This window comes from Sceloporus occidentalis, unplaced genomic scaffold (genome assembly GCF_023333645.1).
Source record: "Sceloporus occidentalis isolate IW3139 unplaced genomic scaffold, rSceOcc1.0.p SCAF_5, whole genome shotgun sequence".
Lineage (NCBI taxonomy): Eukaryota > Metazoa > Chordata > Lepidosauria > Squamata > Phrynosomatidae > Sceloporus > Sceloporus occidentalis.
In genome coordinates, this window is record NW_028316985.1 from 147,407,828 (window position 1) to 147,552,006 (window position 144,179).

Below are 144,179 nucleotides of genomic sequence, written 5' to 3' on the forward strand. Positions count from 1 at the left end.
ATCGATTCCAAAAGGTCCCTTGTCCACATGTGAATGGGGACCTTTTGGAATCGCTATTTTTTGGCACGGACATTCGTCCCCACCTGATGGATGCTGGAAGTTAGAGTCCAGCAACATTTGGAGGGGAACACAGTTTCCACCCCTGCCTAGAACTTACTAAATATTCTGATGAAAACTTGTCCTGCTGTTCTTGGTCTTGGATTCCCCCATCTCTCAGTCTGAGGCCCTGATTCATTCAAAACTTAATGCATTTTTAAATGTTGAAAGTTATCTATATTTGTATAACATCTGTTTGCAAGATACAAAAACCCTCCAGCCTTTGCTTATATGTTTTCTCTTGTCCAATAAAACATTTGAGAATTTCTGGTTCAGAAATTCCTGAAGTTTGATTCTAAATATGTATGCACAGGCCATAGGTAACATACTAATGTAATAATGATTTTATGTAATGTGATATTATGCATTTACATGTTGTCTTTTATGATTTTATATAGCCTTCTGAAGGCCTGAAGATTTTGTTGTGGTTAACTGCCTTCAAGTTGACCCTGATTCATGGCGACCCATAAATGAGACACCTCCAAGACCCCCTTGTTACCGAGTTTGGATTTATATAAATTTTGGGTGCCAAGTGATCAAAAATCATGACCCCTGACTGACCCCATCGCAGCCGCCATTATGAAAAAAGCGAGTTGACCACTTAGCCAGACAAGCCTAGCAGGGCATGGCTAACGCAGAAAGGTAGATTTAAACCTTTAAAACCAGTTCTGGAAGTTGCCATTGTCGCCGGCAACCTGAATGAAGACAAAAGAAGTTTTGCCTCACCTATTGATGGCATTAAGTACCCAGCCATCTACACAGTAGTCTTCTCCCAAAAGAAGTGGCAGACCCTTTTGTGTATCCATTGTTTAACTTTAGACTTAGTCAATAGAAAGCCATCAAGACCTTTGTTCCGCAGGTAGCTATAGCCTGCAGGTATGTTTCGCAGTATAAATAGGACCCAGATTCCACTCTTCTGTGGGCTTGTGAGCTACAGTTCCAAATTTCTCCTCTGTCGAGCAACTGCTCTGGAGCTCTCTTGGGCACTGTGCCCTGCTGAAATCACTTGGGCAAGGCAAAGCCCACTGTTTCTTTCGGGCCTCTTGTTAGCTTAGCCCACTGGAACTTAGCTCCTAGCCACCGCGGTCGCCGCTTGCTTTCTGTTCCCTGCAGCCGTGTTCACTTGCCAACATCCCTCACATCTGTCGCTTGGAGAAGACTCCTAAGGTAATTATTTCAATGGTGCCTCTATCCTTTCTCCTTACTTCCAGAACTCTCCTCCCTCCTTTGCTTTATCATTGAATGTGTGTGTGTGTGAGTGATCCCTTTGTTGTGTGGCTTCAATAAATGTTTATATTTTAATTGCAACTCATTGGCATTGGAATCTCTGTTTCTTGGGGTTGGACTAGATGACCTCTGGTATACACATAGGGACACGATCCTGCTGCGTGCGTTGTTAGGATACGCCTCTCGTAAATTTGAGCTAATTAAATTCCCCTGATTCGATCCTTCCTAACACCCTCTCCTCCACTGCTCTGCTTAGGCCTTGTAAATTCAGACCTGTGACCTCCCTAAATGAGTCTATCCAACTAGCATGTGGACTTTTTCTTTTTCTACTGTCCTCTGTCTTTCCTAGCATAATTGTATTTTCTAACTAGTCATGTGTCTCACGAAGAGGCCAAAGTACTACATTTTCAGTTTGATCATCTTGGCTTCTAGGGAGATTTCAGACTTGATCTGTTCTAGGACCAATTTGTTTCTTTTTGGTTGTCTACAAGACCCTCAGCAGTCTTCTGAAGCACTACATCTCAAATTATTTTTTTTTATCTGCTTTCTTCACTGTCCAGTTTTCACATCTGTACATGGTAAACTGGAATATGATGGCTTGTACAATTCTGACATTAGCACACATTTGTACACATTCTTTAGGATCTTTTCTAATTCTTTCATAGCTGCCCTTCCCATTCCTAGTCTTCTTCTGATTTCTTTACTCCAGTCTCCATTCTGAACAATGTTTGATTCAAGTACAGGAACACTCTAACTATTTCTATTTTCCCATTGTCTTGGTTGAATTTATTTAGGTCCTCCATAATTATTTTTTTTAATGTTCAGCAGTGCCTTTGCACTCTCTTCTTTCTTAATATCTGTTCCAAGTCTGTGATGTTTTCTGTCAGTAATGTGGTGTTATCTGCATATCTTAGGCCCGTTCCGCACGGGAAAAAAGTATGTGCCGTGCACGTACTAGGGTTAGAAGGGGGAGTCCTTTCCGGATGCCCCTAACCCTAGTAAACACTCAGCGTGTACAAAATGGCAGCACCCATTCTATATGGGCACTGCCATCTTGACGTCGCGGATGCCTAGCGTCCGCACGTTGCGCAGCAGAAGTGACATTGTGAGTGCGCCATTGGCCACTTGTGGCACCATTTCCACGGCTCAAAAAGAAGCTGCATCTTGCAGCTTCTTTTTCGTTGCGTCCAGTTTGTCCGCTGCAGTTCTCGGACGCAGCAACCAGTGGTGCCGACAGAGCGCCAGTTTTGGGTGCTCTGTAAAGCGCCTTAGATTGTTCCTTAATCCTGTCTTCACTCATCTTTCTTCTGAGTCAAGACCTGCTCTTTGTATGTTTGCAATGTGGCCCCTTAGTGCCTATTCCTTTCCTGAACCCTACTTGTACCCTACTTGTACCTCTAGGATTTCTCACTCCAAGTATGATTGGAGTCTATATTGCAAAATTTTGAGCAGAATTTTACTTGTGTGGGAAATTAATGCTATGGTTCTGTAGTTGCTGCAGTCTTCTGTGTCTCCTTTTTTTTGTGCATTGGGATGTATACTGATCAAGCCCGAAATGCATCAGCCCTTTCTTTTACTAAAACAATAATCTTTTAAACATTTTGAGATGTGTTATTTGTTTTTGTTAATTCATGTGGTAATGAAACTGTGTCTCAGTTTCTGTTTCTTTTTAAAAAATCATAATTTAGCCCACATTTTCCAAACAACATTCAAAGCAGCATTCTGAGCTGACCCTATTTCTACCCCAACCATCTCCTGTAAATGTATCTTAACCAAACCAACCTACCAAAACATTTAAAAATACAGGTTGCAACAGAAACAGAAATGTTGGAGAAACAACAACAAAGCAACACAACTTTATTTTTCTGTTAAAAAGCAGAAAGTGAGTGAATTAGTGAGTGAGAGAGAGACAAACAAGAAAGAGAAAAGAAAATGAGCAAATAATTATTAAGAGAAAAAGATCATCCATGTTAAGTTGCCTTTTCCAGAATTTTTCATCGATGGACAGGTTTTATTGGGATATTTAAAATGTTTTGTTTGTACCTTAATATGATCTATAAACTAATACTGCTGGATTTTAAAAATATTCATCTTCTTTGTTACTGAGGGCATCTGTGTTATGATGGGCTTAAAAAAAGCCTTCCTGCATTTTTGTTCAGTTTTGATTTTAATGGGGTTAATTGTGCCCATACCCGTTGTGCTAGATTGTTATCTTTCTATAGTAAGAGCTCATTCGTGGCTATGTTAACCATGGAATGACTACAGAAGGCTAGGCCTAATTACTTAGCTTTGATGAGATTCTTACTGGCGTCAGCTGTCTGCATTATACTCACATTCCATATTAGAGCACAATGGCATTTCCTAGGGCTATGAGAACTTCTGCCACAGTGACATGAGGTCACACACAGAAAGAAAATGGATGCCTAAAGAAACATGCTAAAGATATTTCAGTCAAATGTATAGCACACCAACTTTCATATTGCTTTGCTTCAGGGGTTGACTGGTAAAGAAAGAAATGTGTTGCTCATGTTGCTCCAGCAACTTGAGCTGCAAATAATGCAGATTGACACCACTTTAACTGTCATGGTTCCAACCGTACAGAATCCTGGGATTTGTAGTTTTGTGGGACATCAGCACTCTTTGGCAGAGAAGGCTCTTTAGCCTTTTCTGCCAAAGAGTGCTGATACCTCAAAAACCTTGTAAAACTACTGACCCCAGGATTCCATAGGATGAGCCTACAGCATTTAAAGTGGTATCACACTGCAATATTTGCACAGTGCAGATACACCTTATTTCTCATGGTGTAGTCCTATGCATATCAACTCAGAAGTAAGTACCACTGTGTACAACAGCCCTTATTTCTAAGTAAGTAAATATAGGATAGGAGCCTCACTGTACACAAGTTATACACTTGATTCACTTTCTCTAAGTTTGGTGCATTACAGATGCTCCGAAGGGGAGTGCTAGGGTTAGGAAGGGGCATATTAGGGTTGAGAAGGGGCGTGCCTTCCGGACACCCCTCAACCCTAGTACGGACTGAGTTCGTACAAAATGGTGGCGCCTGTCCACACAGGGGCCGCCATTTTGACATCGCGGACGTCGCACGGTGGAAGTGATGTTGCGAGTGTGCAACTAGCACCTCGCAGCTCCACTTCCAGGGTGCAGAAAGAAGCGTCATTTCGGTGCTTCTTTCTTGCTGCGTCCGGGAACCGTGCGGTTTGGCCGCTGCGGTTCCCGGACGCAGCAACTGGCAGTGCCGGCAGACCGCCACATTTAGGCGGTCTGTAATGGGCCTTAGTAGAACAGGTCTGACTTAACTGTTTATAGAGAAAAAAAATATCAAGACATGTGGAATTGGACAGAGGCTGTCATTCAAATGTGTTTTTTTAGCAGCAGGTCCACAGTCTTATACTGAAATGGCTCGCCATTGTCTGTAATAGTTACAGTTGCCTCATGTGCAAAAAGAAAAAGTTACTTTCTTGGATGTTAATTCCCAGATTCTTCACCTGTCACGGCCAAAAAAAGTAATGTTTTCAAGCTGTCTAACGCATGTGGCTCCAGGAAATACCATATTAAAATCAGCAATTGTCCTCTCTCTCTAGAGAGGGCTAACTTGCACTTTAATAAAGCGATCTGCAGGCAAGGTGATTTGCTAGGAAAGCAATGAGAATTAAGAGGAGGCTCTGGCTGTCTAGGTTCAAACAATACCATTTATAGAAGTGTTCTGTTCTGTAATCCATCACATTTTATAACATACACTGAGCAAGGGTTATGACAACTTGCTAGAGTAGTTTATAACATCTGTCTGTTTTTTCTGAGTTGTACTTATATAGACTTTTACTTGCCATATTTTTATTTCCTTTCTTTGCACTCAGAGGTCCATGGGGATTTTGTTATAAACCTCAGTGCCCCACTTGTTGTTGTTGTTGTTGTTGTTGAGCTTTATTTATATAGCGCTGTAAATTTACACAACTCTGTACATACAATCTTTTTAATTAGATGGTTGTTGTTGTTTTCCTCTTCCTCTTCCTCCTTCTTCCCCTTCTTCTTCTTTTGCAATAAGCAAATTGTACTAGTTGAATCTGAATAAGAGAATAAGGAGCCCTGGTGGCGCAGTGATTAAATGCCTGTACTGCAGCCATTCACTCAAAACCACAAGGTTGCGAGTTCAAGACCAGCAAAAGGGCCCAAGCTCGACTCAGGCTTGCATTCTTCCGAGGTCGCTAAAATGAGTACCCAGACTGTTGGGGGCAAATTAGCTTACTTGCTAATTATCTTACTTGCTGTTCACCACTATGATCTTTGGAATAGCGGTATATAAATAAAACAAATTATTATTATTATTATTATTATTATTATTATTTTAAAGCCATTAATTAAGACAGTAAGCAACACTGCTTATACTTCCCTTGGGCACATTGCTTCTTTAAGAATTTCTTTGCTTAAAATTGGCATCTTCAGTTTTTAAAATCTATCATAGGATTTTATCTTTCTTCTCTAGATTCCCAAGGCTCTTTAACTGGCTGATGTGAGGTGGTTTACATAAAGAGTTGAAAATTTAAATTAACCATATGCACTCATTCCCTTTGGGACTTGCTAATTTAAGCCTGGGAAATGGTTGGGAGTAGTAGTACTGTTGCACTTAGAATTCATTTTCAAATATCTATGCCTGCAAATTAGTGAAAGTATTGTCAAGACCACTTCCCATTTTTATGGGTTAATTAGATACAGAAAACACGGAAAATCTGTCTATCAAGATGCTCTTTCTATGCTGAGCTTGATCTGCAACATTGGGGCTTATTGTACAGTCTTATAATGTGATTTACCGCTCCCGAACTGGGGCCTAATTTGGGCCGCATTCTGGTCCTGTCACATGGCTTTTGTCTCCCAATCTGCCATCCGTGTATAGCTGGGCTGCAGCCCAAGCCCATGTCCCTTAACGCGCTTCAGCAACCATTTTTCAAAGCTGGGAGCTTTCCAACTTTGAAAAATGAAAAAAGTGCATTAAGGGATGCGGGCTGCAGCCATTATCAGGATGTATTTGGATGGCAGATTGGGAGACAAAAGCCATGCTGTAGGACCAGGATGCAACCCAGAATGCAGCCCAGAATGCTGCTCATGTGAAGGAAACATGCTTTTCTGTGCACTAATATTTTTTGTGTGCAGAAAATAGCACTAAGCCTGGGCAGTTACAATGGTCTCAAGATGGATTATTTCTGCAGTATGTTTTGGACCCCTGAACCTGATTTTAATATTCATTACATTGGTTCATCCAAGGCCATTTCTGACCTGCAACAAATCAACCCCTTTATAGTATTTTTTGGCATCCACAAGGTTGAATTGATCTTCCTTAGAGGTTTTGATAATGTATTGAAGAGCTATAGACTTATTATAGATGCATTGAGATTTTTAAAATAAAATATATTAAGTTGTTGTTTTTACTGAGGAAGGTAGCTGACCCCTTAGCAAGTGATGGGAAGAGACAGATAGAACTGGATAAACCCTCTGCTGCTGCTGTTAGAGGAATACCAGCAATGTAGAGATCAGCTACAGTAAAATTATATCCAAAAATGCTTTTGTTACCAATATATGTAGACACAAACTCGTATTTGAAACATAAAAAACTCATAGAATTCCTCATTACAGCAGCCTGTGTAGAAATTGCCAGATGCTGGAAAACAGGAGAGGTATCTTTAGATAAGTGGTGGGAAAAGGTATGGGACCTATGATTACTTGCAAAACTGTCTGACAGAATGGCAGGTTATGTCGGACAACCAAAATCAAGACCTTTCATAGACAAATGGTTCCCACTCATTGACTTTATAGAAAAAGACAGAAACAGGAGAAGACAACCTCCATCTCATCTGAACCTTTGGCCAGACATTCTTGACTAGATTTACACAAAGACAGCACTGGACTTTAAAATGACGACTTACATTGAACAGAACCCATGAAGGAGACCCACAACACAATTCAAAGTTTTGAGATGAGTTATTTTATTTTGCTTTATTGTTGTGGTATGTTTGGTATTGTTTACTTATAATATATATATATATATATATATATATATATATATATATATATATATATATATATATTATTTTAAAATAAATGTTTTTCAAAAACCAGCATTTATATGAAATCTGAAATCTTTCTTTGCTTATTTCTACACTGAAATAGTTCTGGTGCTGCTAATCAAACAGTGGTCTACTGGTTCAGTGGTGTTAATTTATCTTAAATCCATGCTTGTTTCTTTCATTTATTTTGATTCAGTAATTTCATTCAGGAGCATATGTACCCACACAAATACATTTACTAAATGAAGTCGCTAAGGCACTCATTATGACAGGTAGTAATTGCCTTTTTAAAATGCTGTGTAGCTTCTTCATCACTAGAACTGCAGTACCATTTGTAAGCATCTTAATACAACTGCCTCCAGCATAATGCTTTTCATTTTTTAAATAATTAATTATGTAATTTAGTATGAACCTAAACCTGGGTAAAGAAAGGAAATCAAGAAAGTCTGTTCCACATCACCACTCAGCTTGTTTTAGTGACTTTGAAGCCCAGCCCACAGTTAGTATAATGCAACTATAGATACTTAACCATTATGGTTAAGATTGAAGGGATGACAATCTCATAGCCAGAATGGATGAAATTGTTATTTTAGATCATGGGAAGATTCCTTTTTCTGGACTGTGTGGTCATAGGGATTTGGGGAATTGTAATCTGAAAAGTTAATTTCTCAAGATTTAATTACTTTGCTCATCAACATCCCTGGCCCTATGACATACAACAGATATGACTACTAACCATGATCATCTTATGTGCTTGCTGTTCATAATTGTAATAGAACATTGTTAAATCTCTCCAATCTGCTGAACCTAATGCACTAAAGCTAAACTGGACATTGCTGTAGAAATATAGGCGGGTTATAGACCGCCCATTTGGGGCGGTCTGGACCCGCCCCTTTCCCCGGAGTATCGGGGCCTCAGTGGCCAGAACGGCAGCCGCTGAGGCCCCGATCTGCCACTTTTCAGGCTGCGGGGAAGCAGCAAAACGCCGCTTCCCCGCAGCCTGAAAAGGGGTGTCCTTGGGGCTTCAGGCCCCAAGGACACCCCACGGCGGCGGGGAGAAGAGAAAGGGGCCGCTTGGCCCCTTTCTCTTTTAGTCCGCTGGGCGCAGCCATCTAAAGGCTGCGCCCAGTGGACTAAACCAGGAAGGAGCTCTGAAACGTATGAGAATGGAGAAACAGGGGCTACCATCTTCTGTGTGACATTGTTTTCAGTTGCTGCGCAAGCAGGTACTCCTAGATTTCTTGACGTGTTTAAATATTCCTAACAATACTGCTATGTTAGTCTTCATATTTGTCTCCCTCTCCATCCTCCAAGTTCTATGTGTAGTGAGGTTGCATTATCAAGATTGGTTTGGCTCTGGAATTGTGGCTGTTGGATTGTGTACTATCTTATTGTGATGTTCCTCCCTTTTTCTTACAACCTTAGTTGACAGTTGATATTGGCCAGATCTAGCTGGGGGGGTGGGCAGGTGGGGTGGGGGGACAAAATCTGCATGGGTGTCTCTCCCATTTTAGAGATCTCCTTGAGGGATCCTGGGATGAGGCCTTTCATGGACAAGCCTAGGTTGGGTGTTGTTGGACCTGCAATCTTGCATCAGTGGCAGGAGAATCACAAAGTATTTTGTGTCCATGTGAAGATGCATCCTGCCATCTTGGAGTAGGCTCCAGCATGTGGGCTGGGGAAAGGGTTTATTAGACAGTAGGCAGTTCACCTTCATTTGTTGTACAAAACTCAGCAGCTGTAACCAATACATGTGGATGCTAATTCCATAAGAAGTGATGCTGTGCTGGGCTTCAGGAGAACATGGATAAATAATGTTAAACACCACAGGTAAAGTTCTCTATGCTGCATCTTCCTACCAATATCAGTGACAGTAGCATTTGTCACCTCCTTCATCCCCTGATCTGTGATCTACAAGGGTCGTTGTTACCACTTGTTGAATTTATGTAGCAGACGTATGTAGCCTTTGCTTGGGGAGAAAGGATATGGTATGCATTTGTGTGACTTTCCGCTAACATTTTATTTTTCTGAGAAACAACCCTGAGAGACTGACATCCTTTAGCCCTTTCCCCATTATTTTTGATATGAGGTTATCTATCTCTCTATGTGCCTGTCTGTCTGACTGTCATGCCCTATATCATGGCCCCAGGGCACTTTACAGCAGAGGATCAAAAAATGCTAAAGATGGAAAAGAAGCTACTCCAGCAACCTCAACCATGCAGAAAATTCATAACTAAAGCATGTTGGGAGATGGCAATCTGACCTCTACTTAAAAATGTCTACGAAGGGAAATCTACCACCTAAAATTGCACATTTTCTCTCTAATATTTAGTTGAAACCTCCTTTCTTGTAATATAAATCCAATGATCTCTTTCCTACTTCCTCAAGTAGCTGAAAACAGGCTTCATCCACCTTCTACATGACAAGACTTCAAATGTTTGAAGATGGTTGTCATATCACCTTTCAGTTTTGTCTTCTCCAGAAAATAAACATTCTCTATATCACTATTTATCTCTATTCACAGAGGGTTTACAATTTTTGCATTATGATTGTATAGTTTAGAGATGAAAGGAAGGTAGACTACACAGCCAGCCAGCATGGTATAGTAATATGAGTTTGACTAATTTGACTAGTAGAAGACCAGGGTTCGAATCCCCATTTGACCACAGAAATCCACTGGGTGATCTTGGGCAAATCACCCACTCATAGCCTCAGAGGAAGGCAATGGAAAACCCCCTCTGAACAAATCTTGCCAAGAAAACCTGATGGCAGGTTTGCCTTAGAATCACTATAAGTCAGAAGGTACACAACAACAATGACAACAACAGACTATACACAAACGTAGTCTATTAATCCCAACTAAAGAATCAATGGGAATTTGCTAATTAATACTTCTGTAATCTGCACTTAATTAATGGTCCTACTCCGGTTGGGACTAATGCTTAGATTAGTCCAATTTTTATTTATTTTCTTCTTGCTGTTGCTTCTTGCTGTTTCTCTCCAATAAAACTTGTCTCTCAACATTCACTGTGGTCTTGTTTTGTTTGTTTATCTTCATCATTCTCCAAATATAAATTTAGGACTATAAGGGAACAAAGTAATTGTCACATCTGTTCCAAAGTTCCTTTATTTCATACATATTTTGTAAAACTCTCCAATAACCCGGCTATTTTATTCTTAAAGTATCTGCTCTTTATCAATCATTCAGGAAGGTATATACCACTTTTCTTTACAATCCAAACTCTAAATCATGAAGGGGATGGGGCAATCCTCAGCTACTGAGACAGTGGAATGTAGAAATGGAGGGGACTGACAACACCTTGTTTATTTCTTGTCCTGCTCATATGTCATATTAAAACGTTCCTCATTTGAATTGAATAGACTGCGATATGGCCACATGTGATTTGGAGGATTTCAGGCTTTTTGAGGGGTGGTGGTGAAGAACTCCATAAACTCCACTGAAAAAGAATTCATGGTTTTTACTGGAGCATTTGGGAGGATGTGCATTATCAAACATCTCTTCCAAGTCTATGATTGTGGGATTCTATGTGCTGTCAGTCAGGTTTGCATGGATTTGAATGACAGAGAGCAGGTGAATAGATGCAAAATTTGCTAGGTGCTAAATGGCTGATTTCAAATCTTGAAGGGTGATTAAGGGTGTAGACACACTGCAGAATTAAAGCAGTTTGATACCATTTTAACTGCCATGACTGTATCCTGCAGAACACTGGGATTTGTAGTTTGGTGAGATGACAGAGCTCTCTGAGAGACCTGGTTGAATAACTCACCAAACATCACCACCCGGGATTCTACAGGATGGAACCATGACAGTTAAGGTGGCGTCAATCTATTTTAATTCTGCAGTGGCTATATTATAAGAAATAATGTTTTTAAAAATGTTTAAACAAAATTAAAAGCAGGTCCATATCATGAGTAATTTCCCCCTTACATTTTTAGAAAAAAGAGTTGGCTTTCTGTTTAGTATCAGTTTTCAGTAGAATCTAGAATTGTCTGTGGTCGCCTGTTTTGTGGTGGTCTATTTTAATTTCTTTTGCCAGTGACTTCCATATCAATGAAGCCATGAATTTGCTCGGGGCTGTATTCTGAACTGTAGGCTGGGGAATGTTATTTAAGTTACTGAACACTATTTTAAAGATGTGTTTATTTAAAATATTTTTATCCCACTCTCTAAGTAAAGCTCCTGGGATGACCTTGGATAGCACCTTTCGAATTCAGGCTAAAATACAGGTCAGACCCACAGCCCCAAGGACCTAGGAGCCACGATTGCCTCTTGTCCAGCAGCCACTGCTATTCCAAAAATATCTAATGTTTATTAATGTATATTTTCTTCAAGGATACCATTTTTATTGAGATTTGATGCCTTCCATTTCTGCTTGATCCCGTTTGTTTGAATTAGCTTTCACTGTATCCCATACAAAGGAACTCTTGTATAGTCAACACATAAGTGTATTATGCTGATTGCAGCAGATTTTGATTGATTGATTGATTGAAATTTTATTTATATACCGCCGTTCCTATGATCACGGCGGTTTACAAAACAAAATGAAAATATGATACATTACAGATTACAGATATAATACAATACAGATCACAGATCAAAAATCAAAATTAACAGCAAAAATCCCTCATATAAAACCATACACTACTATACATCACTAAAATCCGTCATTAAGACCAGTCGAGATAATAAAACAGTCTAAAAAATACAATACATAGTATACAGGAGCAAAACAGTCAGGACATGTGGGGGAAGGCTTGACGAAATAAATGAGTCTTAAGGTTTTTCTTAAATGACTCCAGGGAGGGGGCTAAGCGGAGCTCCTCAGGGAGAGCGTTCCAAAACTGTGGGGCCACAACAGAAAAAGCCCTTTGCGCAGTCATTGCGTATCTTGTCTTGAGAACACTCAGAAGTTTTTTCCCACCTGACCTGAGAGTGCGGGGCGGATTGTATGGGGAGAGGCGGTCCTCCAAGTACTCTGGGCCCAAGCCATTTAGGGCTTTATAGGTAACAACCAACACCTTGTATTGTGCCCGGAAGCGAATTGGCAGCCAATGCAGATCTTCCAATATAGGTGTATGTGGCTGGCCCTGGAGCTACCAGTGACCAGCCTGGCGGCCATATTTTGAACCAACTGCAGCTTTTTTCACACATTTGCACTGATGCCTAATTGACTTCACTTTCCTGTGCAAATTTCCATCTATTCGCCCTCCCTCTGCCAAACATCCAAATGCAAGGTAGACTGACAACTTCCCATTTAATAATGCACATCCTTGTAAAAGCTGTGAATATGTTTTCAGCCAAGTTTATGGAATACCCAAATTCCTCCAAATCACTTGTGGACGGATCGTGGTCTGATTCAAATTAAGCATAGTTTAATTCTGGAGACAAGCCCTCTTTTTCTTTCAATGCCACATTATGTAGTGATGAGTTAATCTTTTCATGCTCCATCTTTCAGTCCATATCCAGTAAAGTTCCAACTCTGACTCGTGAAGAGGAAATTGAGGTCATTTTCATAAAATATAGTCCTGTATTATGTATTTTACAAAGAAATGTTTGGACATGTGAAATTCATGTATTCACGCTTCAAAAAAAAAAAAAAAAAAAAAAAAAAAAAAGCCCAGTGACTTCACTGGAAAACTTCAATACCATTAATTTATTGATCTTGTATTTTTTCTATTGGCTGGCAGATGCATTTTCAAAGAAAGGCTTTAATTTTCTCTAAGACTAGAATTCCATCTGGACTGCACATTCATATCTGAAACAGAGAACTGACTGAATTACCAAGGGGAATTTTTCAAGCTTTTGTCCTATAATTAGAATCTGAATGGACAGGCTAACAAGAGTGTATCTAGATGCATTTAATATTGGGGAAAATATTGGCTCCATCTTTCAGTCCATATCCAGTGAAGTTCCAACTCTGACTCGTAAAGAGGAATTTGAGGTCATCCAGCTACCCATATAGATGGATCACGCCATTACTATGCAGTATCCAACAAGCTGTTGCTTTCTCTCAGGCAAATTTACTTCATCAATGAAAATTCACACGAGGAGGAAAAATGCAATTGTGGATCCCATAGCACTCCACTAATTTAAGTTCACATGCCTAACTTTTGACTGTCCTGATTTAACAGGGGAGTTTATCACACAGGAGGAATTTGTCTTAATTTCGAATGAAAAGAAAGTGGGTCCAGAACGCATTCACATGAATTCGCCAATTCAGTGAATTTACGTGAATTCGAATTGCATTTGAACTGACTTTCCATTGCCTGAAGATAGCTTGCCATTGCCCAAAATTGCATGTGATTACCTCTCGCACAATAACGTGAAACCCCATGATTGCATTCGGACTGACTTTCCATTGCCCGAAATTGTAGTCTATCACGTAATAACATGAAACCCCATGATTGTGTTCAGATTGCCATTGGATTATACTTCCAATTTCCCTTGTCTGATAACATTCAGGGACTGTCTCAGTTCATTCTCTGCTGTCCCACTATTTCAGCTGCTTTTCAAGCATCTCAGTTTCTATCTCCTCTCACTTTCACATCATCATCATCATCTTACTTCAATTGCTGCAAAAGTAGTTCAGAGTGCAAAAGTAGTTGTTTGAAAACAGTTAATTCAGCAATGGGGGGATGAGGGAAGAAAGCCTAATAGATGCAGAGCAAAAGCAAATTGCTGTAGCCACTTCTAGCTTGTGTATTCTTCCTCATTAATAGCCTTTTGTGTGTGTTTATTTATGCTTTAACTTTTATGTGTTTAAATAATTACTTTATATATTGTTTTAATTGTGCTGATTTATATATATAATTATATATTGTTTAAATTGCGGTGATTTTAAAAAAAATTGGTAAATTTTCCCATTATCACAGTTCTACAAAAGAAGAATCATTGTCAATGGGCGTTCATCCTTCTTAAAGAGACAGGAGTCATGTCTTATATTAAATCTAGAATTCTCTTTCATCCTCTGAATGGTAGTTAGAGCATGGACAAGAGTAAGTAACATCAAGAACAGATATGTGATCTTGGGCAAGTCACACACTCTCCGCCTCAGGGGAAGACAATGGCAAATCTCCTCTGAACAAATCTTGCTAAGAAAAACGTAGGGTTGCCATAAGTCAGACAGGAATTGAAGGCACACAACAACAAAAAATGTAGGACATTCCTTTTCATAGAAGAGAAATGAAAGTAAATAACAAAAAAGGCTGGGTAGATATGGTTCTTGGCAGATTATCAGAAGACCAATGGTTATTGAAATACTTTGAAAGAGGAAGTAACTGCTGAAATAAAACACTGGTTGGGTGTCTGTGAGCTTTGTGTGAGGTTCTTCATCCATATTCAATTGGTATCTTACTGGGCTCGTTGGGTATTCCTCGTCCTGAGAAGTGAGAGTCTTTTGTAACTTTAATTAATGAAGTAAGTGAAAGCTTGTTTTCAAATGGCACTGCAGAAAGTGCATAAATGTCACACTGACATCCTAGAGTGGTCTTTTAGGCCCTTGGGTCTCATTTTCCCTGGGTTATATATCCAGCTTGAGAATAATATTATGTCGTAATGATAATGGACTATTAATAGTCTCTCCTGGGTCCCATTTAAGTATTATATCTTTCACATCTAGAGCAACTCACATTGACCTGCATTTAACTAATGGTGTTAAAATAATTTTTTTTTTAAAAAAATCAGAGATAAGAATGATTTTTTGAAAGACACATAAAGTCTACATGGAAACAAAAGAACAGGAGAAAGTAGAAGGAACATTTTATAGTTACAACATTTTACAACTGGGAAAGAGAAGAAAGGAAGGACAGCAGTAGCTTCATTTGTGTCCTTTTTATTACAAGTGACATAGCTCATCTGGTAGTAAGTATTGGCAAGACTGGATCTCCAGAGATAGTTAGTTTTAACAGGATGTGATCTTCAGTTAGCTAGACTGGAATGCCAAAGTTGGCAAGACTTTAAAGGAACTCATCTGTTTCCTTTTCCACCTATATCAGACTCTTCCTGTGATGGTAATACCCAGGAAATCAAAGGGTGGAACTCTTGCAGTTGGTCAGTGTCATGTCAGATTCACTGGCTGCTCAGTCCGTGCTTCTTCAAAGAGAATGTTTTGGGGTGTGGTGCCATCAATATGTGGATGACACCCAACTCTACTACTACTTTCCAAACCAAGGTTGTCCTTGTCCTAAACCAGTGTCTGTCATTAGTAATGGACTGGATGAGGGCAAACAAATTGAAATTTAATCCAGGCATGATAGAGATACTCCTGGTCAGCTGGGAGGAAGATCTAGGGATAGGGATTCAGCCTATGTTAGATGGTTACATTCCCCCTAAAAATGCAGGTTTGCAGTTTGGGTATATCCCTGACTCAGCTTTGAACCTAGAAGCCTAGGTTTTTGCAGTGACCCCACAATGTCCCTGTTGAAATAGCTTCACTGGCTGCCAATTTGTTTCTGAGCACAATTCAGAGTACTGGTTTTGACTTATGATATAAAGCCTTGTATGGTTCAGGCCCAGGCAATTTGTTCTAAGTTTAACTGTTGGGTTATACTGGTGTACATTTCTAACACCAACATAAGGGTTTGTTGGCATAATGGAATTTGGGACACATACTATCTTTGTCCAGCTGGCATAAATATCAGCTTGTGCTGAAAATCTGATGTCAATGGCTGTCTTCAACAGTATACATAGAAAAAAATAACTTGTCTGAATATAGAAGAGAAGTGACATTGTATTGGAAAATAGAGTCAGCACTGTATCTGCATAGATCCATTTCTCTATTAATGTCTGATATACTTTTGACACTGTGACATGATAAATAATCATAGAAAATAATTTGTTTATTCTACTAGTTGTTAGTGTTGATCTAAACCACTTAACAAATAATACTTGTCATGGAAAAGTGTGATGATGAAATATATATCGGAGGGATTCATGATAAATGTAAGATGATAGAACCCTGTCTTCACACTGTTTGAAGTATACACTCTCCTCCAACACTTTGAATGGTTGCTTTAAAACAAATTAGACTTCTTCATGCATTACTCACACAAGAAAATTCATATAGTGCAGAACCCCAGGTAAGGAGATGAGTAAATACTCTGATGTTTCACTCTCAGGTTGTTCATATTAATCTTCTTTTTAAATCGCACAGGTGCTGGTACCAAGTAAGCCTCTCACATTTTCAGTTGGAGAGCAAAATGAGCTTAGTCACCTGAACCTCTTAAAGACTTTTAAAAAGCATTTCTTGACATTTCTGAGATTCAGCTTTGGAATTATGGTCCTCAGCTCAGAGCTCTTGCAATCAAATGATTGAAGTTATTTTCTTCTGCAGATGTCCCCCCCCTCACAAAAATGCTTTGTTCATGAGTGAATTGTTTTATAACAATGCCCTGGCAAGGGAAAAAAAAACCCTCCATAAATATGCTTATTCCCCCACCCACTGGAAATGCTGCAAGGGTATGTGGAGAAACTTAAATAAGAAGCGTGTTGTTCCAGAGAAAGCAATCAACATATCAATTTCCTAGGACATAATTCAAAAGCTTATATGTGCTCATTTACTCAGGCAATTTCTGAGTCCCCTTGCACTCAGCTGGGCTTGCTCCCACATAAGTGGTCATAACTAGGTGTTTTTATGTTATTAAATGGTCTCAGATATAGCCAACTCTATGTGAAACCTGACACCTTTCTCACTATATGAATACAGGTATTTATACTTTACATTTTGTAAAGTATACATGTACCATTTTAGTGTTAATTTTTGTATGTTATTATTTATGTTATATTTTAATTTGTAAGTATTGGTTTTGGGGAAAATGTGGTTTGCTCCTTTTATGGAGATTATATGTGCTGCCTACCTCTGTCTAGCTGGGAGAAAAAGGAAGTGATCTCAGTAAAGGAAGTTTGAGCAGTCTGTGTAGAGATTTACAAAAAAAAAAAAAAAAAAAAAAAAAAAAAAAAAAAAAGGGGGGGGGGAACAGCAGGAGGTACTTATTCCTTCCACAATTCCAATTATTTGCTAAGCTTTGGTGCTTCAGATTCATCACATCCAAACAGACTCTTCCTGTTTAGACTTTTAGGACTTTATTACACAAGAGTAAAAAGTAAGATTTTCACAGAATAAACGTGATTTTGGCTGGTACTTAGCGTATAACATCATGCCAGTCCTGCTGCCACCCTGCATGCCATTCATTACTGTTGTGCTGCTTTTCATTGAGGAGCAAAACTCATCAATGGGTTCTCAATGTCATTGCTACTACATTACTGCCTTTGTACAATAGGTCCCTCCTGTGGCAGTTCTGCTTCTCAGGCAGTCATGTGGTGTCAATGGGTATGATTATGATCCTCTCTCTTCCTTCCCTTCCCAGTGATCATGCCACCAAAAGTTTCTTGAAACTGGCTGCTAACACAGAACTTTATTGCACAGTCCCTGGAATGGGAGAGCACTGCTTCTCAAGCATTCCTCAAAATCATCCCCTCTGGGACGCATCCCGAACGTGATGGGAATGCCTGGTGGTGGCGGCAGCATTCTTCCTGTGTGGTAAGATGCGTTCTATGCAGCCTCCCGTCCCCATCATGTTCCCTTTTAGAACACAACAGGCCCATTCCAGGGCCTGTGCAATAAAGTTCACAGTAGCCAGTCTTGGCAAGGTGGTTGGCATGAGACCATGGATCACCAGAATGCTATAATTGGAAAAATTGTGATGAGAAATGGTGCCAAACCAGTATGCTTGCTTTTTTAAACTACAGTGGTTGTGATGGCACAGCAGGCTGGTGTGACAAAGTCTTTAGTCAGCTTGCCATTCTTTCTTCTAGGACAAATTTATTCCTTCTCCTTTGTACTATTTTCTTTAACAGTCACACTACAACTATGGTTAATGAGGACGCTCAGTTCTCATTCAGTTCTTTTTCAGAGAGGCAGAAAAGTTATGTAGAGGTTTTTAAAACACATTTTTTGTGCTTCTGCTAACCTTCTGCTGATTACTTTCTCTTGTTTCTCAGATGTTCTGTTTTGCCTCTAGTTCACTATGGCAGTTTTTGTTTGAAAAAATAAAGAGTAATTGGCATACACAATAACTTTCTTTACAAAGTGTTCATTATTGGCAAATATAAGGCACATGGTGAACAATCACATTAAAGGCAACATATAAGATGGATTCATCAGGAATGAAAATGATGAAAATATAACCTACTCAGCTCATTGGATGTGATGTCCACAAAAAAAGAAAAAGAAAAGAAAAAAGAAGAAAAAAAGAAGGGAGAAGTACACCTTATTTTAATTTCTTTTTATTGTAAGTGTAAAAAGAACATGTAATTTTCACTCTGAATCTGAAATGGAGAATTTACCTGCTTGTGCTGCTCATGTCTCAGAATAAGAGGGTATTTGGGGTTCATACACAGCATATGCAGTCAAGCTACATTGGAATAATAGGGTGTATATTCAGAAATTGGATCGAATAGGCTCCTTTCATGTAAGAGAAAGGGTAATTTCTGATGATTCCTTCCTCTGTTTTTAGGCCTTCTCAACCATTGACCATTGTTAGTGCCCTAGGAACTGATTTTGATGTTTGCATGGGACTTCAGGAGAAAAAGGAAGGAGGGAAAGGCTTATGATGGGATCCAGAACCTATTTCCATTCACAGAAAGAAAACTGGGATCCAATTTTCAGACTTTCCCTTTACTTGGAAATAAACAAACAAACAGAATTATTTTTAAAATTATTGAATAAATCATGAGAAAAGTCTTAGTGTAGTGGTGAAATTTTCCTGTTATAATAAAAAGCCTTAGAAAGATGGAGTCACTTGGGTTAAGAGAAAATTAATTTTTAAAATGAGACTTGAAAACTAGAAAACTGGAGCAGAGAAGAATGGGGAGGGCATCTTGACCTGTAGGAAGTTTGCACCAGCATAATATACACAATTTAAGATAAGGAGGCATTGCTGATGTAAAAGGGAAGGTTACTAAAAGACTGCTGAATTCCTGAGGGAGGAGTAATGCGTGGAAACTATAGTTTTAATGTATGCATGTATCTCTGTCCTGATTGTAAGAATTCTGTATGTTTAAATTGTAATTGGCCAATTAAAAGTGATGAAAACCTTTCTTTGTGTAATTGAATATAAGATTAGGCCATCTTGACTTGTTCTGGGCCTCAGATTTTGGAACTTTGAATTCCACTGAGTTCAAGTTTCCTTTGTAGACAAATTGGAAATAAACTTATGGATTTTCAATTTACTAGGTCCTCTTGTCAATCTTTTGCTCCGCCAGGCCTAGAACTTTAAGTTTCCTGAAATTTCTGTTACATTAGTGGTAGATTAGTGGTAGATGGTCACTTGAGACTGTTATGACATACCTGCCAACTATCCCAGTTTTTCAAAGACAGTCCAAATTAATCCTGTGTCATCCCACTTTTTCAGATGCTTCAAAAATATCCCACTTTCTCTCTCTGATTCTCACTTTGTTCTTAGCTTACTCCAATTGCTGCAAAATGAGAGCAAAATACAGAAGTAGTTTGCACTGAATTAGAGATGAGGAAGTGGAGATGAGGAAGTGGAATCTTGCCCTTCCTAGTAAACACAGGCAACAGCTTATGCAGCAAATGTAAATGAGAAACCACCCAGAGTCAGGGGCTTCCCTAGCAGATTAGCAGACACTAATCCTCTTTGCATATCCTTCCACCCTGGGGCCCTACCATCAACAACAGGGAGAGGGAGGAAATATAAATAAAATTTTTATTATTTATTTATTATTAACAGAACAATGAACAGATTAATATGGAATTCCTCCAGACCCAGGGTCACACAGTATATATATATATATATATCCAGCTCTCTTCTAGGCCTGCATTCTGTGAAGATGCCAGCCACAGATGCTGGTGAAACGTCAGAAAGAAACTCTGTAGCACATGGCCACATAGCCTGAAAAACCCACAAAAAACTATGGATGCCAGCCATGAAACCCTTCGACTTTACATTGCATTTCTAATTGTTCAATTGAAGTTTTAAGTTACTGCAATGCTAGAAATTTGATACTGAATGATAGTTTTATGGGGGAGTGGGGGTGGGTGGGTGGGAGAATTCTTCTGGAGGGTCAATGGCCAATTCACTCCATTCTCCTGTAGCTACACCCCTAGTGCAAGAATGAATCTGGACAACAACTGCCTGTTGAGAAGAAAGATGGTGACATGGTTGTGAAGTTGACCAAGATTCATATCCCTGCTCATCCATGATAATTTTGAATCAGTCACTCTCTCTCTCTCAGAATAATCTATTGAGCATACTTGTTAAGAGGACAAAATATAGGAGAGAGAAAACACTATTTATGAATGCTATTTTGACATCCTTGGAATAGTGGTTCTTTACCTGTGGAACCTCCATATGGGTTTTTTTTAACTTCTGATTTTAGAATGCCTGATCTCTAGTCTAGCCATGCTGGCTGGGGCTTGGACCAAATATAGGCCATTAAATATATAACTACTGCTTCTACACTCCCCAGGTTTTCAGAAAGACAAACATTGGTCTTGATTGGCCAGTTGTGATCATACTTGTTGCTGTGTGCCTTCAAGTAATTTCTGACTTATGGCAACCCTAAGGCTATCATAGGGTTTTCTGAGGCTCAGAGTGTGACTTGCTCAAGGTCATGGTCAAGCAGGAAACTGAACCCTGATCTCCAGAGTCATAGTCCCATTCTCAGACCACTAGCTGTAATCTTGCTTATGTATCATTTATTATTTGAAATAGGAGAAGATGATCTGGGAGAAGAATAATCAGAAAAGTAAATCAGCAACAGAAACAACACACAAATTAAGAACAAAAGAACCTTTAGAAGTTAAATTCAGATCAAAAAGAAAGATAATCTTCTGTTATAATACACATTTTAAGGATATGCATATTAAATTCAGTACATGAAAGAAGCCTGTAGTGCTACAATCTTCCCTCATCAGCATCATGACCCAGCCATAGAATAATGGATTTGGGAATTGCTTATCTTCTTTACTCCTCTAATCTCAGTTACAGTTTCATGGTAGCTTATGAGTTTTAGAAGATACCTGTTGACATTCAGCTGTCCTGTTAAAAACTGGGGATGAGAATTGTGTGACCCTGCTGGTGTTGGTGGACCTGCTGGTGTTGGTGGACTTAACTCCTAGCAGTCCTACCAATTACCGCACTACATTCTTATAGTGCTGCTATTCCACTTTTACTGCTCTGACTACCTCCTGTTGCATTCTGAGGTTTGTAGTTCAGTGAGGCCTAAGAGCTTTCTGGCTGAGAATTCTAAATACCCTCCTTAAACTGCAAAACCCAGAATGCAACAGGAGGCAATCTGAGCAATAAAAGTGGAATAATAGTGCTATAAGAGTGTACTGCTGTGTTAGATGATGTATTGTGTTAGCAGTAAGCAGTGACATATTTATGCACAAGATACTAACAGCCTTGTTAGAACAACATCAGAGGCTGACATCGGGGCGGCAGTGTCATAGTGGAGTGGGGGTGTGGTGTCCACATGACGCACACCCCAACTCTGCCCCCATGCTGGTGTGGCACTGCACGTCCCACTGCATGGTAAGCAGTGTCATGGTGCTCTTCTGGCACTGCGTCCAGATGATGCTGCACCAAAGAAATGCCCCAAAGCCCCGGTGCCGGCGGCTATGGCACCCTTTCCACAGAGCAAAAAATGACTCGGGTTACAAACCGCCATAAAATACATATTGACTACATATTAGGGTTAGGAAGGGGCGGTGCTTCCGCACCCCCTAACCCTAATACGTAGTCAATACGGAGAATATGGCGGTGGCCGTTCCACACGGCCACCGCCATATTGATGTAGCGGACGCTGTGCATCCACACGTTGCGTGGCGCTTATGATGTCACGAGTGCGCCATTGGCGCCTCGCGGCGTCATAACTGCGCCGCAGGAAGAAGCTCCATTTTGGAGCTTCTTTTTTGCTCCGCGAGGGAGTCGCGTGGTTTGGCTGCTGCAGCTCCCTTGCGGAGCAAACAGCAGTGCCGGGAGACCACCACAAAGCGGCTGTTTGTAACCCACCTGAGTTGCTTTTTGTGGCTCCTTTTTGTGCTGCAGAAAGGCCAGATTGGGGCTGCAGTGTATAGTTGCCATGACCCTGATCCGGCAAAGAAAGAGGCTGCAGGCTGTTAGTATCTTGTGCTTTTAAGGATAGTCAGTTCATTTAAGGACGGTCAGTTCAACCCTTAAATTACAGTTTAGGGTTGCAGTTCTTCAGGAGACTTTCAATATTAATATAATGAAACTAAACAAAGTTATTTCATACAAAAGTACCTGTTAAACAAGTACACATTTTGGGAGATAATGCTAAGGAATTTCTTAAATCTGATATTCTTTAAGGCTTCAGGCCATATCAATCCAGCACTGTAGCTAGGTCTAAAGGTGCTGGCATGACACAGTGCCATGCAAAAGATCAATCTCTTGTGTACTCCATGCACCCTTATTGACATGACAAGCATTAAATTCAGAATATTGCGGGCTGAAGATGCAACATTTCTTTAAAATGCCATAAAATGTATAGCTGAAGATATTATTGGGGAGGGTTATGGGGGGACCTTGGTACCCCCCAGAACACAACCAAAACTTTCTGAGCCATACATTTGCTATGGTCTTGTCTACTGACATGTCACATGATTGTCTCCATTTCAACTAAAGCCCCTCTGTGTCATTGTGAAATGGTGTCCATAAAGGTGTCATCATGGACGCTTACAGTCAAAGGACAGTGTACATACATGTATGCTCATAGCACTGTTTAAAGAATCCTGGCACTATTTATCTTTTGCACATCCATCAGAAATGTGTACAGGGTGACCAGCGATGATAAAATGCAGATCAAAAGTAAATCTTAATTAAAATAAAACATAAAGCAACTAAGTTGTGCTGTAATACCATATACAAAATATGTATAAAATTATAATTAGCTGAACACACACACACACACACACACACACACACACACACTTTTTTAAAAAAAGAACTCAAATAAAATGCAACAATGAAAGATAGCAGCCAAATGGTGAGACTCATTAAATAGCACAGCAGCTTACTTGCCAAAAGACTGCCTGAGTTAAATTGTTTTTGTATAAGAGCAATAGGGAAATATTAAATCTGGTCTCTTCACCAGGGAATTCCAGTCTTAGGACATGATCACACGAGGCTAGAAAAGTGGGATTTTAACAGGATGAAAAGTGTATTTGGCTGGTACCTATCACTTGACATAGTGTTCATCCTGATGCTGCTGTCTTCCATTCCTTTATTGTAGTGCACCTTTCCACTGATGGGCAAAACCTATCAATAGGCTCCCCATCTTGCTGCTATTCCATTCTGCCTTTGTGTGATCGGTCCTTTTCACTGCCCTTCCTCTTCTCAGGCAGTCATATGGTGTGAGTGGGCATGATTCTGCTCCTCTCTCTCCCCTTCTCAGCAATCATGGTGGCCAACACCTTTCCAAAGCTGGCTGCTGTATGCGCATTCACACAGCAGCAAGTCTTGGGAGGTGGTTGGCTCAGTAGCAATCACTTGTTCCCATCCTTCTTGCTTTATATTGGCAGTCTGATCAATATTAAGGTTTTCTCCTCAAAACAGTAAAACCTGGCGTGTATGGAAGAATTAGATGTGTTAGCTATAAATTTGGGAAAAGCAAGTTTTCCCATCTTAATCTTTGGGAACAACTTTGGAGGCTTTCCTTCCAAACTCAGAAACATCCTAATTTGAGCTGCTTTGCATATTAACAAAGCTGCAGGAATTCTACAGTTAAAATCTTGGAATAAGTTTCTAGTATGGGCATGCCAGTTATTTATGAACACTTAAAGTGCCATATCAGTCATGTTTATCTAGTCTAGTCTGACCTATCCAGCTAACAGACATGCTTTTTATCTAATCTATGTACCCAGCTGCCAAGTGTTATTATTGTATACCTTACAATTGCCTAATGAGAAGCTTTCTCAAGATAATTTTTCAAGAGGTCAACACCCTAAAAGATTAAAAATATCTTTTCATCCAAATGTGTTAAAGTAGATTTTGTGGGAGATTGGTGATTTTTGCTATATTTTATAATGAACCTTCTTGCAGAGAAAATCTGCAGAGTATTCAAAGTCTGTATTTCTACTTTTGTATAATACATTATCCTTTCTCATAGAATTATATTCTAAGATATGGATTGTTATTGTATGGTATTGCCAGCCTTCATATATTTTGGTGTAAGGAATTGTTAAAACAACATTATGCAATGTTGTGCCTTTTGACTTCTGGGCATTTAGCACCTGCATGTTCTCTGTATATGTATGATATTTAATTTTATTTTTTCCGGGGTTTTTTTTTGGTATGACATGGTCCAGACAATAAATATTGTCACATAATGCTGAAATCACTGGAATATAAACTGTTTTAAGTCTTAATTTTTCTCTCCCTTTTTTAATAATTCCTTTCTTTAATGAAGAATTATTTTACTTGATTTCAGTTTTTAAATTTACTTTACTATTCAAGGGGATTTTGTAGTACCTTTGAGACTAACTAAGGGATGAATGCAGACGGGCCAAAAGGACTGTGGCAGCCAGACATCCCACTCCCAAAGTAGATTGAATCCACTTCTTTTGCTGGTGGCTTTGGCCCACTTTTGGCAGCCTCAAAGTGGTTTCCAGCCATATCAGGGGCCCAAAGGGGCCAGAAGCTGCTCTATTTGGCCTGTCTGTTTTGGGCCTAAGTGCAAGAGGTTATAGCATGAGGTTTTGTAGACTTGGGGCAGAACAGACTTGAAGCCGCCCCTGAGAAAGCAGGATTAGGGCAGTGGCAACTATATGCTGCAGCCCCAATCCGTGGACCCAATGCTGCTCCTTTTTGTGTTGGCAAAAAGCTGGCTTTTCCTGCCCTGCCCCAGTTTTATGGCACTCTGACGGTCTTCGATGTGTAAATGCCACGCCACCAGAATGCGCAAAAGCTGGTTCATGTCTAGTCAGCTCTCTTCTGGGCATCTTGGGGACGTGCATCAACTGCACGCCATGCCCGCAAGCCAGCTGGTCTTTTTCTCCCCTAAGCCTACTTAAATTTTGCTACAACTTCTTTCACTTGGTTAATCTCAAAGGTTCTACAAGATCCCTTTGCATACTCATATTCCAGACAAACATTGCTATGTCTCTGTAATGTATGTATGTATGTATCACTTTTTGTTGCATGTTTAACTTTTAAAAACAGACAAAAAGAAAACAATAACCAAAGAAGTACAGCTCAAAATGACTAAACTGAAGCTATCATACTTTGGACATATCATGAGCTGACATGACGTATTGGAATAATGCTCAGTAAAGTGGAAAGACGTAGAAAAAGAGGAAGACCACACTATGGCCTGTTACAGACAGCCAAAATAAAGCTGCTTCGAGTCACAGTGGAGGTATGGTGTTTCAATGATGCATGCGTCCTAAGAGTCCAGAAGTCACACCAAAGCCATGCTCCAGGCCTAAGGACTGGAGCGTGGCTTTGGTGTGGCTTCTGGACTCTTAGGACACATGCATCATTGAAACACCATACCTCCACTGTGACTCGAAGCAGCTTTATTTTGGCTGTCTGTAACAGACCTATATGTTAGATTCATTCAGTCAAGGAAGCCACACCCTGAGTTTGCAAGACCTGAGCAGGACAGTTAATGACCAAGCACCTTGTAGGGCTCTCATTCATAGGGTAGCCGTAAGTCAAAGTTGCTTGATGGCAAACAATAACAATAATGCTATTTTTAACATTATTTGCCACCTTTGTCAGTAACTTTTTTCTCCTCACTATTTGCAAACATAGGCCAAGTACAGATAGGCCAAAATAAAGCTGCTTCGAGTCACTTTGGAGGTATGCTGTTTAAATGATGCATGCATCCTAAGAGTCTGGATGCCACACCAAAGCCACTCTCCAGTCCTAAGGATTGGAGCATGACTTTGGTGTGGCTTCCGGGCTCTTAGGACTCATGCATAATTTAAACAGCATACCTCCAAAGTGATCCGAAGCAGCTTTATTTTGGCCTGTCTGTACGGGCCCACACATAGGAATAGATGATGGGAATGCTTTGAGCAAAGAGCTGTTCATGCACAGTCTAATGGGAAGGATGTGTTATCAAGCTGATCTTTAATTTGTGGTGTGAGTAATAAGACAACACAACAGTGAAATTGCTAGCATCATACCACAACAGAAAGAAAGCCAATGTTCTACAAGATAACCCCAAGCATATTGTAAAATATTTCCAAATCAATCCCGACATACAGATGCTTGTAAAGCTGTATTTAATTGTAATATAAGATGACAATGATGATGATGATATATAATGAAGTTGGTTTACTTGTTAACTGCTTTTGACATTTTCCCACTCTTCTTTAGTATGATTTGAGACAGAGAGCCTTGTGTTAGAGCTCTTTAGGTTTTGTCATTTATTGTCAGCTCAATGTCTATTCATTCTTTTGGGGGTACTACTTGTAACACTTGCTTATATTGATTGCTAAGGTATTTCCAAAGTTTATTTTATTTTATTGTAAAAAACAGGTCATAATTTGCTGTGGTTTTTGTTGAAGGGCAAATTTTCTCCTTTAAAAGCATTTTCTTAGAGTTATAAAGTAATAGTGCAAAGAGGCAGTTTTTCTTCTTTGAAATAAGTAAAACAAGTAATAGTGCAAAGTACTATTTTTAAAACAAGTAAAACAAATTAGTAAAAAGTATTATTTTAAGAGTTGTAAAGTAGTAGTGCAAAGAGGCAATTTCCCCCTCCTTGAATTTTAATTTTTTTTAGACTTATAATAGTGCAAATAACTATAGCACTATAATTCTACAAAGAATAAACAAAAGGAAAAGAGAAGGGAATATATTGTTCCAATGTGCCTTGGAATTAAAAAGGAGCTGTTTTGAAAAGGGGGAATAAAATATTGCAACTGGTGCCAGGAATTGTCAGAAAATAGTCTGGGACAATAAAAATGCTGTTTGAATATTAACCCTCCCCCCAGAATTGCAACAACAAACACTGCAGCTTTTGATATATTTGCGCTATCTGGAGGAGGCATAACATATAAATAAAGCTGGGGGGGGCAGTAGGGGGGAGAGGAAAGATGATATATTGTAAAAACCAAACTGTGTAAGCATTAGTGGATTCACTCAAGATCACCTCCCCACAAAATGCCATGCTGATTGCCCCATTCCTTTCCCACCCCATTCCCATATCTCTCATCTCTCCTGCTTTAATGTCCTATCAAAGCTGAGAAGTATCTGCTAAGCATTATGCTTGATTATTGTGGTGAATTAAGTAACCTGCCAGTATAATGAATTAATTAGTAGTCTTATAATAATAGCCTTTTTGGGGCCTGGCATTTCTTTGGCGTTAATAAGATACACTTGCAGAGAGAGAGGTTCTGTGAAGAAATTTCAGCCTAAAGTCAGTAGGCACAGTGCCTGCTTTTTTCTTTAATGATTAGTACTTAGTATTCCAGGTTTATCTTGACTGGCAACTTAATGTTTCTAAGGAAAAGGAAAGAAAGAGTTTCTTTCACTCTCCCTAACAGGATAAAATCTAAAGGAAATAAAAGAATCCAAAGCCACTGTACTAGTGGATATCTTGTTAGATGTAGAAACAATTCTTTCTGCAGAATTTCCAGTGTTGGACTAGAACATGGAACAAGCCAGGAGAGAGATGTATAACCTTTCTCCTGTTCTCCCTCTTGATATCCCTCTGCACATGTTGTTATACCTTTCTGTTCCAGAAATCAATATTTTAAGGGACTGTTTGTTCTTTTGTATAGATTATCTGCTTCAGGAATAGTTCATGTTAGCCTTTCATCTGGCAACTGTGAATAGTCTTCACACACAGACTGGAATGCAGAATGTGCCTCACACTACACAAATACGTATTTCTATGGAATGCTTTTAAGATGGGTGACATATCTACCTTTGAGGATAAGAGTTCACAGACAATGACTTGTTAAAAGATTGCACCAAAAACAAAACTTTCTGTAAGCAATGCAACTTAAGAACAGGAAATTAAATTATGTTAATTCAACTCTGGGAATGTTTTGATTTCTGGATACAATAAACACTTTTTAATCTCATTTCCTAATCAAGTTACAATGAATTGCAGGATTGGGGGCACTTACTGGTTTTTAAAATACCACCCTCAGCATTCCCTATTTTGGCTTTCTAACATGGGAGTTTATCACATTGGCTTTGCTCTTGTAATAGATGCAGGATGTAACTTTAAGAAGGTGGATCTTACCATATTTCCTTGTCGCTGTGAAGTACACAGCCCATTTGCAACCTGGGTTTCTGCTGCATCTTTTCAAGAACAGGAAAACCCTGTTCTTGAAAAGATGCAGTAAGAGCCTGGAGAAGCCCAGGTTGCAAATGGGCTGTGTACTCCCCAGTGACAGAGAAATGCGGGCCTGTTACAGACTGCCAAAATAAAGCTGCTTCGGGTCTCTTTGGAGGTATGCTATTTAAATGATGCATGGGTCCTAAGAGTCCGGAGGTCGTGCCAAAGCCACACTCCATTCCTAAGCACCAGAGTGCAGCTTTGGTGCAGCTTCTGGATTCTTAGGATGCATGCATCATTTAAACAGCATACCTCCAAAGAGACCCGAAGCAGCTTTATTTTGGCAGTCTGTAACAGGCCTCTGTAAGATTCACATTCTTAAAGTTACATCCCACGACTATCATGAGAGCAAAGCCAATGTAATAAACTCCATGGACTAGCACATACTGTCCTCTTGCCCTCCACCTCCCTGCAAAAGAGTATATAGTACACAAGGAGAGACAAATTATTTTATCAAATGTGTTCTGGGCATCAAAGTTCAAGAATGATATTGACAATCTAGAACATATTCAGAAGAGGGTGACCAAGATGGTAAAGCTCTGGAAAGTAAGCCCCATGAAGAATGGCTTGGGGAGCTAGGTATGTTTAGCCTGGAAAAGAGGAGATTGACAGGTGATATGATAGTCATCTTTAAATATATGAAGGGATATCATGTAAAAGATGAGGTGAGCCTGTTTTCTGTTGCTCCAGAGACTAGAATATGAACCAATGGATTACATTACAAGACAAAAGCTGTCATCTAAATATTAGGAAAAACTTCTTGAGTGTTAAGAGTTGGAATAGACTGCCTCAGAGATTGGTGGACTTTCCTTTTTTGGAGATCATTAAAGAAAGGTTGGCTCTCAATAGTGCTTTAGTTGTGTACTCCTGCATGACAGGGGCATGGTCTAGATCAATGATCCCCAGACTTTGGTGGTCCATAAGCTGTTTTGAACTTCAGCTCCCATAAGCCCTATCCAGCTTGTCCAACAGCTGAAATCCAAAACATCTGGAGGACCAAATTTTGGGAACCACTGCTCTAGAGTAGTGTTTCTCAAACTCTGCTTTCCAGGTGCTTTGGACTTAAACTCTCAGAATCCCAGACCATTGGCTAAGGTGGTTTAGGCTTCTGGGATCCTGGAGGGCCAGAATTTGGAAATCACTGGTCTAGATGGTCTTATCAAGCTATGTGATTATATGAGGCAGTCAAGTCATTCTCTCCCTTCCCTGATTCTAAGATGTAACAAGTAGTTGTCTCCCTTCCTTGACAGGCCCCTTCCCACCAAAATAAATAAATAAATAAATAAATAAATAAATAAATAATTTGTTTCCCTTCACTGTTTCCCCAAATCATCTGCTACTTGTGGTCTCCTGCCTTGGTACACTCCTTTCAGAGCATTATGTAGACATGTAAAATCAGATTCTCCTTTATGGGTCTGAAACATGGGTCACCTATCGCCAACAGCTACGACTCCTCGAACGCTTCCATCAGCACTGTTTACGCATAATTCTAAATATACACTGGACTGACTATGTGACAAATGTTGCTGTCCTTGAGCAAGGAGGGATCACCAGCATTGAGGCCATGCTACTGTGGACGCAGCTGCGCTGGGCAGGACACGTTTCTAGGATGAAGGACCATCGCCTCCCCAAAATAGTATTCTATGATGAACTTGCCATGGGTCAGTGTAAGAGGGGTGCCCCAAAGAAGAGATACAAGGACTCCCTGAAACAACATCTCAGGCTCGGCCAAATTGATCACCAACAATGGTCCACCCTGGCCTCGCATCGGGAGGCATGGAGACGCACTTTCCATGATGTTGCAGCCTTTTTTTGAAAGCTCACACCGAACAAGTCTCGAAGAGAAATGACAACGCAGAAAGAACCACAACCTGAAAACAACACCCAAGGAGACTTTCTGCTGTGCTTTCTGCAACCGGACTTGTTTATCTCGGATTGGCCTTTTTAGTCATCAACGCACTTGTAAAAAGTGTGGGATGAGTCCTTCCTGAATCTTCATTTGCAAAGAAAAGCCAGAGAGAGAGAGAAAATCAGAGGCAGGGTCAGCAGACATGATTCCCTGTCTCACAAACTTCAGTTTATACATGAAGTTTGTGAGGCAGGGAATCATGTCTGTTGACCCTGCCTCTGATTTCAAAGATATGGAAAGAGTTCATTATTATATAAAGGAGCAAGTTAAAGTTAAGGTACTAAAGATAACGCAACTTTAACATCAACATGACACCCAGTTTCTATAGCAATCATTAAAACTATGTTCAGGCTAGCAATATTCACACTGCTAAGAACAATTTTGATGGGACCCAGGTAATGTTTTCATCACATCAGAAAAAAAATAAATAAAAAAAAAATAAAAAAGTTATAGCCAAAATCAAATGCATTTAAGAATGATCAAATTATAGAAACATAGCCATCATTGGTCTGGACTGGCTGAGTTGCTAGGAAACAACAGAAAACAGCAAGGGTGACATGTGCTCTTTTGCAAATATGTGGCCTTTTTGTAAAATGTTGGTTTAGGTCCAAAGAAAACTATCAGCAAAAAACAAATGCATATAACCCATACCACCTCCCTATAGAAGAAGGAATTTAATTTCTTTATTTGGAGTGCTGTCAGAAATAAAAACCAAACATGACACCTTTTCTATGCTCTGTTTTCTTCTCTTTATATTACAAGGCTTATAAGCTGCACAGCACAGTGTTTGAAAACAGACCTTTGTTTCTCACTGGGATGCTTTAAATGTTTGGAAGTGTGCCATTATAGTAAACTTGCTCAGTAAGCATGGGCTGGGATATTTGTTTCCCCCTTTCTTCTATCTGGAGGAATTCAAGTGAGTTGTGCAACATCCTGCTACCGTAGACAAGGGTGGGTGGGTGGGTGGAGTGCTGAGTAATGCTAGAGCCAGAACCTGCGTTTATGGCTGATGCAAACCTGGAGAATTTGCATCATCATTCGGCAAGAGTAACTTGGTATGACAGACGAGCTTAAATACAAGTCCATGCGGAAGCTGATCTGGCTTTCAATGACAGAGCAGCACCAAGGTAGTGTGAGAAAGGGCAGGTGTTCTTGAGCAGTGTTTAGAAAGCCGTCCAAAGTAAAAGACACCTGAAGAGATTGATACTTTTTGGCACAAGTGGGTTGAAAGGCTACAGGCAGTGTGTGTATGTGTGTGTTTTAAAAAGTAGTTGGTTAGACAAAAGAGAAGGGAAAGAGAGAGGAAAGAAAGACCTCAAGTGGCTGTCAGAGAGTTTTACAAAGTTCTCTGCTTTGTGTGTGGGCAGCACCAAAACATGTTTAGGAAGTCTCCTGTGTCGGCAGTCTCTAAAAGCAGCTACCTTCAGGGGCAATCAAATGGCAAGTTACTCTCTGACTGCCACACCAAGGCAGCCCAGGGAGACAAAGTGGTGCTGAAGAAGAAAGTGACTTTACTGAGAGGGATATCCATTATAATTGGCACTATCATTGGAGCAGGAATCTTCATCTCTCCCAAAGGAATACTCCAGCACACAGGCAGTGTGGGGTTGTCTTTGATTCTCTGGACTGTCTGTGGTATTCTGTCACTCTTTGGTAAGTTTGTGAAAATTCCTAATTGTTCTGCTGGGGTATTCAGCAGGTGTGTGATACTGAGATTTAAGAGGCTGGTTTGAGCTCACTAATAGTGCTTCAGTATTTTTTTTTAATGGGAGAAAGAAGGTAATATTTTGCTGCTTGGCAAGCATTCATCTGGTCATGCAAAACTCTGCTGAATACTTTTATAAGAACTTTTAAGACCAAATGTTATTCCTTACAACTCCCTAAGGTAAGTAGAGAGAAGAGACTCCTTTAGTACATCATAAAGTCTGCAGTTTGTATTGGTTTTCTGTTGGAGTGCTGTGAATGAGTTGAAGCATTTTCATGGACGGTAGGCAGCAAGGGAAATGAACTACTTTATCTGAAGAACACCTGTAAAATACATGCCTGGTTCCCCATTGGCTAGACATAATTTTCAATGGAGTAAATCTCTGCTGAACTATTTGCTGGTAAGAAGGCAGTGATGTGGATGTGGGAGGAATTAAACTGATTTTGAATTTTCAAATCCATATAGAATTTGTACATCCTGAGTTGGAATCTTTCAATAATAATCCTTGTCAGAAAGGAAAGATTGGTACCCAGACTGTGCTTATTTATTTTAAGATGTGTGTGTGTGTGTGTGTGTGTGTGTGTGTATACCTTTCCTTAATGAACCCAGTACTCTTCTCTGTCTCCACTGTGTTGTCACAACAACCCTGTGTGGTAGGCCTATCTGCAAAAACCAAATATAGTCTAGTGAATTTGCTTCCTGCCCCAAGCAACCTTAATTGGCTCAGTGGAATTTACAACACCTTAACCAAGAGACCACACTGCTTAGAGAAATGCTAATTTCCATTATTATACCTGTGTATCTAGCAGTGAGCCCTGACATTCAAAGTAGGTTTTGAAGCTATCAAAGTAGGACCCAAGATATAATTCCACACCTATTTTCCTGGAAAAAAGCCCCATCAGGCTTCATGGGATTTACTTCTGTTTAGATATGTATCTGCTTATACTGCTGGGGAGCCAGCATATGTTCACAGTTGCCCTGGATTTTTTTTAACAATTCTTTTAAAAAGATTCTATAAAGAATTTGATTGACTTTGGGCATAAGGAAGTGAAATAAGTGTATGTTACCTTGTGTCAACCTACTATGCAAGTTAAAGAACACAGTTCAGGCTTAACCAACCCTTGCTAAACATACTGGTGGATGAAGTCAAAATGACTTTTGATCAGAAGCAGAACATATAGTACTTAAGCAAACAATAATCTACAGGTACATTTTCAGGGTCACTCTCAAAATCATACCATTATAAATAGTACAGAATGTGGAATGTGTTTATATTTAAGCCATTTTCTAATTGAGCTTCCTCATGGATGTGTGCAGTGGTGAAGATAATGATTTAGGAGTTAGGATCTTTGTAACATGTAAATATATATGTTGTGTTAGAAAATGTGGCCTGCAAAAGTGCTTCCAATGTTGGCTATACAGCTTGGATTACAAATGATTTCTACAATCATAAAACTGTTTCATTTTTTATTTTCATTATTCGTAGATTCTGCAAGAAGAGATTCAGGGCCTCAACAGACAGGCATAAAGAGCTGGCCTCGGGGCAGAGTGGGGATGTAGTGTCTGCATGCTGGCCACCCATACACCCTCCCATGCTGTCCCCACACTGCCTGCCTGACCAAATGGTGGTTGGTGTTATGCTGCATCTTTAGTGCAGCGTTTAAATGTGCTGTGCCAAAGAAGCAGCAAAAAGATGCCACACCAGTGGCTAGCACACCCTTTCTGCTGCACAAAAAGGAGCCGCTTTTTGTGGCTCCTTTTTCCTCTGCAAAAAGGCCAGATTGGGGCCACGGTGTGCAGTTGCCACAGCTCCAATCCAGCAAGGATCTGTACAGCCCCTTAGTTACAGAATTCTCAAATTTAAATGAAAAGCAAGTAGTCAACAGACTCTTAGACCAGAAGTAAAACTACAGAAGTAAAACTAATTTGAGGTTTTCACTTATGTGCAGAAATCTCAGTGTGCATTGCATCTTTTTGCAGATTTACCAAATTTCCATTGATTTACTGGATTTACCCTGATTGGAATTAGCGATTGAATTTAGGACATTATCTTTAATAAAAAAGTGGATACTAGAGTCATAGAATCCTAGAGTTGGAAGAGACCACAAGGGCCATCCAGCCCAACCCCCTACCATGCAGCAACTCACAATCAAAGCACTCCCGACAGATGGCCATCCAGCCTCTCTTTAAAAAGAGCCTCTAAAGAAGGAGATTCCACTACTCCATGAGGAAGAGTGTTCCACTGTCAAACAGCTCTTACTTTCCGAAAGTTCTTCCTAATGTTGAGCTGGAATCTCTTTTCCTGTAGTTTGCATCCATTGCTCCATGTCCTATTCTGTAGAGCAGCAGAAAACAAGCTTGCTCTATCCTCAATGTGACATCTTTTCAAATATTTAAACAGGGCAATCGTATTACCTCTTAACCTTCTCTTCTCCAGGCTAAACATTCCCAGGTCCCTAAGTCTCTCTTCACAAGGCTTTATGGTTTCCAGACCCTTCACCATTTTGGTTGCCCTCTTTCAGACACTCTCCTATGGCCAATATTAGTTAGTTGCCTAGAAAAATAACATGAGATGGAAATGCTTGACCTGCCTTATTTAAACATGGAGTTTGACCCTTAGATAAGACTTGTTAATAAATAAATTAAATAAAAAAAGAATGTGGCCATTCAATAACTGGTGAAAATCTGCATTACAGGTTGAGTCTCCTTTATCTGAAATGCTTGGGACCAGAAGTATTTTGGATTGTGGAATTTTTTTTGGATTTTGGAATACCCATATTTGCATATACATACATAATGAGATATCTTGGAGATGGGACCCAAATCTAAACACAAAATTCATTTATGTTTCGTATACACCTTATAGGAGAGCCAGTGTGGCATAGTGGTTTGAGTGTTGGACTACAACTCTGGAGAACAGGGTTCGATTCCCAGCTCGGCTATGAAACCTACTGGGTGACCTTGGGCAAGTCACATGCTCTCAGCCTCAGTGGGAAAGCAATGGCAAACCTGCTCTGAACAAATCTTGCCAAGAAAATCCCATGATAGGTTTGCCTTAGGGTTGCTGTAAGTTGGAAAGACTTGAAGGCACAGAAGAACAACAATACACCATATAGACATAGCCTGAAGGTAATTTTATACAATATTGTAAATAATTTTGTGCATGAAACAATTTTTGGGTGAACATTGAACCATCAGAAAGCAAAGGCAACACCATCTTAGCCAACCATGAAATTTTGTTTGGTTTTTGGAGTACTTTGTATTTCAGAATTCTGGATAATGGAGACACAAACTGTATTAAGAAAATCTACACTATTAATGGACATTATTAGTGCTATCAAACCCCACAGTAAACTACAGTAAACCTTTCCATTGGTAGTTTTACTATTACTTCTTCACATTTAAAAGAAATGACAGCCAGTGAAAAAGTGATTTAGAATATTACACTTTAGATAAATGTGATTGATCTTTATTTCCTGACCAATGGTTTACTGTATTGTCATAGGTGCTCTCTGTTATGCTGAACTGGGCACAAGTATCAAGAAGTCTGGTGGGCACTATACATACATCCTTGAAGCCTTTGGCCCACTGCCTGCTTTTGTAAGAGTTTGGGTTGAACTGCTCATCATACGGTACACTTTCTTTTTCTTGTTGTTCTACTTTTTGTATGTTTCTGAATGTCAAATAACAGCTTTAAATATGGTGTGGGTAGGCATAGTTCATTGCATCCTGTTCTTTAACTTCTGTTTTTCCCTTCTGCTTTTCAAGATTTTATATCTAGACACTACTGGGCTACATAACTGGATCTGTAATACTTTTGTAAAAGCTTAGAGAAATTATAAAATACAGAATTGTTCAGCAGGTTGATTTCATTTGGTTTTAGTTGCAAGAAATATCAACAATGCCCATACATTTTCAATTTGTAATTAAATATTTGATATGAACAAAGATTTGCAGTTTTGCAGTCCACCACTAATGCATTGAGTGGTGTTTTGTATTGGAGCTTATTTATTTGTAATAATAGTTATATTTCAGCAAATCTCCAGATACAATCAGAAAAGGTGCATAAACACACCCACATTTTAAGTAACATTATGGTGGCATGCTTTCATATGCTGAAGATGCTCAAAACAACAACCCCACTCTCAGATGCAAAGAACTGTAAAGAGCCAGTGTGGTGCAGTGGTTTGAGCATAGAATCATAGAATCGTAGAGTTGGAAGAGACCATAAGGGCCATCCAGTCCAACACCTTGCCATGCAATAACTCTCAATCAAAGCATCCCTGACAGATGGCCATCAAGCCTCTGTTTAAAGATCTCCAAGGAAGGAGACTCCACCACCCTCCGAGGGAGCGTGTTCCACTGTTGAACAGCCCTTACTGTCAGAATGTTCCTCCTAATGTAGAAGTGGAATCTCTTTTCCTGTAGCATTGGACTATGTCTCTGGAGACCAGGGTTTGAATTCCCATTTAGCCATGAAAACCCACTGAGTGATCTTCAGCAAGTTACACTCTCCCAACTGCAGAGGAAGGCAAAGGCAACCCCCACCTCTCAACAAATCCTGCCAAGTCTAGAGAAACTCATGATAAATTTGCCTTAGGGTTACCATAACTTGTAAATGACTTGAAGGTACAACAACAAAGAGGTTGTAAAGAGTTAAATATCAGTTAAATGTCAGTTATGTTGTAAAGTGTCAGTATGTCAGCCAGAGAGCTCTAGAGCCTCAACAAACTTACAAACCCCAGGATTCCATGAGATGTAGTCATGGCAGTTAAAACAGAATCATAGTGCTATAACTGAGTAGTATGAAAGTGTCCCTGTTGTCCAGAAAAAAATTAATAACATTCTAATAGCTATTGTCTAGTAAAATGTATATGAAAGTGGAACTGTGTTCTTTCATATTCAGAAAACATTACACTTTCTCTAACATTTTTCCCCTCTATGTGTAAAGGTAGCACAGCTTGCTAAACTGGTTCAGTGCTACTGAACACTTCCATTCAGCTACCCGTTCATACCACTGTAAATCCACAATTGTACAGCTTGTTTGTTATAATAATAGATAGTATGATGGCTATGTGGATTAATTGGTAGACACTTTGTTGTGGGTCTCTTAAACAGGTTTCCTATCACAGCAAACAAACACAGTTTGAGTGATTGGCTAATCAGTTTATCGCTAGGTAGTTTGGCCTCTTGATCTATTTACCTAGTTTTGCATTTGTGGTGTCATTTACTGAACGTAACTTAGCCCAGTGAAACAAACATTCCTTTTCATTTCCTCTTTTCTTTTATTCTAGACAGCTCATTTCTATTGCTACATACACCTACGTAACAAGTTGTACCCAACAACAAAGGATTTTATTAAATACAACAATGCAGAGTCACTATGAGCTTGGTGTTTGTTTCAAAAACATCATTCTTCTGGCAATCTCACAAGAGCACTGAACTAATTAGCAAATGCTTACCCAGCCCACACCCAGCACATGAAGCAAATAAAGGCAGACCATTTTTGAATCATTAAAACTAGTGCATGACTTGGGAGTTATGCTTGTTCAGACCTGTAGCTAAGTCAAGCATCATCTTTGCTGAAACTATATGTTTCTGGTAGCTGCTATCAATGAATAGGTGCTGTTTCAATAAGTTTTATACCCTCCTATGTTTCTATATCTTTTCTGTTAAAATACAGTGCAAATTTTCAGATGATAATGAAACATGATATGCAAATGTGTGTGAGATACCTGTGGTGCTGGTTGTGTTTTCATAAAGAAAAGCTGCTTTTGAGGCTAGAATTCTGAGCAGAGAAGCAAAGGGCAGGAAATGAGGTGTTTAATGTTTCCCCTGTCTTCTGCTTCCAAATTCCACACTCTAAATTGGCTTACAGACACATTTTCAGTTTCATACTGTGGCAGCCTCAGTTTTGGGGCTCCCCAGTGACATGTCCTCCAAAATTTCACAGAGGAAAATCAGGATGTGTGTGGCCAATTACAGTCGGCCCTCCTTATCTGCGGATTTGTCATGCGTGGATTTGAGCATATGAGCATGGCAAACCCGGAAGTTGTTCCCAATGGCGGCGCGTGTGCATGTGCACCGGCATTGGGAACAAAAGTCCCTCCCCTCCCCTCCTCTTTCCTTCCTCCTTCCTAACTTTCCTCCCTTCCTCCCTCTCACCCACCCTCCTAACTACCTATCTTCCCTCCCTCTCTCTTTCCCTCCCTGCTTACCTGCTGGGTCGCCACACCACTGCTGCCTCCGCGTTCTTGCTGCCGCGGGAAAAGCCGGGTGCCGCTCTTGGAGACCAAGAGGCCTCCAGGCTGCACCTGGCCCTTTCATGGTGGTGGCGGTGGCAGCGGCGAGGAGGACGAAGCTTGGCCTCATCCTCTTCACCGCCACCACCGCCACTGTAGAAGGGCTGGGTGCAGCCTGGAGGCCTCTTGGCCTTCAAGAGCACCACCTGGTTGTTTTGCAGTGGCAGCAGCAGCGAGGAGGACAAGGCTTGGCCTCCTCGCGACTTTGGCCTCCGCCGCCTCCACCGCCATGAAAAGGCTGGGTGGTGCTCTTGGAGGCCAAGAGGCATCCAGGCTGCACCTGGCCCTTCTACAGCGGTGGTGGTAGTGGCGAGGAGGACGAGGCCAAGCTTCCACCACCATGAAAGGGCCGGGTGCAGCCTGGAGGCCTCTTGGCCTTCAAGAGCAGCATCTGGCTTTTCCTGCGGCAGCAGCGAGTATGCGGAGGTGGTGGCGCAGCAACCCAGCAGGTAAGCAGGGAGGGAAAGAGGGAGGGAGGGAGGGAAGTTAGGAAGGAGGGGGGAAAGAGAAGGGGAGGAGAAGGACTTTTGTGTCCAATTGTGGCGTGCGTGCATTGGATAGACTGAGACTTGAGCATATGCGGATTTTGGCACATGTGGGGGGGCGTCCGGAACGGATCCCCCACGTATACCAAGGGCTGACTGTAATATCAGAATGTGGGCAACATGGCAATAGTTATTAATGAAGAAGAACACACAGGCTAGGACATCTGCAGCAGTTTGCTTTTACGTGAGCCTACTGGGCCTCCTCCTCCTCCTCTTTTCCTTGTTGTTTTAATTGAGTGCAAACTACTACTGCAGTCTGAATTTATTTGGCAGCAACCAAAGTAAAATGAGGACAAAGGGATAAAATGGGAGGAGGAGGAATAGGAAAAATTGGGACGTTTGAAAAAGTGGGTTGGCAGTGAATTAACCAGGACTATCCTGGAAAAGCTATTCAGGACTATTCTGGAAAAATAGGGAGAGATGGAGGGTATAACCCCAAGCTATCACATCCTCCCCCAAGTCTCAGATGTTGTAATCAACACTGCTCTTTTCAAACATTTGTTGAGTTTAGTCAAGATTGGCTATTTGCCAGAGTTGAGAGGTCACTAAATACCCAAAACAGTATGAGTTCAGTGCATACTGTTTGGTAAGGACCCTCAACATGAGAGCAAATCTGAAAGCAGAAGTAGGAAATATAGACTTGTCTTTGTTTTGGCAAGATTTTATGAGGCTGGGACCACTGAATGTGGGATGCAGGCAAGAATGGAGTTCAGAGTCAACTGGGTGATGTATATTCCAGCAGTAACAGTTGTGGAATCACTTTGGCTGAGATGCTAATCAAAGTGGATGGAGCAAAAAGCCTAGCTGGTATGGTTATGCAGGAGCACCTACTACATCCACAAAATGCAACGTCTGCTTCTTCAATGAGGTTTTAGATACTTCAAAGTATCAATCATTGTAAAATGGTGATTTCAGAATTAATGGTAAATGTGAATAGAAGAATGTCCTGCTTAAGAAAAGGAGAGAGCTAGGTTTTAGTCTTGGTGTGTTACAATGCTTCTTTTGAGCACACTTAGGATCAGTGGAAGTTGTAGTCTGACAGTCTCTGAGAAGCCTCGCAATTCCCATTCCTGCCATAGCTATTTGTTTGACAACACAACATTGCCATGACTGAATAAAGAAATGAAAGAGATTAAGCACAAGTATGTACAAGAGGTTCCTGCTAAATATAGAGGTTGTGTTCATTTGAATAAACTGTGGCGGGATACATACCGCCATTTAGTACGTATAGGATACGTACTAGGGTTAGGAAGGGGCGGTGCTTCCGCACCGCCCTAACCCTAGTACGTATTCAATACGTACAAGATGGTGGCGCCCCTTCTACATGGGCGCCGCCATCTTGACGTATCGGACGCTGAGCGTCCGTACGCGTCGCAGGCGTTGTGACGTAGCGAGTGTGCCCCTGGCGCCTCGCTACGTCGCAAACGCGACTCAAGAAGAAGCTCCATTTTGGAGCTTCTTTTTCAGTCTGCACGGGAGCCGCGCCGTGTGGAGGCTCCGGCTCCCCCGCAGACTAACCGGCGGCTGCGGCAGACCGCCGCAAAGCGGCGGTTTGTATCCCGCCAGTGTTAGCAGGGAAATTATAAAGGCATTTTGTTTTAGTTTTTCTAAATCTTGCAATTTTACTGTTTGCTACCATTGCAGCTGTCAAATAATGTGATTGTGTGGGTACTCAAAATGGAAGTGGTAGTAATTGTGTTTTGCACAGTTTGTTTTAACCTAGAGTGCTACTGAAATTAGTTTATTAGAAATAACCCCAAAATGCAGCTTCTATAGACTCAAAAAACTGTAACGGTAAGAAGCCCACTGGTATAGGAAATGCCAATGGAACAATTATTACTACTGTACAAAGTGCATTGACTGTTTGGCACACACACATATTGTCTCATCTGAAAACATTGCATCATCTTCAAAGATGGTTCACTCATACCATGGCCTGATTGAACCAAATTCTCATTTACAGTAGGAAGATGGCAATATGGCACACCCAGATCAATGTTTGTGTTAATTGAGTGCAATGACCAATGCTTGAAACAGCAAAAAATTCTATTATGGTACAGAGGTCTCATTTTAAATGTAAAGCTAGGTTCCTTTGATCCTCAAAAATCACAGCAAGTTGTTTCTTCCCATTTGTTCATCTTTCCCACTTGGCTTCTTCCTTTATGAGGGATGCAGTCCTACACAAGTTACCTGTGAGTATATCCTTGAACACGGTGGAAGAGAATTAAGAATATAAAAAGAGCCAGGCTGGATCAGATGAAAGGCTTATTTAGTCCTGAATTCTGCTCACACATTAGCCACCCAGATGCCAACAGGAAGCCTGCTAGTAGGTTATGTACAACATTGTGTTGTGAATCTCCTGAACAGAACATCTACAGTCATGGTTAATTTATTTACTAATATCAAAAGCTACAGGTACAGAACTGAAGAATAAGTAAACCTGTTTACAATTTAAATAACAAAAATGCACATATTAAATATTGCATACTATTCTTTTGAAAGCGTGAGCCACCAGAAAAATATGGAGAAGCTGTATGCCAATAAGGATGCAAATAATAAAAGGCTCCGTGCCAAACAATGGTTTGTGGTTTATAGAACCTCAATGATGGCTTGATCTTCCATCAAACAAAAAGCAGTTTAAAGCTTCTTTCCCCACTTGTTCATGGCTTCTGTCACTATTTCATAACTGAACTGAAGGAATAGTTTAAATTGTGATTTGATAGTTCAGACATCATTTCTAACCATAGTTAACACAAATCAAAGTTTTCAAAACTACTTATGCTTCATTATGGTACATTGTTTTAATTTACTGGCTAATTCTCTCTCTCTCTCTCTCTCTCTCTCTCTCTCTCTCTCTCTCTCTCTCTCTCTCTCTATATATATATATATATATATATATAAATAAATATATAATTAGTGAATTTAGACGTTTAGACATTACAATAAAATGCATTTGCCCATTGTTTGGGATTATAATATTACTGAATCAATTGTTCTTTATAAAGCAGTATTAAGAACAATATGTGATCCTCATGTGAACATGCTGACAATAATTCTAGGATGAACATGCTATGTGTCACATTTTTCCTGTAACAGGTATCTTCTGTAACAGGTGTGATTAATCTGTGGTTCCTCAGTTGTTGTTTGACTGGGGTTCATATCAGCCATAGGCAGAATGGTTAGAGATTATAGGGCTGCAATCCTATAAGATCAAGAGTCCTACTGGAATGTGAAATTCAAAAATTGCTCACTGCTGCCCTATAATAAAGATAATAATTATTATTATCTATCCTCATACATTCCTGATCAAATGTGCAACTGTGACTGGAAAGAATGGACAAGAAACAAATGGAAAATTAGAGAACAGAGGAATTATTCTAGCAGGATATTTGTGAAGTAGAATGATAGCTTCAGTTGTCCATGATTATTTTGTGCTAATTGATAGATATCCAGCACCAGGCAAATAGTGAAACTGGAACAAACAATTGCAGAGGATATTATATATCTCTATTGCCTAATATGGCTGATTTGTTAAGAGCATGGTCCTAAACAGCTGCAGTCTCATAGCACTTGGGCATTAGTAGAAGTGAGAACTTGACAAGTCTTTAACACAGTGTATTAAACTGCAGATTGTTTTGTCAACTGGTTAATTTGCTAGCTTATCCAAAGTAGAAATTATCTGAATAGCTTGTATGTGTGTGTTTGAGCACGCAAAGGCGAATGGATAATTCAACATAACCGTTTTTTTACATGCAGTAAAACATGTGGGCATGTATTGTAAAGTGATCAGTTTTTCTTTGTCTCTTTCTTTCAATACTGTAGTCCTGCAGCCACAGCAGTAATATCATTGGCATTTGGACGCTATCTGCTGGAACCATTTTTTATGCAGTGTGAAATCCCAGACCTTGCAGTTAAATTGATTACAGCTGTGGGAATCAGTAAGTACCCAATTTTAGCAGAAACATGATAAAGCAGAGGATACACGGGGGGAGGGGGGATCCCTTCTGCATTGAGGACATTGAAAGTGTAAATCATATGATCTGTTATGCTTGAGAACCAGTTTAATGCAGGCTGAAACGTAAATTCTCTTTAAAGATGATCTAAGAATCAATTGTTTTTGAAGATTATTATTATTATTAAAGTTTATTTATATAATGACGTAAGTTTTACACTGTGCTATACAAAGATATCTCCTAGTGATGTAACATTATAGAATATGTGAGTGTATGAATGCATCTGTGAACCAGCATGGTGTAATGGTTTGAGAGTTGAACAAGAATACTAGGGTTTTAATATCTGCTTAGTCATAGAAACACACTGGGTGATCTTCATCAAGTGATACTTTCTCAGCCTAAGAGGAAGGCAAAAGTCCCTCCACAATTCTTGCTAAGAAACACCCTGTCAGAAATGACTTGAAGGTACACAACAACAACATGGCTACCATGCTCTCCAAAGTAGTTAGTTACCATTATAGTTACATTATGAAAAATATTCAAAGAGATACTTGTGTTTTAGCATTAAAACACATAGAGGAATCCAGTAGCACCTTTGACACTAACTGGGCAAAAAATAAATTTCTAGTATAAACTTCATGTAATCAGATGTAGACTCTACTTCATGAAAACTTATGCCAGAAATTTATCCTCCTTCTCCCCATTAGTATCGAAGGTGTCACTGGATTTCTTTATGAGCATTGGAGATTTGGTAAATTTATTAGATGTGAATTTACAGTTCTGGCAGATTCAGAAGTTTCATTCCTCAGTCTCCAAAGATAGTTTCTTGCTAGGTGAGAAATACCTGTAGTTCCCTCTTCTGGACTGTTCTCATGATAGTGCAATCAAGAGAAAACCAATACCCTCTACTCTTGATCCAGGATAAGAGAGACCAAGAACATGTAAGACTGAAAAAGCTATGTTGAGAACTGGCAACTGGAAACCAGCTGCAGAATTTAACATTATTCTGCTGGATATTATCCTATTAACAGTCCAAACTAAACATGGTAGAGAGGTGGATGGGGTGTAGAAGCAATCAGTATGAGATTCATATGGGTGTCCAAATGCATAGTGGTTCCTATGGCAGCAGCTGGTGGATCCCCTCATATGCCTTCTGGGCGTAAGCCCTGTACAGACTAGCCTGAAAGGTCGGCCTGGGGGTCGAGTCGGGGCTTAGGGTCCTGCTGATGCCCCCCAACTCCGCCCCCCAGGGTGCCTTGACACCGCGCACTACTCCAGATGGTACGCAGCATCATGGTGTGTCTTCGGCGCTGTGTCCAGATGACACAGTGCTGAAGGAGCGCCATATAGTTGTGCTGCTGTGGCTATAGCACCCTTTTGAGGATGCAAAAAGGAGCTGCTTTTTGCAGTACATTTTTGCGCCCTTGAAGCCCAAACCTGGGCTGCAGCATGATGTTGATGTGGCCCTGATCTGGCTAAAGAAGGAGCGGCTGGAGGCCACCTCTTCAGGGCTGCTTGTACAGTCCCTTAGTCTGAATTTCATAGGACCCATCCAAGGTCCTGAAGCTATTTGTGGGATGGAGTTCAGCACCTTGATAGTTCACTGTAAATTTATACTAAAACCCAGCAGATTTACCACCCACTGATGCGGAGACCACCAATAAATCAGATCAATAATGACTCATTGAAAGAAGCTTGGCTTTTTGTAGGGCAGCCTGCAACCAACTTACATACTCTAGAATACCTAGCCCTCTGAGCTTCAGCTTCATTTTCTGTGACTCTGCAGCCTCAGGTGCTTCTGGGCAAGACAGTCTTCCAGGATCTATGGTGCTTGGGTTCCTTATGCCAGTATCTTATTAAAATATTGCCTGTGACACTAATCACAGTTCTGAACATGAGACCAACAATGTTAATTTTGGATTGTGGCTACTGAGCCCTTTTGGTGACCTTTGATACTCCTTATCACCCACTTTTTAAATAGCAAGTGGGAGACTTGACAAGTGCTTCAGCCTGTCCTCTGGCTTTCTCTCCCCTCTTTTCTCCCTGCATTTAAACTCCAAACCGCAGTCTCTGTAATTGGTAGAGACTTGATACAGGCATGGACCTGGATATGAAAAAGCTGACTGTAACTGAATCTAGTGAGGTCTGAAATATTAATGGATTCAGGTCCTGGGTCATAGAGAGAACATGCACATTTGCCAGGATTTGACCTCTTTAAGGGCTCCACCATGGGAAACAATATTGCACAAATGTTCCAAAGTCTGTCTGTGGCTTCCTTTTTTGATATCAGAGTACATGTCTGAAACCCTTTCATTCTCTGTGTCCTATTATTGCAACCCCTGGCTGTCTTGACTCAGTGGCAGTGCTGCAGAAAAGAAAACAGGGAAAATGGAATTAAAAACAGATTTTTAGGACTATAGCTCAGTGAATTCTGAACCTAAGTATGTTTCTTTGATATTGATATAAGAACAGTGCAGGTGCAAATGCATAATTTTGGTGCAAAGAGTCAGGAAAAGGATGAATCCACAAATTTTTCTTCTCAGCTTTTGCACATATTGCACAATTATAATAAAAGCCTGAGTGCTAGTAAAATGCCAAAATAATATCGGTTTCTTTTATATAAAAGAAGAAACAGGCAGACTGGATAGTAGAAAGGAAATTAAAACATCACAAAGGTGTGAAGTCATGCAAGACCTCCCTCATTATACAAGAAAATGCACTCATCTGGTATTTCTTTCAGTTGGATTGAACTTCCATCTCCCCAAATGTACAAACAAACAAGTTATTTGCCATTGCACTTTTCAGCTAAGTGGAAATACAACTGATATTGGCCACATTTTTTCTCTCTCTTCATTATTTTAACATCGAAAGCTCTAAGTGGGAAAATGAATTAAGGTTATGAGTTTTAGAGGTTAATGTGAAAATATTTCATGGGGAGATAATAGTAAAACAGATGTCTAAAAATTGCAAAGGTCCCTGAGACAGAATTGATGATGTGAGGAGGACTGGGAAATGGGGGAGGAATTTCCATTATAAATATTTTTCTAAGTGTCTCTAATTTGACCACAATGAGTGCATAATTTGGAAAGGGATCTCATCGTGATTAATTTAATGGGAAAAGCTTTGAGATAAGCTGGGATTTTATACTGTAATTAAAAAGAAAGAATCAGCGTGACAGCAGGGTGGAGTTCTCCCAAAATAATGACACCTGCAGCAAGAGATAGGAGTGAGCAGCAAATTGTTGCCATGGGGACTGAATGAGTGGCTGCGCCAAGGAAGTCAGACGTTCAGTGAAATGAGAGTCTCCTTTAGGAAGCCCTTTGAGTGCAAGCCATACTGCTGTTAGGAGAGACACTGAATGGCACATGTGAAGGAGTAATTATAGTAAGGCAAGCCAGGATGACACAAGTACAAGGCATGCTAAAAACTGCCAAAGAAGAGAGAGGGAGAGAAAGAGAAGGAGAAAGAAAGAACTTATTGCCTCTGCCCAGAGGATACAGGTAAAAGCTAGCATCTGGAACTCCTGGGACACCAATGCTGGGACCTCTAATGATTTTAGAGAAAGACAGTTCTCTACAGATCATTTCCCTTAGTGCCCCCCCCTCCAATGGCTCTTTCCTGCTATTAAGTCTACTGTTCTACTTAGTCACTTCAGGAGCAGCAATCATGCAGCTGGCTGAGCAGTGACCAAGATGTTTCTTGCCTGCACTGACCTTTGCAACAAAGCCAGAATGGGTGAGAGGCGTTTCAAACATCCAATCTGGATTGCTGCTACTTTTGCACCCAGTCACCTTGGAAGCAACTGGCTGAGCAGTGACCAAGACGTCTTTTGCCTATGCCAGTCTTGTGGTAAAGACCAGCACAGGTGAGAGGCTACTCAGTTGCTGCATGACTTGCTGCTTGGTTGCTGTTCCCTTTGCACCTCATCACCATCAGAGCAGCAATCATGAAGCTGGCTGGGGAGTGACAAAGATGCCTCTCACCCATTCTGGCTTTGTTGCAAAGGTCAGTGCAGGCAAGAAACATCTTGGTCACTGCTCAGCCAGCTGCCTGATTGCTGCTCCTGAGGTGACTAAGTGCAAAGGGAGAAGATTCTCTGCAATGAGGAAGGACTCTCAATCCATCTTTGTTGGGGTGTAGAAGGGCACAGCCAATGTGTGTATAGCGTGTTTACAGAAGCTACATGCTCTGGATTGGTGACTTCTTCACTCAGCCTGTCTGATAAAAGAAAGCAAGAGCGGGCTGCAGCATTCAAAGTTTAAGCAGGGTCTCAGACTTGAAAGCTCCTTTTTGCTGTTGCTTCTTCATGACTGCCACATGCTCTAACTCCTTCTTCCAGTTAGTCAGTCAGTGAATCAGTCTCAAAATGGTGCTGTCCCAAGCCACAGAAATTACGCCCTGCACCCAGGTCTCACAAGAGTTTCCCACCACTACTAGCGAAAGAGGTGGCTATGGGAATTGCTCATACAGGCGGATGAAGAGCGGGAGGTACCACCACATGAAGTAAGGCTTCATGGTGGTTTTAAGGGACCCTGAAAAGAAGTTTCATGCAACCCTCATCCCCACCATGCTCCTAAAGGTTGCTGGTTCCCCTTGTCTTTCTTGCCTACCAATATTTTAATTGAAGGCTCACCACCACTCTCTTTTTCCCTCACTGCCTCCCTGCTGTCCCTTTGTACACGTGAAGGCTATGGGACTGAAAGGCGCACCTCCCCCAAATATTTTAGAGTGAGTGCCAGCTCATATAGCATCTTAGGAGTTATTATAATGAGACATGCAGTGCTATATTTTAAATGTCATGGGTCTTAATTTCCCTAAGAAATGCAGTGATGAAGTGATTCATATTCCATTTGGGTGGTAAATAACTGTAATTAAATAAATGGTCAGGTAATTTGTGGAAACTGTGAAAAAGATTCTTTCTTCTCAGTGGTGTCAACTCAGGTTAGCATCACCTGGTGTCACATACCACCTTCCATATCACCTCATATAAAATCCGTAGTATTGTTTTTTGTACTAATGTTACTCATAAATCGTAATTCCTGTATGTTACTGAATGGAAAGGTAATAGTTGTGACATAAACAACTAGCAAAATTAAAATTATACTTTTAAATTACAGTATCATGCACACAGTCTAAATGTATTTACATGTACAAAATTTCATCTGGTTAAAGTAAAATGTTGGTAAAAAGTGATGTTTTTAAAGAAAATTTTGAAATAAAAAATTAATTTTTAATTTTTTTTAAAAAAGTTTAAATTTCAAAACAACCCTGGGGCCTCTCCTTTCTCTTCCCACTGATCCTCAGGCCAGTCCTAGCATTAAATAAAGTATGACGAGTGCCTCAGGTAGCAGATTTTAGATATAAGGGCAGCAAATTATTATGTACAGAATTTACTTTGCAATTCTTATTTTTACTGTCAGAAATGGGAAGGGTACTTCTGAGAATTTTTGCCTTGTTTTGCCTTGTTTACCAACTTGGTTGGTTTTGGGTGTTAAGCACCTTGATTTCTATGGGCTGTGATGGTTGGCTCTCCTCTAGCCTGTGGCAGAAAATGTCCTGGGCCAGATCTGGTAACACTGCATTGAAAGTTGGTCCTTTCTTCCAAAGGTAATAGGTGATTTGTGACAGTGAATGGCTGGCTTTATAAAGCAAGAATGTCTGCATTTTGACACCATAACTGTATTTTCCTTGGCTTTATTGACTGAGCTTTCTAAGTGATTTATATGTGGATTGTTTGTATTCTGCCCTGTTGCAGTGTTGGATGCTTATTGAAAATCAGTATTGCTTTTATTTCTCCTGTAATATACGATAATGGATTGTAAGACTAGACTGAAAAATGTAATATAGAAAATATTCCCATCATATGTCATTTCACATGCATCCCATCCTTCTGAGTTTCCATGGCCATCCTATGCGTAATTCTGAGAGCCTGGAGACTAATTTCATATTTGAAATTACTACAGCAAGTTACATTATGACTGTAATGTAATGAGGAATAAATCCTTTTGTTGTACAAAATAGCTGAGTTTTCTGTTACTTTTGTAGTCACACAGGGTGTGTATGTGTATGTGATCTAATGGCTCAGATTTTTTCTGTATCATAGGTAGTGGCTTATAGCATTCTGATTTTTTAAAAACAAGGTGCCCAATGTAATATCAAAGGCAAATGGTTACTTTTAAAAATAGTGACTTAACTTTAACTGACTATTGAAGGGGGTTCTGGGAAAGGTGACTGTAGCAAATTAGTTTTTAAAAGTACCCTTGCAATATCTGTCAATTCTGTGCAATGCCTGTTTTTCCTAGCATAATGCTTCCCACCTCTGCCTTTGGGCTTCAGTTTTTAACAAAGCTACTATTAAAGCTAGGAGGATTGTGCAGACTGCCCAGGTGGCTGACCACACAGACATAGTTATAAAAGAGAGACTGTGTGTGGTAATATTAAATCACACCTTTATCCTTTCCTTTCTCTTTATGTCAAACTACAAAGCCACAACATAACAGGCACAAAAAAAGGCTGGCAAGCTTCCAACTGATCTGAACACAGTAGAACTTGTAATGAAACCTTGCTATAAATACTGATAAATGATGCTCAAACAAATGCTGGATTTTTCATTGAAATAAGCATGACTCACTTAAGAAGGGTGATTTATGATTCATTCCTGAGATTGCCCAGAAAGAAGGCCATGAGATGCTGTGTGAACTTTGTCATTCACATTACTCAGACTCTGTAGCTATTATTTCACAGAAAATATAGCGCATAATACAGTGACCTGCCTTGCAGAAGTATAATAGAAATGTTGTTGCTAGTAGATTCTTGTAGAAGAAAAGGTGCGCAAGGTTCTCCTTCATTCTTAAATTGTATAATCTGTTCATGGCAGAATATTTGAACCCTTCTTTCTTAGATGTTTACTTGAGGTTTATCAAGTTAATGTTTTATTTCTTTGCATATGAGAAAACATGTGCAATTTACTTCTGAATGGTAAAAAGTTTCAAGGGTTCCAGTTTTTACCCAGGGTTCAATTTCTGGGAAAGTTGCTTACAGGGAGTTTATAGCTGAATCCAAGATGAGTCTCAACTAAAATTCACTCATTGGAAATGACTGTGTCCTGCTATTGCCCAATAATACCTGTTTTGTTGATTTGGACTGTAGTTGAGACTAACATTGGATTTGGTGTCTCTGATACAAGGTTTATTTAGGCACATGAGAACAAAATGGGGTTTTATGACATTAATACCAGCAAGAATAATTTTGCTCATCGGATTTTCAGGAGAGTCCATAATAATGGAACAGGAGTTCATACAGAGGGTAATTTAGTTCTTTTGGCATTTTGAATGCTCAGTTGCAGCACACCCACAATTCTTGCTGACTCAGCTTCCCCCTAGTATATTAGGACAAAGAAATATGATTACGCCTGTCTATTACATTGTCTCTTGGGCTATTCTAGATCTCACTGAAAGGCATGACCAGAATCTGACTATTTACCAGCTGTTCTTTGTCAGGCACTGTGCCAAGGGCCCACAAATTTAGTTTGGCTTACAAAAATCTTAAGGAATAACATAGCTGAAAAAAAAAAATAATGATCTTTACCAACTTCCTACAATAGTACATTTTGCAATGGATTCCTGTCACCCTTTATATGCTCTTACAGCTAGCCTGAAAGTGATTATTTTGTTAACAGATGCTATAGTGTAAAGTCATTTTCTTCAGCATATCATATCTTATCTACTTAGGACTTGCAGTGTCCCTGTCCATGCTTCCATCACAATTTGTTTTCCACCTTTCTATTTCGCCATTTACTGATGCCTTCATTATGAATTCACATTGTGCACCTAAGAAAATTAAGTAATTGCCAACAGAAGATGAAATTTATTCTTCGACTATGAACTCTGTTTTCCCATTGAAGAGCCTAGATGGTTGTCAAACAACTGTAAGAAACTATACACCATGCATCTATTTGAAATATAAAGAAAGATGTATATGAAACGTTGGTCTGTGTACCTAGATGGGATCAACTTTTGTAACATGCTGGAAATACGCAGCTTTTGTCTAGTTCAATATATTTTAATGTACAAGTTGACTGTACAAATATTATTTAACTATAAAGAATATTTGACTATAAGGGCTAAAATCTAGTTGTTAATCTTAGGTAGAATAGACCCATTGACATTTATGTAAATGGTGAACGATCATTCTGTGTCTTGATGGACTTGCAGTGGGGAATTCTCTCAGTGCTTGCATCCTTGGAGCATGCTTGGAGCCTTACCGTATGAGAAAAGTAAGCTGAAATGTAGCGGGGGAGTAGCCACTTCTTCTGTGCCTCTCCACATGCAATAATGGCACTCCTATTTTCTTTCTGAGGGAGACTATTGTAAAAGTGTGTCTTAAGTTGCACAGGAAAAATCAATTCGACAAAAGGCACATTTCTATGATGCCTCCTTCAGGAAGAGAACAGAAGTGCTACAATAGCATGCTGAGAGGCACAGAGGAAGCCGTTACTCTCCTTCTCCATTTCAGCTTGCTCTTCTCATGTGATAAGGCTTTGGGAGAGATGCCATTATAGTAGCACTTGAAAAACTGATACAAGTTTTTGATGTAGATGATAATACTCCTTTGATATCGAGTACTTTGGTTATATATGAGCCAGAATCAATCTGCTATTATCCTTATAGTGGACCTATCCTAAGGCACTGGGAGGTTTCTTATACTAATTCCTGTGAATGCTCTTCATTCCCTGCCTAAGATATATCTTTAGAAAAAGTTCATAAAAATAATCTCAAGGGAAAGGCAGGTGTGTGCTATAGTTGGAAATTAATATGAACACTGAATTTAAACAATGTTTTACTGAGCCCATAAACTGTGAGGTTTTGAAACATTGGCGGGATACAGACGGGCAAAAAGGGGTGTGTTCATGACGTCATGAAGGTATAGCCTTCAGACGGCCCTTACCTGAATGCCGCCATGAACATGCCGCCCGCATGCCCCAAGCGGGAAGAAGCGGCATTAAAAAGGTGCTGCTTTTCCCCGCTTCTTTTCTATATACTGCCCAACTGCGCAGCTCTGTCTATAAGCTGCTGCACCGGTACGCCAGAATTGTTACGCCGCTAATTTAAGTTGCCCATTTAAAAGCTCCGTGTCTGCTGCGTCGCATAATGAGTCGGGGTCCTGGAACATGCGCAGTTTGCACCAAGGCTCTAATTAGAGCATCAGATGCCATGCAGATGTGGAAGCTGCAGCACAGCTGCACTCTATTTTAATGCTCGTAACCCTAACCCTAACCCTAACCCTAGAGCAACATGTACGCATGCGCTGCTAGAATTGGGGAAAGTCTGGAATTTAAAGTGAACCTCTACACACATTCCTGTGCCATTTTCACCTAACAATAAAAAACCCCTAAAACTTTAAATATTTACATATGTACAAGGGAGGTGATGGGGGATGGCAGGGGGACAGCGGTGGCAGCGGCGACAGCTGTGGCTGTGCATTGCAGATTCAGCAAGAGCGTGGGGACCAAAGGAGAGGAGGCATCCATGATGCTGGTGACACTATCAACGTGCAAGCGGACAAGGATGCCAACACCAGCTGATCACCAGCTGGCAGGAGACCACCATTGTTCTTGGGCAGGGCGAGGGAAAAAATTTAAAGGGGCCTGGGCGCTTTAAATGTGCACATAGGCTTTTTGCCGCCGGTGCTGAGCGCCGCAGCTGCGCAGCTGCGCATCCGCCAGCCGGCAAAAGAAAAAAAAAGCCCCATTTTTGGCCGCCCGTGCAGAAGCTGCCTCTCTCTTTGCAGCGTCCTCCGAGGCGGCGGTATGGAAACTGCGGGTCAGAAACGGCCCCAGGTGAGGCGTCTTCACTATCCCCCATGTGGAAGCCCCATCACCTGAGCCACGCCCCCGGGGCGGGCGGTCTGGAGGCTCCGTATTCAGCAGAATACACCTCCAAGACGTCTTCCCCTGCCCGTCTGTACCCCGCCATTGATTATTTTACTATTTCGTTGACCCTTCCCTCAACAACATAAAAATCTGGAATTAAATCAAAGATTTCAAAAGACAGGGAACATAAAATGAATCTTTGGTGTTAAGGTTGAGTTATACTAGTCCATCAATTATTAGTGCCAGCCAGGCCACACAGTTCCCCCAGCAAGGGGGAAGCTTTACTATCTTCTGTTGAAAGGTGGTAAAGAGAGTTTACAATGGTACAATGCCAGGTGGATGGTTTAGTGGAAACATATTGAGGTGAGTGTGAAAAGGGAAAGGAAAAAATAAGTTGCACAAAAGTTGGGAAGGAACCATATATAAAGGTAAGTTGTCCTCTTTAGAAAATGAACAAAATACATGTGGGGAGAAAATTTCCCATGTGATGCTTTCACATGGATGCGCAGCATTTCCTTTAACTCTACTCTCATTCTCTCTCTCTTTCTCCCATCATCCCTTCAGCAATTGTCATGGTCCTGAATAGCATGAGTGTCAGCTGGAGTGCCCGCATCCAGATCTTCCTAACCTTCTGCAAGCTTGCAGCAATTTTGATAATTATAGTCCCTGGAGTTATGCAGCTAATTAAAGGTATGAACTGAAAAGTAAATGCTATTTTAAGTGCTTTTATCTCCCCCTTCCCACCCTTGCCCCAACCAAATAGTGCTTATGCCAGCAACATCCCTTAATTAGTCTCTGCTTATTCAACATAAGCTCCATACTGTCATGTAAATAACTGGAAGTAGAACTATGCTGAGAAAACTTATATTTACAGCAGTATGCTGATGAGAGCATATTGAAGAAAGCATTTTAAATGAAGGGCCAATGTGTTGCCCCTCTCAGCAAAGAAAAAAAGAGCATTAGAAGAATAAACAGTTTCAAAAAGGATTGTGATAACAAAACTCTCAGGCACTTTTGTTCTTCTGTATTACATTCAGTTGTGTGTGTATCTACACATGGTTTAGCGTTATCTCCAAACACAGACAAACTCTTTCTCTGCAGCATCAGTTTCCTAAGGTGTAGCCATGTTAGTTGTTGCAGTAGAAACAACAAAGAGATCTGTGTCATCTTAAAGACTAATAAATATATGGTCCACAAAAGGTCATGCTGTAATAACATTTTCAGTCTTTAAGGTATCCCAGGAATTTTTCAAAAAGTTAGCTGTGGTTGTCATTTTTTGCACAGAAAGACATAAAGGAATCAGCAAAAAGGATTGGTCAGTATAGGGAAATAATCAACAGGCTCAGCATTTCTTGCCTCAGAAAATGCTGAAAGCAGGATTATGCACTTTGTACTTTTTCCTATCTTGCTAATTATCCCAGTTCTGTCCCCAGAACTGTTCCTTAATGTATTGTAAATGGTAGGGGTCAGTCACCTTGACAGGGATATCTGATGGAAACATGGGAAAAGGCCTTCTTAGTGGCTGCACTCTCTGACTCTTGAAATCACTTTTTAAGAAAGTCAAATTGACTGCTTCCTTGATGTCCTCCCATTGGCAGGTGTAAATGTTTCTATTCTAAAAGGGTTGGACTGGATGACTCTTGTGGTCTCTTCCAACTCTATGATTGTATGATTCTATTTTTACAGGTATTTGGGCCCTGAATGCATATAGTAAGCTGTTCTACTAATCTTCTGATACTTTAAAATGTTTTTTAATTTTTAAATAGTTTTTATTTTATAGTTTAATGACATTTTAACAATAATTTGTGGTTTATTTTCACCTCTTTATTTTATCTGTGAGTTTAATTTTTATAGCTCATGTTGAGTGCCATCAGTAGGAAAAAGGTAGGAGGTGAGCCAGGTGGTATACTGTTGGACTAGAACTCCAGGAGGCCAGGTTTCAAATCCTTGTTCAGCCGTGGAAACCCATTGGATGTCTTGTGCAAAGCACACTCTATCATCCTCAGAGGAAGGCAATGGCAAACTTCTTCTGAAGAAGTCTCACCAAGAAAACCCTGTGATAGGTTTGCCTTAGGGTCACTATTAGTTGGGAAATGGCTTGACGGCACACAACATCAAATAAATAAAATGGATTGTACCATTGGTAGCAAAGAAAGTCTTAAAAATATCTTCTTCATTTCTGTTTAGGTTTTTTAATTTTTCATTTTTCACCCCACTTCTCTCTTTCATGTCATTTTTCTCCTCTTTGCCACCCCAGGGCTCATAGTTAAACTTCTCCTTTCCTTCTCTCTTTCCAGTTCTCTCTCTCTCATCCTATTTTTCATCTCCCCACTACAAGTTGTATTAACGTTTATCTTCTCATTCATTCCCTGGGTCCCTTTCTTGTTTTTTTTCTCCACCATCCTGCCTCACAATTCCTGGCTAAGTGTGTTTTCCTTCCCTTCTCTTTCTCTGATTTTTTTTTCACCCTCATTGTCTTTCTTCCTCCTCTTATCCACACTTCCTTGCTAAATCTCTTTTCTTTTCCTTCTCTTGCTCATTTTCTCCTTCTCATCCCTGTGTACCAGATGCACTCATCTTCTCCTGACTTCCCTAGTACCTCTCTTATTTGCTTATCTGTGTTTTGTTATAGCATAGTTTTATTTTTCTCAGACGTACCCCAACATTCTTCCTTACAATGGAAATGTTTTTCTTCACTATATTCCAGGACCAAATGTACAAAACTATATGATAAAAATATTTTCTCCTTCAGTCTCCCTCTCCCCTTATCTTCTGTGCATGGAGTGGGGTACAAATTATAAACCTTCTTTTGATGTTTTGGAACAAACTGTATTTCCTCTTTCATTCAAGTGCACGAATTGTGGTTTGTTCAAGAACCAGCTAATTAACGAATTAAGATCAGAGAACATTTGTCTTTGGTCATTGCTCTTCAAAGCACAGTTTTCTACAGTAGACATAATGGAAAAGTGAAGTTTGTACCATAGTACAAATGGTAGCTTTGAATATGCTTGCTTTGAATGCCAAGGTGAGAGAAAGGAAGGGAAGGGTGCAAAGTGAAAGCCAAAAGACTTTTTGTGACACATTCTTGTCCTGGGAAGTTTCAGTTTCTCATGATGTCTTACTGGGCCTGTTTTTTTTAAAAGTTTTAAAGGGTATTTTCATTGACAAGAAGGGTTGGCCACACAGTGAAACAGACAAAGGCATACTTCTGAATGCAGTACTGTGATTTATACATAATATATGCCATATAACTATTCCACTTTAACTGCTTTTGTTATGCTCTAGAAAATCCTGGGTGTTGTAGTTTGGAAAGGCACTAGAGCTTTCTAGCAGAGAATTCTAAATAACTAATGGAACTATGAATCCCAGAATGCAATAGGCTGTTGACATGGTGGTCAAAGTGGAATTAAAGTGCTATTATTGTGTGTTGTGAAAGGCCCGTAGGATAAGGTAACCATACAACCCTTGCAGTATTTGAAAAGTGATGTAACGTCTTCTAAGAGTCTTGAGTGGCTTTTGATGCTAGAACTGCAATTTTTGGATTGCACACTGCAATTATGTGACTCAGCAATGCAATATGAACCACCTTTGTTAATATGACAGAAAGGCATAAACATGTCTAAGAAGTCTGCATCTAGAGACTTTCTCCCTTTTTCACATCCTCATTTGGTTTTCAGCTATTTCTACTAGCCCCCCCCCCCCTTTAAGATGTGAGAACTGTCCCCTTTTGGCACCCCCCCATGTGCACATGCTGTGTGTGCATTATTTAAATAATAGGCAAATTGTATGTAAAATGCTTTAACACACCATGCCTCTCCCCATGCATCTGCAGCTAGTTTCAACTTGAGAATTCCAGAGCACATATTGCATTTGACCTGCAAACAGTCCAGAAACTTTAAAACAGAGAACAGCTGTCAGATCTCAGACTAAAGTCAAATTTCTTAAATCTATCTGCTGGAATACATGTAAAACACAACTCATATATACTCCTGCATTTCCACCTTATTTTATTCAACTAACCTCTTACACTTGTATGGGCTGAAGTATGTTTTAAATAATTTTTATTCCTATCCATGTTGTATCATAGCGTCAGTTTTGACACTGCAGTAGGTAAACCACTTGAGAATTTGTCTGTTTTATTAAATGAGGGTAGTAGAGAAATATCATAATTACAAAGATGTCACCAAGCCAACATGAGTATGCCCAGAATGAATTGTATGGGCTTCATTAATACTGTAGAGGGGCAGGTTAGTTGTTTAAACAGGATGCTTATCATTGTGAACTTTGGCATGTTATATTACTTGAGTAAAACAGACTGTCTTCAGCAATAACAAATGAAAATGGAACAAAGAAATCTCAGAATTTGCTTATTGATGTTTGGCCATATGACAAAATTAGAATCTTGAGGAGCATGAAATCAACATGATCATCCTTGAGCATGGTTGCTTCCCACTAATATACTGTAACCAATTATATCGGTTAATAACAAGGAAAGCAAAATAATGTCATATGAAGAGCATATTGATAAAATATGACAGAATGTATTTGCAGCATCTAATCCCCATAGCAAAGTTTCTGACAATCGTCTGTTATATGTTATGATGGATATAGCTATGTTTCTTGGTGAAGATTTTTTTTATTGCAGCTTCTGAATGTGTATATTTGTGATGAGGAAAGGAGAAAAACTGCATTCTTGACATATGCCCAGAGGGAAGGAATTGTTTGTCACTAGGTTTTCCTGTTAGCTTTTCTTAAAATTAGCAGAAGTGCTTTCAAAACAATCTTCACATGAAATTATGGCTGGAGGGTAAATATTCCAAACAATAGTGGCCAGACATGGGCACACAGTCTATTATTATGTGTAGCTATCCACCTCCTGGACACAATTTCCAATGTATTTACTCTTATGTGCTTGTTCTAATGTTCTTCAAGTTTTCTTAAATATCAAATAGCTCCTAGTCCTGACTGCCATGTGATGTTCAAAAGACCTGCAAGATCTGCGCTATTACCTTGTATTATAAAAATAATCCAATTATTTAGGAAAATATTATAAATCCTTGTTCAGGAATGCTAGCTGATTATCTGGTATGTACAGAATGCTGCCAGGAAGAAAATAAACTCATTTGAAATATGGTGCTGGAGGAGAGTTCTGTGGATACCATGGACTACCAAAATGACAAATGAATGTGTCCTAGAGCAAATAAGGCCTGAACGCTCCTCTCCCTAGAAGCCAAGGTGACTAAATTGAGGCCATTGTATTTTAGACATATCATGAGATGACATGACTCATTAGAAAAGACAACTATGCTTGGCGAAGTGGGAGGCAATAGGAAAAGAGGAAGACAACACCACAGGTGTCTGAACTCAATCAAAGAAGCTACAGCTCTGAGTCTGCAAGATATTAGCAGGGCTGATAGTAACAGGGTCTCTTGGAAGTCTCTCATTCATAAGGAAGCTGATTTGATGGCAATTAACAGCAACATATACAGTGTAGAATTTAATTATGCTTGTGCATTGTACCTAGGCCCTCAGTATTTGTTATTTATTATTACATGGCATATAGCAACCAATCTGTGACATTTGGCTCAATGGAAATCAATGGTGGTAACCAATCAGATGCAATAGGCACAATAATGGGCTAGTGGATACATTGCAGGTCTATTTTGACCTAAAATTCCCATAAGGCCCACCCTGCATGGTAATGGTAAAGGATTATGGGAGCTGTAGTTTAAAAACAGCTGAAAGACCAAAGGTTTTCCATAACTGATATATATCATTCACATTCTTCTTTCATAAACATATTTTAACTGTCTGCTATATCTCAGAATGGGGGAATGGTTAATAAGTTTGAAATGTAAAAATGTAGAAACTTTGATATTCCTCATCCTTAATTATAATTATTTATTCCCTCCAAAACTGCTTTTCAGGAGAAACCCAGCACTTTAAAGATGCCTTTGTGGGGAATGCAGCCAGTGTCAAAGGATTGCCTCTTGCATTTTATTCTGGAATGTATGCCTACTCAGGCTGGTAAGTTGTTTGGTGGGCTGGGTTTCTTGAAGGCTTGTTTGCCCATTAATCTAGGTCAGCAATCCTAACTTTGAGATCAGTTGGCTGGAAGAAGTCGGAGTGTGGGTAGAAGTGTCCTTCAAGTGTTCCTCAGACAAACAGCTGGGCAGGGTTGCCCCTAGTAAGTCTATTGAAATCTAAGTGGGGAATAGATTTTCTGGGGATGGTAGGAGGAAAACAGGTGCATATCAGAAGAGGCTTTGGATCTTTTGGGATCCAAAGTTGCTCCTACCTTGTTTCTTGAATTAATTATGCTTTGGATCTTTTGGGATCCAAAGTTGCTCCTACCTTGTTTCTAGAATTAACTATGCAAGTCCAGATGCACCCCAGCCATGATTGCTATTTCAACCCTGAAGATTATCAACCCTAATATTAATAATACTAAGCTATATAGGGAGTTGTTTTCAAAGTGTGGAAAAATTACTTTTCTGGAATACAACACCACCTCAACATGGCTAATGACGACACTTGTTGGGATCTGTACTATAAAAAAGTAACTTTTCCAGTCTTTGTTCTATAAACCCTATTCAAAGGCTAACTTCTGGGCAGAGTTATTGTGAAAATAAAGTTAAGAATTGTTTTTCTTGCTGATAAATGCTGTAAGAAGAAGAAGAAGAAGAAGAAGAAGAAGAAGAAGTTTGTTAACTTGTACATTATGCTTTTCTAGGTTTTACCTCAATTTTGTAACTGAAGAAGTGGAGAACCCTGAAAGGTATGGGTCATGCTTTCCCAATTTTCAACAAAAAAATCTTAAATTTCCTATTGCTCCAGGGAAAACCATGATTGTTTATTTCAAGTTATACTATTGCTCAGCTTGTGTCCCTGTTGCATACTTGATATATTTTTGAATTTGTGGCTGCTTGAAGTTTTGCTGTTTTTGACTAGAAACTGACCAGTGGTGTTGTATAACTTTCCTATGCACCAGAGATAGAAAACAAAACACTTCTGGGTTGATTTTCCTGTTCAATATATGAGTAACTATCTGGGGGACATCTTTCAGTGACTGTCATTGACATGTCTTTGAGTAATGTTCCAGCAGTGAATGTAGATTTTATTCCTGCCATTTTTTACTGTTTAAATGTAGATAAACTACTAATTGTACCTTGTATGGGTGTGTTGTGTGCCTTCAAGTTATTTCTCTTTTATGGCGACTTTAAGTCGAACATATCATGGGGGTTTCTTGGCAATATTTTTTTCAGAGGGCTTTTGCCATTCTCTGAAGCTGAGATAGTGTGAATTGCCCAAGGTCTCCCAGTAGGTTTCAATGGCTGAGGAGGGAATTGAAACCCTTTCTCTTGAGACTAGTGTTCAAACTACTAAACCACACTGGTTTAATGTGATCTCAGCATACTAAAAGCCCAGTTAGATAAGGCAAAGTGGAAAACATCCATATAACTGTTCTAGATAGCTGATTATTCATTTAAAAGTTACCATGTCCACTAGGACATCTGTGGGATATCAAACTGACAATATGGAAGCCAAAAGGAGATGTCAGATTTTGTTTTCCTAAGAACTGTTTCCAATAAATGTTTGAAACACAGTTCTAAACTTTTCAAGATTACATTGTAAAACATACAACTGAAACCTGACACAAACATAATCACAGTTGGGTTATATCTCCAAATATCTCTATATTTATGTCTATATCTAGAGAGGGTGCCTTGGGTTTAACATACCAAGAAAAAGATTTCAAGAGTTGTTTGAAATTCAGGAAAGTCTCTGTATTTGTTATGTCAGTGAATGAGTCTCAAAACATTTCTGCCCCCCAGAATTTTTAATAATACAGTCTGAGACACCCCCCCCCCATTTTAACAGTTAAAACTCTAAAAACCCAAATCAAGGTAATATAGAGCCCTAAATTCCTGCTCTCTGTGGAGCAATAGTTCTGTTTTGTCCTGTTTTTTTTTAAAAGCCCTTATCTAAATTAATATTACAAACACAGGTCTTTCCTTTATGATGCTCTACTCACTTGGCTAAATTAGTTCACAGCACTTAACACTAATATTACATATAAATTGCTCAGTTTATGTGGTAAATGTATTTTAAATGAGATTGCAGATATATGGAGCAGGTACATACATTATTCCCTACCCTTCCTGCCCCAAATGCTCTTGTTCATTTAAACTGGGTTGGACAGAGACAAGTGCTGTTCCTGTATTAGCTAGAGTAGTTAAATGATAGGAAGGTGATGATACATTGTTGAATAGGCTTTATGTCGTCATCAGGAAATAAATAAAAACATAACCAAGGCAAGCATAGCCCAGTGAAATCAGTGGCAAATTGGTCCATGCACAGAGAAGAGAGACTAGAAAGATGTCGGAGGTAGCTGAAGCTCAAGGTGTCTCTCCGTGGTGGGATGAGCAATTGTGTGGGTGGCCAGGGGAAAAAAGTACCTCTCTTTTTAGCCGTTTACCAGCCAAACTGTCACCTGGATGTAATGCCATGTTACTTCCCTAATCTCCCTTTGGCCAATGTCACTTCCTATCACCATTTTGGTCAGTATATAGCTAAAAATGGAGGCATGATATATATTTAAATGTATTATCAAAGCTTTCTGTATGGATTTTAGAATAAATCACTTAAAAATCATGTGAATAATAAATTTTCAAATTGGGGTGGGGGATTGGCAAAGGGCTTTGGGGACTCCCAAAATGGATTTTGAGGCCACACCTCCTCCATGCCCTTCTGTGACTACCAGTCAATGTAGTGTAATAGAGATGCTGTGGCCTTCAAGTAGGAGTAAGTGAATTATATATAGGATTGTGCTGTTAGTGTGGTTATATCATATTGTGTACACATATATTGTATATAGTAAATATTACACTCTCTCATCAGATTTAAACCAAGCCTAAGCAACCTATCTAACTTTTATCTGTCTATGAATGCATCTGTCTAGAGCCGTATGGTTTCTCTATTTTTTTTAAAAAAATGAATATAACACTTGCATTTCTACATCCTTCCATATAAATTTTATACACATAATTGCCACCATATTGCACCTAGAAAAAAGGGAAATATGAAATAGATGACGTGAAAATAGGCAGGATGGATGCAACACTTGAAATATATGAAATCATTCCTCAGGCAGAATGAAAATGCAACTGCTGTTTCCCTATATAGAGAGCTATTGGTTACATTTCTCCATCATTTTGGATAGAGATTGCCTTATGCACAAAAGATTTCAGGTTGCACTAAGGAGTACAGGGACAGAGAAGCATAATTCTCTCTGTATGAAAATATAAAAGTGAAAAATAATCCAGTTCTTCCTGTTTTGAATGAAATTTCATTATCATATTCAATACAAAATGAAATGGATTGGCACTTTCCATTTTAGTGGATAACACTGTTCTTGATTAGCCTATGTTGAGCTGCCTTGTTTAACATGGATTAAGATTCACTTTCTTTGTCATTTATAATCCAATCCAGTGCTTTGCATAATGCATAGAAATGTCACCTAAGGCTGAGCCATTAGTCTCCATCACTGTATGTCCATGGTACTTTGGAATGCCACAGCCCATGTTGGAAGATTTGAATATGGTCCAAAACATACATCAGAAATAATCCAGATTCAGATTATTTTAACTGCCCTGGCTCAATGCTAGGGGATGATGGGAACTGTAGTTTTCTGAGACATTTAGCCATCTCTGTCAGAGCTCTGATGCCACAATAAACTACAATTCCCAGGCTTCCCTAGCATTGAACCAGAGCAATTAAAGTGATCTCCAACTGGATTATTTCTGCAGTGTGTTTTGTATCTATGGTGGTATCCAGACCAGCACTTTGCGCTGGCATGGATACATGCTAGGGTTGCCTTGGGGTGTCCTTTACAGATGCCTCAACCCTAGCACGTAACCACGGCGTGGTAATGGCGGCTCCCTATCTACATGGGGGCTGCCATTACAACATCACGGCCATGCTGCCTCCAAACAGAGCGGCGCGGGCACCGCTGCAGGGCGCTTGTGGTGCCTTTTCAGCAGTGCCAGAAGGAGCTCCAAAACAGAGCTCCTTCTGTGCTTGTATCTCTGGTGCAGCCTTTACACAGCTGCACCAGCGATACAAAAGAGAAAGGGGCCGAGTGGTCCCTTTCTCTTTTTCCCCATCACTGTTGGGGCGTCCTTGGAGCATGAAGCCCCAAGGACACCCCTTTCCAGGCCGTGGGGAAGCAGCTTTTTGCCGCTTCCCCGAGGCCTGGAAAAGCGGTGGATAGGGGCCTTAGGAGCTGCTGCTGTGGCCGCTGGGGCCCTGATCTGTTGGGGAAAGGGGCAGGTGCAGGCCACCCCAAAGGGGTGGTCTGTATCCCGCCTATGTTAATCTTCCCAGGTAGGGATGGAAATCTTATTCAAATAATGATGACACTGTGACAATATAATGCTGATCAATACACATTATACTGGTTTCTGTTAGTGGGTGAAATATTAGATGTCTTGTTGGGAATAAGCAGACATTATTGTAGGCAAAGAGAAAAAGTAGTTACCACAAGAAAACCTGATATGGATGCTGGCTTTCTCCCCTCTTGACTTTTTTATTTATTGTACTGGATTGAAGAAATAGCTGGTCTTTGTAGTTTGATCCTCATGTATGAGGTACCAGCTGCTCATTCTAATTGGATGCCATCTGCAAATTCAATAAATATGCCCTCTGTTTTATCACCTGAATTGTTTATAAAGATGTTGAACAACACTAAGGCCATGATAAAAGCTTGAAGTACCCCACTTTTCTCAAGGATGAAGAAAAATGACTGGTGAGCACTCTTGGAGTTCAGTCTGTCAATTAATTAAAAAATCTATCTAACCGATTGTCTATCACACCTTTTATCAACAATACCATAGGAAACTTGCCAAACACCTTGCTTAAATCAAGATATACTATAATCATAGCATTCCTTTGATCTAACAACCTGTAACTCTTATCTCAATAAGATAGAGTCATTTTGGCAGGGTTTGATAAGCCTCTGGTGGCTCTTAGTAATCACTAGTAATTTAGTTTCTGGGCAAGGTGCCAGATGCTGTTTCCTATGCAGTTTTCTGCACAAAACATCCATGTGTGAATTTTGCACAGAACAAGTCCAAAAATTTCAGAAGCCTTCAAAATCTACAGTTTTGAAAACTTTTCTTGCAGAGGGAAGAAAAAAAAAATACTAAACTTACTTGTTTCCTTCAAGAAACAAACTAACAAAGAATTATATCCCAAGCTTGCTGACTTGTATATCCAGGTAGATCCATTATCCTTTATGTTTTATGTTCTTAATTTATGTTCTAGTCTCTGCAGCAGTTGAAATTGAGCTTGCTCCATCTTCAACACGACATCCCTTCAAATATTTTAAAATGGCTATCATATTACCTCTCAGTTTTCTCTCCTCCAAGTTAAATATTTCCAATTCCCTAAATTATTCCTAATAGGACTTGGTTTCCAGATCCCTTACCTTCTTGGTCCCCCTCCTCTGAATACATTCTAGCTTGTCAATATCCTTTTTGAATTATAGTGCCCAAAACTGGACACAGTACTGCAGGTTCGATCTGACCAAAGCTGAGTAGAGTAGTACTATTATATCCCTTATCTGGGCACTGCATCCACAGTATTCCCCTGATCCTTCAAGCTTACAATTCTATAAAAAAAAAAGATACAATTAATCTGTCATGACATTTTTTTAAGAAACCTATGTTCAATTTTAGTAATCACAGCATTCTTTGCTAAGTGATTGCTTTGATAAGACTGTCTGTATAATGATCTACTCTAGAATCTTTCCCAGTATTGATGTCAGGTTGACTGGGTGATAGTTGTTTGAGTCCTCTTTTCTTCTCTTTTTGAAGATGGGGACAACATTTGCTTTCCTCCAGTTTGCTGGGACCTCTTTTGTTCTCCAAACATTCTCAAAGGCTATCACCAGTAGGTCTCAGATTACATCTGCAAGTTCCTTAAGTACCACTGGACGTAGTTCATCTGGCTCTGGAGACTTGAATTCATCTAGAGTAACTAAGTATTATCTTACCAACTCATTACCTATGCTAGGTTGCAGTCCCCTTGCTGCATCATTTGCTCTGTTTTCACCAGGTTGAGCACTGGTTTTCATTTGAAAGAAGACTGAAATAAATAAGATGTTGAGCAGTTTTGCCTTTTCTGTGCCCCTGTGCCTTTCACCATCTTCCTCAGATAGCAGCCCTACTGTTTCAATGTAATTCCTTGTTCTGAACATAGTGCTCTACAAAGGAATGAATACTCAGAATTGTTTTTGCTAGATCCCTCCTCTGAAATATAGCTCACAGCACCTAGTATTTGTTGGCAGTTTCCCATCCAAGTACTAATCAGGGCTGACCATGCTTAGCTTTCAAGATTAGACAGGATCTGGTGTCATTAGGGTATTTAGAGCCAAATTAAACCTCTGGAAGTTGAATAATGAAGTACCTTCTCAGTCCAAATAGCAAATACATTTGATATTATAATAGATTTGCTTAAACTCCACTAAAATCAATGGTAGCCTTCTTACAAGTGTTATTCATTTTTGGAGGCCTTTAATATTCAGTAACTACAGATGTAATACTTGATTATTTGAACAGGCTTGTTTTGAGACTCACAGGCATTAAGCAAACATATTGTTGTATAGCAATCTTGTTTGTTTTGCTGTAGGTGCTATATCCAAATCTGTAGAAGTTCACAGTGTCAGGCTGCTACAGATTTTTTTTGTTTGGTACAGTGGAATTTCAAACTGAGAACTGTTGCTATGCCATGAACAGGGTCAGGTTGGTAATTCTTCCAAATGTGTAATTCGTAATATCTTGTAATCTTGTAAAGGGCGATATATGCAAATTACTGCCTGAAACAAGGAAGTGTATAATGGTTCCTTCTGTCTTGTGCTTTGCCAAAGTAAATGTTTGCTTCAAATTCAGTCACAGTTGTATGTTTCCAGGTGCACTTCACCATGTAGAAAAACTGGCAGCTGGTATTTCTATAATCAGTTCATGCTCAAACAGTGATAATTAACCTTCTGCAACATGGAGGGTGACAGTGTGCCTGAAAAGAATTATGTGGCAAGCACCTCAAAATCGTAAATCTCAGTGGTGTTGGGATATATTGAATCAGGATATTTGGCATAGGAATAATTTAGTGAATTGTTTAAAGAATGATTTCTATATTTTTTAGCTGCCATTTTTTCCTTTTCTTATTTTACTTGGAAAAATGTATGAACCAGTGAACAGGTTGTTTTGCTCCCCTTCTCCTATTTTTCAGAGATGAAATGAGACCAACTTTTCAACCCATCACTAGGCAAAGATTTAATGCAAGCCTCCCAGATCTATAATTAATATTTTGTATATGGTGATGTTTTATTAGACATTTATAAAAGACTGCTGTCAAGCCAATCTTTCTGTAAATTTAAAAGTTTTATTAGTGTTGAAAAGTATTTTATAAAGCAGATACAATTTGCACTTTTAGAAGTCAAGTAAATAGACTCCCACATCCCAACAATAACCCTATGGGTAAAGGTGTAACAGTTGAGCTAACCCTAAGGATATGCTGCTGTATTTTCTCTTAACATATGCTTTGCACCTTTAGCCTACCTGTTACAATAAGTATGCTAGTAATATCAGATCCTTCGATTATCTTTTATGGATGGTATGATTGTGGAAACATCCTTACAAACTGACTGTCCCTAACCTCAAAGAAAATGAATGATAGTTCCTTACAATATGTACTGTTTTTAGTGCTGTAACTTAAAATCCATTCTTCGTGCATGGAAACATGATGGCAAGCATTCATGGAAATGTATCTCCTTTGGCATTAAAGAAAGCAACTGTGCCACCCAAAAGCAATTGCCCTGCTCTTTCCTTTGTGGTAACTGCTTATCAGAAATAATCAGTTTTTCATAGTAAACATTGTCTATTCGAGAATGCAAACATAGAGGTAATCTTTAAATGATCTGAGGAGAAACCAGAATATTGATTTAAATCAAAACACTAAAGCTAAATGGAGTACAGTGGGTCCTTGTTATACGTGGGGGATCCGTTCCGGACCCCCCCTCCCCGCGTATAACAAAATCCGCGTATGCTCAAGTCCCATTTGTCCCAATGGCTTCGCGCGTGCATGCGCGCCGCCATTGGGACAAAAGTTCCTTCTCTTCCCTCCCCTCCCTCGCTTCCCTCCTCCCTTCCCTCCCTGCCTCCCTCCCTTCCCTTCCCCTTACTTACCTTTCTCTCTCATCGCAGCGGCTTGGCCTCCGCCGCCGCCGTTGCGGGGGAAGCCGGGTGGCAGCGGCGGAGGCCAAGCCTCGGCTTCCTTGCCGCCGCCGTGAAAGGGCGTGATGGCGGTGCTGGAGGCCTCTTGGCCCCCAACAGCACCGCCACTGGGCCTTTCCTGCGGTGGCGGCAAGGAAGCAGGGCTGCCACGCCGGAGGCCTTCAAGGCCTCCCGCACCGGCATCCGGCCTCCTCAAGGCCTCCGCCACTGCCGAAGAGCTGGATACTGGTGCTGGAGGCCAAGAGGCCCCAGCACCGACACCCGCCCCTTCCGAGGCCGCGGAGGCCTGGAGGAGGCTGGGTGCTGGCGCTGGAGGCCTTGAAGGCCTCTGGCGCTGCTGCCCTCCGTGCCTCCTCTTCCCCACCTCCGCGCCTTTTTTTGGAAGAGGAGGCGCAGAGGGCAGCAGCGTGGGAGGCCTTCAAGGCCTCCAGCGCCAGCACCCGGCCTCCTCCAGGCCTCCGCGGCCACAGAAGGGCCAGGTATCGGTGCTGGGGCCTCTTGGGCTCCAACACCTCTACCCGGCCCTTCCGCAGCGGTGGAAGCCGGTTGCTGGCGCTGGAGGCCTTGAAGGCCTCCCGCGGTGCTGCCCTCCGCGCCTCCTCTTCCAAAAAAGGCGCGAAGGTGGGGAAGAGGAGGCGCGGAGGGCAGCAGTGCCAGAGGCCTTCAAGGCCTCCAGCGCCAGCACCCAGCCTCCTCACCGCCGCTGCTGCCACGGAAGGGGCGGGTGTCGGTGCTGGGGCCTCTTGGCCTCCAGCACCGGTATCCGGCCCTTCCACAGCGGCAGAGGCCTGGAGGAGGCCGGATGCCGGTGCGGGAGGCCTTGAAGGCCTCCGGCGCGGCAGCCCTACTTCCTCGCCGCCACCACAGGAAAGGCCCGGTGGTGGTGCTGTTGGGGGCCAAGAGGCCTCCACCACCGCCATCGCGCCCTTTCTCAGCGGTGGCGAGGAAACCGAGGCTTGGCCTCTGCCGCTGCCACTGCCACCCGGCTTCCCCCGCAGCAGCGGCGGCGGAGGCCAAGCCGCTGCGACGAGAGAGAAAGGTAAGTAAGGGGAAGGGAAGGGAGGGAGGCAGGGAGGGAAGGGAGGAGGGAAGGGAGGGAAGGGAGGGAGGAGAAGGAAATTGTCCCCAATGGCGGCGCGCGTGCACGCGCGCCGCCATTGGGGACAATTTCCCGATTTGCCATACGCGGATGCTCAAATCCGCGGATGGCAAATCCGCATATAAGGAGGGCCGACTGTAGACACATTGAGATTTACATAATATTGCTTTACTATTGATTCAATTGGTCTTTTCTAGTTCAGAGTAGGAACTACTCTGCCATTATTTCCCCAAAAACATTTTGTTGCGAAAGAGTAGAAAAAATGGGATGCTTTCAATTCACAAACTGAACCAAGTTTAAAGATTTAAAATTTAATAAATTATGACATTTGATTTTCAAATCAAGTCACATAAATAATCTCCCATTTTTCTATATCAGAAAAATGTTTTGATCTACTGAATAGCTACAGTAGCTCAAAACATTAAATAGCAGGAATTAATAAAGAATCTAATCATGAAATAATTCGATGAAGTGAGTGATGAACAGACTTTGTAACAATAATTAAGTATACAGACTTTCAATTTACACAATGAAGTATAAACTTAATGAAAGCATCCATCTTGTACATATTTTAAGGCCTTTTTAAAGAGCAAGGTAACATTACATTGAGATATGAAGCTATAAATATGTTAATTTCAACACACTGCTATAAATAGTAGGTAATAGGGACTGGCCTCGAATGTTGTTGACATAAAAGGAGGAAGGTGTAAAGAAAGAAAATGATAAGACCCAACAGCAAAATCCTTTGATACCCAGAGCAGCTAAAACCTCTAGCAATGAATTCTCAGAAATTCCTTTGATGTCAGAAAGTCCTGCTAGCATTCCTGGTGAAATGTGTGCAATGTAATTCTTTGTTTAAGCATAAGATGGGATTTTTGAAAGTTTGCAAATGTTCTGTTTCCATTTGTTAAATAAGTTTGAGGCCATCCAGGCAATCTATCATTGTTTAAAAAGTTACACTGTGCAAAGAATGTATTATTGAGATGTATAGTGTTTGTAAGCCTACTCTCAGATTGATAAATCATGTCTAGTGCCAGTTGGAATACAGAGAATGAATTGCTTTGCTATGACCTTGGGGTCTGAGATTAGTCAGTTTGTCTATTAGACTTCTCCAGTGTTCTTCTCACTTCATTTATTCCTTCTGTTCTTCAGAGTCAAGCTGCAGCAGACTTAGAGCAAGTTGCCAGGGCCTGATATCATCAGTCATTTTTGAAAAGCAAAATATCAGAATGGCCTGAATAATCTCTGTGGTTTTTTAATATCAGGTTTAAATAATCTGAGTGTCATGTTTAATTAATATACTGTCTGTTTCCGATTTATATTAATTAATGGTTGAAAGTCACAACATCTTGAGTCAATGAGAAATGGAAAGATGAAGCATAACACTGATGGTATTTCCAGGCTTAAGGAAGGTGATGTTGACACAGATAAATGAGAGACGCGCAGTTTCCCAAATGTCACAGCTCTTCCAACACATTGGTGAATTCCAGTCCTTTAAAGTTTTTGGTGTGCTGCATTTTGATGCACTATCTTTCCTCCTTAAATCAATAAGTCAGATGATCCTTTAAATATCAAGGCTGAAAGGCCCAGCTTTGCTCACCTGGGCTGAGTGCTCTTGATAAGTGGGCAAGAATGGGAACTCTTGGGTGTTCAACAGTTTTAGAAATGACATTTACTTTGGAGCATGAATGACAGACAATATTATTTAGAAGTTTTGGAACTTGAAGGCCTAAGGAGTCTCATTGTGACTTCTTTGAAAAGATGCAAAAAGCAACTCTGCCTCTTCAGTGCGGCACTGTGAGATGATGTGCTTCCTACAGTGCCAAGAGGGGGAGAAAGATGAAGGCAGGAGTTGCATTCAGTGCTTCAGCAAGTCTTTTTAAATGTGCTTACCCTGGTGGAGGATCAGCCATAAATAAATAAATAAAACTTTTATTTATATACCGCCCTTCCATTGATCAGGGCGGTGAACAACATAATAAAACAATACATACATTGTACAAATTAAAAACAACTTAAAAACCCCCGGTCAGCCATCCATCTTGCCGTCAAGATAGAGAGGGAGGCCATCTAGGACTTCACTCGGGGAATGCAGTTCGAAATAGAAGGGTTTTTAAGTCCCTTCTAAACTGAGCCAGGGAGGTGGCCGAGCGGAGCTCTGTGGGCAGCGTGTTCCAAAGGGTCGGGGCAACGATGGAATACGTCCTCCTCGTTGTAGAGGAGAGTTTGGCCCCAGGAACCCTAAGTAATTGCTGCCCAGAAGTTCTGAGGGTGCGGGGCGGAATGTATGGGGAGAGGTGGTCCTTCAGGTATCCTGGGCCCAAGCCATGTAGGGCTTTATAGGTAATCACCAACACCTTGTACTGTGCCCGGAAGCGAATAGGCAGCCAGTGCATATCTTTAAGCACAGGTGTAATATGGCTGGTCCTGGAAGTACCAGTGACCAGCCTGGCCGCCATATTCTGTACCAGCTGTAGCTTCCGGGTATGATACAAGGGTTGCCCCATGTAGAGCGCATTGCAGAAGTCCAATCTAGAGGTTACCAGAGCATGTACCACCGTTTCAAGGTCCCTCTGGGCCAGATATGGGCGCAGCTGGCGAATAAGCCGAAGCTGATAACAGGTGTTCTTGACCGTCGCATTCACCTGAGATGTAAGGTGGAGCGACGAATCAAGAAGCACCCCCAGACTGCGCACGGAGTCCTTCACAGGAAGCGTGATCCCGTTCAGGACAGGTGGAACCACCGCCATTCCTGGACAAGGGGAACCTATCACGAGTACCTCCGTTTTCTCTGGATTCAGGCTGAGTCGGTTTTTCCTCGTCCAGCCCATTACTGACTCCAGGCATGCCACGAGAGGAGAGACGCCATCCTCGGTCACTGCATCAGTCGGAGACATAGAGAAGACTATTTGGGTGTCATCAGCATACTGATAACCCCGTGCCCCATGTCTCCGGATGATCTCTCCCAGCGGTTTCATGTAAATGTTAAATAGCATGGGAGACAGAATGGCTCCTTGAGGGACCCCAGTTGTGAGGGCCCTCTTATCGGAGCACACATCTCCCAGCTGCACCATCTGGAACCTCCCAGAGAGGTAGGACCGGAACCACTGGAGCGCAGTGCCCCCGATTCCCACCTCAGCCAGGCGTTCTAGAAGGATACCATGGTCTATGGTATCGAAAGCCGCTGAGATGTCCAAGAGCACCAACAGGGACACGCTTCCCCTGTCGATGCCCAGACGGAGATCATCGACCAAGGTGACCATGGCCGTCTCAACCCCGTAACCCGCCCGAAAGCCAGTTTGAAATGGGTCCAGATAATCCGTTTCATCCAAGACCGACTGAAGCTGGATTGCAACCGCCCTCTCGATCACCTTCCCCAGAAATGGCAGCAGCGAGACTGGCCGATACTTATTGTATACCAGGGGGTCGAGGGAGGGCTTTTTTAATAAAGGTTTTACGATGGCCAATTTTAACTCAGATGGAAATTGCCCTTCCCTCAAGGATGTATTAATAATCCGGCGCAGCAATAAAGTTACTGCCGGTCCCCCCTGCGCTGCTAACCATGAGGGACAAGGGTCGAGAGAGCAGGTTGTCTTCCGAACACTTCCGAGGATCTTGTCTTGCCATTGAGTCTCCCCTTTAAGCAGTGAAATAATATGATGTGGTAGTGTAAATAAATCTTGCTAAAATATAGAGTATACTGGAATAGTAGTATAGTATAGCTGTATGATAGCTTACTGTGGCCAAGCTGTACGATAGCCTATTGTGGAAAATTCAACATCACTTCATTGAAATTAATGTTATTCTAATGTTATAAAACCAATTCTATTTTCTGTGCAGGAAACATGTTTTCATAAGAAAAATGGCATTTTATGCACAGCTCTGCCATGCATTTTCCCCACCAGAATAAGTCTCTAACTGGAAATGCTCAACCATCTAGGATTCTGCTTAATGGGTTTTTTTGACATTTGAGAAATCTTTTTTTTTTTTTTAACAATTTTTGGAATATTTTCCAAAGCAAACTGCTGAATACAACATGAATTATGAACTACTTGTTAACATGCAAAATTATTTGCCCTTCTCTAATCTCATGTTAAAGGAGCAAGCTATTTTCCTCTTAAAGCTGTAATAAAAAGGGCATTTCCATGCATACTGTGTTAAATATTCATGCTACCCATGAACTATCCCAAATTATACTTTTGTTTTTTAACCTCTTGTTGAGACTGCAGTATGTCCTATCCTAAGGATCACTTTGCATATCTTGTGATTAAGGTTTTTTTGTATTATTCCTCTTCACATATGCATAAAAAATACATTTGGCTCAAAGTCAATTTGTTCGTTCCTTTAAGGCCACAGTGCCAAGTAAGTGGTGCAGAAAAAGTAGAATTATATTGTAATATTTTATCTTGAGGTAATCAAGGATGACATATATTAGTCCCATAAATGCTTTCTAAACCTCATTTGCTCATGTAAATGCAAAAGGTGTCCAGCTACCTTAAAATAAAATTGAAGGGTAAGTCTGTCACTTTTCCCTTCACTTTTATTCAATACAACTTATGGTCTGAAAATACTTCAGTATTTTGAGATCATGACCAATATATCCAATTTTTTAAATCTGTCTATCTATATCTGTATTTATATATCACAATATAGAGCTTTCCACATAGCAGTATTAGAATTCCACCATGACCTAGAGGTAGGAGCAGTCATAAGTGCCAGCATAGTATGTCAAGCGTGCCAGACATTTGTCTACCTACAGTAGACAAATAATCTTCCTTGCATTATGTATTAGAAAGTTAAAGAGCTCCAGATGTATTAAAAATTGTTTTCACATTAAAATAGCTATTGCAGCTCTCTTCACAATAAGAAGTTGAATTTGGTGGTGTGTGAACATCTTCATGATACTCCCAATTTCCCAAGGAGTCTCATGTACAAAGTACATGGTAATATCATGGATGGGCTAGTTAGTAATAGGTCTTAGATAGCGCAGATCTAGTGAATCAGTGACTTTCCAGATAATGTGGGGTCCAATATCCTTCAAACCTGACAAGTGGGTAAGGCATGATGGTGTCTGTAAATCAATATCTGGAGTGCCAGCCTTGATGTGGTGGATGTAGCATATACTTCTATGATCGTGTATTGTTTGAGGGCAGTTGGAAAATGCATCATAAAATAAGCCAAATGCATCCATGTAGCATCATGCAAAGGTATAAATCGCCTCTGGCCTCTAGTTGCATACATTCAATTGCTTCTGGCCTCCAGTAACATGGAAATTTGACTACCCCAATCCTTTTCCATCTAGAGGGCAAATGAGAATCGTTGCAGGTCTAGCACAGGTTGGATGCAAAATACCATTTTTCAACTAGTTCAGTTGCTCCTAGTAAACATAATTAATTTAGGTATGATTAAAGAGAATGCAGAAGTCTGGATTTTGGCTTAGATATTTGCCTTCGGGTCCCATTGAAATCAATGGACTTAAATTACTATAATTATTTTAAAAATTTATTTCAGTGTATGTGTGACTAACATGCCAGGACAGACCCCACAGATTATTTAATACACTTCTATCTGCTTGATTTATAAATATGAAAAATTAAAAGTCTGCTTTATTAAAGAATGCAATATTCTTTATCATAAAACTCAAGGAGGTCTTGGACAAAGTTTCACAACCCAGTCTTCATATGCTGCAATATATGAGCCAGAGTGCCATGATATTATCACTATGATAAAAAAAGCAGATTATCTTAACAAGTGCCTTTCAGTCAAAACAGCATGCTTATTTTTATTAATCATTGCATACTCACATAGCCGTAGTTGTGCAAGTGGAAATTCAGCAAGTATGTGTTTTATAGGATTAACTTGGTCAGTAATGAAAAAAGCCCATCCTTCTTTTCAAAAGGAGTACTCAAGAATCTTTTTGCCTAGCCAGTTTGGCAGGTGTTCTAACACTGCCAGTATTAATGATCTGTTTTCATTTGCATTAAAGACCTCTATCTTTAGAAGTTTATAATTTACCAATAAATTCCATCTGCAAGTTGACATCTGAGCTTTAATTGGCTTTTTAAAAGACCAAAGGATATGAGGCAATTGGTTTGGAAAAAAAAAAATGATTTCAAAGTTATTTCAAAATGTTCATGCTCTCACTCAATGTAATGCAGCATTTAGAATGACCCAAACCACACACCCTTTTGAGATTAAACAATTCAAGTTTTTAGATGGTAGTAAAACACAGTGTCTTCCAAACTCTTCTTATGATATATGTTCTATATGAATAAACACTATTAACAGTCAGTGCTGATGTATAGATGATCAATGTCAGGATGTGGGCTGTGAGAAGTTCAACATAACCAAAATCAATACATAGTTAATTATAACCAAGGAATCCATCTGTATGAGCCAACAGTTTAGTGGGTTAACCTATAACACAAGACCTGTTGAAAACGAACTAGGAACAGATGGATAGAAAAACTGCCTGCAGATGAAATGGGACTGGGAAGGTGAATGTGTAGGTCTAAAGACAGAACAGGGTGTCTACCATTGTTATGGCTCACCATAGCCAGTTACTAGCATGGTGAATATTTTGAGAGGGTCTGAGAGCAGGCAGCAATGTGTGAACTGGTGGAAAACAAACAGAGTGTATTGTTGACAGTGAGTATAAATCAGAGGAATGGGTCAGACAAAATGGAAGCTGGGCGTGGGGTTTTAGAAGGCAGCAGGACCTTTTAAAGGGAGAAGCGGTCAGTATGAGATCAGTGGAGGTTAGGCATGGAATATTTCACTGTTTCTTCCCAAAACAACTAGTAGTTTCAGTAGTTTTCTTCCTGCTGTGAGAAAATTTTTTTCAAAGGCTATTGGCATTTTGAGATTTAGTATATGAAAAATTCACACATAGATGTTTTGCAGAGAAGACAACATTTTCTGTGTGGAAAATAATATTTCAATTCATATGGAGGGGTCCTAGTTCTAGGGGTTTCTGGATGAGACTGATGATCTGGTTCCATTTCAGTCAGGCTTCAGGCCTGGTTATGGGACAGAGACAACTTTGCTCACCTTGGTGGGTGGCCTACACTGGGAACTAGAGAGGGGGGCATGTGTCCCTGTTTGTTCTGTTGGACCTCTCAGCAGCATCTGTTATCCTTCTGGGCAGCCTCTCTGAGATGGGATTTGGAGGCACTGTTTTGCAGTGGCTCCATTCTTTCCTGGTGAGTAAACCCAGAAGGTGGTGTCAGGGGACTCCTGTTTGACTCCTTGGCCATTGGCCTGTGGGATCTCATAGGGCTTTGTTTTGTCCCCACTCTATTTAACATGTACTTGAACAAGATAGGAAAGGTTGTCTGAAATTTTGGGGTCAGTTGTCACCAGTATGCTGATGACACCCATCTCTACCTCTCCTTTACACTGCAATGCAAGGAAACTGTCTCTGTTCTAAACCAGACGTGGATTGGGTGAGAGTGAACAAGCAGAAACTCAGTCTAGACAAGACAGAGATCAGTCACAGCCTGGTGTACTTCTGGATTCAACTCTGAACATGGATGCACATGTTTGTATGTTGGCCTGGAGTAGTTGCACCATTATAGCTAGAGTGCCAGCTGCACTCATTCTTTGGGATGTCTGGCTTGGCTGCAGTAACACATGCTTTAGTTATATCTACGTTGGATTACTGTAATGCTCTCTAGGTGGAATTGCCTTTGAAGAGTGTTTGGAAATTTCAACTGGTCCAAAGAGCTGCAGCCAGATTACTTTCTTAATATGGTTTAATAATGGTACAAGTAACCTAGGGAGATGGTAGAATCTCCCCATTGGAGATCTTGAAGCAGAGGCTGGTCAGAACAGCTATATGTTTGGGATTTCTAATACTGAATATCCTAGTATAAACAGGGGTTGGATTAATGTTTATAAAACTGATCCCGAGACTATTATCCTCACCCTCTCAATTTAAAGCAAAGTATTTTCATTTAGGAATTGTGGGTGAGAGCTATACCTGTTATAGGATTAATGTGGGTAGGCAAAGCCTGCACTGTGTGAGATCCATCCATATCAGTGGTTCCCAGTTTGGTCCTCCAGATGTTTCATACTTCAGCTCCCAGAATTCCAGACTCTTGGGAAAGCTGACTGGGGTTTCTTGGAGTTGAAGTGCAAAATACCTGGAGGACTAAGGTTTGGGAACCACTTACCTGTAGCCTAAAAACTGTGCATGGTGGTTTGTCATAGGAGTTTATCACACGGAGATCCTTCCATGTGCTAAACGTCACACAAGCACCCCCCAAATGTCACGCAAGCGCCATGGGTGTGATTCCCCCATGGTGCTACAGAAGTGGAATCGTGGCTCCCACTCTGTTCCTGTGATGCACTCGTAACCGGAGGAGCCTCCTGGAGCGCTTTTCTTATTAACGGTTTATCCCATTAATAAGAAAAGTGCTCCAGGAGGCTCTCCCAGTTACGAGTGCATGACGGGAATGGAGCAGGAGCTGTGATTCCACCTCCGTAGCACCATGGGGAATCACATCCATGGCGCTTGCGTGATGTTTAGCACATGGAAGGACCTCGTGTGATAAACTCCATAGACTCAATATATCTGTGTAGCAAGGATGGTGGTGGTGATTATATGTATCTGACAGGCTACAAGACAAGAGTGATGGAACGAAATGAATTTAAGCACAATCCCATGCCACATTTATTCAGAAGTATGTTTAATGGGAATTATTCCTGGTAGTATGACATAATGTCCAGAGATATCATAGAACAGTAGTTCTCAGCCTTTGGCCCTCAGCTGCTTTCGACTTTGAACTCCTAGGAGCACTAGCCTACATTGAGGGATTCTGGGAGCAGAAGTGAAAAACAACTGGAGATCAAAGGTCAGGAAACCTTGGCTTAGAATTTTAAAATAGTTTTGTGCTTGTGTTCATTTTTATTTAAATAAGGAATGCAAAGGGAATATGAGGCTAGTAAAGAGGTGTGCCATGTTTCAGTTATATGTTTCATTTCAAACAGATATGCACAGTGCAGGGAATAGAATTGTACAGTTGACTTTGAAATATTTACACTTTTTTGTTTTAAATGTTGAGTATTGCTTAAGCAGTTGCAATAGAAGGCGCCTGTGATAATTTATGTGAAAGCACAGATGGAAGTGCCAATGGCAGCAACAGTAATTACATCAGATTGGCTAAACCAGATGGGCAAGTTAGATGGGGGCAATTAGCAATATGAAACAAGGAAATTGAGGAAAAGTAGTGTGTGTGTATAAAATGACTGCCCACATGCGAAAATGTGTAAATTTACCGTATATTTGTCTGCATATTTTGAAGGAGTTAGATATGAATCTCCTTTGCAGTCTACATGAACTAGTTATTTTTTTCCTCATGCATTATATGCCTCTACAGAAAGGCAGAGATCTTATTCACTGCATGATGGTAGCTGAGAACCTTATTGCATGAGAAAAGTGGAAATGGAGTCAGAGAGCAGTAGCTTTCTCCATGCCTTACCACATGATTTTGTAGCACTTCAGTTCTCTTTTTGTGGGAGGCAATTGTAAAAGAAAACTTTTTTTATTGCTGGAAAAAAAAAACCTGTTCAACAAAAGACGTGCTTTTAGGACCAACTCCCATGGGAAGAGAACTAAAACACTATGATATCAGGCGGTTTAGGAACAGGGAAAGCCACTACTCTCCAACTTATTTTTCAGGGGCACAGCCTTACTGTTCTAAAGAAAACTTGACTGTTCTGCCTATATGATTATGTCAGTCCAGCAATATATGATGATATCAAGGGTTTCCCCATGGCCAGTGTGGCAAAGTGGTGTTGGACTATGTCTCTGGAGACCAGGGTTCAAAGGTCACCCAGTGGGTTTCATGATATAATATAGCAGGGTATGATTCACTTGGTCAAGTCACATGCTCTCAGCCTCAGGGGAAAGCAACTTGACAAAAACCCTGTGATAGGGTTGCCTTAGGGTTACAATAAATCAGAAATGACTTGAAGCACATGACACACACAATAACACACGTTGCTGTGTGGAGGGCATCACAGAAGTTGTAGATTTTAGAGATGGGGAGAAATTAGTTTAATTCACATGCTGCTGAAGTGTCTGTAATTTTACACTTTCAAACCAATACATGAATTGAAAATCAGCTATTCTTTAAAATTTGCATTTCAGTGAACTTTGCAATGGAATTCTCCAACCAAAAAGTGCATTGATCAATGTATATATCAAGTCAAAAACATCTAAAAATGTATTATGCTTGAAAAATTGTGTATATCAGGCAAAATTGTTCACAGAAATGCACTCGTTAAGAGAAACATGCACAGAAATGTGCAAAACTGAATTTAAAATTTGAAAAAAAAAGTTTGAGATGAATCAAGCCTGTCTCTCTGTATTTGTGCTTTCATATCATCTGCCAATTTATGGTGACCTGATTAATTTAATAGGATTTTCTTAGAAAGCCCTGATGACACAGTGGTTAAATGCTAGTTAAGTTTGATTCCAGAGGGCTCTTAGGTTGATTCAGCCTTCTATCCTTACATGGGTCAGTAAAATGAGTACACAGCTTGTTGGGGACAATTGGCTTAGATGTTGTAACCTACTTAGAGTGTGCTTAGTTCACTATGAAGCAGTATAGAAATGTAAATGCTATTGCTAAATTGCCTTGCTATTAGGCAAGGAATACTCCAAGGTGGTTTTGCCAGTTCCTTCTTCCAAAATATAGCCTACAACACTTAGTATTCATCGGCAATCTCCCATCCAAGTACTAACTAGGCTTGACTCAGCTTAGGTTGCAAGATCAGACAGGATCTAGTGCCTATGTATTCTGTATTTGAAAAGAAAAAGAAAGAAACTGAGGAAAACTGAAATCGACTTATCTATCAATACCTGAAAGTCTTATAACATTTACATAACTTCTACTACATCAACTTGTCCAGCACTCAGTCACTATATAATTCAAATAGGAATGTTGAGACATTTGTGAGATAGTACTGGATCTCTAAAATAAAGTTGGAAAGGTAGAAGCTGAATAATAACCATCTCATGCCTGCCTGCCCACCGATCCAACCACCAGGCTTGTAAGATAAAACAAAGAAGCTTAGCTATTTAAAACATGTAAAAGTAACTTTACTTACAATAGGTTGTGTATAATCAAATAGTATTCTAATAGAGGAGAGAGAAAGAAGAGAAAATGGCTGCAGGTCAGCATGGGGTATGAAGAAAGAGAGTGTAGTAAAATAAGCTAACAGGGTGTCATAGGGGCAGCTCAATGTCGCTGCTTTTCTCACTGGATTAGGGCTGTGGCAATTGCATCCATGGTCCCGATCTGGCCTTTCTGCAGTGCAAAAAGAAGACACAAAAGTGGTTCCTTTTTGAACTATGGAAAGTGCACCCTAGCCGTGGCAGCGGCAGCTTTTTGGCATTTCTTTGATGCAGTGCACTTAAATGCTGTGCCAACAGAGTGCCATGATGTGCCCCTGCTGTGTGGTTGGGCGCACAGCATGACGCCTGTGTGGAGGTAGTGTGGGGGTAGCTGGCATGTCTACACCATGCCCCCATGCCACCCCTACACTGGTGTATAATGCCAGTCTGTAGATGTCTGTAGGAGCCCTGGTGGCACAGTGGTTAAATGCCTGTACTGCAGCCACTCACCCACATACCATAAGTTTGCGTGTTCAGTACCAGCAAAAGGGCTCAAGCTCAACTCAGCCTTGCATCCTTCCAACGTCGCAAAAATGAGTACCCAGATTGTTGGGAGCAATTAGCTTACACTTTGTAAACGGTTTAGGTAGTGTTTAAGTGCACTAATAAGCAGTATAGAAATATACTTGTTATTGCTATTGCTATGTTCATAGTAATGCTGATCGGCAATTTATGTAAACAGGCATTCAAAAGTTGCCACTAACAGAAAATTGTATGGCTCTCTAGATGTCATTGAACTGCAAATGCTAACATTCCTCACCATTGGCTAAGGCTGGTGGAAAATGCATTCAGCATTCAGCAACATCTGGAGAACCACATAATTCCCAACCTTGATGTAATTCTACCTAGGAAAACTTAATAAATTATATGAGGCCTCATACTGCAAAAATGAACATTTGGGAGGTAGACAGACTATATTGTAACTCTCAACTTTATGTCTTTGTTTTCCTGCTCTTCTCTTTTGATTTTAGCATTCCTTTCCTGCACATTTTGTGGGAAATGCCATGTCTGTGCAGAGAGTCATTTGCTGTAATATCTTACCATGGGAATCAGGAATTATCTCAACTGCAGCTTTAAGGCATTAGTAATCTCAGTCACTGGAGGGTACTTTTTGAAAAACCTATCTGATTTTTTTGAATTGATTTTCTGAGAAAAGAGCCCAAAAGCACTTTAAAATCAGATGACTTCCTAACCCTCTGTTTGCAGCTTCAAATGCATTGTCTCTGTATTTCAGTGTAAAAATTACAGGAGTGTAGGTTCTCTTTGACAGATAGGTTGCCTTTGTATAGCTATCAGTGACACAGGCTGAGTTGATATGCCTGTCAGGGTTGTAATGTCACTATGCCAATCTCCTGTCCCTATTCAGTGTGTGAACTGTTGGATTAATAATTTTCCAGTCCAGATTTATTTGTTTCAGCCAAAGTTAATACGTGATTAGAACTTTTCTAGAAACATGGTAATTAGAAGCATGCAATTTTGCCAGTAGAAAATCACTGGATTGAGTTTCATTGTGTTCATTTATCCAAATAACAGTCAATGCCTGGGCATCCACACAGTTTACTGTGCTTTGGCTAATGGAGATGCAAAAGTGCTTCCTTCCTTATTTTTATTAGAAAGCATGCAAATCAATTAATCAATAAAATCTCTTTTTATAAATTGGAACAATAGGGTGATCTTTAACTGCTCAGGGCAGAGTTGTCGATTTGTACTCTGGACCAGAGTCAGCAAGCAGCATCATTAGGGAATTGCTGTGTCCATACAGTCCTGGAAGAACTAATGCATGCCCTTGGGTCTCTTTAATTCCCCACCCCCGCCAATGTGCCTGGTTCCTTTCTTTATTTTTCACCCCGCTCTGTGCATTGAATTGCTCCAGGGCCTCGTAAACAAAAATAGCCACCTTCACAAAAAGTGGCAGCCCCATCTGCCACCCCTCTCCCATTCTGGGAGAAATCAGATTCTGAGACAAAGTTTATCAGGTAGGAGTCTTTCCAAAACAGCTGTCTCCTGTAGGGCTCCATAAAACTAAATGTGGAAGCCTAGCATTACAGAAGATAGCACTTTGCTCAGTTCTGGACCTGGTCTTCCTCCAGTCTAAGGGCCTTCTTTGTTCAATGATATGCTCCACTGACCTTTTGTCTGATGTATTCTAATATTTAAAGATATAACCAAATTTTTCAACTGCTAGGAGCAGTTTCACCAATCAATTTCTTCCCATGTGTCAGTTCTGATCTGATGCTTGATAAGATTTTTCCAAAAGGGGCAAGTAGAAGGCTTACTGCAATGTCATACAAACCTATTATGTTTTTATTGTCACATGTCTCATTTTCTGTAGCAGAAATATCTGATGAATTTTTTGTGGGGGCAAAGATTGGACTGCAAAGAAAAAAAATGTTAGTCCTAGTTTGATAATATCAATTTCAAAAAGAGAGCTCAGTACTAATTCTTGGGTTTTGTACAGCTGCACTGAATTCCTGCAGTGCAGTGGCATCATATTTTATCATCTGAATGCCCATGGCCATACTGATCTCTTTCCCGTAAACAGTGAAGGATAAATTTCTTTTTCAGCTATGCTGAGCCAATTGAAGATAAATGGTTTTTGCCTTGGCTGTTGTGAAAATCCTCTGGAACCTTTTCTTTTCTTGATAATTCTTAAAACTGAACTGTGGAATCCCTTGATTCCCTAATATAGAATTGGACTAAACATAAATTACAGAATTTCCTGACATAAAAAGAAGTTAAAAAAATCCAAAACCAAGTATGATAATATAAAATAAAAATACTACAGTGGCTAATCAGAAATAACAGTACTTTTTGGTGGAATATTAAAGAAATGCTAATGACAAAATAGGAGGTTTGCAGCTGTAAAGAACACAGTTTTAGTACAGATGCTATATAATGCCTTTTGGTTAATTCCAGTTGGTGATTTCAGAAGTTTATAGTATTATAATGGTCCCTTGGTATCTGATGTGGTTTGGTTCCAGGACCTCCATGGATATCAAAATCCATGGATGCTCAAGTCCCATTTATATACAATGGCATAATGAAATGGTGCTCTTTATATAAAATGACAAAATTAAGATTTCCTTTTTGGAAGTGGGAGAGGGGGTGTTTTCAGATTGTAGTTGGATGAATATGTGGATATGGAGGGCTGACTGTAATATTACATTTTCTTCTCTGGCGATTGTGTATGCATTAATGTTTAGCAAGCTAGGAAAGTGAGAAAATGTTAGCTGGGATAAATATCACCACTACCATGTCTATTTTCCATTCCTTTTAATTTAAAGCTTGGAAATATCATAGAAATATCCCAGTAGTAAAACTCTACCTCTTATTAAATTTGTAGACTTGAGTCTTTGACAGGTCTGATATACTGGTTAAAACATATAATTTCACTGCCATGCTATAGAGCTTCAAATAGTTGTCCTCTAGGCAGAAAGGAGGATCTGCTTTTTATTCTTTCAAAGATTCATAGAAAAGGACATTATGGTACATGTACCTTATTATATAAAACATGAGAAAACCTGCCTCTGTTGAATCAAATTTGTTGCTTCTAAGAGAAAGGCAGTCTGGTTCATGAGTTGGGCAAGAATGGGTATCTGCTAGGGCTCCAAAAGCAGATAATTACTTTTACAATGCTAGTGTTTCTACTTTTCAAAGAGTATCCAAACAGTTCAGATGCAGCTCAAGAAAAACTCAATTTATATCCAGATACATGTTTTGGGAACCCATTTAGAGTGTCAGCCCTAAACTGAGGGCATTGCTCCCTAATAAGAATTCTGCCTCTCAATGAAACTTTCTTCCAGTCCCCAAATTTCTAGCAATGCAGAAAGTGAGACATGAAAAATAGTTCTACTCTTCTATCTCCTGAGCTTTTATGTTACTGCAATGCTAGAAATATGAAGATCGACGGAAAATTTCATTTGATGGGGCAGAATTCTTATTTGAGGTAATACATTTATTTTGCTCTTCCTTCCCACAGATACATACTTTTGATATGCAAGGGCCTTCAAACCTTTGGAGCAAGCACCAATAAAAAGTACAGGAGTCTATTCTTCCCATGCCTCTGTTCACAGTGGTGGGATACAGACTGCCCCTTTCCCCGATGGATTGGGGCCTGAGCTGCCACAGCGGCAGCCCCAGAGGCCCCTATCTGCCGCTTTTCCAAGCCTTGGGGAAGCGGCAAAATGCCGCTTCCCCACAGCCTGGAAAGGGGTGTCCTTGGGGCTTCATGCCCCAAGGACACCCCGACAGCAGTGGGGAAAGAGAGAAAGGGGCCCCTTGGCCCCTTTCTCTTTTGTATCGCTGGCGCAGCTGTGTAAAGGCTGCACCAGCGATGTGCGGCGTGAAAGGAGCTCCTGTGCCGCTGAAAGGGCACCATAGACACCCTACAGCAGCGCTGTTTGATGCGACGTGGCCGTTACATCAAAATGGCGGTGCCCATGTAGACAGGGTGCTGCCATTTTGACATCCTGGCAACGTATTAAGATTGCGGGGCGTATATAAGCAAATACCCCGAGGCAACCCTAGTACGTCGCCAGGATGTGCTAAAAGGCCCATCTGTACGGGGCCTATGTTTGTGATATGAAGAAAATCTACTTTTCTTCACTTTTTCAATGACCCTCTTCCTTATCTTTCTGCTCTCTAATGTTAATTAAATAACAGTGGCCTTTTTTATATATGGGGTTTTTCTCAGGGACATGAATACTCTGTAACTAAATACTGATTTCTATTTTATTCTTTAAATTCTCATTTGTAGTGGTCTGATGAGTAAACATGCACCATCATGTGAAAACTGTCACAAGTTCTGGACATAGTGTATATTATTATGAGTTAGTGGACTCTAGGTGGCAGGCTCTTCCTTCAAATCCAGCTTTGGTTTGTGCAGCATAGAAACTAGCTCCAAACTTACAGTGGGCTTTTGGTATCTACTGAGGTTTGGTTCCAGGACCCAATCCATGGATGCTGAAGTCCCTCTATATACAATGGTGTAGTAAAATGGGATCCTTGACATAAAATGGCAAAAATCAAAATTTGCTTTTTGAAAAAAAATGTTCTGGAATATTTTCAAGCCATGGATGGTTGAATCTCTGGATGCAGAATCTGTTGATACAGTGATCTGACTGTATAAACATGCTCATCACTGAAGTGTTTGCAATGTAAAGATGTACAGTAAATTGAATTGATTAATTGAATCAACTGCTGAATAAGATTTCAGCATTTATATAAAGACAATTGATGTTGGATTCAGGCTAAAATATTGATCATTATTTTGGTATTATATTTAAATAGTCTAATACTCAGCTGTTTTATTAATGTTCATTGTGTCCACCTATTTTAAGATATACTGTTTATCAGAGTTGGGCAACTTTAGTGAGTTTTTGGGCCATTTTCATGTCCCTTAGGTTAGTCATGTTACTGAAAATTGCCATACTGCTGAAAAATCATACCCAGTTTTGAAACAAAATTTCAGTGGCAATGTTTTCTTTTTAATAAAAGTGGACAGTTTGTACATGTTTTCTATAAAGATTATTGTGCTCAGTGTATAGTTTGGTTATTAGCAAAGATATCTTGGAAATAGGGTTTCATTCTTTCTTATTCACCTTGTGGCTAACAGGCTTGACCCTTTTCACAAGATGATGTAAAAAACTGCCAGACTCATTTAAGACTGATTTTGGGAGACTCATAATTAATGTTACTGTTTAATGCCCTGACAGTTTTAACCTGTCATTAAATAGTACATCATGGGAAAAACATTGTCCCATTATAATCCTAACCCATATGGTACCTTCCCCAATAAAGAAGGTAACATATAGGGAAGTAGTAGTTTTATTTTGTTTTTACTTGTATGAATCCAGGGAATTGCACATATTAGTTTTTAAAAAAAAACTATTAAAATGCATTTGTACATTGAAGTTGCTTTAAAGGAGGTTACAGTGAAAGATAATTACTTTTTGACACTTTCCTAAGCATCATTTGAGTGAAGAAGTTTTCTTTCATCAGTCAATAAGCTTAATCTGAACCTGAGCAGTTCATAAGCTGCCCAGCTGGCCTTTTCCATCACACTGTGGAGGTGTGTGTGTGTGTGTGGTGGAGGGGGGTGCAGTGATGATGACTGCTCTTTGCAAGCATTGAAAGCACATTTTCCTGATAAACTAACCTGACAGAACAAGTCTGTGCCACAAATTCATTTGCAGTCAAGCAGCTGCATCGATTACAATGGCAAGGAATTGAAATCTGACAAGCTAGTTCTCCTACCTTCCACACCAGTTCCTCAAAATGAGACCATCTTTTTTCCACTGTATACTCTTCCATCTCTTTCCCCTGGCTGTGATATTGATATGCAGCATTCAATCCCTCTGCTAAGTTTTTCAGTGGTGCAGGAACCCAATCTGTTCTTTCCTTAGTTCAGATGCCCTTATTTCTACCTCTAAGGTCCATAGAGTGAATGGCAGTTCATTGCCTAGTACTGATCATATGAGGGCTCCTAGTAAGTTTGATATTAAACTTCAGTAAGTTTCTATTTCTCCCCTTCCCCTTTACTAAACTGATTTTGGCTGGGGGCACTGTAATTCTTGCTCATAAATCAGGTGCTCAGAGATGTAATCATTCCAAATCCACATGAGAATGTAGTGCAATAAAATATTTTCCCACTTTTGTTCATTTTCCCCTTCACTCTGTCTGTAATCATGCCATTGTGCTTTTATTTGTTTTTAAGTCCTGGGAAATCTTTGCTTCAAGACATATCTTGTGGTGGTTCATTGTGGTGATGGGGTGTGTGCACATGTGCGTGGGAGCTAGACATGATTAGCACACTTTGGATAAACTATCTGCATTTCCTTGTATTCCCACACTTCTTTAAAGAAATGATTTGGTGAGTTGCCACTCTAGAGTTCTTCCCTTAGTGTATGCTTTTATTCCATTGCCCATACTATATTCCAATGAAGTGTTGGTTCTATAAGTACTTTCAAGTCTGTGGCCATGGAAGTAAGATACATTGATAGCGATGGTGCATTCTGTTACTGATTGAAAAACCATTACTTAAATGCTTTCTGTCTTGTTGAAGAGCCCAACATATTTTGAATTCAGTTTTTAAATTTCTATTTTTCAGTTGCTTTGCCATTAGGATGCAACACTTTATGATTCAGGTAGACACAGGGCTTCCATTCCCTTCTTGATTGCACCATAAAGCCAATTTCAGGGTGTAGTTGAAAGAGACAGGAAGCAGGGCCACTCCTTTGACACAGCTAAAAGACGACAAGTTTTGTTTCCTCTTTGCTTTGCATCTATTGCTTTTGTTTCCTCATTGCTTTGCATTTCTATTCTAGCTGGTTATAATGAAAAGACCAACAATTTCTGGCTGCATTACAACAGGATGGGGACCACATGGACTTGCAAATGTAGGTTCCTTATGCCCCACCCATCCTTGCCAATGGTGAATAATAGTGGGAGTTGCATCTGGAGGACTCTTTCCCACCTTTACATTACAGCAGCATTACAGATAACAAAATCATGCAATCTTAGAGCTGGAAGGGATCACAAGGGCCATCTAATCCCCTTACCATACAGAAATGCACAACTAAAGCACCCCTGAAAGATGCCCACCCAACCTCTGTTTAAAGACTTCCAAAGATGGAGAGCCCACCACCCTATGAGACAATGTAATGCACTTCCAAATAGTTCTTACAGTAAAGGGGTTCTTCCAAATATTTTGGAGGAATCATCTTGTAGCTTGATTCCTTGATTCCTCATTGCTCCTCATCTCTGGAGCAGCAGAAAACAAGCTTGTTCCATCAACATCCCTTCAAATAGTTAAAGATAGCTCTCATGTCACATCTTAATCTTCTCTTCTCCAAGGTAAGCATATGCAGCTCCAGCTTGTTCCACCTTATTGATGTCTCTCTTGAGCTCAGGTGCCCAGAACTAAACACAGTACTCCAAGTCAGATTTGACCAAAGCAAAGAAAAGTAGTCAAATTATCAGATAAACTTAGAGGATCATTTGACTTGTTTTAAGGTTTATTTTATAACATGAAATCCCTGATAAAACATTTTGGAAGAAATGATGTTATGTGCAAATCAGGCAGACATTTGGAGGAGATACATGTAAATTCTGATGTATGTCTAGTCCATAGTAATTTTGCTGCCATGGGATTACCTAAAGTGTGGCCATGGAGTGCTCCACTATACACTTCTGGATGGTATTCAAATCATAAGGGATAGGGAATGGTGTTTCCACATGTATATTGCCTCATTCTATAAAATAAAATAAAATAAAAATCTTAATTTTAAAAAATGGAAACATTATCTCCCTTATTCAAAATGCTTGGGACCAGAAGTATTTTGGATTATAGATGGGGGTGGGGGGGGAGGATTTTGGAAAACCTGTATTTGCATATATGAACATAATACAATATCTTGGAGAGGGGATCCAAGTCTAAACATAAAATTCATTTATGTTTCATATAAATCTTATACACATCGCTTAAAGATACTTTTATACAATAGTTTAAATATTTTTGTACTTGAAACAAAGTTTGTGTACACTGAACTATCAGAAAGCAAAGGTGCCATTATTCCAACCACCCATGAAAAAAGTTTTGGCTTGTGGAATATTTTGGATTTTGGAATTCTGGAAGACTCAACCTGTATGTAGAAATGTCTTAAAATACCATTGGTGTCAGTTGGTGGACACACTAAAGTTAAAAATGGTCTGGAAGAACAGGAAAACAGAGATGTGACTTTGTTTACTGTCACTATAGCTTTGTGAAAGAGTGTAAGAAACTTCCTGATTAAGGTTTACTCAGCTGTGACATTAACATTTTGCCATAACTGCAAAGCTCAAATGATACTAGCTCAATGTATTTTTTTGGGGGTGTGTGTGTGTGTGTTTTATTTTAATAGGTTCAATTGATTCAATAATTTTTAAAGTGGGTAATCAGCCCAAACCTTCTTAATTTAAAAACAAGAATGAAAATCCCAGTGGTTAATGCTGATAGAGCAATTGCTTTTTGCTGGTAATAAAAGTCAAGGAGTTATTACCTGTGGATGACGTTGGAGACAGAGTGCTGTTGGTAGAATAAGGATATGTCTACCTCTCAGCATTTGTGGTTGAACCTTTCCATGCTATATTTAGGAAAATGTATTGGAAGGACTATTTTACCAAATTGCCCTGGGAAGGGGAGAAATTCTCCACTAGTTTCGTATGAATCACCATTAGCCCAGCACTGTTAATTTTTCTCCCGTCCTAAGGTGTTTTGTTTTGTTTTCACTGCTAGCAGCAGGCCAGGAAAAACGCTGCTCCATTGCTCACTCTTGTCGCTCCTAGCATGCTAGAATGAGCAGATAAATAGGTATGGACAACAACTAGGAGAAGATGCAAGGCCAGAGGGCTCTAGGGCTCTGCTGGAGTGGAAGCCTAGAAAACTGCCAGACTGTGCCACCCCTGATATCAGCTTTGGGATAAACACTGGGTTAGAAAAGGAACTTACTTTGTACCAATTGGGAGCAGCAAAAATATATTTAAATCAACACTTTTCTTAGCAAAAGTGAGAAAAGGGTGGAGTCCTGCTTCTTTGAGTTAATGTGTGAAGCTTGTGTCAGACTGGGTTAATGTGTGAACATTCTGTGAGTTTAGTGCAGCTCTTGGGTCCTTATAACAAAATGGCCGTTTGTTGTGCAGTTTGGAAATCTACCATGTTACCATCTGCAGCTTTAGTTCCTGTCATATTATTTTACAACAGCTTTGCTTCTTTTGCTGTGTCTCATATTCAGTTATATTAGGATTATGGCTGTGCAGACCATTTCCCCATAAAATTGCTTGAGTGAATTATCAGGCATTTTGCATTTTTCTCTAAATATTTTCTGTTACCACAAGAGCTTCTGTAGATTTTAAAGTCTCCTAAAATATATTATTGATTTTATGCATATATATTGTAGGAGACAGGGGGGAACATTGTTACTAATTCGCTCTGTGACTGTTTCTTTGCTTAAAGGAGAAGATTACAGTTTAAAGACATGTTTTTCAGATTTTCTCAGTTCTCATACTGGAATGTTGAAAATGAAGACTAACTGGATCAACATTCAGGATGTTAATTTTCAACAGCAAGGCTAGCCTTGGGAATAGGGTACCAATTCAGGATTTTCACTGGCCCTGAGGTTTCTGGGTCAAATCTGAGATCTAAGGATGGCCTATGATGAATAACAAATTATGGCCTCTTAAAATCCTGTTCTTTCAAAAACTGAGGGAGAAGTTTGAATTGGGTATGCGATGCCATGATCAGGTATGGGATGCCTCCTACCTGGGCACAGAGGAATGCGATGAAATCAGCATTTAAACATTTACTGTATTTTCTGACGTATAAGACTACTTTTTAACCCAGGAAAATCTTCTCAAAAGTCGGGGGTCGTCTTATACGCTGGGTGCCATCTTATAGGGCAGGTGCTGAAACTTCTGAGCTGGAATGGAGACTCTGCGGTCGCCGCATATGATGGGAGCTAAAAAATGGCCACGGCCGCATCCCCACCATATGCGACGATCGTATGAAAACAGCTACTGCTTTGATAGTCCTGGAGACAGGGAGGGCTGGGCAGGCAGGGAGAGCTGACCAATCCAAGCAGGCTTTGTATACAACAAGGTTTCCTGCTAAGTACCTGAATGTCATTTGAATTAAAATTTCCATATTGAAATCAAATCTGATGTTTTTAAATTTTTTATTTGGTGTGCGTTGGAAGAGGGATAGTCTTATACGGTGAGTATATCCCAAACACTATATTTTAACTGGAAAAGTTGGGGGTCGTCTTATATGCCGGAAAATACGGTACATCCCATGTGTAACTTGGAGGGAAAGGATGGGAAAGGGCAGTGCGATAATCTTCTTAGTTTTGATCTAGACATAAGTATGATAGGGCTCATGTGGTGAATAAAATGGACCACACATTTATAGTACAATCCAGAAACTATTCAGCATCTTAAGGCCCATTTCAGTTTCATCGACCAATAAACACTAAAGCCAAACATCTGGTGGATTCCTGTGCCAACATAATTTGAAGGCAAAGGTGAAGGCAGCAGGAAGAAAAAAGCTACAGGTCCTTTGGTGCTCAGTAAAGGAATGAAGATAAATTTGGCAGTGGCAGTGAGAAAAGGAAGCCGGCTGAGAGCTCAGAGCAGCATATTCTTCTGATATCTGGCTTCTTGCAGGGTGGGGATGGGGTTAGGTCCTCAGAGCCAAGAGGTTGGAGAATTGCTACTTGGTGGTACAGGGGATTGTCCAAGCCATCTTTTACAGAGGAAATGGGCTCCAATGATCACTCTGGAAGCCGTTCATTGAAGAAATAATCTGACTGAGTCAAGTAGCCTTTCCTCCCTACCGACCACTGCCTCCCCCCTTGTATGAGCCTTGGAAAAGTGCTGCTGTTCCTGTGATGGGTCATTTCACTAGCAGAGTGCATCAACTGGATGCTCACCCTGATTTTCTCACTAGAGACTGACAGTTTCTAGATTGCACATTTACTTTCATTATTTTTAACTTGTGTCTTAGGAGTCCTCTTCATAGTTTTCTTTCATTTGACAGGATTTCTTATTCTCTTCTTCCTCCCCCCACTTTCCTTGTGCTGGCTGAGAAACAATATGTACCCTTACCATATTAGAAAATTCAGTCCTCCAATGAAGTTAGGTCCTGTCTGCTTTATAGACGATTCTTCCATTTCCAAGAAGAAATTTACCAGCAATGAATTAGTGATTCAGTCATTAGAAAAGGGGGTTTCAAGTTCAGTGGCTGTGTCACTTTATGAAGTATGCATGTGCTAAAACAATTTCTTGCAGTATAGCCAATTTACTACCTTGGAGTCAGAAAATGTGCCTTTTAAAGTTGCCAGACAGCATTTTAGCACAAGAGCTGAAATGTGGGCTAATGCACTACACAATGACCGAGACAAAAAAAAAAAAGTTATAACTTTTTAGTTGAAAATAAGTTGGATGGCTCATTGCTGAAATCATGAAACCAGGTATTTCATGCTGTTATTTTTTTGCCACAGTTTGTCACTGCAAGCACCAGCTAAAAAGTCACACTTACTGGTGTTACATGCTAATGGATTGCAGCCCCCTGAGGGCCCAATTGTATTGGGAGGGTGAGAGAAGTCAGAAGAAGCAGTGCTTTTACATTAAAGCATTCAGACCTCAGAGGTCACAAAACCTCTTATTGTGCTTGAGGCTTCTGGGAACATGGAGAGTCTTAGTCTTTCAGCAAAGTAATGAATGGCACTTGCTGACTAGTTATGTTTTTGTGTTTTTTTTTCCTGGCTGTCAGCAGGGGTTAGTGCTGCTCAGCATAATGAGCCAGGATTCTGTATGCTAAATACATACAGCTCTCATTGGTTGGCTTGTACATTCACTTTTATTTATAGAGGTGATAATGTTTCTACTAGCAGTACCCTGTAGCATTTTTCTTAAAATCTGCAAATGCCGTAAATGAAGGACAGACAGCCTGAGCTCAAAGATTTGGGAGAGTGGCCTGATTGACCTTGACAGTTTCAGAGTAAGTTCCAGTGTCTAGCCAGACTGGGTGACACCATGTGGCATGGTGCGACAAATGGTGGCTGATGCCTGAATATATATTTGAAATGACTACTCTTTCCTCCTTATAACTACTGCAGCATGGTTCTGCTACCTGCTAAGTTCAAGGGAAGCTGCCAGGGTGGTGCTGAATGAACAGGACCAGATGCCACCTTGCCTAGGTGTAATGAGGTGGTGGTCCTGAACCATTCAGGTACTATTCAGTTTAGAATAAAAAAAATATACTGAAGTAAAACTAAGCCACCAACAGCACAAGGCAGACTTTCATTAATGACAAATAGATTTAAAAAGATGCGTTAGCAGAAAATATAAGCAAAGAAATTGTCCTTGTGTCCCTTTGGCTGAATATTGACAAAGCAGATGGTCCCCAGCCTTACACTGTTAGATGTTATGTTCTCTTAGCTTTTAGCCTTTAAGATCATGGGCAAGGTGCTGGCATTTCCTCTTCTCAAGGACAAAAGGAATCTCCCCCCACACACATTTTGGGTTATTTACTCTGGCAGGTTTGTTTTTCTAGAAGCTTAGAGATGGCACTAGTTTCCCTGCACTTCCTCCTCTCAGACACAGACCTTATCACATCATCTCACATTAGCTGTATATACTCTGTTTATAGTTGTACTTAAGGGCTCTGTACAGAGTACTTGAATCTCAACTAGAGTACAGTGAAGTTATGAAACATTTAAATGTGGGCTTTAAAGTAAGCTATTTTTCATATTTATTTATTTGTTTTATAACAAATGTGAATGGGCAGATGAAAAACAGTTATTAAACCAAACTCTTTGCTAATCTTATGGAAACCCAATTTACTACACCAGAACCCTCTGTCTTGTCAGACTTGGTTTGTATCAGAGGTAGGTGATGGCTCTATTCCTTTGAGTCAGGTTATCTACACTGGCTTTTACAGGAACTATCCAGAGTGCTGAATCTACTTTACTAATAGAACTCAAACCTTGGATACCTCCCATAGATCTAGCTCCTGTGAAACCCAGTGTGGACTCATTACCCTGAGCTAATGGAGCCACCAAATGGAGCTTCTGGCACATGTACTTTCATAAAAAAGATTTGAACAGACATAGTTCCCAACCCCTATCTCTTTAGACAGAGGGACTGAGGGTCCTTGCCACTTGTCAGGTAATTTGGATTTTGTCTGGGGTCACCTTTATCAACTTCTGGTCACTTGAGTGCCCAGCTCATGGTGGTGGTTAAACCCGACCAGTAAAGTTAATACCAACACTCCATGTAAGCATTGGAATCTCAAGATATTTACATGGGAAATGAGCAAGCTCTTTGGTACTATTTAGGCTATTTATACAAACATATACGGTATCCACGGGGGATCGGTTCTGGACACCCCCATGGATATATAAACCCGCAGATGCTTAAGTCTCAATCAAAATGGCCCTTTGTACCCAGGGATGGATGGGGAGGGGAGAGGGATGGCTGCAATTGGGGGCCCTGAGCTGGTACGGGCTCCACTTTCTCCCCCCATAGGAGGGTGTGGGGACTCACCTATGGTGACCGGCCCCCTGACCTGCCCCCCTTTCTCCACCTCACCCTATTGCTTCCACTGGGCTGCTCTTAGTCATCTTTGGAGGTGCTGCCAAAACCGAAGGAGGGGAGAGGTGGCGTTGCTGTAAATGATGGTTCCCCTCCTCCGCACGGAAAATGCTCCTTCCAATTCATTCTGCAGCAACTCCACCCCAATAGAAGGGGGGGGGGGGCAGGTCTCCATAATTCTTCTTTGGGAAGGATCCCTGCTGATTTTTTTTTTTTGGGGGGTGTCTTCCTAGAATCCTAGAGCTAGAAGGGCTTCGTGGGCCCCAAAGAAGTCCTTCATTCCCAGAATACATCCTCCATTTCAACCTGCTCAGGATCCCTCCATTTGGAGCATCACTAAGAAAAAACATGAAGTGACATTTCTATGAATGTTGTTAGCTTTTATTTGGTCATGTCCTTCATTTTTCTTGAATGTCCTCCATTGCATGGGGCCTTGTCCTCCTTTAGGGTTATAAGGACATCTGGTCTCTCATCCCTGAACCAATCCACCCCTTGATGTGGGACCCCCTTGAGGAGGAGCAAAATGGATGGCTTTCAGGGGGGGAGGGGATGTCTGGTGGATTAGAGGGGCTTCAGAGGAAGAAGTGGTTGGACAGAAGGGATCCCTTGCCCAAGAAAGCTGCCAGAGGGTTGACACAAGCCCACTTGAGGGCATGCCCCCCACATGCCCCCCTCCCCGCCAGGCAACCACTCTGGCTGTCCCAACAGCCCTTCTCCCTGAGGATCCCTCTCAATCCACCATCCCTGCATCTAGTACAGATGGGCAGGAGACTCCACTGATGCTCCTTGCCTTCCAGCCCTGCTGGTGGTGGCTCCTCCCAATGCTCAGCTGGGGTCTGGAGGAGGGGGAGGGGCAGGGGGAGAGCCTGCCATGCAACAGTGAGAAACAAGGAGCACCCCTGGACCATTGGGGGTTGGTGGTCAGGGGCCAAGGAGAGACCCTGGCTGGGTGCTGGGATGAGCCAGCGGAGGCAGTGCTGGTGGGTGGGAAGCATCATTGGAGCCTCCTGTCCATCCATGCCAAGGTGGGAGAGAAGGGTTGCCCGGGAGGGGAGTGATGGAAGACCCAGGGCATACCTCCTGGGCATGAGAGCTGGGATGGCTTCATTCCGCCAAGCACATTGGTGCCCATAGAGAGGAGCGCTGCCCTCCAGCTCCACCCCATGGCTTCTTGTTCAGCTTCAGTGGGGGAGCGGCTTCCTGGATGGTATCCAAATGCCTGAGGAATCCTGTTGTTCCTAATGGTGGTGTGGCAGCATGGACACACCACCACTGGGAACAAAGGGGGCTTGCCATCCACAGATACTCAAATGTGCAGGTGGCAAGTCCGTGGATACAGAGGCCCAACTGTACATTCTCTTCAGGGACAGACACAAACTTGCCAATGTCTGGGCACTGAACTGCATTCCACTCCATTCCATTGCATATATGGCATCTTAGCTATATAACATCAAGCAGCTATTAAGATGTTACAGGCGGGATACAAACCGCCGCTTTGCGGCATTCCCCTGCCGGCGCCATTTGCTCTGCGAGGGAGCCGGAGCAGTCAAACCGCGTGGCTCCCACGTGGAGCAAAAAAGAAGCTCCATTTCGGAGCTTCTTTTTGCGGCGCCTCTATGATGTCGCGAGGCGCCGCTGGCGCATTCGCGACGTCATAGGCGCTGCGACACGTCTGGACGCTATGCGTCCAGTACGTAAAGATGGCGGCGCTCATGTGGAAGGGGCGCCGCCATCTTGTACGTATTGTATACGTACTAGGGTTAGGGGGGTGCGGAAGCACCGCCCCTTCCTAACCCTAGTACGTATACAATACGTACTATATGGCGGTTTGTATCCCGCCAACGACTCTCACAGATCTAACTACCTGTTTTAGGTCTCATTCTATATATCTTATATTCCATAAGTTATTGTCAAGATCTGCTCACTTCCTTTAGTTCAGTAAAGCGGTCTTCTGTATTTTAACAGCAAAACATTATTCAGTAACCAAATAAGTTAATAATATGATTTCTGTAGACAGAACTATCATAATTTCCAGCTGCAAGATATAGTAAGCAATACAGCACCTTGTAGCTTTGTGGGCTTTTCCTTCATTCACTCATATACTATAACATTCCTGCATTCACTTTTGGCCACTTCTCACTCCTCTCACACACTTTCTTTTCAAACTTCTCATGAGACTGGCCTTGGTGGATATTAATCCCAGCATCCTCCCACATACATTTCTTCATTAACCAGCCAGGCAATTATTTTCCCTTGTATAAATCATAGAATCATAGAATCGTAGAGTTGGAGGAGACCACAAGGGCTATCCAGTCCATCACCTCTTAACTTTCTCTTCCTTGTGGTCTCTTCCAACTCTATGGTCATATGATTCTATGATACTTCTCCAGGCTAAACACCCCCAGCACCTTAAGTTGTTCTTCACAGGGCATGGTTTCCAGGCCCTTCTCCATTTTAGTCACCCTCCTTTGGACACACTCCAGTTTCTCAACATCCTTTTTGAATTGTGGTGCCGAGAACTGGACACAGTATTCCAGGTGGGGTTTGACCAAAACCCTGTTACCACAAATCCCATCGGCATCACCACCAAGCCTCCCATTCTTGTTATATTAGGTTTGTAGTACTGCTAACATATTTGCAATCAAATCCAGCAGTTCTATAAAATATGATCATAAACAACAACATAACCAAGGAAAGGGAAAACAGCAAACAGCAGCAAGCCACTTTTATGGCAGGATTTGCCAGAATCCTGATAGTAGTACTAGATGACATTCTTTATTTTAAAAGTATATTCCCAGTTGACAACTGAATAACCTGGGCAGTAACAGGATAATTCAGTGGTCTGCTGTTGTGGTCAGCACATTTTAACACTCCTTTCCAAAGCCTATACCTGAAGATGGTTTTGAGAGCACTCTAATATTCTCTGTCATTGAGGTGGCTATTTTGAATTTTTTGGGTGAATAAACATTTAATGTAGTTATACTGTTTCCTTTTAATATCTTGACCTCTTGCTGCCACAGGAATTTTCAGATTGTAATTTTACAACCTTGGTTTATAGAGTCACCTGTTGTTAAAATGGCCTGCTTATGGTATAAATCATGGCCACTCAGTTCTTACTGAAGGATGTCCATAATGCAGTGCTTTTGGTTTATTCTCAGAATGACAGCATCACTTCTCAAAGCCCATTTATTAGTGTGTTTTCAGTTCTAAGAATGACTGTTTGTTCAAATGAAACATTGTGCTGTATCTCGGAATAGCTTCTCTTGTGTTCACTGAATACTGTCTTAGGCTCTTTGCAGACTGGCCTGAAAGGCCAGCATGGGGGCAGAGTCAGGCCATAGTGTCCTCACAACGCATGCCTGATTCCACCTCCCCAGGGTGTCCTGACACAGATGACACAGCACCGAAGGAGTGCCATATAGCCGTGCCACTGCGGCCATGACACCCTTTTGAGGGTGCAAAAAAGAGCTGCCTTTTGTGGCTCCTTTTTGCGCCTTTGAAAGGCCACATTGGGGCTTCAGCATGAGGTGTGTGGTGTACCTTTATGACAATAAATGTTTATAGCAAATGCCACAGAAACATCTGAGAAATATGGATTCTTTCCTGAGATAGTTAATGTTATGGTGACTGCCACTTTGGGAATAGCTAGAATGTTAATCCCACCCACCCATCCATTTATCCCGCACTCACTTCTCTCTGGCCTGAGTTTCCAAGCAGATCTTATTCTGGAAATTTACAGTTCTACTTTATATCTGTCCAACAATATTCATGACTGAGTTGTCAAGAGGTGGTAGTGTTATTAATAATCTATATAAAGCACTTAAAATACATCAAGTGCTTTAGAGTCATCCTCTCATTCATCACAGCAACAACTCTTTGAGATAAGTATTAATATTTTTTTTCCAGAAGGTGAACTGAAGCTGTTAATGATTTGCCTAAGGCAACCTAGTGCTCTAAGGCTGAGCTAACCTTTGAATTCCCATTTCCCAGGTCCAAACCCTTTGATCTCTTAAATAAATGTGACGCTACAGTCATGGTAGGATTATTCTTTAGAGTGATTATGAAAAATGTACTGTTTCCTACTGATTCAAACAAATCTTATGCTACCCATAGGAAAAAAAGGAGTGAGGACAAATATAGATTTCAGCGTTATTTTCTAGTATATTAACAGAATGATGCAGCTAATATGGCCAGTTCATAATCTTTGCCTTAATAGCAGCCACAAGATATAGTGTTTGCAAAGAGAATTAATTTCTTGTTTATACTATATGTAGTTAATGATTATTCATATCTCTAAGTTAGAAATGAGCTAATTTGACCTATGTTGTTTAATATTTGTTGATAATCAGGTTTCTCGCATGAAGCTTTAGCTCATGTATAAAAGCATATATATGTCATAAAACAGATGTCTTTTCCAACCAATTGCTTCACTCTTAGAATACAGATGGATTATATCACATTTCTTTCTGTCTTTCAGAAATGTACCACTTGCCATTTGCTCTTCAATGGTGATTGTCACAGTTGGTTATGTTTTAACCAATGTGGCCTACTTTACAACGATCAGTCCTGAAGATCTATTGACTTCCAAGGCAGTGGCAGTTGTAAGTCACAGTGGAATGCAGTGCTAAAATAATACAAATCTGTAAAGATTTCAGAACAAATTCCTGTATAATAACAGAAAACAGAATTTGTAACTTCTATTGCCTGAAGTTACAGAATGGGATAATAATTATTCTGCTAGAAAACTGATTCATGTTTCCCTCGCTTTTGCCAGACTTTTGCTGAACGTTTAATGGGACGGTTTTCCTCAGCTGTTCCCATTTTTGTTGCACTTTCTTGCTTTGGATCTATGAATGGTGGCATCTTTGCTGTCTCCAGGTAGGTTAACATAGTAATGAATATGGGCAAAGATAAAACAATCCATACAAATGCAGACTAGAAACTAGAATTAATTCTACAGTGAGAATAAACAGTTGCCACTTGATAATAGCATATATGGGCAGGGGATTTTGCAGAATTCCCACTCAGTTTGCTACTACTGGATGGAATCCAACAGCAAACTAAATGGAAATTGTGCAACAGTAGAGCTGTGATATTGCACAACTCCCATTTTTTAAAATAAAAAATAGGGCTTAAAAAAGAAGTTTCTAGTCAAAGGACTGATGAAGTGGCGATCTGTATTCCCTACTACATCCCCATGCACCCGTCAAGTGACTCTGTAGTGCTAGGAAACTTTATGAACTTGGTTTTTTTGGTAGCAGAGAGAGCTATGGAGTCGGAGGAAGTGAAGTAAGATTTGTCATAGTGGTTTTGTAATGCCAGGGACAACACTAGACTTTAGGATATTGTTTCTACTGACTACAATACTCGATTAATCATAGTTTAACTTAAAGGATATAAGATGAATGTGAAACACTATTCAGCAGTACCCGTTTTTGAACACAGGCAAATGTGAGTCTGAAGATAGATTAAAAGACCTGTTTCATGAGATTCTGAATTTGTAATCCTGAATCCTTTAAGACCAGAACTTCAGATGCTTGTCTTACATAGGAACAAACTGTACTGCTGAGGATAACTTTGAATGTGTTCTACATCTCTGGTGAACTGCTTCCATTTATCTTGGTAATGAGTGTCTTTAAAAGCTGTCCAAATTTATTTTCCCACTAGGATGTTCTATGTGGCATCCCGCGAGGGTCACCTTCCAGAAATTCTCTCCATGATTCACGTTCGGAAGCACACTCCTCTGCCAGCTGTCATTGTTTTGGTAAATCATACAAACAAATGTCCCTGTACCAAGGCTGCATAGCAGGAGGCCACACTGCATGATTCAAATACAACTTAAATACTTCTTAAATCCCAGTTATTTATTTCCATTTCATAGGTTGGCTATGTTTGGAAAGGGGTGGAAAGTAATTGCAGAAGTGATCTATTTGAAAGACTCCTCCTCTGACTGGATGTTAGTGGCATTTAACTCTCTCAGGCAGGCACCTAAATCACACCTCATTACTTTTTATTTGAAAGGTTGAATGAGAGTGATTAGCTAAGCTTCTCTCATTGGAATGAATCTTCCTAGATTCAAAGTAGTAAAATTCTACATAAAGGCTATAGACTCATGCACTGTCTGCGAAGACCCTGAAGCCACATTATTGGTACTTTGCAGAGAAAATGCAAACAGCAGTAACAGATAAAGGGGTATTACCACTCTCTTATGGGCATTGATTCCAGGATATAAAATAATATTTGCTTTTTGTGGTCTCTGCTTTTTCTGTTCATTATTTGGAGAAATCCAAGTTTTTAATTCTTAGCATATTTACTTGGAAGGAAATTGTATTAGAATCCATGAAGCACTTTCCCATGTAAGCACACTTTGGATTGGGTCATAGTGTATGTCTCTTCTGGTCCTGCTTCAGTGAAATTACACTGCTGTACTTTTACAATGTATTTCCTTTGCAATTTGAGTGGTTTGTAATTCAAACCTTCCATTTGTTGTATCAGTCATCTTCACCATTGCTGCACTAATAACAGTGCAAGGGATGGAATGTAATTGCAGACGTGATCTATTAGAAAGATTCCTCCTCTGCTTAGGGACTTCCATGTCATAGAATCATAGAATTGGAAGGGAGCACAAAGGCTATCTAGTTCAAACCCCTGCCATACAGGAATACACAGATACACCATTCTTAAAAGATGCCCATTCAACCTCTGTTTAAAGAACTCCAAAGATGGAGAGTCTACCATTCTATGATGCAGACCATTCCACTGTTGAGCACATTTTACAGTAAGGAGGTTCTTCCTAATGTTTAGATAGAATTGCCTTTCTTCTAATTTGGATTCATCGGTTTGTGTTCTACTCTCAGGAGCAGAACGGTCCTGTCACCTCCCAGTCTTCTCTTCTCCAAGCTAAACATATGCCAAACCTAAATCATACCACGTAAGGTTTCCAAACCTTTGATCATTTTGGTCACCCTTCTCTGGTCACAAACAATGTCAGTAAGATGGTAAATTTGGGTTGTAGCCTGGATTTGAAATGAAGTGCCCAAAGTCCTGAACCTGAACCCTGGATTTCTCCCTTCAAATTTAGAATAAACCCCTGGATATATTAATTATTCAACTGATATGGAAGCCACCAGCGATAGGAAAATCCCATTTATTATCCCACTGATATGGAAGCCACCAGCTGACTAAAAACCCCACCTACAGAGGCTCGATGTCTGAGGCTCATTGCACCAAAGAAAGATAATAATAACGGTTATCTTCAAGATTTCTTAGAATTCAATACAGTAGATACACTCTAATGCTGGTAAAGTGATCTGATTAGAGTGCTGGACTAGGACTTGTGAAATGCAGGTTCAGAACTGCACTGTGCCAGGAAACTTGCAAGGTGATCTTGGGTCAGTCACTCTCTTTCAACTTGAACTACTCACAGGTGGAAGAAAAGGTCTGTGTATGCTGCTTTGAGCTAACTAGAGGAAAGACAGATATGTATGTAGTTGCTGAATGAAATAAATTATAATAGATAAAGAGATATGAGATCTTATATGCAGGTAACAGTCAGATGTGGGAAAAGAGTCAGTGAGAGCTACAGTGAAACATTTGAGGCTGGCTGGGGGTGGGAAAGAGACAGAGACAGAATATGAGAGAGATATAGTCAGTCCTTCACATCCATGGATTTTTTATCCACGGATTCAATGTTGTGGCTGTAGTACCAGCATTTAACCACTGCACCACCAGGGCTCCTTAATGGATAGAATATTAGGGCAACTTCTCCTCTTCTACCACGTCAAATATATATATATATATATATGTGTGTGTGTGTGTGTGTGTGTGTGTTAAAAAGTATAAGAGTTCATTGCCCTGACACGTTACTTCAACTGACATATCCTCTAGTTTTATTGCTGCAACAAAGGAGTGGTATACGATATAGATCTGGATCCTAGTGCTAGTCCTCATTAGAGTAGTCCCATTAAATAAAAGATTTTTCTACATAATGACTCAGTACGCAAAAGTTGATTCAGTTGGTCTACTCTACTTGGGACTAACTAATCAACACAATTTAGGTCATACTGTGCTAAAAGTTATGGAGGAACAATAAAATATATACAATAAAATGGAATAAGCAATAGCTGCTGTGTCAGTAACTCTCTTTCAATCCATTTTTCAGTACCCTCTGACTATGATCCTGCTCTTCACCAGTGATCTCTACAGCCTCTTGAACTTTCTCAGTTTTGCGAGATGGCTTTTTATAGGATTGGCTGTTGCTGGTATGATTTATCTCCGATATAAACGTCCTGATATGCCTCGTCCTTTTAAGGTAACATCAATAATGTGACTCTGTGTGTGCCAAAACCCTCTCTTTAATACCTTCAGCTTCTCCAGTTCCACTGGGCAAAGGAGCTCTTTTTGGCTACCATTTAATTAAAAATATGTTATTTCCAGATTAGGTCTAAGACTGAGATGGAGAATATGGCATCTTCTAGATGTTTCTACACTACAAATCTCCTCATCTCTTGCTGTTTACTAGGCTGGCTAAGGCTGGTGGGATTTTCAGTCTAACAACACCTGGAGTACCATATGTTCCCAAACTCTATTAAGATCATCTTGGGACAACTTGTTTCCAACATTCCTATTTTCACAGATTAGATCAGTGTAACCTATGCATCACACTTAAAGTACACACTTTCAGTTTGTAATCTCATTCTTGGGACATAAACCTAATTACACATCCAGAGGTGTCACCATCTCACTATATTTTTCAACATTTCCATTTCTTTACCCCATCCAGAGTACTTTAACACCCAGACTGGTGAAGAGTTTTGAAGAACTTGAAATGTTGCCCTTTGCAACATATTAATGATATTATCAAACTGTAATTTTTGTTTTTACACACTGACTAATGGCTATTTTGCTTTTTTTTTTTTAAATGAAACTAAACTGGTAACTAAACCTGTTTTTGGGATCTTTTGGAATTATAACTGTAACCAGTTATGTTACATCCAAATTTCCCATTCTTTTCTGTTGCTCCTTGTGTTTCCTCCCAGTCATATGTATTGTGGAAGGCATAAATAGCATCACTTTTTTTTTTAAAAAAAGAAGCTGTTAGCATCCACATTTCTGCTTTGTTTTATTTTTTTAAAGAACTCCTCAGATAATATTAGCAATTGTGGTGACAGGCGTACAGAATTTCCCAAATGCATGATGGCTGCATAATGCTATTGGCACTGTTATTCCTACCAAAAATAGCAATTGATTTGTTTTTAAACTACTGCCAGATTATTTATTGTACCTGGGGGAAAAAATCAAAAGCATCTTCCTTCATTGTAAACTTAAGCACCTTGCTTCATTGTAAAATTGATCTCAATGGGCATTTACAAAATACACCATCCTCGTTGGAGTTGTTCCTGTCTTCTAATTTAATAGAGGGCTAGGAAAGAGACTTAGTACAAGAAAATGCATTTACAAGTCTTTAAATTTAAAGGCTGTATAACAGCGTAGAGTGTGTCTGTGGATAATTAAGCAGCTGCTGAGATGTCTGCTGCATAAAAGACATTTAATTTGCTTTCTTTAGCTCCTTGGATTTAGAATGCTGGTCCTGAACACCTGCATTTCTGCATGACCCATAGTGTGCCACTGTGTTTTATCCAATTTACATTTCATGGAACATTAAATACCAGTGTCATTCAGTAGCCAAGGTCAAGCAATAATGTCTCTTCATGTGTCTTCCAGGTGCCACTCTTTATTCCTGCTCTGTTTTCCTTCACCTGCCTCTTCATGGTTGCCCTGTCACTTTATGCTGACCCTGTCAATACTGGCATTGGTTTTGCAATTACACTGACTGGTGTCCCTGCCTACTACCTCTTTGTCATATGGGACAAGAAGCCAGCATGGTTTAGGAAGCTCTTAGGTGAGTCAACATTGAAAGGGGCTCATTTCTTTTTTGTTTTTGTTTTTCTTTAGAGAATCAGATAACTGTGTTACTGAGCTTTTTCTTTTTTTTAATGGTTCTCCACTATTTTCATTTTCACAGTTAAGGCATCTTCTTAATTATTTTGATGATTTTACATTTAATATCTTGACTGTGCTTTTTCCCACCCCCCTGAAGTAACATAACTTTGCATGGGCAGACTTGAACTGGTACAGTATAAGTCATCACACATGATTTACATTTTAAACAACTTCTATTGCAAGTTGTTTGAATTTTCCCTGAAATCCTATTCCTATTTCTAATCTTATTTCTCACTAAATCCTTTTTTAGTTTTGAAGAGATAGAGACTAATTGCCACATTAACCTGCAACCAAGATTTCATTATATTTATGACATGAATTGTAATGGTTGCCCAGTTCCACAGCTGTATGGGCTTAGGAACTTCTGACTCAGAACTTTTCCTTCCAAAGAGAAATGGATATGCCTTGCAATATGTTAGGGGCCCACTATATATTTGGGGGAGATAATTTTCAGCCTCTTTTCCCTGAACTGGAGTCACTACACAGTCCTATACTGTTTTCTATATTAATTGTTTAAGTACTTAAGGGGAAGATAGGCAGAATGGGTGGTTAGGTAAATGACAGAGAGAGATAAGAAAGGGAAATTGATGTAAGAGGGTTAGAGGAGGGTGAGTATAGTGAGATGGTTGCAGAGCCTCCAGTATAGAGGAACGCTATTATTATATTAGGTAACTTCCCTATGGTGTTGGTATGTTGGTAGGTATGATGATGATGTATATGACATTTGATGTTTGATATGATTTGATTTATGTATGTTTGTCTTTCTTTTTTAAACCCAATAAACTTTATTAAAATATATTTTAATTGTTTAATATAGAGGAAATTAGTAGCCATTTATCAGAATCTCAACTAAAGTTATGTCTGACTGAAGCAACATCTTCCTGTCCACCAATCGGTGTTTGACTACTGACATTTAATTCTGTATATTCTGAATTGGGTGGACCCAGAGGTTTAAGGAGGGAACCCGTTTTTCTCCTAATAGTGTAATGTGAGCTAGTTAATGATCAGTATTGATAAAATAAAAAGAGATGTAATATCATCCTGTGGTCCAGGTCTGTGGAGAGTGTTGTAACATCTCCAATGATTTCTGTTATATGCCCTTGAAGAAGGCCCTTTGTAAATATAGGGTGAAATGTATTGGACAATAAACAGTTGACTATCTTTCAGCATGTAGACCTTGACTCCTTTTTCTTTTAAAAACATTCTTATAAATTAAAAAAAATTTAAACAACAAAGCTCATTACCAACTGAGAAAATTCTAACAATTTTATTTGTGAAAAAATGAATGTTTCCACTTATCCATTTACTAGACTACTTCAAGGTCTACTGGATATTTTAAAATTAGTAACACAAAAGCAGAACAGTACTTTTAATGTAGAGTTCCACATGCAACCACTAAACAGCTATCAAACAAATCACCACTGCAATTTAGAAAATATTTTTACTGTAGAATATAAATTCAAAAATATGAATCCAATACTTTCAGGGAGCATGATAAAAACAAAATCTCACACTGTCACATTTCCATTCTTTTTTTTAATGAAAGAGACATAAAGTGTTTTAAAGAAAATAGCATAAATAAAAGGATTTTGAAATAGGTATATGTAATATACTCTATAGAAATCCCTTCTCTCAACACTGTTGTCTGCAGCAACAGAAGAAATTTAATCTTTCACATGGAAGTCAGAATTTTTAAAGGATTTGGCTCATAGTTTCATGAATCTGTGTGGCCACAGGATGCCAGTATTGGACCATTTTACTCAGGCAAAAAGAATATTCTCTGCAAAGAGATTATTGGAGAGACTTGTATCTCTGCTGGCTCTCACAATGCAGCTTGAGTAAAACAGCTGCAGCTCTTATGCAGCTTGTTCATTAGGAACAACAGTGGTGATACAATTACAGTGCAATCCTGAATCTGTTCAGAAGTAAAACACATCATGTTCAAGGGTGCTTACAGGCAAGTGGCTAAGGGGAAAAAACAATTGTAGCTATTTTGCCTTTTGTTTTGGCAACAATGGCTTAGATTCAAAGATGGGGTGAGCAAATGATGGTCCACAGGCCAGACACTTCAACACAGGAAATAGCCATATACCCTTCAACTGTACTGATCCACATGTGCCTCTCTGAAGAGCTCAGAGGACCATGATCACACCTCTTGACATTCTCACTTTTTTCTTTTTACTTAACAGACCACACCCTTTAAGGATCACTATGTCAATTTTGCCACATTTTTGGCTTCTTATCTGTCCTTTCTAGACAGTTCAGAACAGGAAATGTCACTTACAGTTTCAGATTCTCATTCCCAGGCCTAAAACAGGTCAGGACAAGGTCATGGTGAAACTAGTGACATGGTCCTTATAGGCAAAAATAAAAAGATGGGGTGTGTCAGGAGCACAGAGAGGCTTAAGCTGCAGCCCTGTGTCACTTACCTGGAAGTCAGTAGGACTGACTTTTCAATAGACATTTGCAGGATTATATTGTTAATTAAATAAAGCCAATGCAATGTTTTTTTTTTTTAAAGTATTAATGACTATTAAGTTTTGAAAATCATGTCTGCATTCTTGCCCTTCACAGACAGAACAACATCAGCTTTGCAAATAATCTTGGAAGTTGTTCCAACAGAGGAGGATCCAAGATCATGATATTCTGTCACTGGAATAAGTAGAGTTGGACAAACATCCAATTTCTTCATCATGTGAGAATACTCTCTCAACTTTCCTGGAAAACTTGGAAAATTATGAGCATCTGTTTTAAGTGGATACTTGATAAGAACTATAGATGGAACTATTTTATGGAATCCAAGTTTTTATATGTGGTCATCTGATACTGTAGATATAAGCAATGGTCTTGAAAGGAGAACCCATAAAACCTTTGTGGAACAAAGTGCACTTTCTCCTTTTATGAGACTAGAGACAATGTGATATTTACAATATTATGTCATACAAGGGAATCCGTTTTTGAAGCTGATTTTTTTATTGTACTGTAAATGAACATTTGTTTTAAAAATGTTCAAGATAGCTAGAAATACAGTGTTTGATGTGTATATTTGTGTATTAGGCCTGACAGAGGGCAGGAGTAATTATTTGATATCAGTACAAATTTACTCCTTCCTTTTTTTACTATCATATCTCTATATTTCACTGATAACACTATGGCATACAATAATATGTACACTCCATTTATCTTCCCAATTGTTGGAATTATGAATAGACATACTGATATTTTGGGTGAATATAACAATAGATGCACAGAGAGGCAGTCTCTTTGTGACTAATGCTGACATAGCTATAGCAACATCCTACATGATATAACTTGAGCAGTTTTGCTCTATTGTACTATCTGTTGTAAATCAGCATGGATACGGATATATTACATGTTGTGTCAGGTGTACTAGATTGTGCTGGTGCAATTGAGGGTGCTTCCATATGATGCTCACCCTGCCTCATTCATATAGTTTTAGCTGGATGTTGGGTGGGGAAGCAGATATTGTCTTCCATTTGTAACCAGGGAAGAGATGGTCTCTCTGTCTTTATTTTGTGGCATTCTTCAAAATCTCACCTGCATTTTTGCATCTTTGTGAAACCTTGCTTTTTTCTCCTTATTTTACACATTTATTTTTCCTCAGTTTCAAAAGCATCTTTCTATGTATTAAAAAAACTGTATTCCTTTTTATCTATCTACATTTTAAAATATGTGCATTGTTTTGTTCACACTTTATTATTTCTCTGAAATGCTCTGTAAGCTTTGCAGTTTGTTGAATTCTTGAGGTGAAGTGTGTTGCTTTGTGCTATGAGTCTCAGAAGGTATAAAGAAGTTGATTTTATGGAGACTCTCAAATGTAACAATTCATCCCATATTTACTTGTAACTTTCTAATTTTTCCCATGATGTCTGTCTTTTTTCTTCCCCCCCCCAAAAAAAACCCATCGAAGTTGAAAAAATACAGAATTGCTGCCCAGTAGCTTTTGACTTGTATGAGCAATTTATTTGGAAATATTGAATTATTGGTGATATCATTTTGTTGACTGAAAACAGCTTATTTTTTAATCCTTGCCCCAGCCCTACTATTTTCTCAAAGGTAAGGGCTATTTTGGAATCAGATCAACAGCCTATCTAGTCTAACATTCTCTCTGCATAGTGACCACTTCAGTGATTTTGGAAAACCCACATGTAGAATGAGTGCAATACTCCTCAGCAATTGGTATATGGAAGATGTATAGTACGTCTGAAACTGGTGGTAATATATTGATTTTCAGAGTGGTTTTGTCCTCCATAATCTTCCTATTGTACTAAATTTGATTGACTGATTCTGGCTGTATGAGCTTCATTTCACACAACACAACACAAAAGAAAACAACACTTCATTTCGCACAATACTAAAGTTGGTGTTACTTTAATGTAGTAGTTTGAGTATTGGAGTACAACTCTGAAGACCAGGGTTTGATTCCCTGCTTGGCCATGAAACCCATTTTGTGATCTTGGCCAAGTGATATGCTCTCAACCTCAGAGGAAGGCAATAGCAAACCTCCTCTGAACAAATCTTGCCAAGAAAACCCTATGATAGCTTTGCCTTAGGGTTTGCCTTGGATCGCCATAAGTCAGAAATGACTTGAAGGCACATGACAACAACAAAATATATAACACTGCATGTCTGATACTCCACACTTAACCAAACTGCAGAAATTCATAGGTTTTGGGTTATAGGGGAGGTTAGCATCATCTCAGTATTACTTTTTTTTTTTAAACACAGTATTAATGTATCTTAATAACAAATTACTATTGAAACTGCATTCATTGTGGAGATGGTTTGTTTTCCAGTCATATCAATGGCAATTTAAATGTGGCAGCAACTTTGAAATTCGTTGTCAAAACCTAAAGAACTGCACAATTAATTATTATGTACCTAATGTAGCTTTGAAGTGCCATTGCTGAGTGGTAAATTGCTTTTGAATGGTATGCTTTTAAAAGTAGTTTGTGCTAGGGATTCTGTTTTTCATATGGAAAAATAAAAAAAAATGAAAAAATGAAAAAAGGAGAAGAAAAGGGGAAAAATCCTTTAGGTGGTCACAATAGCAATAGGAAGTACATTTCTACACTGCTTATCAGTGCCCTTAAGCATCCCCTAAGTGGTTTACAAAGTGTAAGGTAATTGCCCCAAACAAGCTAGGTACTCATTTTAATGACCTATGGAAGGATGGAAGGCTGAGTAGACCCTGGAGTCCCTGGGATCAGACTCACAACAACCTTGTGGCTGTGAATGGCTGTAGTACTGGCATTTAGCCATTTCACCACCAGGGCTCCTTTAAGCATAAACCTCTGTGCTTATAGGTTTGGGTACCCTTTCATGCTTTACTGTAAGCATTTTTAGAAGACTATCAACTAAAGAAAAAAAAAGCATAATTTCCCCTTTATCATATAGAATTTCCTTTTACACATTTTTTTTTAAATCTAGAAAATGAGTAGCCATTTTATATGTGGCAAGTTGTTTGCATTTTGTGTGAAGCAGAGGTTTTTTTTTTCTAATTTTGTTCTGTTACATGGTAAAGTTTATTATTCCAGTAGCTACCTCATGACAAGTGAGCTGGGAATAAACTGCAGTCTTGACCTGATGATCCTTACACTTAGCTTTGTATCTTGCCTAGTCATAAATTTGTGTCATCATAATTCCTAATATGGAGTATATTTACATAACTGGAATGCATGGATGTGGACAGGATATTCTTGCTAATCCTCAGAACCAGCACAGTTTGGAAATCTATTTGCAAATGAAACAAAGTTGCTCCTTCCAGGATTTGTGGAGTTTCCTTGGCTCAGTTTACATGCCATGCTCAGCCAAATTTCCTTGGGAACCCAGGTTTATTGTTTGCAAGCAGTGTGATGTTACATGCTGCTTGATTGCTCCTCCTGCATGTGAGAGAAGCTAAACAAACCATAGTTACGATTTGCTAAATTTGGCACCCTTGCCTTGCTTCTCCTCTGACAAGCCAGATAAAAACAAAACTGCAAGTTATTTCATGAGCTTATGTTGCACCAGATGTTGTGATAACAACCTGTGGATGGAGGCTCTATGGTTTCTTTAGTTGCTCCTGTATACAGATGAGTGACTGGGTAGTATGCACAAGATTTACCAAGAATTCAGCCTCATAATGATGCCTTTAAAAGTGTCATTTCCCCCATTTAATGTGATTGCTTTTCTTTAGGTTTGGAAAAACAAACACCCTTCCACTTGAATATCTTTTACCTAAGTATTAGCTTGAAACAGGCAATGGTCCCAACTGGTGTTTCTTATATCAGCAGCATGTTGTTGAGTTTCTTTTTCTTGTATTCTGAAGTTTCTTGGTTTTTATTTCATTTTGTTTAGTAGTTTGAAGCATAACATTTAAAAATGTTTTAGACATCACTTTTTAGTAAGATTAGTGGCCCCCTCTCAGACTTTGGGTCCTTAGAGAAATTGCTTCCTTCATTAATTGTGCTAGTTTCACATTCAGTGTGCCGTGAATAATTTGTAAAGTAATAGTATGACTTTTAGAAAAGCACATGGGAGACTTGTTATTCTAATTAATAATTCCATTGCATGAATATTTAGAGTCATGATAATAATATAAAGCTATATTAATGAGGGACCCACTATGTGATAAAACAAGGACAGCGGGTTGGAAAGAAATCTATAGTTGTACAAAGCCCAGAAAGTAAAAAATGTTTCATGTAAAATAAGTGTTTAGTATTGGACAGTGTACCAGAGAGACAAATTCAAAGGGCTCAACTGTGGTGTGAAGTCAATATAACTCATACTTTAGAACATAGATTGTGCCACAGACATAATATAGTTGCAACACAGGAGATAAAACAGATTATTTATGTGGAGGCAGAACTGTTAGAAAAATCAATGTAACTTCCCCTTTTGTCTCCATCTTCCTTTTCTTTTAGCTGAACTTCCTCTTAGGACCTTATTGCTTGTAAAAATAAAGTGACTTACCCCTTCTGGGTTATAGTTGCTTATGGGATGCAGTCAGGAATTATCGCAAATGCCGCTGATGACTGCATCCCGGCTGCATCCCGGCTCCCAGACACATTCAACTGGCCAATTTGCAAACATGGGAGCTTCCCATGTTTGCAAATTGGCTGGCTGGGCATGGCTGGGAGCCAGAATGCAGCTGGGATGCAGTAGGCCAGCGGCATCAGCGGCATTTTTAATGTGATAATTCCTGACTGCATCCCATAAGTAACTGTGTCCTGGAAGGGACAAGTTACTTTTTTTTTGGCCATGCGATAATCTCTTTAGTCTCAGTAATCAGGCCAGGAGAGACATGAATGGTGGGAAGGCTTGTCAGACAATCAAAGCTTTCTCTCCAGCCATTCTTGTGCTTTAAATCACTCTTACTTTACAACAGGTTTGGCACACCCATAGTGTTTCTGACTGTATCATCTAGTTAAAAGCTATGTATGAATCTTGACTTAAATACCTCTATGCAGAAATACAGCAAGTGAGATCTATATTTTGTATCGACAAGATCTTAGAGCCAAATCTGCTAGAAATGAAAAGAATAAGGATGGGAGGAGCTAATGCTTCAGTGTTCTATCCATCTCCATTTATCACCTAGTGTGCTTTTGATTCTCAACTGCCTTATGCACAGGGTTGGTCCTGAGCACAGCTAGAATAACCTGCTGCTATCATTACTTCTACTATTGCTGATTCAGCCATGTAAAATTATGTGTCACCAACAGTAAGCAATGTAATATATTATCCCTGTCTTTACTCTGTTAAAATAGGATGCGGTTTGGTAAAAAGATGACAGCTTATGCAAAATTGCTGAAAATCTCCCCCCCCCCCCATTTATTTTTGTTGTTGTTGCTTAGTTAAGGAATGAACAACAAGTGACCTTTCAGATGTTCTTAGATGAAAACTTCCAGCATTCTTCAGCACTGGATCTGGTGGCTAGGGCTGATGGGACACATCTGGAGAACTATACTTGTCTCACTTTAGCATAGGACTGTGCAGAACATAATTGCAAAATAGTCAATGGGCAGAGTTACATAGGGCTGAAGCAGACAGTCTGGAGGGAGCGGCCTCTGGTCACTTCGGACCCTATCCATCTAGGACCGTGGTGACCGCATCATTTGCCCCTAAAGCAAGCCGTTGTCACGGTCCCAATCTGCCAGCCAGCAGGAGTAAATTAAATCCACTCATAAAAAGGCTGGTTCTTGCTGGCTTGGTGCACCCTCGCTGTGGCTTCTGGCCACTTGGGGGGGAGGGGGGCTTCATCTAAATGCCATGCTCCTAAAGTGGTTGGGCCATAGCAGTAGTTTTAATAACTAGATATGTATGACTAATGGATTTTTGTATTGTACACCTATTTGAGTCTCACTTCTCCTCATCCATAGGCAGTTTTATGTCATTTAAATAAGTTTATAGGTCAGTTTACACTTTGATTCAAGGGACATTTACTTTTGAAATAAACCTCACTGATTTTAATAGAGATTTAATCCCCCCCCCCTGACTTGCACTAGTTTTTAGATTTTAAACTGTCATCCTAAAGCATATTAATTACATATTTTTGAAAATTCTGGTCTTGATTACCAGTATTAGCTCTACAGATTTTTCTTAGATTAAGAACTGTGTATAGAAAGAAGTCTATTTCTAGATATGTGTTTCTTGACTACGAGCCACCAAGTATTGTTTCATTCCCTTTTCAATAGGAATTGCATGGAAATTGCAGATTTGTGATTGCACTCTATGAAATTAATTCAGATTTATTCCTGATTAATTTCCACAGATCTACATCCATAATATTCCTGCATTCAATAGTCATCCTTATGACCATATAGCTGAATTGTGCCTATGTGGATTTGCTGAGAGATAATGCTTAAGCATACAGATAAATTTTTAATGGAAAACAGTTGATTAGATCAAGACTTAGATTACTGAAACCAACATTAAAAAATAGTAATGAACACTATTATAAGTCCCATATAAAATTAAGTTGCAATGATCTAGAAGAAAAAAATTAAAAAGCCAAAGTTAGGCAATATCTTTTATTAGGAATATGAGCAACATTGTAAGCAGGAGATCTCAGTAAGAGAGGGACACATCTGGTACTACATCAAACTACACTTCCCAGAATTCCATAGCACTGAGCCATGACAGTTAAAGTGATGTCAAACTGGATTATTTATGCAATGCGGATGCAGCCTATTAATGGTTGAATATAGCTGATCTTAAATCTGTATTATGGGATACTTTACAACCACCGGCTATGTAGATACTTGAAAGAGCCCCATTTCCTTTGTCAACCTATATGTGAACCTGTATGATGTATTGATAAGAAAAGATCTGTTTCTCTCTGCCTCAGTTTCCTATCTGTAAAATGATACAGTGGGCCCATACAGACAAGCCAAAATAAAGCTGCTTCGGGTCTCTGGGGGAATGCTATTTAAATGATGCATGCATCCTAAAAGGCGTGAAGCCACGCCAAAGCCATGCTCCAGTCCTAAGGACTGGAGCACAGCTTTAGCGCAGCTTCTGGCCTTTTATGATATGTGTGTCATTTAAAGAGCATACCTCCAAAGAGACCCGGAGCAGCTTTATTTTGGCCTGTCTGTATGGGCCCAGTGAGAGTTTTTTCAGGTTTGGTATTACCCAAGGATTGTAAGGTACTATGCACATACTCAAGTGTCATATAAATAACTACTGTATTAATATTTCATCTTTTCTTCTCTTCCTCTTCTCCATCTCCTCCTCCTCTAATCAATATGTGTACCAGTTCTTCAATTTAATCTTATTGTCAAGGTGTGTACCATAGATAAAAATATTATTTTAAAAAAATCAAAACACATTAAAATGCACATATCAAATATCAATTAAGATAATCACTTCTGAATAGGAAACTCAAAGCATTTTAAGATCTTGTTTTTGGTTAGCTCTGGATATTGATGTGAGTTTATATGACATCCCTCCACAAACTCAGTTTCAAAATCCAGTAACATCAAAAACACCAATAAACAGAACAGTGATACCTTTATTGTATCACAGTTTGGTGGATTTTTTATGTTATTGGGTTGCTATATGGCCAACATGGCTATCCCTGGATGTTTTCAGTTTGAAAAGTGTGTTTATAATAGAGTTAGAATCTTTTATGGAGAGATTTCCCTTCAGCCTTTTTCAAACTTTGGTCCTGATAAATATTTCACATAATATACATACGAAATGTGACAAACATGAAATGGGGTATCTTTTATATGATGATTACATCATACCTTGCTTTACATGATGTACACAATGTTTTTAGTTTTAAATTAAATGAAAGTCTGCCTATTTTTGGCTTGTTGTTTCCTTTACAAAAAGCCAGTATGAATAAACTCTGGTACTGATAATGTGCAAAGATATGTACTGTGGTGTTATCTTCATTCATGTGCAAAATACATTGAGGCAGAAGCCACCCCACTGTGTTGGATGGAAATAGCCCTGTATTGCAAATGAAGTTATTTCATGGTTGCTAATGGAAAAGGAAATTTTATTGCATTGCTTTTTTTTCTGGCATTGTCCTCAGTTCTTTCATGGGGCTTGTCTATGCTATTTTAAAAAACATCTCTCACTCATTCCCAGTTGGTGTCGATTTGGTCACACAATATTCTGTCCTATTCGTGGCAGGTGTGGTTTTCTTGAGAAGCCTGAGGGCTTTAATGTGCAGAAAAAAGAATCCCAGTTTTCCAGGACAATTTGGATGAGCAGTTGTGTGGCTGGTAGATTCTCATTGGCAGCAGAGGGATGAACCTTTGGTGGTGGGGCTGGGCAGAAAGGGGCCATTGGACACATGGCCATTCCTGCCTGGAAGTGCTGATTCCCAAGAGATTCTGAGGAGTTCAAACAACTAGATTGCCATTTTTAAAAATGAACTTGTGCGCATAACTAGATATCATTATCTACTTGGTTGGATCTGTGGACATGCATGTGTCCACATGCTTGATGGACATGAAAACAAACAAATAAATAAACAAATAAACAAACAAACAAATAAATAAAGCAGAGCAGCCATGGACATGTGGCTTAAAATGCTTTTGGGAAATATAATCAATTTAGCTCTTTTGACAAGAACTCAATTACTGGCTTCAACATGGATGTTGGACAATGAGCACCAAAAGTGTTAAAAATGTGATGTGTTCACCTGTAATATTAATCTATATGGCAGGGGTGGGAAGCATGCAGCCTTCTAGATGATGGATATGGAGATATGCATGCTTCACATCCTAATCTGTAATTTAGATTCCACCAAATATTCATGTATGCATGACAATATTTAACTGTAGCGGGGGGGGGGGGGGGGATTCAGAAAATATTAAGGCATGATCCATGTTGCCTCCTAAGGCAGACAAAGTGTTACTGATATATTTATTCTGCATGTAGCACTACAAACTACAACACTGTTTATCAGGGAAACAAATTGCTCATTTGTGCACTATGTAAGCACCTTGTATTACTATGGGAAACTTCTCATAATAATTACATCACAAGAGGAATCTATCTCAGCTCTATTCTCCCTTTGATCCCCCATTTAAATTATGACATTGAAACAAATTTCTTCTAATAAGCAAGCAAGCTTGGAAGGACACCAAGAACTGAAAATTAAAATTATTCTAAAGTAAATATATAGGTTGTAATGAAATAGCCATGTTCAAGTAATAGTCCTTGCAATTTCTAATCAAAGGATGGAATAATATAATTCTCTGGATCAACAGATGGATGAAGCCCTCGTTCTGACCCTGACTGGACCCATTTTCATGCATATAACTGTGTATTAAATATGCAGTTAAGTTTTATTGTATTGCCATTTGATTGCTGGGATTGATGCCTGCTCCAGAATGAAAGACTTTAAAAATTCAGCAGCTATACTTTTCCCTGCCTTACAGAGTAGTTGTAAAGGAGTTATGGTATCAGATATTTTCTCCATTTTAGTCTATGGGTAATTTTATCCATATTTGAAGACAGTGCTAAAAGGGAATACATTTGGTGCAGCACAACCATATCCAGATGACTAGACAACAATTCCTATGTGCAAAGGAACAATTCATAAAATTATGTTATGCATCAAGGGGAAAGGGAATTACAAAATTTATGACAAAATTGTGACAAAAAAAAAAAAAAAAAAAAAAAGATTGGCCATTCATTAAAATGGGGCTAGGTGGATAAAAGAAGCCCTTACAATATGGGCTTAAGGCTCATGAATCTCCAGTAGAAGACCTAAAGTACAAGTGAAAGTGATTGTGTGAAAGGCTTTGTCACTACATCATGCTGATCCTGTCTTATCCCATCAGTGAAGTGGAACTGCCTTAACAGGTTGTTCCGATAATACCAAATGATGGGATATGAGGAGGCAATTCCACTTAATTCATGTGCTGTAGTGAGAAAGTCTTTCAAGTGATCACTTTCACTTGTGCTTTCTGGATGGGATAATGTCCGCATAAGCACAATTTAGTGTGAAAATAATTCCTGCAATCGCATGAGAGAGGGACGGGACAATGACATCCCATCCCCCATGTGATAAAGTCCTGAGAGAATTCACTGAGAAGGCCTTCTTCTTGCATCCACCAAGGCTATGGGACTGAAACAATAGCCTGCCCAAAATAATTTAGAGCTTGGGCAGGCTCATGTAGAGAGACACAATCCTCAATATCTCCTGGAACCAAGCCACATAGGGCTTTCTACATCACAAACAGCACTTTGCATTGTACCCAAAAAAATGAATCAGCACCCAAGGGAACTGCTACAGTGAGGCTGTTGTATGTTCCCTGTAGCCAGCTCCAGAAAATAACCTAGAAACTGTATAGGACCCTATTTTCAGCACTTTAGTTATCATTTAATTTTGTGGAACTTTAATTTGATACTGAAAAATCAACTGATGATCATAGGATGTGCCTTCATTGCATAATGAGTGAAAACTGAAATGTATGAGGTCCACTTAACTGGAGAATTAAATACCAGGTGCACAAATAAGGCTTCTAGATTATCATATATCCATCTGTTATTCATTTATTATTTATCTAAAACCATTTGTTTCCCCGCTGGCTGTCAGAAAAGGTCAGATGAAGTTTATAGGACAGGTAGAGATTGAGTGGGAAAAGAAAGATTGACATGACAATTTTTGCAATATTAAACTCACTAATATGCTTTAGTGAAGGTATCCAACATGCTAATGGGATTTCTTTCCAGACTGAACTCTCTATGGAAGCAACAATGGACCTCTGGCAAGTAGGGTTTTTAGCTCTTTGCTCCTCTCTAGTGGCCCCAATTAAAATGACTCTTACCTATATTGGGAGCTGCTATTTATTCCAGCATATCCTCCACTTATCTTCGATACGGCAGGGACAGTCTTGATTAATCTTCTGTTTTTTCACTTTTTCAGATGCTTTTTAAATGTCCTGGTTTCTCTCTCCTTTTTCCACTTGCCCCTTTGTCCTAGCCAACTACAGTTACTGCACAAAGGTTGTTTGCACCCAATTAGCTTAGTAATGAGAGAAAGGAGTAGGGAGGAGTGTCTTGCCCTTCCCTGTAGGCTCAGGCAAAAATAAACTATTGCAATCTCTATGATTTGTTTGTTCTTCCTCATAACATCTTTACCACATTCTAATGTTGCTTGGCCACATTTGCTTTGGTTTTCATCTGTGATAGATGCTATTTGCACTGGGAGGAAATATTCTCATTGGTTTGGCCTGGTAGTAATTGGATTAGTATCTATTGTACAAGAAAAGCAGTGTGTGTGCATTTGTGTACGTATTTGGGTATGTTGAAAGAGGCAGATTGCAACTTTGTATAATATGTGCTAGATGTGTTTATAAGTGGCAGGCCTTTAGTCCTTCTCAACAAACTACTTGGCCTCTTTATATGAATAATAAGCTTGCAAAGATTCCAGATCAATAAAAACAATTTCTGCAGGGAAAGGAGAAATGTTATTAGGGAAGCTGAACTATGTTTTTGCATTAAACTGTCTCTTTTTTCTGGCTTATATGGACATTTTCATAGCAAAGCTGGCAAAATTCAAAAATAAAACAAAATCCTCCAATGTGTTATAAACTTATTTCTTTAGCAGAACAGTGATATATGTGTGTGGTTGGGATGGGGTGGGGAGAAAACAGTTTTGTGGTGAAATTAATGTAGAGGGAGCAACACCATGCATGCTAAGTCTGGGTTGAAGGCTACTCTCTACAGGTTATGAATAATGACAACCCCACTGGAGAACAGCACCATCCAATTCCTATATTAAAAAATCCTAATATCAATGAATGTTCTTCTAAACATCTTCTGTGGTGACTGAGATACCACTGCTGAAGACTGACATTTTACCCAGTGGTAAAATTAGCAATTCTTGAGTTCATAAACTCTTAGATGAAACTTGATCTGCAACACCAATGAAAAGGTCACAGAGAAGTTAGCAAGCTTTTGAATTCACCAAAACACTTCAGCAGGGTAGATGTTAAGTGGAAAGAAGGATCAGGGAGAAGGGGAGGAGTCTGGGAAAGGTGAAGACATTTTTGCAGATTGCATTACCTTTAAGATGGAATGAGAGGCTCTTATGCAGAATTAGTTCTGATAAATATACCAGCTTTCTGTAATTTTTGAATGTTTCCTAATGACCAGGTTAGTTGTCGAGAATTTTGCACTGCTACAGTCTGTTTATTATGTCAGTGTACTCTGTATGCTTGCATTAGATAGAAGCAATTAACTATTTTTGACAATGACTGAAAAGGATTATATCAGCCTTAATTTTCCTGTGCAAAACTCACCACAGTGTATATGGGTAGGGATATACCAGTTTTGTATATGTTAATTCAAAAGTTCCATTCAGTCCATTCTATTTCTGCAATAATGTATTGTGTTTAAAGATGGAAATCTGCATGAAAATTTGTATCTATATATTATCAGAATACACATTTAAGCAATTCAATCCTATTCATATGCACCTAAGAAGGAAATATTTCTGAATTCAATGTGACTTGCTGCTAGATACAGATGTGTATACAGTTTCAACCTAAATAGATTTCTTAACAAAATGCATTTCAAATTACATTTATCAAAAAAGGTGTATTTATAAGTCCACTGCAAAATCTGGATATGCATATTCAGACTACATGTTAGTTCAGCAGATAAAATCAGTTTGTTTTCATATGAGCAAATATAAAACTTCTTAATCATCCCAATGTTTCCATTTTATTATGTTTCCTTTATGTTCGATTTCAAGAATAAGAGATATATGCCTTTAATCACATTACAGCAGCATTTCTGTGTGCCATTCTTGATAGATGACCAGCCAGCCTCTGTTTAAAAAGCTTCCAAGAAGGAGACACCACCACTCTTTGGGGCAGTGTTCCGCCGTCAAACAGCTCTTACTGTCAGTAAATTCTTCCTAATGTTGAGGTAGAGTCTCTTTTCCGGTAGCTTGAATCCATTGCTGTGTCCTTTTCTCTGGAGCTGCAGAAAACAAACTTGCTCCATCTTCAGTATGATATCTCTTCAAACATTTAAATCATATCACCTCTTGACCTTCTCTTTTCCAGGCTAAAAAAACCAAACCACTCCATATGTCTCTTCTCATAGGGTACGGTTTCCAGACCTTTCACCATTTTGGTCATCCTCTTCTGGACACGCTCCAGTTTGCAAACATCCTTTTTGAACTGTGGTGCCCAGAACTGGATGCTATATTTCAGGTGAGATCTGACCAAAGCAGAATAAAGTGGCACCATTACTTCCCTCAATCTATTGATTCAGCCTAGAATTGCATTGGCCTTTCTAGCTGCTGCATCACACTATTGACTCATGTTGAATTTGTGGTCTACTAGGTTTCCTAGATCTCTTTCAGACATACTGTTGACAAGGCAGGTGTCACCCATCCTATATCTACCCATTTCATTTCTTCTTCTGACGTATGTTTAGTTTCAGTCATGCTGGTTAGGAATTATAGGAACCGAACTGTAAAATATCTGGATGACAATTGATCTCACTTGCTTGCTGTGAAAATTGTCTGTGTAGATCATCCCTTTAGGAAAGCAAGAAACAAAATAACCAAATTTACAGTTGAAATCAACTTGGCAGTTTTCAGAAATGAGATGCAGTGTAAAAATCATAGACTCTTAGAACAGAAGAATTTGAAGGAACTGTAAGGGTCATCTAGTCAAAACCCTGATGATACAGGAATCTATAGCTACATCTCTTACATATGACATCCAACTTCTCTTCAAATGAAGGTGAATCCACCTCCTTTTGAGGTAGTTCTTTCTACTGTCAAACAGCTCTTATTGTTAGGGAATTCTTCCAATGTTTTCTCAGAATATCCTTCCTTGAGCTTTGAATCCATTAGTTTGGCTTCCATCTCTCAGAGCAGTAGAAAAGAAGCTTGCTTCATAATTTATATGACAACCATTCAGGTATTGAAGATTACTGTCATATCATCTGCTATTCTTTTCCAGGCTGAACAGACTCATTTACCTCAATTGTTCCTCACAGGGCTTGGTTTCAAGACCCAGATGAGTTTAATTATTTCAGTTTCTTTTGAGGGTGGGGTACATTACAATGAGATCAACAAAATATATCCTACTTCAGTAGCAGTAGTCTGAGAGGTAAGGCTGATTATGGATTTTACATTAACATGCTGTTTTGTAAAAGCTTCATTCTCTTCATTACAAAAACATATCCTTGATTAGTATCACGACATTGCTGCTGTTTTGATTTATGAATCTGTTATTGTATGAATTGATTACTGTAACTCTGCTTGAGCTGGTTTTGCTATAAATAACTATGTGCCACATTTAATAGGTTTTCTAAACAACAATTCATGTTCACCTGATACGGGTCAGGAAACCCAGTAATATTTCTTCATTTTAATCCCCTGCTCTTCAGTATATCCATGTTTACTAGCAAATAATGGCTAAAATCTTAAGAATGGTTTCACTGTGTCAGATAGTATTTTAATTTGCTTGTTAAATACCTTACATTTCTCTGTGTTGAATTTCATTTTGTTAGCTGTGGCCCAGCTTTCTAGTCTATTCAGGTCATTTTGAATCTTGGTTCTGTCCTCTGGGGTATTAGCTATTCTTCCTAATTTGGTGTCATCTGCAAATTTGATGAGTATGCTCCCAATTCTGTCATCCAGGTCATTGATAAAGATGTTGAATAGCACTGGGCCCAGGACAGAGCCCTGTGGGACCCCACTGGTCACTTCTCTCCAGGATGAAAAGGAGCCATTGTTGAGAACCCTTTGGGTTCGGCCGGTCAACCAGTTACAAATCCATGTAACAGTTGCCTTGTCTAGCCCACATTTTACAAGCTTGTATGCAAGAATGTCATGGGAAACCTTGTCAAAGGCCTTACTGAAATCAAGATATACTATATCCCTTCATCTACCAAGCTGGTAATTTTATCAAAGAAAGAGATTAGATTTGTCTGGCATGACCTGTTTCTCTGAAACCCATGTTGAGTTTTTGTGATTATGGAATTGCCCTCTAGATGTTCACAGACTCTTTGTTTAATTATCTGCTCCAGAATCTTTCCTGGTATTGATGTCAGACTAACTGGAAGATAATTGTTGGGATCGTCTTTTTTCCCCTTTTTGAAGATGGGGACAACGTTTGCCCTCCTCCAGTCTGTTGGGATTTCTCCTGTTCTCCAGGAGTTTTCAAAGATTATTGTCAATGGCTCCGATATAACATTTGCCAGTTCTTTTAATATCCTTGGATGGAGTTCATCTGGTCCTGGAGACTTAAATTCATTTAGATTAACAAGGTGTTCCTCTACTATCTCTTTACTTATTCTGTGCTGAAATTCCCCTTTTCTGTCCTCTGCTCCATTATCCTCAGGTTGAGCTCCCTTTGTCTTTTCTGAGAAGACTGAGGCAAAGAAGGTGTTGAGTAATTCTGCCTTTTCTCTGTCCCCTGTTAACATTTTGCCATCCTCTCGACGCAGTGGCCCTACCATTTCCTTCTTCTTACTTTTGCTGCAGACATATCCAAAAAAGCCCTTTTTGTTGTCTTTAACCTCTCTAGCAAGCCTGAGTTCATTCTGCGCTTTGGCTTTTCTGACTTTACCCCTACAAATGCCTGCTATTTCTTTGAATTCCTTTTTCGTGATTTCCCCCTTTTTCCATTTCTTATACATGTTCCGTTTCAAACTTAGCTCAGTTGAAAGTTCCTTGGTCATCCATCCTGGTTTCTTGAGACACCTCCCATTTTTCTTTCTCACTGGAACTGTTTGAAATTGTGCCTTCAGTATCTCCCTTTTGAGAAATTCCCATCCGTCCTGAACTCTTTTATCTTTTAGTACTTCTGACCATGGAATCACCCTCAATACTTCTCTAAGTTTACTGAAATTCGCTCTCCTAAAGTCTAGAATGTGTGTTTGACTATGCCTGGCTTCTCCTTTCCACTGTATAACAAACTCCAGGAGAACATGGTCACTTCCACCTAATGATCCCACCACTTGCACCCCATTAACCAAGTCATCCTTGTTGGTTAGGATCAGATCTAAAATAGCTGACCCTCTTGTTGCCTCTTCCACCTTTTGGACAATGAAATTGTCTTCCAGGCAAGTGAGGAATTTGCTAGACCTTGAGGATTTTGCTGAGTTTGACTTCCAGCAAATATCAGGATAATTGAAGTCGCCCATTACTACTACATCTCTCCTTTCTGAGTGTGTGGTCATCTGTTCCAGAAAGGTATCATCCAATTCCTCAGTCTGACTTGGGGGTCTGTAGTAGACTCCCACAATAATATCCTTGTTGTTTCCCTCCCCTTTAATTTTTATCCACATGCTCTCCACCTGGCTGCCAGTATTGATGTCCTGGATCTCTTCACTGGTGTAAATATCTCTGACATATAGTGCTATTCCTCCTCCTTTCCTGTTTGGCCTATTTCTCTTAAAAAGGTTATACCCCTCTATTTCCACATTCCAATTATAAGACTCATCCCACCAGGTTTCGGTGATGCTTATTATATCATATTTGCTTTGTTGTACTAGGAGTTCGAGTTCATCTTGCTTATTTCCCATGCTCTGTGCATTAGTGTAGAGACATCGCAGATCACGGGTCCCATTTACTTGCTGCTTGTGCAAGTTTTTTTGCCTCCAACTGTTGGGTCCTTGCACTTTTTTTCTTGTTTCCTCTATGTCAGTTTGACTATTTTCACCATCCCTTTCACCTTCCTTAATTTTGTCTCCCTTTCCCACGGAACTCAGTTTAAAGCCCTCCTGATCAAGTTCTTGAGACTGTTGGCAAAAACATTTCTTCCAACTGGCGTGAGATGCAGCCCATCTGTTATAAGAAGTCCCTCCTCATGGAACCGCAGCCCATGATCGACGAATCCAAATCCTTCTCGGTGGCACCATCTGCGGAGCCAGTTGTTCACATCCGCTATTTTCCTCTCCCTTCCTGGACCGTGCCCTTCGACTGGCAGAAGAGACGAGATGACAGCCTGTACATCCATTCCTTTCAGCTTCCTACCAAGTGCCTCGTAATCCCTTTTGATGTTCTGCAGGCTGTGTCTTGCAGTATCGTTGGTTCCCACGTGGACCAAAAGGAAGGGGTATTGGTCAGTAGGCTTGACCAGTCTTGTCAGCCTCTCTGTCACATCACGGATCTTTGCACCTGGAAGACAACACACCTCTCGAGACATCTTGTCAGGCCTACAAATCACTGCTTCTGTACCCCTCAGCAAGGAGTCCCCCACTACGACCACACGCCTCCTCCAAGGCTTAGCAGCGACTGTTCCCTCGGGTGGGACTCTCAGGCTCCCCTGCTCTGTCCCTGAAGTCTGCCAATGCTGCTCTTCTTCATCCTCCTTGATAAGGGAAAAAGCTTCGAATCGATTCTCTAGCTGCAAGCTCTCTGAAGAATCCCTTCTTGGCCTACTTCTCTTTGTGACATTCCTCCAGCTGTCTTCCTCCTGTGTATGTGAAGTGACCTCCTCCACCCTAGCATCTTCCTCGGCCAGTTCCTTTAATATCTAGCCTTAAACCAAGAATAGTTTCATTGCCTCATGACATGGGAGTCTCCAGTTGGTACTTCTTATGATTGTCTTTTGTCAGCATTATAAGCAATCTTGCTATGTATTCATAGTTCTTCTCCTCCCAAAACATTAAGAATCTATGCTTCCTTTTCTGGATCCTAGTTTTCTCTTTTGCTACTGTTAGCAGAAGTAAATATAATTCTCAGCTGCCTGGCTAGTTAACAGTCACCCACTCCAAGATACCCTTTCATGAGAATGTATTGGAGCTGGGCAAGTACTAATTTAATAGATTGATTCTGCAGTTTCTTTCTTTCTAAATGAGCCATTGCTTTAAACTTCTCAGGAAGGACTACATCTTTATAATCTCTTGTACAACAACATGGAGGTTTAATACCAAAACACTTGTTGAACTTTCTGTTGCATTGACTATAAAAATCAGAACATATCTTCCTGTGACAAATAAGATTCTAACTTGAGGTATACTAAGAAGATACCTAACAGGTTTCTTTTAATGAAAAGCACAGGATTCTGGAGATTCTCCCTAGCAAAGTTGGCTATGCCTTGTTTCCCATGGCTTTCTACAGCCTGAGGTGCTACATGTATTAAGATGGTTTCTTCAGAGGCTTTGCTCCAGTTTTATAGCTGGTTTAATGGCCTGGCTAGGGTGTTCTTCAAGCAGGGTTCTTAATCTGACTCTCATTATAGTTCAACTGCTTGAAATGATACGAAGCTCCAAGCTAGATGAATAGGTACTACATCTGCAAAATGAGCACAGTATTGAACTCTGGTCTTCTCCCTAGTACAGCACAGTGAAGCTGTAGAGATGACTTATGAGGCAATTCGACTATATTAATTTAGATGACATGCTCTTCCTTCAGAAATAGCAAAGGCATTCTTCTGCCCACACTGCAAGTACCTCTTGCTGATTCAGCATAAGGACTACTTTTCATTTCACTGCCATAAATTTTCAGCAGCAGGGGGTAACACCCATGGGGTCAAGGTTAATGTTGGTTTTAAAACTAGGAGTTGTGTTGTCATGTTGCATTGCCCTTTTGATGACTAGTGGGGGGTTCAGAACATTAATTGCCCATGTATCATGCTATTTCAATTAAATACAACTGTAAGTAATTTACAGTCTGGGGAAAGATTTCTCAGCAACTGTGGAAAACGTTTTAAAATAATCTCACTAGTATTTAAAGTTGTGGTACACTTGTGCATTTTGAAAAATTGTGTGACATGTTTATTGCTTACTGAAATTTTGGAAACTGACATAAAATGACTGACTAAAATTAATGTGCAAGGCAGTCAAGCTCCATTCATGTACCTGGGAGTAAGTCCAATTAAACTGAATGAGACTTACATCTGAGGATGGATACTTGAGGAACAGGGAAGGAGAGGGTCCATATTTCAGAGTAAATTCAACTGATCTGCCAATCACTTGGTTTGCAGAAAACCTCGATCCTGTTGTATATATTGAATGTGCAGTGAGAAATGATCTTGGGAGTGACTTCACACAATTGTTTGCTGTCCCATACATGGAACATTGTACAATGCAATGGACTACTACCTTCATTATTCCTGACAATTTATTTTGGCTCTGAGGTTAACAAGAATGGTTCATCTATGACTATGTCCTTGTTAGTTCATGGCTGAAGTAAGATTTGACTCAGATGCTCAACCAATCACGATGCAGAAATAATTTCAATAGGTTCTTTCAAATTACCCTTCTCTAGGGCTATTCAATTGATGAAGCAGTGTTGTAGGTAGGTTAGCAATTCTGCCTGCTGCATTTCACTACCTAAATAGCACACAATGTTGGTATTTTCCTCCAGACATTGTGAAACTCCAACTCCCTTCAGTCCCAGTTAGCATGGACAGTGATCAGGGACAAAGAGAGTTGGAGCCAAACAAAATTTGGAACCCACAGTTTTCTCTGTTCAGATACAGCTACAGCTGGCATCCATGTTAGTAATCCTGGATTCATCTCTACAGTTATCATCTCAAGTGGATGCGATGACCAGGAGTGCTTGGTACCAGCTTCGGCTGATATGCCAACTGCGTCCCTGTCTGGACCAAAAGGACCTTGAAACGATAGTACATGCACTGGTAACCTCTCGTTTGGATTTCTGTAATGTGCTCTACATGGGGCTACATTTGTACCAAGTTCGGAAGCTTCAACTAGTTCAAAATGCTGCAGCCAGATTGGTTGCGGGAACGTCAAGAACTGACCATATAACACCTGTATTAAAATCTCTACACTGGCTGCCAATTAGCTTCTGGGCACGATACAAAGTTACCAATAAAGCCCTTCATGGCTTGGGCCCAAGTTACTTGAGGGAGCGTCTCTCCCTACATAATCCACCCCGCACCCCCAGAACAACAGGGAAATTTGTTCTTCAATGGCCAAAGGTGAGATTGGCAGCAACACACCAAAGAGCTTATTCAGCAATAGCTCCAACCCATTGGAATGTGCTCCCGGAAGAGATTCGACTCAGTTCGACATTGGAAGCCTTTAAGAAGGCATTGAAAACCTATCTCTTTCGGGTAGCATACCCTCCCGACTCGCTGTAGAGAAACTAGTCCCTAATGGATTAAATCTTTTATCTGATGCCTGACTGTTGTTATATATGTTTTTAAATTTGATTGTACTCTTGGAATGTATAATATGTTGTACTATGACACAGAGTTTTTAATGACTGTAAACTGCTTTGATCTGCAGGAAAAGCGGTATAGAAATAAAAGTTTTATTATATTATTATTATTATATTATTTAGTTAGATACAGGTGTAATAAGTTTAGCTTTATTTATTTATTAATTTATTTATTTGCTTATTTAAATTATGTTTGAAACTGGCTGAAGCTAAAAATCCAAAAACAAAAAAGCTTGAATATTTTTTAAATGTTAAAAATTTACTTTTTAATTAAAAAATAAAATTAAACAAGTTCTGGGAAAAGAGCAGGATATTAATATTAATATTATTAATAATAAGCAATTTGTCATATTAAAACACCAGAGCCAGCTTGCCATAGTGGTTTGAGCGCTGCACTGCAACTCTGGAGACCAGGATTCAATTCCTAGCTCAATTATGAAACCTACTGGGTGACCTCGGGCAAGTTACACTCTCTGAGCCTTGGTGGAAGCAATGGCAAACCTCCTCTGAACAAATCTTGCAAAAACAAATGAACAAAACAAACAAGCAAGCAAACAAAAACCCTCCATGATAGGCTCACCTTAGGGTCACCATAAGTTGGAAACGATTTGAAGGCCCACAAACAATAACACATTTTTTTAAAAGGTACAATCATTTCAAAGCATCACATTAAAGATAAAAATACAGCACCCCTTGTAACCCACTATGTTGGTTGTTGTAAAGGTCAGAATTCTGTTCTAACTGTGCAATTATCTAAATAACTCCAAACCCATCCCAAACCCATGGTGTGGTACCCTCTCAATACATCCATTTCTCTATCAAGTGTAGAGTGGGGGGGGGGGGGGTCTAGGTAACCACAAACATAACAAGAAGAAAAGAAAAGTGCTTGTGATTGGAGACTGTTTGCTCAGGGATATAGAAGCACCTGGGTGTCAGCCTGACAAGATGAATTGGGAAGTGTGTTCTCTGTCTGGTGTGTGCATCTAAGATGTCACTGACAAAATTAATCAAGAACACAGATCAGTACCCCTTTCTCCCCTTTGTCATGTGGGTACAATATGGTCAAGAAAACCTTTGAACAGACCACCACTGACTATGAAGCTTTGGGCAGGAAGCTGAAGATGTTTGACACACAGGTGATATTCTCTTCCATTCTTCTAGTGAAGGATAAAGGGATTTAACAAGGACATGAAGATACTAAAATGAAGGACTGGCATACTGTGTTTCACTGGAAATAATACATACCCATAAAATAAGCTGTAGCAGGATTTCTAAGCATTTGTCCAATATAAGCCATACCCCTGAAAATAAGACATAGTGATAGGCGTGGCCATGCAGCGTACCAGTGCTTAGAGGTAAAGAAGATGGGCGACCCTTCCCATCTGCCCCAATGTGACAGGTGCTATCTTGGAGGTGATCGGAGAAGTGTGGGCAGCCCCATTAACAAGGTTGGCTCCACTTGTCAGGTCCCAGTCATTCTGGGCATGCTGCAAGCTGAGGCATAGAGGGAGACATAGCAGCTTATCGCACAGGCCCTGGGGAATGGGCCCGGCATGGAATGAAAGGGGGCGAGAGGGAAACTGAACAGGTATATCACCTATTTTACCATATGGGAGAATGCCGCCGATGCCTCTGGAAGTCCCTGTGCCGTTTCTCATCCATCTCACAGAGGCTGATTTTCAAGTACTGTTCAGAATAGAACATCCCTGATGGGATGACTCCCATGATTGGAATATTACAGCTGAAGGGTATAATCTATTCAGAAATAATAGATGTGGCACAAAATGAGTTTTATATATGTCAAAGACAAATTCAGTTGTACAGAAATTAATGAGAGTGATTAGAGTGGACCAGTTCAGAGCATCTGTATAAAAATAAATAGAAAAATAAATTAATGCAACACAGGACAGAGGTGATGGATGATGCTTTTCAGAAACAAATCACAGAAATCTCAAAAGTATGGGAATTCTTTAACTATTTTGATTTTCTTTTCATCTGCTTTGAATTTGTGTAAATCGTTTGTAGTCATTATTTTGTTTTCTTTATGTTCAGCATCAAACCTGCCTTTGCACTTTTTTCTTTTGCCTTCTTTAACAATTGTTCCAAATCTAAGATGTTCCAAACCTACTACAGTGAACCCGCATCATAGGCAGGTGCACGGGGCTTTCAGCATATGTTGAAAGCTGTGCCAGAAGACGCAATAGTGCATATGCCCACTGTGTGCACATTGCACCATGCCATGGGCACTAGCCCCATTGTTTTTAATGGGGCTCCACCATACATGGTATTTCCCTAACGTGGGGGGAGGGGCAGAATGGGAAGAGCCCACTGTAGTAGTATAGTATCATCCACATATCTTAGATTATTGAGGTTCCTTCCTCCAATCATCACTCTTCCTTCTTCTGAGTTTAAACCTGCTCTTCTTATGATATTTTCTGCATAACACACTGAAAAGGTGGATGTGGCAGGGGGAATGGCTGCACTAGGAGACATATTGTAGCTCTGTGCCAGAAAAGCATTTTCTAATTCAGGATCCTGGCCAGGTATTTGGAAATCAGCTATGGATGTCTGTTTGTTGTGTCTAACAACCCTAAGATAGACAAATTAGATACCTCTGTAAGTGCATGTTAGCAGAGTCTCAAACCTACTCTGACACACACAGGCATGAAATTCTAGTCACAGATAATCTTTTGCATCAAACATAGTTTTCTCTTTAATAGCTATGCCACATCAGCCCTCATCAGAAGGTATTCCTCTCCCCTTACCAACCTGCCTGAGAATTAATTGCATGTGCTAAATTTCCGATGAAACTTGTCATGGTGTGAACCTGTATGTCAGTTTGTTACCGGCTGAGGGCGAGCTCTCAGGGTTAAAAGAAGTGATGAAGGTATATTGCCTTGCTCTACCAAATACCTTGCTTCAAGGAATAATGAGAAGAGTGAAGCATGAAGGCCGCCGTGGCTGAAAATTGTACCCTTCTCATAGAGTGCAAGCTGATGGAGATAATAACTTTAAATCTATAATTTCTTCCTACATTGGGAATACGTGGCTAGTACACCTGTTTCAATTGATTTTTCCCTTTTTATTAGATGTTCTGGTAAGAGATCACCTCTCTTACAGTCCTGCCATATGGCTTATCTCCCTATCTTGTTTTATAATGGCATGTTCTCTTTGATGTGTTCTTCAAACCTGTACTTTTCGGATAGATGATTCTAAGGTTTAAATCTCCTTGTTACATAGATATCCCATGAGGTTGCTTTGGTGTGAGGATTTCAATATGTTGTGTGCTGAAAATCACAATTGCACCTTTGAATAAACTAATATGAAATGCTTCAAACCATTTTTAAAGAATAAATGCTAGTAATTGCCTTCATTTGAAAGAAAGATGGCTGAATTACAATAAATTCCAATGGAATATGCTGGCACAAGCAGTATGATGTCAGACCCAATGCCCAAATTGTGTTTATCATCCATTCAACATCTTGCATAATTTATATTATTAATCTTTATCAAGACCTTCCTTCCTTCCATGAGGCTGCAAGCCTTCAAACCTAACCATGATTAAATCCCACTGAACTCAAGGCACATACATACTTTTGCTCTGAAGATTCCATCACTGAAACCCAAAGTTGAAGGGATAAATGTTAAAAGGATAAATGTTGGAGTATGTCCCATTGGACCCCGTGGAACCAAATTTGGAGTTGTGAAGCATAGGGTTGTGGTGCGAACTTTCTGCATTTCAAATTATCCTAAAGTATAATGCCATGCTTTTTCTAATGGCTTTCTGTGAAGATCTTTGAAAAGGTTGACTTACATCAGGAATAGTGAACATATAGCTCTTCAGATATTGCTGAGCTGCACTTTCCATGGCCATGTTGGATACCTCCTTTGAAAATAAGCGATACAGTTCATACACTGATGGAAATGTAGCTACTGGGCACCACAATTCAAAAAGGACATTGAGAAAATGGAACGTGTCCAAAGGAGGGCGACTAAAATGGTGAAGGGTCTGGAAACCATGTCCTATGAGGAATGACTAGGGAGCTGGGGGTGTTTAGCCTGGAGAAAAGAAGGTTAAGAGGTGATATGATAGCCCTATTTAAATATTTGAAGGGATGTCATATTCAGGAGGGAGCAAGCTTGTTTTCTGCTGCTCCAGAGAACAGGACCCAGAACAATGGATGCAAGCTGCAGGAAAAGAGATTCCACCTCAACATTAGAAGGAACTTCCTGACAGTAAGAGCTGTTGGACAGTGGAACACATTCCCTCGGAGTATGTTGGCTTCTTCTTCTTTGGAGGTCTTTAAGCAGAGGCTGGATGGCCATCTGTCGGGTATGCTTTGACTGAGATGTCCTGCATGGCAGGGGGTTGGACTGGATGGCCCTTGTGGTCTCTTCCAACTCTACGATTCTATGATTCTATGAGGATTCCAGCCTAAATTACACTAATGCACATGGATCAGCTCAAACCACATCTACATCTGAATGCAGGCCTGGTTGTACCATATGGCAGAAGATTCTGATATTATGGAAGGGCAGCAAGTTCATTTTGGGATATTATTGTACTGAGTGGGATGGGAAGGAATGCATGTGGATTTTTTTGCCTCATATGTAGACATGGGTGAGTGTGTGGTGCTATTTGTTCATTTGTTTAAGGCAGCAACATGCCACTGAACAATCCTTTCTGAATTTAAATCAGTATAATTAAACCTTTGAAATGGGCACATTTATTGTGGAACAAACCTCCATTAAAAATTATACACAGGTAAAGTGAGGTTGGAACATAAGAGATCTTGGGTATAAGTATTACTTTTTGAACTACAGCTCCCATAATCCCCCAACCAGCATGGCCAATAAACTTCCAAAAACTCTTAAACAGATAACTTGGTTTTACTACAAACCTTTGAATTGTATCCATAAGCCATTATGCTCCTTCTGAGTGTGGTTTCATCTAAAGAAATGAAACATAAGATAGCACTCTGTAAAAGGGAAATAACAGAAGGCTGATCAGACTGTCTCATAACTCCCTAGTGGTAGATTGATGGGAGATATGTGCTGTTTGTTCTGCAGCAGCATAAGTGAGGGGAAAGAAGGAACATGGCATAGGTACAGCACAACAGCTGCCTTGCGGTTCTGCTGCTTGCTAAATAGTCCCTACTGATGCTAACACTGTGCTGTGTTTCCTAAAGGTAGCAAGGGAGCTGGAGACAGAATACAAAAGGAAAAAAGAAAGAAAGCACCAAGAGCAAAAACAGAAAAATGATAGAAGAACACCATTGTGCATATCTTAGGAACCATTGTAACACAAGGAGAACCTTGTTGAACCAGATTAAAGTCCTGTCTAGTCCAGAACTTGGAAGATACAGATCTTGCATCAATAAGATGTAGCATAACATTACAGTCACTGAGCTATTCCTTTGTTGTTCTATACCACTTTATTACATAATTGCAAAATTGCACTACCAAATACACCTTGTTGATTGATGCACAATATGCAACCACACAACCATTCTACAATGCACAAGGATGTGAAATTAACAATATGCAACATGCAGTGATGTGCAATTGCACCTCATCTATAATTTTGCTTTCTTAATCTTCAACTGAATACAGTTGTAAGGGGAAAAAAAGACATCCACATGTACAAGGGAATTTATCAGGATGCCAACTCCAATTTTTAGACACCAGATTCTGCTGTGGAACATAGCCACAGGTCTCACTGATAAGGGGTTCTGGAAATTGTAGTTCAACAAGTATCTTTTCCAAGCTCTGATACTGCAGCATTCTCTTATTGCAGTGAACAATGTGTTGTCTCCTTACCATCTCGGAGAACATGCAGACTATGCGACTCCAATATCATTTTATTTTTTTCTTCCCTGCATGCTTTTAAAACCATTGTTAACTGTTGAAGAAGGCAGTGTGCTTTGAAAGCTTGCATAAGGATTGTTAAAAAAACTTTTTTCTTTTTAGTTATTCTAATAAGGATATTTATTATTGTTGTGCACCTTCAAATCGTTTCTGACTTATGGAGACCCTAAAACAAGCTTATCATGGAATTTTCTTGGCAAGATTTGTTCAGAGGAAGTTTGCTATTGCCTTCTCCTGAGGCTGAAAGCATATGATTTGCTCAGGGCCATCCAATGGATTTCATGGTCAAGTGGGGAATTCAACCCTGGCCTCTAGAGTCAGAGTCCAACACTCAAACTACTACAGCATGCTGCCACAGTATAAACTGTGTAATTTGTAATACTAATTCTGTGCATTCTCTTGCTTTTGTCTACATGTCAGATTTCCAGGATTCATAAGAGCAATGTCCTGGAAATATGTCATGTTTTGTGAAGTTTGCCTAACACTAGTAGAATGCCACTGGTATTAAACACTGTAGGAAATGATGGTATCTTTGTGATCTATGTGTCTGTGAATGTATCAGTGCCCTTGGCCTCCATTATAGCATCATAGCTTGTGCACATCGATCACTTTTCATTATTTCTTCATGGCTCTGTCAGCAACAATTTAACCTTTAGCATTCTTCATACACTGTTTATATGGTAAATAGATCTGAATGACACAAGAAGAAATATATACACAGATTTAAACCCCAGTAACAGAAAGACTGTAATTCCAATTCAGTCTATTTGCTTTTTTCTATTTTTATTTCTTTAATAACATATCCAGCTACAGTTCTCCTAAAGTTATTGATTTTAAAACTTGCACAGTATAACTAATTCTAGCTCGCTCAAAACAGTTTGTGAATTGATGTAAGAGATGCATATTTCTGAAGAAATAATTTATAGACTTTAATTGTAGGAGAAAGGCATTTGCTTCAAAGAGCTCATCAACAAGCTGTCCTTTCTCTTTTATCAGTAAGCAGAGGAGAGAGCAAAAAACAGATGGAATGTCCCTTACTGCCAGCCATATATGTGCATGAAATATAGTCCAATCTACTTGCACGGCATTATGTTTAGAGAACCACACAAGATCAGAAAAGGGATAGGTAAAAGACAAGATAAATGATGCCTCTAATCAGAGATGCACAGTTTTCACTAAGATTGGTGCTAAAGTTTCAGAATGGGTAATAACTATGCCTCTGGAAGGTCTGAAAGCTAGCTTCTGCAGAATGTGGAGGGTGAGATTTATTATGTAGCTAGCAAAATACCTGTCCTTATGATAGGCCGGTACATTGCAAGGACCTCTGGATGATGCATTGCAATTTATCTCACTCCTCTGTGTTTGATGTGTCACAGTGCCCACAAATGCTGCAGGTCAGTATTCTCCATAGGCATTTTTGTAGTTGTAGTTGTTGTTGTTAAGTGCCTTTGAGTCAACCTCAACTCATGATGACCCCATGGATGAGATATCTCCAGGACCCTCTATCCTCCACTGTTCTGTTCAGGTTCTGCAAATTCAAGCCTGTGACTTCCCTGATTGATTCTAGCCATCTGGCGTATAATCTGCTTCTCTTTCTATTACCTTCAACCTTCCCTAGCATTATTGTCTTCTCTAATGAATTGTGCCTTCTTGTGATATGGCCAAAGTATGACAGCCTCAGTTTCATCATCCTGGTTTCCAATGAGAGATCAGGCTTGAGCTGTTCTAGGACCTATTTATTTGTCTTTTTGGCTATCCATGGTATCCATAGGAATAATGACACCTATTCATTTATGCAGTGAAAGGCAAAGTGTGTTTTATCAGATATGACAGTAATGGCTTCTCCTTGCTTCAGTGTATGGGACAAGTTTAATAGCTTCTCATGCACCAGACTGAATTTCTGGATTTGTTAGAACATGGATTGGTAAGCTCTGGCTCTCCAGATGTTGTTACATTGCAGCTTCCAACAAACTCAGCCACTATAACCAGTGTAGAGGAATGCTGGGAACTGGAGTCTATCAATAACTGGGGAGGCCACAAGTTGCCCATTCCTTTGATAAAAGCCGTAATGCAGCATCCCCTCAGCATAGTGTGGATATTTGCATGCAGACTGACACTATTTTGAGCAATATGCCCCCCCCCTCACTTTAAAGTTCTAAAGCTACCTTCTATGGCCACCCCATGCTTCACAGCAAGCAGGCAGGATTAAAGAAGGTCCGGCTGTTCCCCCATAACCAGATGCACCATGATGACACCAGAGCTGAGATCCAGAGTGATCCTCCAGGAATTTTGGTGATTCTGTAATCATTGTACAAACATCTGGAAGTTTGCCAGATGTTTCTCTGACCCTGTTAGCTCATCTGGGATGCCTGTGTCAGATGGATTCAGGGAGGGGGGCTTCAGGAACTGTGCAACAAGGAAAGGAATACCCCTCACAGCACCCAAGAAACTACATACACATACATAAGGGACACTTCTGTGTGCAGATGTCCCTACATGAATTTCAGTCAGAGTGTATAGGACAACCAAGAATTGGCTGTATGAAGACAGCATGTGGAGTTATATATTATTTGAAAATGTACATATGGGTTTAACCGCCTCAGATCCATAGGAATACTCTGAAATAAATTGCATTGAAGTGGGATCTACAACAGATATGGCTATTTAGTTGAAATGCCACCACGACACTATGGCCCTGTAACCCAATGAAAATGGGCAAGCCCAGTTGCAAGGCACATTCATATTAAGTAAGTGAATGCATTGCATAAATGTGTTGCTTGAGTTACAAAATATTTGGTACAATATATTTGAAAGAACCTCATATTTTACAAAATAGGGATATAGTATTCAAAGACATAGCTGTGTTAGTCTGTTTCAACATAAAAAGATATAAAGGGATGTTGTTATACCACTGAGAATGAATTCAGGGACATAGCTGTGTCAGTCTGGAATATCAGTATACAAAGGGATTTTGTAGCACCTTTGAGACTAACTGTGCAAAAGAAGTTGTAGCATAGGCTTTTGTAGATGTAGGTCTACTTCCTTAGATGAGAATGAGTTAGTCTCAAATTAGTTTCAAAGGTGCTACAGGATTCGTTTATGCTGTGTACCCTTAAGTCACTTTCCAGTTTACAGCCACCCTAAGGTGAACCTGTTATGAGGTTTTCTTGGCAAGATTTGTTAAGAGGGGCTTTACTGTTGCCTTCCTCACAGACTGAGAGCATCTGAGTTGTCCAGTGGGTTTCTTCGGCTTAACAGTGATTCAAACCCTAGTGACTCAGAGTCACAGTCCGACACTCAGCCCACTACACTATACTAGTCCTCCTTCATTCCTTCATATCTTTTTATAAACTGGGAAGAAAATAACTATCAAATGCTGTTTTGTTGGGTTGTGACCCCGTCTAATTAAATGAAATAATTAAGAATTAATGTGACACATGTTGAAGATGTACTTTCACAAGACAAAGCTGATTCCTTCAATATTCAAGATTTATCTTGAATTATATTTTGTGAGTTGGCCAAGGTCATATGTACAATAGATTCCACATTTGGTTTCCCCCTAGCCCATTTTACTGGGCAGCAGGTGCTGTGAGCAATGAAGGTATGTTCTCCTGTCAATCAGGGTATAGTATATTGACATTTCCAACATCTCCTTCAATTAATCTCTGGCAAGACAACCAGAGGCAGTATCTCTGTCACAATTATTCCTTACACATCAGATCACTGACAGGAGGTGGTAGAAACCCAATATGCTGTGTCCTGATAGAACAAATCTCCATCACTCTCAGTGGCTGATGTCCAGTAAGGAAGGATTAGGGCACTTATAGAACTGTAGCAACAGTGTCGCAGTCATGAAAATGTAGACATTGTGAATACAAATAGTTATGGATCTGTACCTCTAACTGTGATAGTGAATTCCAGCTCTGGTTAGTATGGTCTGCGATATTATTATCTATGAGTGTGACAGAATGGTCTCTGGAACTGAAGCACTGTACAGCTGAAATGAACAATGAGAAGCTTTTAGAAAGCAAATAGAAACATTTCCAATAGATCTGTATATTCTACCAATTTTCAGAAGCAGGAGTATAATTTGGCTATTCGTTTTTACAGGCAATTTGTCTTAGCATTATGTATGACTTGAGGTTGCATTTGTTATATTGTTATTTTGTTTAAGTAACTGCAACCCTATACATTCTTACTTGGAAGTAAGTTTTTAATAGGTTTTGCTCTCTAGTTAGAGTGCACAGATTACTATAATTCCAAAACAGCACTGAAAAACGAATGAGATGACTTTTCTTTAAGGCCCTCTTCCACTCCTTGAAGCTGAGCCATCGCTGTCTCCAATAGATAATTTCTGGTCTTGATGCTCCCCTAAGAGAAAAATGGTGGGGATATTTCAGTGGGTTGCTTTTAGTAGTATCAGCGTATCACCCATGCCATTGAGATATACCTTTAAAAAGAATTACTAAAGCATTACAGTAATGGGATTAAGAGAAATGTTATTTCTATCAGCAGTATTCAAGAAAAAAAAATCAAACCTTGGTTTTTTGATACTAATAGATAGATATGTTTCAAACTGATATTTTAGCACATTCTCTGAAGAACAGCATCTCCAGCTAGCATGTATCAGGAAACCAATTATATTAAAATAATAATAATAATAATAATAATAATAATAATAATAATAATGTTAAAATCTTATTCAAAATCCTTAGATTTTCATTAATTATCTCTCTATTAAAGACATGGACATTTTGGTGTTTTCCCAGATTGCTGTTTTTATGATCCTGTTAGCCACAAGGTGGCATCATTGTTACAGCAGTAACCTCTAAAACATATTGAAGTAGAACCAAAGAGTAGTATTGTTCTTCTGCCAAGACAGCTGAAAGGGTATTGACCTTAAAGGACTTTTCATGGACCTTTCCATTCCAGAAGCAGTTGCTTATACCTGCCATTTCTAACATTCAGTGAGAACTCAAAGGTATGCACACTTTCATGGCATTTTGTTTGGCCCTAAAAATGATATTGCTAGTTTTGTTTTAGTGATTTTTTAAAAAAAGATTCAAGTTGAGCTGCCACTTTTCATAGCCCTGGTGACTTTAAATGGCTTCTGTGGCTTTCAGGAAAAGTATGAATTAGGAGAGGAGAAGTGGTATAATGCTTGAAACCTTAGAAATTATGAAGTTCAGTCAAAAAAACTTTCCCCTCCCCCTTTGCTCAACAGTTTGTAAACAAAGTATGGGTCTCCAGATGTAGTACAGCTCCTAGAATTCCTCATGATCGGCTATGCTGGCTAAGGGGTGCTGGGTCTAGTAACTTCTAAAGAGCCAGATTAATTTAGCACATGCTTGTCATGGAGGACATGAGCACTTGTTAGCCTAAAAGCCTAATATGATAGCAATTCAGTAACATTAAAAAAATGTGTATTTAGGCGCTCTTTTGACCAGTCATAAAGGCTGGTCTGGGGGCAGAGTCTGGGCGTCGCATCCACATGATGCATGTTACAACTCTGCCCCCAGGTACTGTGATGCTGTGTGCCACTCCACACGGTAGGCGGCATTACAACGCTCCTCCGGCACTGCGTCCAGATGACACTTCACTGAAGGAGCAATGTATAGCCATGGCACTGTGGCTATTGCACCCTGGAAAGGCTGGATCAGGGCCATGGCATGTGGTTGCAGCAGTCCCAATCCAGCCAGGAAAGGGGCAGCATTGCACTGTTCCTTAGGGGCTGTCTGTACAGCCCCTTAGTGATTTCGCTAGATACTGTATTTTTTGCTTTAGTTTGACAATCTGAGGCTGGAAAAAGATATGAAGGCTGGGACTGGGCTATAAAGCTGCTTCTACAGTTCTCATAGTTATGAGGTGAGAGTGAGCTCACATGTGCACTTCACTTTTCTTTGTTTCCTTCTGTACTATATAACCCTTGGCCCTTGTTGTACTAAGGGAATGTTGGATCCCATGAGTAAAACAGTTGGAATACTCATCAGCTGTATACCATTTCCTGCATCACTTACCACATATGCTATATCAGTAAAATATGTCAGCATTTGGTAACAAATAAAGTCTTGTGGAGGTGTGGAACTAGAGAACAGAATACCAGACTTTGTGCATCTCTATTTTGAAGCTACCACCATGTTCAATGTTCAATGAACTGTTGGGCAGCAGATAACATTTGCTGCCTTTTTTTTCTTTTGGAGCAGACTGAATAGTTAGTACAGTGCTGCTAAATAACATTGTGCAGATACAATGGCAGCAGAGAAGCATAATCTCTTTGCTGCCACCACTGCTATGGCATAGGCTTTCCAATGGTCTCTAGCCCATATTCAGCTGGACTCACTGAGTTTTCTGCCACTGATGCTTTAGTTTTCCTTTCATTCATCTAATTATCCTCAGGTACCTAATAAGCCAGGAGCTCACTTGGCTCCACTCCATGGGAGAGGATGCTTAGGGGCAATAATACCCACTGCCCTGGCCATTTCCCTATACCAGAGATCAGTTAGGACTTTGACAGGTTCATCTGCCAAGGCAACCTCAAGAGCCATTAGGAATTAATCTGGAACCATAAGCCTCCTGAAGTGGATATCTTAATTGCCTCCTCCATTCCTGCAGTGACTCTATGTTTCAGTGAGTCTAAACCCCATTAGGTTCTTATCTATCCATGACAACAGGACTATAGAAAGCTGTTTTACACTCAGACTATGATCATCCCACCCAGTAGAGAAAGGTAAGTCCAGAGTATTTTCTGTAGCATGGGTGGCTGTTACTAAGGAAAGACCCATGGTTGTCATGGAGGACAAGAAGTTCTGAGCCATTCCTGACAATGTGGTTTCAGCACGGATGCTGAACCCCCTTAGCAAGCTGGAAGGAATCCAACACCACTGTTAAAACCAATTCAGTCAGCTCACGAAATGACACGGTATTGCATCAGTCCTGTTGTGTGCCCTCAAGTCATTTTTGAGTTATAGAATCATAGAATCATAGAATTCTAGAGTTGGAAGAGACCACAAGGGCCATCCAGTCCAACTCCCTGCCATTCAGGAAATCTAAATCAAAGCATCCCCGACAGATGGCCATCCAGCCTCTGTTTGAAGACCTCTATGGAAGGAGACTCCACTAGGTGAACTTATCACAGAGTTTTCTGGAACTGAGAGCATGTGACTCACCCATAGTCACCCAGTGGATTTCCATGGCTGAACAGGGAATCTAACTGTGATCTCCAGAGTTGTAGTCCACTGGGTCTCATCAGTCTTCTTGTTGTTAATGCCCTCAAGTCAACCTCATCTCACAGTGACCCTGCAGGTGAGACATCTCCTTTTTTTTAAAGTAATATTTATTAGATTTTCTTAAAGTACATAAAATGCTTAAATGTACCTTTACATTTATATGAACTTAACAGAACGGAGTAGAAAAGTAGGAAAAAAAAAGAGAAACAGGTTTCTATTTATACTTCAAATTTCCATATATGTTATTTTTCTCTCTTCTTAAAATATGTAGTTCACATGTCATTACTCCTCTTTGACCATGAGTATCATTATTGTCAACTGTCTCATCGGATTCTTCCCCTTTCTTTCAGTTGTGTGCTTGTTAGTCTAGTAGTACCAAATTTTCCCTATCTTTCCCCATTTCTTTTCATATTCTTGGTATGTTTTATTAAAACTACACGAGTTATTAATAATGGACAAACTGTCGATGTATACTGCAGATGAGACATCTCCTAGATCCCCTGTCCCCCACCTCCCTGTTCAGATCATGCACACTCAGACCTCTGGCCTCCCTGATCGAGTCTAACCATTTAGCATGTGTTTTTTCTCTCTTTCTACTGCCCTCCACTTTCCCCAACATTATTGTCTTTTCCCAGAGACAGCTATTCATACCATAGAAATATTTATGATTTAACTACCTGCCATAGAGATATCAAAGATGAGGAGCCTCTCAAGAAGAAAAAAAATTTAGCAACCTTAATTATGTGCCAACATCGTTGAATATCTAGTGAATCTTTTAATAGTTGCTCACTCAAATTTGCCTGGGTGGGGGAAGTTTGCCTGCTTCCATTCACATTTTAAATCTCAAATTGCTTCCATCCTAAATGTGAAGAAATCTGTGAAAGTTACCAAATTCTTACAAAAAATTACCTGAAATTATCACCCATCCTTATTTATGAGCAGCAGGTGTTTACTAATGATACTCTGTATCAACTGAAAGAAATCTATTCAGTTTCAAATTGGTGCACAAAAAGGAAGGCATTTTCACCCCTCCCGCTAGAGAGTAAGGCTGCAGCAATCAGAAGCAGGACCTCTGTTGCAAGCTCTTATCACAGCTTCTCTCACTGGCAGGAAGGGGTAGTGGAAACATTATTATATCCCAAATGAAAGCTGAATGGATTTTCTTTGCCCAATGTAATATGGCTACTGGTTCTTAAGGTGGGCTGGGGATTATGGTAGTTTGAACCAGGAGACATTACTTAGTTGCACAGATGTAATTAAGTAGCTGATCAAGGCCTGAAACAGATGGGCAAAATGTGCCACATTTGGGTCAATATGGAGGCATGGTATTCAGATGTTGCATGCCCCCAAATTGACTGGGAGCCTCGCCGAGGATGGCTAATGCAGACGAAAGCTGGCTGCAAAAGGAACGGGGGGAAATCACTCCTTACTGGCGATCCACACCAAGCTGCCAGTCTGTTTGACCCCCTATATTAGCATCAGTTATTTGTTACAACTCTGTGATCATTGTGGCCAGCATGGTTGCACACAATACTGTTACCGTCCCACTGAAGTGGTTCCTATTTGTCTATTTGCACTTTTACATGCTTTCAAACTGCTAGGTTGGCAGAAGCTGGGACTAGTGGTAGGAGTTCACTCTGTCATGTGGCACCTGGGCCTTGAACTGCTGACCTGCTGATCTTGCAATCATCAGAGCCAGCATCTTAACTACTGAGCCACTGTGTCTCATATAGATTATCAGCAGTTATTTGTTACACTACAAAAGTAACATTACCAGCTTTGCTTTATATTTCAGAAATAATATTACATAGAACAGAACATTAATAGTAACATTTTCATTTTCAACAAAAACGTTTCAAGTGGTGTTTCTCTTTGAGTTAAACCAAGCAACAACTGTCAAAAGCTACTTGTGTAAAAGTGTCTACAATATGCGCTTTAAAAAAAAACACAGAATACTGTGGAGAAATTTTGGCTCATAAAAGAGATACAGCAACTAGATGGAAGCAGGTGCCACATGTTATGTTCACTAAATTTGAATATTACATTTTGATTCATAAGGCAGGAAAGCTGTTTCTTGCCAGAGTTTGCCAGCTTGCCAGGGTAGGGTGGACTGCATCCATTTCTGTCTAGGAAAAGATTTGTTTCATTTCAAAAGTGCAAACTGGAAATTCCTTCCAACCTTCTCCTCCTGCTGACAAGGAATTATTTCATTGATGAGAGCAATCAGGACTTTAATGTAACATCACTGAATGGAAACCCTACAAAACAGCTCAGACTATTGCAGCCCCGATTGTGAGGTACTCTGCACCTTCCACAGATGGAAGAGGATAAATGTCTATATTTAGCTGGCTTTGTCTTGTGTATGCAGCTTCATTGTTCAGTACCTCACAGAACATCTAAGAGTCATTATCAGTGCCTGACAATCACCTCTCCCTTCACAATCACACGCTCTTGGTTCATTTAACCCTCCATAGAACAACACCGAGGTCATGCTTCCATCCAGAGGCATTCCTTTCACTTTTAAGAGACTGCTCCCATGTTAGGAAGTTAAATATAGAGATGGAGAGACAGTGTATCTCTCTGAGATCTGCCTTCTGCTGCTCAGTTCTTCAGCCATCCTAAACTCTTCTTCACATTATGTGTGCATTTTAGTCTGGAGTCCCTTAAGCTTACTAGATTCCTCTAGCCCATCTTAGATTGCTTAGGAGCAGCTCTCATAAGATCCCCCTCCCCCACTTTACTCTGAGAATTCGCCTGCATTGAATATAGACTGTTCTGTTGGTTTCTCCTGCTATCTTTTTCTGTCTTTTTAATAAAGAAATAATTGTTTTTGTGACAAAATTAGCTTGTCCTTGACAGGGTTTCTTCCCTTCTACCTCATCCTTACTTGGAGTTATTCAAGTTAATTGTCTGCTTTTAAAACCTTCAGCCTGCATGTTTCAGCAGTCAAATTAGGGTTATCTGCCCTGGCAAATGGTGCAGCTTCAAACTGACTTGAAGCTTACTTGTACAGACAACATATGATATGAAACTGGGTGGAAACCAATATGAAGCTGCTCTCCAGGGCTAAAAGCCATAGCAAAAAGAAGTTCTGATACTCCCCTTCAAAGCGGAACATGCACATCTTTGCATGTACATATAAACAACAAGGTGTGAGTATGAGAATGCAGAAAAGCCCAGGCAGCATAAGGAAGCAATTTGGAGCATGTGCTGTGAGACTGATGAGACAGCCACCGGCGCCATTGTTTTCCATATATATATTTTCCATTTTAGCATACAGGCACACAAGTGGCCAGCTGCACCATTAACCCATCGCACCATCAACCTGTCACACACCCCATAATGCAAAGGTTCGACAAACTCAGAAGGTCAACAATAATGCAGGGAATGTAATTAAGACACACACAAACCAGACAGTCCAACAAGGGGCCATGGGGAGAAGGGAGGTGGGGGTATGTATGGGGGGCCTCCATCATTCTGCTTTGCCAATGTGTTGCTGGGTGCACCAATGCACTGTACAGGCAGTGTATACTCATGCAACTGTATGTCTGGTCATATTGGGTATCCAATGAGATGGCAGCTGTGTGGGAAGAGGGAGGTAATTCTATTCTGGGGTGGTGTGTTTGTGCAATGGTGCACATGCATGGGGAGAGGCAAAAAAAAGGAATCAAACAAAAACAAAAGGTATGGCATGATGTGGCATGGTGCAGAATGCATGGGGAGAAGCAAAAAAAAAAAAAAAGGAATCAAACAAAAACAAAAGGTATGGCATGATGTGGCATGGTGCATGATGTGGCATGGTGCAGACTGCACCATGATGTGGCATGGTGCAGGCCATGTGGAGAGCAGGGTTTCCAACCAGTCTGGGAAAACCTGGTATTGGCCTGCTTTTTTCTGTTCATCTGCTCAGCCCCTTAGTGTCTAGAGGAGCGTTCCCTCCTGCTCAAACCAATAAATCTAGTGCATTGCTGTTAGCACAGGCACAGACCTGACATAAAAGTGGGGAAAGGAGGAAGTCCAAAGATGCTGGCTGGATAGCCAAGAAGTATTCTTTGCAAATTTTGTTTTTGCAGAGAAAAATATACAGTCCGCCCTTGCCTTACATGGGGGATCCGTTCTGGACCCTGCCCGTAAGGCGAATTCCACCTATGCTCGAGCCCCATTGGAAACAATGGAGCTCGTGCGCGACTGCGCAGCAGCGTGTAGGTGCCACGGGTGAGCGCACCCATTCATTTGAATGGGACGTGCCGCCCCTTGCGCCCTGCACCTTGAGCACATACGCTCAATACCGCATAAAGCGTACCCGCGTATAACGCGGGCGCACTGTATATGTAACTTTCCCCCACTGAGAGAATGTCAAACCATGCAATTTTCAAAGACATCCTTGCAGTTAGGGATTTATCCACCACCACTATGGTGACCCCACAGTTTCAAGGTCAAATTTACCTCTTTCTTATCTCTCTTAACCATTTTTCTCCTCCCCTTTGCTCTTCCTTGGCTCGTCCACATAAACTGTGGGCTGTTTTCTTCAGCCCTTCCTTTCCTGCTCCATCCTGCCTGTTTGCCTCCCTGTCCTCCACACCTTCACCACACTTCACATCTTTCTTCCAGTTACTCTCTTCCTTTCTAGTTGTTCTGCTTTCTCTTTGCACTTTTCTCCTGGTGTTTCTCCCACTATCTTTTCTCATCTCTCTTTCCCCAT

General features: G+C 40.1%; 1 protein-coding gene across 1 annotated transcript; it reads left to right on the plus strand.

Annotated features, from left to right (window-relative positions):
* Positions 1 to 31,796: 31,796 nt before the first annotated feature.
* SLC7A11 (solute carrier family 7 member 11) lies at positions 31,797 to 107,804 on the plus strand. Its single transcript, XM_089525791.1, has 12 exons — positions 31,797 to 32,323; positions 35,881 to 36,007; positions 43,045 to 43,160; positions 53,611 to 53,736; positions 58,974 to 59,073; positions 59,780 to 59,824; positions 98,226 to 98,349; positions 98,523 to 98,626; positions 99,416 to 99,512; positions 101,910 to 102,059; positions 103,472 to 103,649; positions 106,325 to 107,804. Exons 1-12 carry the CDS (start codon positions 32,047 to 32,049, stop codon positions 106,390 to 106,392), a joined length of 1,512 nt encoding a protein of 503 aa, XP_089381917.1. The 5' UTR covers positions 31,797 to 32,046; the 3' UTR covers positions 106,393 to 107,804.
* The last annotated feature ends 36,375 nt before the right edge of the window (positions 107,805 to 144,179 follow it).

What these genes read in the sequence shown, in the direction of transcription:
- SLC7A11 (XM_089525791.1), top strand. Translation starts at nt 32,047, where the DNA reads ATGTTTAGGAAGTCTCCTGTGTCGGCAGTCTCTAAAAGCAGCTACCTT. An exon ending in TGGTATTCTGTCACTCTTTG is followed by an intron (nt 32,324 to 35,880) that starts GTAAGTTTGTGA and finishes GTATTGTCATAG; the next exon opens with GTGCTCTCTGTTATGCTGAA. An exon ending in GGCATCTTTGCTGTCTCCAG is followed by an intron (nt 98,627 to 99,415) that starts GTAGGTTAACAT and finishes TTTTCCCACTAG; the next exon opens with GATGTTCTATGTGGCATCCC.